This window comes from Scyliorhinus canicula, chromosome 15 (assembly GCF_902713615.1).
Source record: "Scyliorhinus canicula chromosome 15, sScyCan1.1, whole genome shotgun sequence".
NCBI lineage: Eukaryota > Metazoa > Chordata > Chondrichthyes > Carcharhiniformes > Scyliorhinidae > Scyliorhinus > Scyliorhinus canicula.
The window spans coordinates 139,446,242-139,550,973 of record NC_052160.1 but is presented as its reverse complement, the minus strand read 5'-3'; the positions used below and the strand labels follow the sequence as shown (position 1 = coordinate 139,550,973).

At 49.4% G+C, this 104,732-nt stretch overlaps 2 protein-coding genes across 4 annotated transcripts; both read left to right on the top strand.

The window, feature by feature from the left end:
• Nucleotides 1–10,177: 10,177 nt before the first annotated feature.
• LOC119977992 (cathepsin E-A-like) lies at nucleotides 10,178–39,211 on the top strand. Its single transcript, XM_038819276.1, has 9 exons — nucleotides 10,178–10,550; nucleotides 11,706–11,868; nucleotides 14,934–15,051; nucleotides 19,557–19,675; nucleotides 23,031–23,230; nucleotides 27,765–27,887; nucleotides 29,884–30,028; nucleotides 33,029–33,127; nucleotides 36,495–39,211. Exons 1-9 carry the CDS (start codon nucleotides 10,495–10,497, stop codon nucleotides 36,660–36,662), a joined length of 1,191 nt encoding a protein of 396 aa, XP_038675204.1. The 5' UTR covers nucleotides 10,178–10,494; the 3' UTR covers nucleotides 36,663–39,211.
• A 15,205-nt stretch (nucleotides 39,212–54,416) lies between these two features.
• On the top strand, nucleotides 54,417–103,897 carry LOC119978806 (ras-related protein Rab-7b-like). 3 transcript variants are annotated; one of them, XM_038820683.1, is made up of 6 exons: nucleotides 54,417–54,564; nucleotides 80,434–80,495; nucleotides 84,277–84,403; nucleotides 87,253–87,468; nucleotides 98,613–98,738; nucleotides 103,252–103,897. In XM_038820683.1, exons 2-6 carry the CDS (start codon nucleotides 80,443–80,445, stop codon nucleotides 103,333–103,335), a joined length of 606 nt encoding a protein of 201 aa, XP_038676611.1. In that variant the 5' UTR covers nucleotides 54,417–54,564; nucleotides 80,434–80,442; the 3' UTR covers nucleotides 103,336–103,897. The 3 variants fall into 3 exon arrangements, with proteins under 3 accessions (XP_038676611.1, XP_038676610.1, XP_038676612.1); XM_038820682.1 differs by having other exon boundaries at nucleotides 54,443–54,769; XM_038820684.1 differs by lacking the exon at nucleotides 54,417–54,564 and adding an exon at nucleotides 78,619–78,761.
• The last annotated feature ends 835 nt before the right edge of the window (nucleotides 103,898–104,732 follow it).

Here is a 104,732-nt window from a genome sequence, read left to right as displayed (position 1 = left end):
AACATTGTATTCCATCTGCCAGACCCTAGCCCATTCACTTAACCTATCCAAATCCCTCTGCAGACTTCCAGTATCCTCTGCACTTTTCGCTTTACCACTCATCTTAGTGTCATCTGCAAACTTGGACACATTGCCCTTGGTCCCCAACTCCAAATCATCTGTGTAAATTGTGAACAATTGTGGGCCCAACACGGATCCCTGAGGGACACCACTAGCTACTGATTGCCAACCAGAGAAACACCCATTAATCCCCACTCTTTGCTTTCTATTAATTAACCAATCCTCTATCCATGCTACTACTTTACCCGTAATGCCATGCATCTTTATCTTATGCAGCAACCTTTTGTGTGGCACCTTGTCAAAGGCTTCCTGGAAATCCAGATATACCACATCCATCGGCTCCCCATTATCTACTGCACTGGTAATGTCCTCAAAAAATTCCACTAAATTAGTTAGGCATGACCTGCCCTTTATGAACCCATGCTGCGTCTGCCCAATGGGACAATTTCTATCCAGATGCCTCGCTATTTCTTCCTCGATGATAGATTCCAGCATCTTCCCTACTACCGAAGTTAAGCTCACTGGCCTATAATTTCCTGCTTTCTGCCTACCTCCTTTTTTAAACAGTGATGTCACGTTTGCTAATTTCCAATCCACTGGGACCACCCCAGAGTCTAGTGAATTTCGGTAAATTATCACTAGTGCATCTGCAATTTCCCTAGCCATCTCTTTTTGCACTCTGGGATGCATTCCATCAGGGCCAGGAGACGTGTCTACCTTTAGCCCCATTAGCTTGCCCATCACTACCTCCATAGTGATAACAATCCTCTCAAGGTCCTCACCTGTCATAGCCTCATTTCTATCAGTCGCTGGCATGTTATTTGTGTCTTCCACTGTGAAGACCGACCCAAAAAACCTGTTCAGTTCCTCAGCCATTTCCTCATTTCCCATTATTAAAACTCCCATCTCATCCTCTAAAGGACCAATATTTACCTCAGCCACTCGTTTTTGTTTTATATATTTGTAAAAACTTTTACCGTCTGTTTTTATATTCTGAGCAAGTTTACTCTCATGCTCTATCTTACTCTTCTTTATAGCTTTTTTAGTAGCTTTCTGTTGCCCCCTAAAGATTTCCCAGTCCTCTAATCTCCCAGCAATCTTTGCCACTTGATATGCTTTTTCCTTCAATTTGATACTCTCCCTTATTTCCTTAGATATCCACGGTCGATTTTCCCTCTTTCTTCCGTCCTTCCTTTTTGTTGGTATAAACCTTTGCTGAGCACTGTGAAAAATCGCTTGGAAGGTTCTCCACTGTTCCTCAACTGTTCCACCATAAAGTCTTAGCTTCCAGTCTACCTTAGCTAGTTCTTCTCTCATCCCCTTGTAATCTCCTTTGTTTAAACACAAAACACTAGTATTTGATTTTACTTTCTCACCCTCCATCTGTATTTTAAATTCCACCATATTGTGATCGCTCCTTCCGAGAGGATCCCTAACTGTGAGATCATGAATCAATCCTGTCTCATTACACAGGACAAGATCTAGGACCGCTTGTTCCCTCATAGGTTCCATTACATACTGTTCTAGGAAACTATCGCGGATACATTCTATAAACTCCTCCTCAAGGTTGCCTTGACCGACCTGGTTAAACCAATCGACATGTAGATTAAAACCCCCCATGATAACTGCTGTACCATTTCTACATGCATCAGTTATTTCTTTGTTTATTGCCTGCCCCACCATAACGTTACTATTTGGTGGCCGATAGACTACTCCTATCAGTGACTTTTTCGCCTTACTATTCCTGATTTCCACCCAAATGGATTCAACCTTATCCTCCATAGCACCGATGTCATCCCTTACTATTGCCCGGATGTCATCCTTAAATAACAGAGCAACACCACCTTCTTTACCATCCACTCTGTCCTTCCGAATAGTTTGATACCCTCGGATATTTAACTCCCAGTCGTGACCATCCTTTAACCATGTTTCAGTAATGACCACTAAATCATAGTCATTTACGATGATTTGTGCCATCAACTCATTTACTTTATTCCGAATACTACGAGCATTCAGGTAAAGTACACTTATGTTGGTTTTTTTACCTCTGTTTTGAATCTTAACATCTCCAGTTTTATTCCTTTTGTTATTACTGGGCCTATTCACTGAGCTCCCCTACCTTGTACTGTCGCCCTTTTAGGTTTTTGACTATGTCTTCTCTGCCTTGCACTTTTCCCCTTACTTCTTTTTGCTTCTGTCCCTGTTTTACTACCTTCCAACTTCCTGCATCGGTTCCCATCCCCCTGCCACATTAGTTTAAACCCTCCCCAACAGCTCTAGAAAACACCCCCCCTAGGACATCGGTTCCAGTCCTGCCCAGGTGCAGACCGTCCGGTTTGTACTGGTCCCACCTCCCCCAGAACCGGTCCCAATGCCCCACCAATTTGAATCCCTCCCTCTTGCACCATCTCTCGAGCCACGCATTCATCCTATCTATCCTGACATTCCTACTCTGACTGGCTCGTGGCAGTGGTAGCAATCCTGAGATTACTAACTTTGAAGTCCTACTTTTTAGTTTAACTCCTAACTCCCTGAATTCCGCTTGTAGGACCTCATCCCGTTTTTTACCTATATCGTTGGTGCCTATGTGCACCACGACAGCTGGCTGTTCACCCTCCCCCCCCCCAGAATGTCCTGCAGCCGCTCCGAGACATCCTTGACCCTTGCACCAGGGAGGCAACATACCATCCTGGAGTCTCGATTGCGTCCACAGAACCGCCTGTCTATTCCCCTTACGATCGAGTCCCCTATCACTATAGCCCTGCCATTTTTCTTCCTGCCCTGCTGTGCAGCAGAGCCAGCCACGGTGCCATGAACCTGGCCTCTGCTGCCTTCCCCTGGTGAGCCATCTCCCTCAACAGTATCCAAAGCGGTATATCTGTTTTGCAGGGAGATGACCGCATGGGGACACCTGCACTGCCTTCCTACTCTTGCTCTTTCTTTTGGTCACCCATTTTCTATCCCGAACAGGCGCCGGAATGTGGCGACTGGGGACTTTTCACAGGAACTGCATTGCAATGTTAATGTGAGTCTACTTATGGCAATAAAAGGTTATTTATTTATTTTATTGATTTAGCAATATCTCAGGGAGACGGAAGCTCCATCTGGTGGTCAACAGATAGAATCGCACCGACTTGAATCTCTTCTTTAAATCCATTCCCCAGAGGGTCACATTCAGAGACGACCGACGCCTACAGAGGCCACAACTATAGCAGCGAAGATTCATCTCAAACCTTTTCCTGCTATTCCCATTCATATATTTCTTCCCCTACCCTCTGCTTACCATGTGTCTGTTTTGTGTGTGTCTGGGTGGAGAGTGGGACGGGGGCTTTGGGGAATAGGTAGACCAATATCGTAATTATTCACGACCTTCAGCAACAATTGACAACTTCAGCTTGTGCACTTTGTTTATTACTTGCACATCTATTTTGCACATACCCAAAGTGTCAATCTTCTCATCATTGTAGTCTGTAAATAAGACCGGTTCATTTTGAATGCTCAGCTCTAGCTGCATGGTCTTAATATCACTTGTACTGATTAGGTTTGCCTTTACAAAGTATCTAATTGAACAGTAATTTAACAGTAATTAGCCATTGATTGATTATCTCAAAGGTACGGTCCATTTGTCCCTTGTTACTGCTGCAATATCACTTTCAGCACTGCTGGGTGGCATTTTATTCTGTATGGCTTCATTCACTGTGTCTTCATCCCACACCAGGCCAACGAAAAATGTGTCACTTAAATTAGTGTCATCAATCACGTTAATCGACTGCCTGCATTAATTTTCTTATTTGAGGAACAGTGTTTCGCGAAGTGATTCTTCCCTTTGCACTTTGTGCACATTTTGCCAAAAGCCGGACATGTTATGCCATAATTTATATTGTCACAAGTAGGTTTACATTAACACTGCAATGAAGTTGCTGTGAAAAGCCCCTAGTCGCCACATTCCGGCGCCAGTTCGGGTACACAGAGGGAGAATTCAGAATGTTCAATTCACCTAACAAGCACGTCTTTCGGGACTTGTGGGAGGAAACCAGAGCACTGGTGGGAAACCCACGCTGACACGGGGAGAACGCGCCGACTCCACACAGACAGTGATCCAAGCCGGGAATCAAACCTGGGACCCTGGAGCTGTGAGGCAACAGTGGTAACCACTGTGCTACCATACCACCCATCAAGTCTAATCCTCAGATGAAATAGATGAAGTAGAGTCAGAGGGGATGGGATAACTGGACCAGGTTGCACATATGTCATTCAGTCCATGTTGCCCGTTGCCTTGGTAGGTGCTTATCGTTTACATCGTTTACATGCAATGGCTGTTTGTTCAGACCGTTTAGAATGGGTCCTAAGACCACGGGCGTGGTTCTCAGATCCTGAGGCTAAGTGTTGATGCTGTCGTAAAACATGATTCCAAGCAGCTCTACAGGGGCCAGCACAGCACTGGAACGGCCCATGCTACTCCAGCTGCTGATACCGGCCTCAAATGGGCACTGCGTGTCTGCGTATGCGCGCTGCGCCTGGCGGGAATGCGCGCATACGCGGTGGGTTCCTCCTCCGCGCCGGCACCACCGCAACATGGCGTGGGGCTACAGGGGCCGGCACGGAGCAAAAGAAGCCTTCAGCCCCAGAGGCCGGTCCGCTGATCGGCGATTCTCCGGTCCGGTCTGAATCCCGCCCATGCACGTTGCCTTCCTAAGTGCGTCACAATATTCACGGCAAAACCTCTTGCATTAAACGTATTAACATGTTATGCAACTAGTTCGCAGGCATGGCAAATTTTTATGCCATCTTCTGATCATTTTCTCGTAAAAGACGTTTATGCACCTTAGTATCATTCAATCCACAAACAATTTGGTCTCTAAACATGGAGGATTTCAGAGTCAGGAAGTTGTATGTCTGCACTTTCAGCTTAAGGTCAGTAAGAAAACTATTGAATGATTCACCAGTCTTATGAGTACGCATTTGAAAAATGAACCTTTCATCTGTTACATTTTTCTTAGGTGTACTATGCTCGTCAAATTTCTTTGATCACAGCATCAAATTTATTACTGCCTTCCTCTTGCTCATACGCAAATGCATTATATATTTCAATTGGCAGCCGACCTGCTACCGTGAGCAACAACCCAATTTTTCTCGCGTCCGGCCGTGCCTACAACCCAATAGCTGAGACACACAGCGTGAAGTGCTGCTTAAACGTGCACCGATTTCCACCCACACTACCAGCAAGTTGAAGCTGTGCTGGAACTTTCAGACTTTCCATTTGCAGAACGATGGGCTGGATTCTCTGCTGTCAGGATTCTCCGCTTCTCCGGCAGTACGGGGATTTCCCAACAGCGTGGGCAATGGGAAACGCCATTGGCCGGCGAGCGGGACGGAGAATCCCACCCAACATTTTTCTGGCAGCAATGTTTCTTCTTTGTTTGACGACTGTGCCGTTCAAGTCATTCCCGGCACCCTGTTGTGTTCATGTCCCACGGTAATAAATGAATCAGTGTACGGCAGAACATCTCGTTCAAGCCCAGTTATTTAATGTTGAATAAACTATGGGTAGACTAAGCTAGTGCGAACCAAACTGTGGATTTTCTAACCACGCTGCTAACAGCTTCTGTAACTCTGACCAACACTGGTTTTCTGCCCGGTTCCAGTGTCCTGTTCCTCTTGTATGACACCTAGTGGTCGGAGGCTATACACACTGTTCTATACACTGTTACTGCATATCAACACACAGTTGTTGTGTGACCACCAGCTGCACATGATGGACGTCTGTGCCCGTATCCAGGCAGCATGCATGCCACCCTCAACTTCCTGGATACCTTGCTAGTATCCACCAGTACAATATAGGAACAGAAGTAGGCCTTTCATCCACTCGAGCCTGCTTGCCCACTCAATAAGGCCATGGCTGATCTGTGCGAATTCCACATTCCCATCTACCCCCAATAACCGTTCAACCCCCTGCCCAACAAGAATCTATTCACTTCCGCCTTAAAAATATTCGGGTGACCCCCCACCCCCCCCCACCCCCCACCTCCACCACCTACTGGGGCAGAGAATTCCAAAGCCGCAGAACCCTTGGAGAAAGAATACTCTCCTCATCTCTGACCTAAAAGGGTGACCCCTGATTTTAAAACAGTGCTCCCTAGTTCTGGACCCCCCCACAAGAGGAAACATCCTTTCCACATCCACCTGGGCAAAGGTTGGCGGACAGGTGAAGGTGTTTTTCATGCTAACTCGCTGGAGGTCTGGAAATCTCTAAAACATACCTAAACGAGGCAGAAACTGAAATCCGATTCTTGAACTCTTCTGCCTTAAGATGGAAAAATTCGGATTACTTTTCGGGCGATCGTCAATATACTTGTGTGACTGTAGATATTCTGTGAGGTAGAGCTGGTCTTCAATTTTTTAATTCTTTGCCCCCCCCCATCTCCCCAACCCCATTGAGCGTGATGTTATATTGAGAGGCCCAACTATTTTATTTTAGCAGCCAAAATACAGCATATCATAGAGGAAAATGGAAAGAAAGACTTAATTCAGCACCTTAAAGATTTCAGGATGTTCCAAAATGTTTCATGGTCGATTGTGAAATGCCGTCATTATCGTGACGTGAGAGACAGACAGTCAATTTGTGCACAGAAAGCTTCAAAAAAACAGCAACAAAACAAATGACCTTATCATCTGTTTAAGGAGATTGGTTGTGAAATAAATATTGCCCAGGACACCTGGAGAATTTGCCTGTTCCCCTTTGAATAGATAGTGTCATGGGATCTTTTATATCCAGCTCGGGTGGTTTCGAAAGATCGCACCTCTGACTGAGCGTTCCTCCCTCAGTACTGCATTGAGTGTCAGCCTAGGTTATGTGCCCAAGACTCAATGTGAAAGCATGGTCCTGATATTATTATGGAGTGACCGTGGCACAGTCACTGGACTAGACACCCAGAGGCTCAGGTAACAACTTGGGGACAAAGGTTCGAATCCCTCAATGGCTGGTGGGGGAATTTAAATTCAATTAATAAATCTGGGATATAAAACAAGTCTCAGTAACGGTGACCGGGATTGTGATAAAAACCCATCTGGTTCATTAATCCCTTTGTGGAAGGAACTCTGCCGCCTTACCTAGTCTCCCCTCATGTGACTTCAGGGCCACAGCAATGCGGTCGGCTGAGAAACGCCCTTCTGAAATAGCCCCAGCAAACCTCTCAGATCAAGGGAATTCCGGGATACGCAACAAATGCCGACCCTGCCAACGGTGCCCACACCCCATGTGAGAGAATAAAGAAAAAATCAGCAACTGCGGGTTATTTAATTTCTTTGAATAACTTGATTGAATTAAATCTTCATGGAAACCCCTTTCTAGTGGGATGTGACTTTATATATCACCACTTTTGTTTACCATCTGGTGAGGAAAAGGAAACGCACGATTCCACGTCAAAATCTAGAAAGAAAAGATAAAATAGGTCTGTTATATTCCCCTTGGTGGTAAAATGTCGTGTTATTTTGTCCACCAATCATTAGATTGAAACAAAACTAATTTATTGTAAAACTACAAAGAACAAAGAACAAAGAAAAGTACAGCACAGGGACAGGCCCTTCGGCCCTCCAAGCCTGTGCCGACCATGCTGCCCGACTAAACTACAATCTTCTACACTTCCTACGTATCCCTCTATTCCCATCCTATTCATGTATTTGTCAAGATGCCCCTTAAATGTCACTATCGTTGATTATTAATTGAATGAAGTTTGCACACTCTACTGAGCTACAATTAATAATAAAAGAATATTGAATCTGTCTTACAGTACCCGATAATCTAAATAGTCACTAACCATACTATGATCTAACCTCGTGTTCACTCTTGTCTAATCTAATCTTCTCCTAGTGCTGTTCTCATGCTTTCTCCTTCATTAACCACCCAGCATTCCCTCAGCTCTGATTTATATACAGAGAAGTGGTGGTGCCCTCTAGTGTTTGAATTACACAGAGATGTAATAATTAACCCTTCATTAACCTGACTATGTACATTTCATTCCAAGGTCAATTTCCTGCCTTGGAGAAGACATGTCAGGGACACTTTACTAACATGGACAGAATATTGAGTGGTTTAGATAAAGTAAAAACAAGGCAGGACATTATGAAATGAAAATCGCTTATTGTCACGAGTAGGCTTCAAATGAAGTTACTGTGAAAAGCCCCTAGTCTCCACATTCCGGCGCCTGTTCGGGGATGCTGTTACGGGAATCGAACCGTGCTACTGGCCTGCTTTCAAAGCCAGCGATTTAGCCCTGTGCTAAACATTATGTGCATAGAGTGAGATTTCTGATGACGCGCTGCTGACAAGATGTCTTTCCCACTGGTTGTACATATCTGGCAGTGATTATTTTTAATTAATTCCTTGACTATAACTGTTATGAAGAAGATAGCTTTATTATCCTCGGATGGTGATGGCGATCCATCTACTTGAACCGCTGCAGTCCAGGTGGTGAAAGTACTCCCGCCGCTATCGGCAAAGGGCTCCGGGAATTTGACCCGGCAAGATGAAGGGACGGCACTATATTTTTGTGTGGGGAAAGCGTGTGATTCAGAGGGGAACCTGAAGGTGGCGGTGGTGTTCCCATGTGTTCTCTGCTCTTGTCCTCCTCGGTGGCAAAGTTTGGACGCTTGCGCGATGCTGCTTAGAGGGAGACGATTTGTGATCAGAAATTCCAGCAACGTGCAGCCACCAGCTGTGAATTCCCCTGGCAGTGTCGACTTGAATACTTGGATTCTGAAAGGTGCATGTCCATTGCCTGTGTTTTCATTTCGGAGTGTTAACTGTCCTACTGATTTAGATTTGATTTGATTTGATTTATTATTGTCACATATATTAGCATACAGTGAAAAGTATTTCTTGCATGGTATACAACGCATACCGTACATAGGAAAGGAAGCACAGGCTGCAGAATGTAATGTTACAGTCATAGCTAGGGTGTAGAGAAACGATCAACTTAATACGAGGTAGATCCATTCAAAAGTCTGATTGTAGTGGACATAGACATAGAATATACAGTGCAGAAGGAGGCCATTCGACCCATCAAGTCTGCATCGACCCACCAAAGGCCTGGCTTCCTCACTTCCACCCTATCCCCCCAACCCCTCCTAACCTTTTTTGGACACTAAGGGCAATTTATCACGGCCAATCCACCTAACCTGCACATCTTTGGACTGTGGGAGGAAACCAGAGGAAAGCCATGCAGACACGGGAACAACGTACAGACTCCGCACAGACAGTGACCCAAGCTGGGAATCGAACCTGGGACCCTGGCGCTGTGAAGCCACAGTGCTAACCACTGTGCTACCGTGAGCCGGTTGGTACATGACCTCAAACATTTGTATCTTTTTGCTGATGGAAGAAGGTGGAAGAGAGTAAATCCAGGGTGCTTGGAGTCCTTAATTATGCTGGCTGCCTTTCTGAGGCAGCGGGAATCATAGATAGAGTCAATGAATGGGAGGCTGGTTCGTGTGATGGACTGGGCTGCATTCATGACCTTTTGTAGTTTCCTGCAGTCTTGGGCAGAGCAGGATCCATACCAAGCTGTGATACAAGCAGAAAAAATTATTTCTATGGTGCATCTGTAAAAGTAGATGAGAGTCGTAGCTGCCATGTCAGATTTCCTTCATCTTCTGAGAAAGTAGAGTGGTTGGTGGGCTTTCTTAACTATAGTGTCGGCATGGAGGGGACCAGGACAGGTTGTTGGTGATCTGGATGCCTAATAACTTGAAGCTCTCTTTGAACCTACTGCAGACTCAAGATGATGTGTACATGACTTTTCATTATGCCCTCTAGACGGGAATTCTAAAAACTGTGCATGAGCAGACCTTTTAAGGTTCACAGAGAAATAAGATGACTATCAGTCCCATTGGACAGCCTTTATTTCTCTGGCTGAATGGATGATGAATACTTATTTAGCAATCTGTGCCCTCACATTGGCAAATAGGCGTTGAGTCATTCAACATTACGTAACATATAACAATAATTATTTGAGCTGGCAACTCAAGCACTTCAGTTAAATCTTTCACCTGTTTGGTTCCAGGCTCCACTTATCACAAGCCACTTATTATTTTACTGGGTGTGACTATTACACTTTTATATCACGTTTCTCACAGTGAGTGATACTAAAGCTTTAGATTTTCCAATTGGTTTTGGCTCAGAGAAGGACCAACTCTGTCATAAAATTGGCTTGAATGTTCTCAAGTTGCCCATTTAAACAAAGCTGAGCTGATAATTTGTACAAAGTGAAAAGCTTATTTGCTTTCCTTGCGACTTTGCACTTGGGGTTGGTCATCACATGGTTTTCCGGTCTACATTAATCCAGAGCCTAAAACGAAGGCGCGTTTCATCAACAGGGCTACGAGCGCTCAATCACAGGCTATATTCAACTTGCTGGTCTTGATCTGAAACACAGGATGAAGTGGATAATCCTTACTCTTTGCTGTCTCCATCTTACGGAATGCCTGAAGAGGTAACAAAACAGAACGTTTTCTTAAGGAGTTATGCTCTTAATCTAAATCAGTGGAGAAGAACAAGGGCAGACCGGGGTATCTAAGTGTCAATTTTCTTTAAATTTTAGCCCTTGTTTTCAGCATTATGAGCAGCCAGACCCTCCTGGTGTGTTTGGCTAAACCTTTTCCAGGGCGCCTCGTACAACTCCCCTCACCATGGAGTCAAGAAGCAGGGGTTTTGTATTCAAAAGGTTGGGAGCTGTTTGAGGGTGGGTGGGATAAGGGGATTGTTGGCTGAGGTATTGCTATTGTGTTTGTTGTTATTGTTAATTATGTTGTAAATTTTGATGAAAATGTGAAAAAGGAGGAGAGTAAAAATATTTAATAAAAAATAAACCTTGATGGTTTTTCCTTTAGATTAGGAAATCCAACTAGCTAACTGTGTTACAATCAGTTTACATAGCCCCGTGATTTCTTCACCTGATGTCCCATAACACAGTACTGCCCTAATTTCTCAATTACATCATACTTTGAGAAGCTAAGGGGCTGGTTTAGCTCACTCGGCTAAATCGCTGGCTTTTAAAGCAGACCAAGCAGGCCAGCAGCACAGTTCAATTCCCGGACAGGCGCCAGAATGTGGCGACTAGGGGCTTTTCACAGTAACTTCATTGAAGCCTACTCGTGACAATAATCGATTTTCATTTCATTTCATAAGAGGTTGGCCATTGTGGGAATCTCACAGCTGTGCAATGAAGGCACTTTTCCGTAGTTGAAGTTGGGATCTATACTTGGGTATTATGGCACGTCGTTACAGTTGAGAAAGCCAGACAGTGAAAGTTGGAACTGGAGTCTAACCCAATGGTGGTTCCTGTTTCTTTGGCCTTTTCCATGGCTCAGTTGTGTGCGGGAAGGGGTGGAATTTTAGTATAGATGATGCTGCACAGCTGTGCTAAGAGCCAAAGACTTGGTTGAGCCAGCCAAATTTTAGCTGTCTTTCCCTTCTTCGTGCTTGTACATCCTAAAGACACTTCATGAGTAAAATAATTTAAGAGTCATACTTTGCAGACATATGAAAATTCAACCATTGTCAGGCTAATGTTGAGCAAGGCGATCATGAACCGGTGATCCAGCAATAACTGTGGCTTCATCTGATTTTCCGCATGTACTTTTTACAGAATTCCACTGAAGAAGCACAAGTCTATCAAGCAAACAATGAAAGAAAAAGGGATACTTTCTTATTTCTGGGAGCACCATAGGATCGATATGGTACAGCTGGGTCAAGCTCAGGAATGTTCCGCCATTCAAAAATCCACTGAGCCTCTTCTCAACTACATGGATGTAAGTCTGCCCTGACGATTGTATCACTGATCACGAGATTTAATCACCTGTGACATTGTTATTGGGAATGGGAACGCAGCAACGTGAAATCTCCATGCGTACTGGGAGGATGTCATCAACACCTCTGTGCCGCTAAATCAGAGGATGGCGATCACAAGAGGGAAGTCAAGTCATAAATTGTAGCTCCTATTGTTTTTCAGCCTGAGTGAGAAATTAAGAAGTGGCCTCTTGACCGTGTTCAAGGTACTGAAGGCACTGTTGCTACGTTTGCAGATGATACAAAGATCTGAAAAGGGACAGGTAGTATTGAGGAAGCAAGGGGGGCTGCAGAGGGACTTGGACAGGCTAGGAGAGTGGGCAAAGAAGTGGCAGATGAAATACAATGTGGAAAAGTGAGGTTATGCACTTTGGAAGGAGGTATGGAGGCATGGACTTTTTTCAAAATGGGGAAATGCTTAGGAAATCAGAAGCACGGTAGCATTGTGGATAGCATAATTGCTTCACAGCTCCAGGGTCCCAGGTTCGATTCCGGCTTGGGTCACTGTCTGTGCGGAGTCTGCACATCCTCCCCATGTGTGTGTGTGGGTTTCCTCCGGGTGCTCCGGTTTCCTCCCACAGTCCAAAGATGTGCAGGTTAGGTGGATTGGCCATGATAAATTGCCCTTAGTGTTGGGTGGGGTTACTGGGTAATGGGGATAGGGTGGAGGTGTTGACCTTGGTTCGGGTGCTCTTTCCAAGAGCCGGTGCAGACTCGATGGGCCGAATGGCCTCCTTCTGCACTGTAAATTCTATGAAACTATGAAACAAAGGGACTTGGGAGTCCTTGTTCACGATTCTCTTAAGGTTAAGGTGCAGATTCAGTCGGCAGTTAGGAAGGTAAATGCAAAGTTAGCATTCATGTTGAGAGGGCTAGAATTCAAGAACAGGGATGTACATCTGAGGCTGTATAAGGTTCTGGTCAGACCCTATTTGGAGTATTGTGAGCAGTTTTGGGCTCCGTATCTAAGGAAGGATGTTCTGGCCTTGGAAAGGGTCTGGAGGAGGTTCACAGGAATGATCCCTGGAATGTCGTATGAGGAGCGGTTGAGGACTCTGAGTCTGTACTCGTGGGAGTTCAGAAGGATGAGGAGGGATCTTATTGAAATTTACAGGATACTGCGAGGCCTGGATAGAGTGGACGTGGATAGAACGTTTCCACTTGTAGGAAAAACTAGAACCAGAGGACACCATCTCAGACTAAAGGGCCTAAAGTTTCAAACTGAGATAAGGAGGAATTTCTTCAGCCAGAGGGTGGCGAATCTGTGGAACTCTTTGCCGCAGAAGGCTGTGGAGGCTAAATCACTGAGTGTCTTTAAGACCGAGAAAGATAGGTTCTTGATTAATAAAGGGATCAGGGGTCACGGGGAGAAAGCAGGAGAATGGGGATGAGAAAAATATCAGCCATGATTGAAAATCAGAACAGACCGGATGGGCCGAGTGGCCGTATTCTGCTCCAATGTCTTCTGGTCCTGTGGTCAATGACACCTGAGGTGCGTTGGGACTGAAGGGATGTACCTTTGTTTATTCAGGAAGATGGTGCTGTGTGTAGCATTCAGACTTACCACACCATCTCCATCAGTACAACAGAGAAACTTCAGTACAAAGCAAAATAGTTATTAGCCAAATACATGTCAAATAAACGCTATTCTAGATCCTTTGTACAGCTATCAAGATGCCAGTGATGCAGCCTGCGCCATAATTCCCAAAACCCGATCAGGGGCATTGGGCAAGGGCGATGCAGCCCCGAAAAGCTGTAAATTATTCCCAGTTGCTAAATGGGAGCAGAATATAATAACTTGCCTCAAGCTCATTGGCTCTGTCAGAGGTGAGTTCATAAAACAAGAGGCTTGGTATAGTCTGCGGTGAAAAGATTTAAGGTTATTGACAATTTGTCCCGACTCTACTTGGCATGTTAACCAAATTAAATTTTTTTAATTACCTGGTTTTCTTCGCTGGCAGAGTCTCTGAAACCAATATCGCTCTTACTGATTTATTTGTCTTTCAAGAGATGTTACAGATGTTACAGTCGATGCATCTTCACATCACTTTGAGACAACTGGGCGCGATTCAACGGCAATAAACCTTTGTCTGGTTTTGGGTGTGTTTAGCGGACTGTTTCTCTGTGACCGCAGTGCCGAGGGAACATCCCGCTCTTCAAAGGCACTTTGCCGTTTATTTTTGGCCTTGAGGAGTTACTTTCCGCTCAGGCCTCACTCGAGACATTCCCTGCTGGCAAGCCCAGCGGGAAACGTTCCTTGCAGATCAAGGCGCCATTCTGCCCGGCTGCCCCAATCTTTTCCCCATGCCTTTCAGCACCCCTCCCATGCCATTTTTGACCCCCTCCCTGCTACGGCTGTCGCGCGTAGATTTGCGCGATCAGGAGCGCCACGACGGACGGCTCTGCGACCCTCCCTACACCCGCCCGCGACCCACCCATGGGTCGCACCCCCGAGTTTGACAATGCCTGATCTAAATAACGGTTACTTGTGGACTGGATGGAATAGGAGTGCTTCACCATTCCACATGAAAGCATTTGTCATTCATGCCGCACCCTCACCCCCCTCTTCCACACCCCCATCCCCCCCCCCCCCCCATCCCCACCCCGTTCCCCCTTCTGGTTTTGATTCCCATCTGCTGATGATGCGACTCATTAACGCTTTCAGAGATTAAAATGTCCTGTGCCGCGTTTTTCCAAGGTTTGCCCTCGCAAGTCCGAAGTCCGATTCCACACCTTTCCACCACGTTAACATCAACCTGTTACAATGAATGGCCTCGCAGAGCCTCACTTTAATGAGATTTCAGCAGGGTTTTCCTCGGGATTTCAACAGAGTGCCGGGAAAACATTTATTTTGCATGGATGGAGTTTAATGGGAAAAGATTTACACTCAAAGTTATTCAAAGTTTATAAATTGGAGCGTCTTGTGTGTCAGTACAGGTGGGTCAGTAAGAGTTTTGTTGGATCGACATGGACTGCACTGCAATCTGGTGCCACCTACATTCATATCATTCTTAATGTTTCTTAACAGACTCAATACGGAGGGGAGATTTCTATTGGCACCCCTCCACAGAATTTCACAGTTGTATTTGACACCGGATCCTCCAATTTATGGGTGCCTTCAGCGTATTGCTACAGCAGAGCATGCAGTAAGTATAACCAGATTGGCGGGAGACTCCCAGGTTGGGTGTGCAGAGTCCGGGAGAATTCCTTGAAAAATGGGGGGCCCAGTGTCGAAGCTTTGATCTGGGTTGGGGGCGGGGCGGGAGAGGGGTTGCTGGATTAGAGGGCAGGCCCACCATTCCCAGATCACGTGTGGAGCCTCACTGTTGTGAAGACCAGCCGCTCCAGCCTGCCCCTGTGCTGCGACACTGTGTTGAATTAAACTTTTAAAAAAGAATAATGCATGAAACAACCCCCCAGCCCTCAACTCACCGTCCTCCCCATATTCTTCCGATACTCTTTCCATCCAATGCAACCCATGTGTAATATTCCCCTTATCTCTCGCTCATAGATAAGGGGCAGGATCCTCAGAAAATGGGGCTATGTCCCAACGCCGGCGGGAAAACTGCAGCAACGATTCCGGCGTCAATGGCCCCCCAAGGTGAGGAATTCTCACCTTTCTAGGGGGCTAGGTTTACGCCAGAGTCATTGACGCCTCTCCAGCTGGCAGAAAGTGCCATCGGGAGTTTGCGCATGTGCGGAACGGCCAGCGTGATATCGCGCAAACGCGCGGACCGGCCGGCGTTTTTCCACGCATGCACGGGGGTTCTCTTTTCCACGCCGGCCGCCGGGCAATATGGTGGAACCCTACAGGGGCCCGGCGCGGAGGAAAGAAGTCCCCCAACGGAACAAGCCCGCCCGTAGATCGGTGGGCTCCGATCGCTGGTCAGGACTCCATGGAGGCCCCCCCCCCCCGGGTCGGATCACGCCGCACCCCCCACCCCCCCACCCCCGAGGACCGCCCCCGCATACTCACCTGCCAGGTCCCATCGTGCGTGAGGTGAGTAATTCACGCCGGCGGGACTGGCCAGAAATGGATGGCCGCTCGGTCCATCGAGGCCTGGAGAATCGCCGGGGGGGGGGGGGGGCGCTGTCAACGGCCCCGGACGGAGTAGTGGGAATCCCGCCTCCTCCCGAAAAATGGCACCGGAGCATAGGGCAGCCGGCGTCGGGGAGGCGGGGCCAGATTCGCTTCTCCGCCCAGGGATTCTCCGACCCGGTGCAAGGTCGGAGAACCCCGGCCAAGGCCTCAGTTGAATAGGTGTATAAAGCACTCTTTATTTCTTCAAGAATTCATTTGGTACATTTGCACAAAATTACATCACCAAACTTTCTGTTAGTACGTTGAAATGTCCTTGAGACATTGAGGAAACAAAAAAACTTCAAGATAAAAGTGACTCCAGATTTACAAATTAAAAGTCATTTCAACAAAAGGCCTTTTTAAAAATAATTTTCAGGAATGCTTCAAGGATCTCGGACGGCTAAAACTCTTGTTTCTAATCAGTCATACCGATCACATTCTTCAGGGAATCCTTATCTGGTTTTAGCCCCTCACTTAGTTTCATTGGTTCTAATTCTCAGCTGAGGCTTTCTGATTTATTCAATCAATTGTCTGTCACTCATAACATGATTTGTTATCCAAGCATTGGTCATTACTTAAAATTGACTAATGTTCATCAAAATATCTACATGCATCTGCCATGCGTGCCATTTCTACACAGAGAAGGTGTTTGCGTTAACCATGCTATTGATACATTTTTATTCTGAAACGTATTGTGGAACAATGACATATTCATTACAAAGGCCTTCTGAAAGTGTCTTTTGAAACAATATTGGCTTTGACCAGCAGGTATCACATTTCTATCTGAAACCATGACTTTGGCTTTGTAGATATTACATTTTCTGTCTAAATTTAAAAATTATGCTGCATCAATTCTTAAAGGTGCCAAATAAATCAACGAAGCCATTAGTAAACCAATAAACCTGTGATCTATCAACATGCCACCTCTTGCCCCTACCTACCCTCATGGCCCCTTCATCCCTCTGCACAAACCCATGCCCCTCTATCCACCCTCCGTGGCCCCTCATATGCACTACAACCCCAATTCCCCATCGTCTTGTATAACCTCTGTGTCAATTTAGTGCCAACTCATGCCAATCGAGGACCCCACCCACCACCCTTTGTTCTTAACCCCTTCATACCAACTCACCTACTTTTTCAAAAATAAATTTAGTGTACCCAATTCATTTTGTCCAATTAAGGGGCGATTTAGTGTGGCCAATCCACCGACCCTGCACATCTTTTTGGGTTGCAGGGGTCAGAGCCACGCAGACACGGGAAGAATGTGCAAACTCAACACGGGCGGTGACTGGGGCCGGGATTGAACCTGGGTCCTCGGCACCTTGAGGCAGCAGTGCTAACCACTGCTCCACAGTGCTGCACGACTCACCTACTTTTGACAGTTCTTTGACAGATTGACAGTTTTTGACACCTGGTCAGTTGCTTGATAGCTTGACAGTTCTTTGACAGCTTTGATTGCATTCACTTTTTGTGCAAAAATCATGTTTACTTTTAACAATCCTAAAGGGTGCATAACCTCCCCCAAAGGGTGCCTTGCCTCTTGCAAAGTTGGCCTTGGATCAGATCCAAAGGGGTAACGTACTTCTCCAAAGTTGTACCCCGGTTATACAAATGAATCCACCAAGCTCAGAGCTGCTCTTACCTGATGTCTCTCACCTGCGCACGTTTGGTTCACACTCTTGACCTGTCAAAATCCTACTTCAGTGGAGACAGCTGGAACTGCACATGCACAAACCCCAGCCCAACCCCAGTTCTGTCCCCCCAAAAATGGACCTGATTGAGTATGATTTCCAGCCATTTCTAGGACTTTTGCTGGGCACAGATTCATCTCCAAAATTCCTGTTCAGATAGGTACTCCTTTTAAAATCCAGTTTACCATTCACTTATAATATGCACGTTTCTGTCTGTTTCCAGCCATGTACTAGATGGGATATTAGGGTGAACCTAGTTCTTGTTATTTTTGGAGGCTAAGCTATTGTAAGGATTAAACATCGAGGCCTCAAAAACCTTGAACACAATGATGGGATGGAATATGTGTGCATCCAGGAGGTAAGTGCCTGATTCTGTCTGTTTTTCTGTGAGCAGACAATTCACACAGTTGTAGGTGAGGGCTCAAAGCAGTGTTGGCACAACTGGTGAAACATGACGGATGGATGCGGCAGGGTGGGTGGGGAATCTGCAAAATGCAAAGTACCCATCTGATTGGCAGCAGAGTCAGGAGGTCCAGCTGGGTGAAGAGCCAATCAGCCCCTCTCGATGAAGACAACTTCATAATGGATATGTCAGGATTTCAAGCCCCTTGGTACTTGCCTGAAACACTCCTGTGGGTTGTTCTACGACCACTGAAATGTACTGTACCCCTGTATCTTGCAAATTCATCAGAGTATGGATGGGATGAGGGATTAATGGGAATATCAGTGGGTGATGCCAAATTGTTAGTTCCATCTCCAGCTGAGAGTTCAAGATGCCAGTGCTAAATACTGTCCACCCACGCCCTGCCCCTTCATTGACTTCATAGCTCATTGGCTGCGAATTGTTTGAGTTTGTCAGATTTATCATACGTAATTGTACCTAGTTTAGTGTCATTGGCTAACTTAGAGACCCCTGACAATATTACATCCTCCAAATCATTCATAAACATCAGAAGGAGTTTCTGGCCCTGCCATCATGGGACCCACCGCGGGATGTGGTGCCAAGTCAAAGGCCCATTGACTTTCAGCAGGGTTGGATAGGCGGCACGGTGGCACAGTGGTTAGGACTGCTGCCTCACAGCGCCAGGGACCCCGGTTTGATTCTGACCTCGGGTGACTGTGTGGAGTTTCTCCGTTCTCCCCGTGTCTGGGTGTGTTTCCTCCGGGTGTTCCGTTTTCCTCCCACAGTCCAAAGATTCCGGTTTCCTCCCACAGTCCAAAGATGTGGAGGTTAGCCGAATTGGCCAGGGTAATATTGCCCAAAATGTTAGATGGGGGGCAGGGATAAGAGCGGGGGATTGGGCCTAGGTATTGGTGCAGACCCTATGGGCCGAATGGCCTCCTTCTGGTGACTGTAGGGATTCTATGATTTATTATCCTGCCGCTGGAATTGGCCGGCAACTCCAACCCAACAGCACCCACATCACTGACCTCCACTGGCATCTGGATTCTAATCTGCCACCTCTCTAGCCACCATCACTCTTAGCTATCCATCATCCAACCTTGCATCCATCCAAACTTTGCCCATAGCACCATGAGCAAGGCATCCTGTGAAGTTGGATAGTGCGCAAACCAAATAGGTAACATTCACTGCCAGGTCCCTATTCCGGAGATCTGGAATCTCCTCAAAAAAGATCCAGTCTGCAATTTCAGGATCCATTCTTGCCCTCTCTACCTAGCCTTCCAAAAACTGATTTATTTATCAAGGAATACAGATGTTGTAGCAATAAGGGTTAATCGCACCAACAGGGAATGTAATCTTTTTCTTGTATAAGGGATGTTAAACATTTTATTAGCGGAAGTATTAAATGAGGTGGGTTAAAATGATTATATTTTTACCTACACTGTGCCTGAGTGTGAAGGTTGTTGTCGTTTACAGAAGACCATGACAAGTTTGTTCCGGATAAATCTTCAACTTACACAAGGGATGGGCGCCCTTTCTCAATCCATTACGGTACAGGTAGCCTGACAGGAATAATTGGAATCGACACAGTAATGGTAAGTTTTTGTGTTCCTCTACAGAGGAATCTGAAGTATCGCGAGGGGTACAGTGCTTGCATGAAATTGCTCGAGAAACATTGGGCTAGATTCTCCGATTTTGAGACTAAGAGCTGACGCCAGCGTGGGAGCAGTGGTGTTTTATGCCAGAAAAAACGGCGTAACAACTGCACCGATTCCAGGGGGCCAGCAGCCACGCCGGGTAAAGCTCCCGGCTCCCACGCCAAGAACGGCTGGAGAATGGCCTGCTCTGTGGCCGGGCACGCGTACGGCGGTGACCTGCAGCGGCTGCGCCATGCCTCATGGCACCAGCCGTACGCGGAGCCAGCCTGCTAAGTAATGACCCCCAGTAGCCCCCGTGCCATGGGGAACTTGGCCCATTGTGGGCGGAGCATCAGGGGAGGGGCTTCTGATGATGCGCCAACACCTTTCCAACCGCATTTTCAGAGGGGGGCGGAGACTCGAAAACCGGTGTCAAACCGGCGCTGCCCCCGATTTTGGGCAATGGAAGGGATTCTCCGCCCGATCGCCGATTATGATATCGGCGTCGGGCAACTGAGAATCCCGCCCGTTATATTTATTAGGACCAGTGGATCCAAACAAGGTTAACCCAGAAGATTCAAGGGAAAATTGCATTTGGGGCTTTAATTAGTTGATACGGTACGTTATTGAGCTGCGATGTTAACACCATGGCAGGGATTTTACAGGCCCCCGCGCGGGGGGAATCGGCGCGGGCAGAATGGAAAATGTAACGGTAGCAAATGCAACAACCCATTTAACTCCCCATTGACCTCGGTAGGACTGGAAGATCCTGCAGGTGGGAGGGGCATTAAAACCCCACCCTCAGCCTGATTGTCGTTGGGAAATTTGGCGTGATTCCCACTGGGGGGGGGGGGGGGGGGGGGGGGGGGGGGACCACGTGCGGTCTTCTGCTTTTCAGCTAATTAATTGTGCATCAGTGAGGAGGTCAGCAAATGTTTGGCCGGGTCAGGATAGAAGTTGCCGGCATTGCCATTACCTCACGGGGTTGGAAGTCCTGGCACCATATTTAATGGGGAACCGGACAGCATTCACTCGATGCACATCAGGAGCTTCACATCGCTTTACAATGATAGAATTGACAGGGCAGAAGGAGGCCATTTAGTCCATCGAGTCAGCACCGGCCCTTGGAAAGAGCCCACGCCTCCACCCTGTCCCCATAACTCCCCCTAACCTTTTGGCACTAAGGGCTAATTTATCGTGGCCAACCCACCTAACCTGCACATCTTTAGACTGTGGGAGGAAAGCAGAGCACCCGGAGGAAACCCACGCAGAAAGGGGGAGAACATGCAAACTCCACACAGTCTCCCGAGGCCGGAATTGAACCTGGGTCCCTGGAGCTGTGAGGCAACAGTGCTAACCATTGTGCCGCCCTACGACTACAGTTCATACAGGAGGAGCTTGCAAATTTGAGCTACCACCTCCCAAGACAGTTGAGGGCGGTTCCGACTTTGCCTTTCCCTCGTCCCCACCGGCAATAGACCTACGGTTGGGCCAATGGTCACCATTGCAGTGGTCTTTGGTGTGTTCTGCTGCTTCGGATAACACTGGCTGCTACTTGATGCAGTCTTAACTAAAGGATGCTCCAGACTCTGAAATAAGTTCAACGTGTTTAATGAACTATTAACACAGTTCTAAAATGAGTTTGACTCTCTGCTAATCTAACTGTAGTAACTCAGTCTAACTGTACCAGCTTGCTCTACGCTATGTGCTGGGGTGTGATGCTGCTGATCGACCCTGTCTAACTCTCTAGATGTCTGTGTGGAGAGGCAAGGTGTGAGTGCCTCATCCCTTTTATAGTGTTTATGTCATGCCCCCTTGTAGTGATGTCACCTCTGAGTGTCCTGACTGCCCATTGGTTGTGTCCTATTCTGAGTGTTCATTGGTTGCATGTTTGCATATCATGACAGTCCATTGCCTATAGACCTTACAGAGGCCCTCCTGCCTCATGCTGCTCAACCCCTTGCTCCCCCTGGCCGTGCGCCAACCCCTCTTCTCCACATCAGGATGAGAGCCATTCCCAAGGCAGGGTTGACTGCTGCCTGCATCATCGACGCCCCAGTGGGTGTGTGAATGAATTGAAGTGATACTTTAAGTGAGCGTACCCATTAGTTTTCCCTCCATCTCAAAGCGAGCAGGCAAGTACTAAGTCATTCACCTGGCCTCCGGCTAGAGAAGGCAGCCCACCCCACCCCTTCCAGGAAAAGCATATCTTGGAAGACCAGAGATGGGTGTTCTCCCATGAGTACACAAATGAGCATGGAGACATCTCTCCCTGACCAGGGTGAGGAGAGACATCTACAAGGAGCTTCATACAACGACTTTTCCGCTTGACTCCACCACCCCGGAAACTCGATAAACCTTTCTAAGCTGAGCTGTCTAAATCTGTGCTGGCAAGTAACTTAATGTGGAGGGGGAGTTTAATTCTGGTGAGGCCACCTTTTAATGAGCATGCATGAGATGCTAATGAATGCAAATGGGGTTCCCAATATTGTTCGTCGGGAAGCTCAATGCGCCTTTAATCCGCCTTGAAATTCGGGTGAGAAAAATCCCATCAGTTTATCCCGTCGTCGGGAAAGAGAATATTTTCCAGATTAATTGCTTCCGCCCGCGACAATTCCCTCTGCTGGCAGGAGCGGAGAATTCTGCCCATTAGCTCATGTTTCAGTGCAGTACTGAGGGAGTGCGGCATTGCCTGAGCCGCGTTCTTTCAGTAGAGGTGTCAAACAAAACAAAGCCTCCCCGTGGCACTAATTCAGTGAAAAGCAGGGAGTTAACCTCAGTGTTTTGGCAATTCTCCCTCGATCTATATCACTAAAACAGATTATTAGATCATTTTGTAAATCTCTTCATGGGAAGTGTCGCTGTTTAGGGCAGTATTTATCGCCCATCATTAAATGGCCCAGAGAAGGTGCTGGCGAGCTGCCTTCTTGAACCGCTGTAGTCCGTGGTTGGAGGAAGACTCAGGGCGAGACTTTCTGAGCAACCCGTCGCATATTTCGCCATTGGCCGGCAGTGGGATCCTCTGGTCCCGCCTTTGTCAGCAGGGTTCCCCGTCGAACACACCACTCGCCGTTGGCAAACCCACAGCAAAAAATTCCGGGCCCCTAAAAAACCATTAGGAATGGATTTGCAGGATTTTGGCCCGAATCGTTATCTCATTGAGATTTGTGGGAGCTTATCGTCTGAAAATTGGCCAATGTGTTCCCTACGTGACAACAGTCACGGCTCTTCAGTGGAACTTAATTGGTTGCAAAGTTCTTTGGGGTGTCTTGTGTCCAGAGATGACCCTAAATAAATGTTATTCTTTCCTCAGGTTGAAGGTATCTCCGTTGCGAACCAGAAATTCGGTGAGAGTGTGACAGAGCCTGGCACTGCATTTTTGTACTCCCCGTTCGATGGCATTCTGGGACTGGCCTACCCTTCCATTGCCGCCGCCGATGCCACACCTGTGTTTGACAACATGATGGCGCAAGGCTTGGTGGACCTACCCCTCTTCTCGGTGTACCTCAGCAGGTGGGGCGTTATCTTGGAGCCTTTATAAGGAGTTAGATTAAATATTTGGAGTGCATGCCTTTGAGATAAAGGTTCCCTTTCTTTGACACGACATGTAGCACACAACATTCTAGATTAGAATATTTGGAATTTTACTCATAAGTTCCAATTCAATAGAACATGTTCATACATTTGGTGTTTAATGTTTATACATTCTATCAATACCAATTCTGACATTTGCGGACCAAAATTAATCCATTGTTCCATATTCCTGATTTCAGTATCCACACTCCCTTCTGTTTAAACTAAAATATGTCGCAATCCTGTGGCAATGTTTGAAAGGTGACTGAAATTGCATGTCAATGCGACCAAACAAGTATCTGCTCCATTGGCTGGAAAGTACTTTGGGGGTTACTGAGGTCATGAATGACGCTGTATAAATCTTTCTTTCATTTCACCACCACCACCAGCATTGCCAACCCCCTCCCCCCCCTCCCCCCCCCCCACCCCCCCCCCCCCCCCCCCACCCCCAAACAACTGCCCAGTGAAAGTCGAGTTCAGCTGGGCGGCGGGTGTAACCGAGACCTGAAGCAAATCGGGAGTCTCCTGGGTTTGTTTCCTGGGCTGTGTTTTGTGAGGAGAATGTTTGGGAATTGAACTCAATGCAACTGGTCCAGGGAACAAAGGGGAAAACCTAATGTTATGGGAGCGGCATTTTCAGAACCCCAAAATGTATCATGGAGTTCAACCAGCCTCTCCCTTTAATGTATTGTTGCTTTTGAAGCACACGGCTTGTTCTCCAGGTGTGGTATTACAATTATGGGCACGTGGGTTTTTAAACACAAAACAATGTTTATTCCATGAATTCAACTTAACCTTTTAAATAAACATTGGATCACTCAACACCCCCTTACTTCAAAGATAACCCCGAAAATAATACAACACTAAATGATCCCTCAAAATGTTCCTTCAAACCTCCAAAAGACTTCACCTTTAACAACAGAAACATGTCAGGTTAGAGACATTACTATTATGAGTTTAAATCACCCAAATGATTCAGAGATAGTTTTTCATGGCAGGGATCACAGCAGACCCAGCTCACTGCAAACACAGACACACCCAAGCTCTTTTCCTCAAAACCCGGCTTTCTCCTATCAAACAGTTCACAGCAAACCAGCCAGGCACTTTTCAGCTGCTCTCTCTCTCTCAAACTGAAACTAAAAGCAGAAGTGAGCTCAGCTCCCCCACCCTCTGACATCACGTCAGTAATATGAGCTGCTCTATTTCTTAAAGGTACGTTGCTTAAACATTCATTTCTTAAAGGTACTCTCACATGACACTAAGCAAATCCGTTGGTGATCATTCTGGGGTATGGTTGCTGGAAATGGTCAGGAGAACACATTTAAGAGTCAATGATGAGGTATTTGAGAGGGATGTCGCTTTGCAATCAACATAAGCTCTTTGCAAAGAATTACCGTGACAACATCCAGAATGTAATATTGTACTGGAACAATTTGCATGTGTGGATTCAGTTGTGGCTCACTTGGGGGAACCCTTACCTCTAAGACCCAGGTTCTGGGTTCAAGTCCCACTACAGGGTGTGAACACAGAATGTAAGGCTGACACTAACACAGTATTGCAGGCACACAGGATGAGAGGTTAAACTGAGGCCCCATCTGTCTGCTCGGATAGATGGAGAAAAAGCTACGGCACTAAATTGAAGTCTGAGGAAGCTCAGTCATTGAGTACGTTCAAAGCAGAGATTGATAGATTTCAGATTGACAATATATGAAGGGTTATGGGATAGTGAGCGTCAAAGGCATTGAACTGTCCGATCACCCACGATCGTATTGAATGGCAGAGCAGGCTCAATGGGCTGAATGAGCCATAGAAATCTTACAGTGTAGAAGTTGGCCATTCGGCCCATTGAGTCTGCACTGACCCACGGAAAGAGCACCTCACCTAGGCCCACTACCCCACCCTATCCCCGTAACTCCATAGCCCCATCTCATCCAACATCTGTGGACACAAAGGGACAATTTAGCATGGCCAATCCACGTAACCAGCCACATTCTTTGGACTGTGAGAGGAAACTGGAGGAAACCAATACTGACACGGGGAGATATTCCAACTCCACACAGACAGTCGCCCAAGGCCGTAATTGAACCCGGGGCCCCTGGCGCTGTGAGGCAGCAGTGCTAACCACTGTGCCACCCCAAATTCCTATGTGTCTAAAAGCGGAGGAGTTATCCCTAGTGTCTTGGGCAATATTTATCCTTCAATTAACATGATGAAAACAGATTATCTGATCATTTTCACATTACGGTTTATGGGAGCTTGCTGTTTGCAGGTTGACTGCCGTCTTTCCCATATTAAACAGTGATGACACTTTTTATGTACTTTATGGGCTGGAAAGTGCTTGAAGACATCCTGTGATTGTGAAAATCATGATATAATTACAAGCCTTTCTTTCTCACGTGATCAGTCACGACAATGATTGAAAATAGTTAACCATATCCATGATGAAGCTGTTTTATCTGCTTTCATTCTCCAACCACACTTCCTGGTGTTATATTTCTCTCAATCTTTTTAGTTTCAACCTCTCTTCATCATAGGATTCTACATCTCCAATTACAATGGATTTCCCTATACCACCTCTCACTGTGATCAAACAGTATTGTTTGTATTCGTTACTTTCTTGCACATTTTTCAGCTGTTAATTTTGCTCAGTAACAAACGTCCATAATTAAGGTTTAAGCAAATTACCCAAATGAGGGTGGCGCAGTGGTTAGCACTGCTGCCTCACAGCTCCAGGGTCCCGGGTTCAATACCTGCCTCGGGTGACTGTCTGCATGGAGTTCGTACTTTCTCCCCGTGTCTGGGTGGGTTTCCTCCGGGTGCTCCGGTTTCCTCCCACAGTCCAAAGATGTGCCGGTTAGGTGGATTGGCCACGATAAATTGTCCCTTCGTGTTCACAAGGATCGGTGTGGTTACTGGGTTACAGGGATAGGGGTAAGCATGGGCTTAAGTAGGGTGCTCTTTCTAAGGGCTGGTGCAGACTCGATGGGCCGAATGGCCTCCTTCTGCACTAAAGAAAAACAAAGTTGCAAATTTCATATTCAAATCATTAGATTTATCTATCCAGTTGTCTTTTGTGCCTCACAATGTCATGTTAAGGTTTTATTAGCCTCTCCGATTTTCGACTCTCCCGCAATTCAATCAAAAGATTTAAGTGTCATTTTGGGCGAGTTTGGTGGTGTGTTTCTTGTCCACATTTTGGGTGATTTCAACACCGCTATTCAACCTCACTTAGTCATTTTTTGGGGCCTTCGGTAGTTTCTTCCGGGTCAAACTCAACCTAGAGGGCGTGATTTAACGCCCCAAAAGAGTGTCCCGTTTGTGTCAGCTGTTATTTGCCCAGGCGGCAGTGCCAAGTTGCCCAGGTGTCAGCTGGAGTGCCAGAGTACCACCATGCCCAGAGCCCAGAAATTCTTTCAACACTGCACAGCTGACCGTTGTGGACCAGTACTAAACGGTGCCAGTTCCAGGCACCAGCTTCGGTGCCGTTGAGCTGTGGCCAGAAAATGGAAACGGTTGCTCATCTCCTTAGTTCTCCTGAGCAGCCACTGCACCAGCTTCAAGTTTTTAAAAAGGAGTACTAAACAGCGCCCTGGTGATTTCTCGCTGGGGAGCTGGTCAATTCCCAGGAGGCCGTTGCATTTGACTTCAATCTTGCTGATGAGATGGAAATTAATGCAAATGTGGGTTCATGATATGCTCATCGTACTTGGGCGAGATCCGGAACTCGCCGTCGGGAGCGGGCTGCCGTGAATCTCGATTTTGGCCTCTCCCGCTATTTAACCGGCCCGCCCAGATCCGCGCTGGGCACGCCCGAGGTGGTTAAATCGTTACCTTGTAGTTTTTTCCAAAATACTTTGGAAGGACTATCGGTTGACTTCTTCAGTCGACAGGGCTCCTTCCCTACGCTACCAGATCCCAGCAAACCCCAATGCACCCCAAACCCCTTCCCGGGTCTTCCTCAGGGTTTCCCACTCACCTCCCACTGCCCCACACCATTTCCGAGCTGGCAATTCTTTGGTTTCACATCCTAGCACTTGTTGGCCTTGAGCCAAACTCCAATATTCCTGGGCTTTAAGAATCCCACCTCGTTGACGCTCCTTCAGAATCCTGGACCCGTGTCCTGCCTCAGAGTTCCTGGAACCTTCCTCTCCAATAACCCTGGGGAGGACAAGCCTTTTGCCCAGTGCTTTCGCAGTGCAGAGGTGGGAATCACATTGAGATGACCAAACTCATTCACCGGCAGACCAGGTAACAGGAGAGAGGGGGGACAATCCCCAATGGCGAGTCTAACGAACAAGTTTACAATTTCACCACTATCTTGAACAGATGAACCCTCGAGCTATCCATTTTATTTGACTAATTGTTTTGTATTGCATCCTGCTGCCACTTCTGGAGCCTTTTATTCTGCAGAAACCAAAGCGTATTTTACTTTGACCAAAGGCCAACGGTTTCTCTTCTGGCTTTTATGTTGCAGGAATCAAAATGATGAGGTCGGGAGCGAAATCATTTTTGGCGGATTCGATACTTCGCACTTCACTGGCGAACTTCACTGGATCCCTGTGACCGCTCAGAGCTACTGGCAAATCCAGTTAGATAGGTAACCCCGGGCGAGCTGAACCTGTCAAGTGGGGCACGGTCAAGTGTAGTATTTCGCCCAACCATTAGATGGCGGTCAAAGCATGCCTCCTGCAGATCAACCCTGGAATAGCATTTTTTTTTTTTTCTTTTTTTATAAATTTAGAGTACCCAATTCATTTTTTCCAATTAAGGGGCAATTTACTGTGGCCAATCCACCTAGGCTGCACATCTTTGGGTTGTGAGGGTGAAACCCACGCAAACACAGGGAGAATGTGCAAACTCCACATGGACAGTGACCCAGAGCCGGGATCGAACCTGGGACCTCAGCGCCGTGAGGCAGCATTGCTAACCACTGCGCCACCGTGCTGCCCTTGAATAGCATTTTGACGTGAGACAGGAAACTCCCCGTGGTGGGCTTGGGGGAGGTGGGGGATGGGGGTATGGTGGCGAAAACAGTGAGATGCACGGCCAGCCACAGGTTGATCTTTGAATCAAGCAAGAGCTTCCTCGGGAGATAGTAAAGAGAGACTTTCTCAGAAGGGCCTTCATATGACAGGTTAAGAAGTCAGTCCCTACATTTCTAGGGGAATTCACGATTAGAAAATCAAGCTGTTAGAAAACTGACCAAGATTAGTGGAAAGTAGAAATTCCAGGTAGTAACTTGAGGCGAATAGCAGTGGGGTATTTAAGGGAAAATTAGATAATTGCATGAGGAAGAAAGGGATAGAAGGTTATTTCAATAGGCCGGGTGAATTTAAGTAAGGTGGGAGTTTGCTTATGTGGAGCTTAAACGCCACCATAGATCTGTTGGGCTGAATGGCCTGGTTTTGTGCTGTTGATATTATCTCCCGTGCAGGATCTGAGATTTGATATGGGCTGCAGACTGCAGTAGCCAAAAAGTCTTGCACAATTCTCATCATAAAGAGGGTGATAAGATCCAAACTTTTATCTGATAAATACAAGAAATATTTCCGAACAAGAAAACAGCATTCAGCCCATCAAACACACCCTCCCAGGGCCCATGAATGGTCACCAGCGACCAGACACCTCCCTCGCCTTTTATCTAAAGATGTTATAAAAATTGCTTCCTAAAGTAAACACAGACCTCTACAACCCTTGACGTTCTGCGGCCGCGGAGGAAACTTGATCACAAGGATTCAAAGATCTTGAATCTATTAAATAAATAGAGTCTTTGAAAGTGTCACATTAACACTGAAATGAAGCTACCGGGAAAATCCCCTCGTCGCCACACTCCGGCGCCTGTTTGCGTACACAGAGGGAGAATTCAGAATGTCCAATTCACCTGGAAAATGGAGTAAAATGACGGAAAATGTGAACTTGTCCATTTTGGCAGGAGAATAGAAAAGATGCGTATTATCTAAATGGTGAGAGAGTGCAGAGCTCTAAGATGCAGAGGGATCTGGGTGTCCTACTGCAGGAATCACAAAAGGCTGGTGTACAGATACATGAAGTAATTAGGAAAGCTAATAGAATGCTATTGTTTATTGTGAGGGGAATTGATTACAAAAGTATAGAGGTTATGCTTCAGTTGATCTCTCGTGAAACCACATCTGGAGTATTGTGTACAGTCTTGGTCTCCTTATTTAAGGAAAGGTGTGAATGCGTCAGAAGCAGTTCAGAGAAGGTTTACTAGGCTAATACCAGGAATGGGCGGTTATCGGCGGGGGGGGGGGTTGAGGTTGCAACCAGATTATCCATGTTTGTGTGTTCTAATTTGTATGTTCATATGTTCAGATGGGATGAGGATAAATCTCCCCACTGCGAGGGTGATATGAATCTTTGGAATTTCCGAGCCCAGAGGACTAGTTGTTGAGCATATTCAACACTGAGATCGATAGAATTCTAGACTCTAGGTGAATCGAGGGATATGGGGATCGGGCAGGACCGGGAAGGCGAGGGAGAAGATCAGTTACGATCTTACTGACTGGCGGAATGGGCTCGAGCGGGTGCGTGGCCTATTCCTGTTCCTCTTTCTGATCTTCTTACGTTTTCAGTGTGAAGGTTGGTGGAACTGTTGCTTTCTGTGAAAATGGATGCAAAGCCATTGTGGACACTGGCACATCTCTCCTCACTGGGCCGACCAAGGACATTGATGAACTCCAGCAGCTCATCGGTGCAGCTTCCAGCAGAGATGGGATGGTATGTAGACAAAAATCTGATCTAATGAAAGCATTTCTGACTGACTCTTCACCACCCTCACCAAACTGTTGAGGAAATAACGCAATTCCTTCCCCTTTCCCTGACGGATTCAAAATGCGAGAGACAGTAAGTTGCCCGACGATTAATCCGTTATTGTTTGAAAAATCATTTCAAACTGAGATTTCTTTCAGAGAAGGCTTTGGTCAGGATGTTCCGTTCCCGCTGCCGTGAATGGAATTTTGCCTGAGAGCCAAGTTCTCCGTCCTCGCTGGCAGCGGATATGGGATGGATTCGGAGCAGACAATCCCAGCCTATTCTTTTTACACAGTGAGCTGTTATAGTTTCAGTAGTGGTTGATCGTGCATCAGATATATTCTTACAAAAGTCATTACAAAATAATACAAACCCGGATCTCCAGGAGCCACTAGTAACTCAGTAACGTGAGGGCGAATCTTTCAGCTGATAGGAGAAGTGCAAATCTGTGAGTTCTGAAATTGTCGGTTCCAAACTCACTTCACGCACCACGCAAAATCCCAAATTTGCTTTCCCCAGTGACATCGCCTGCTGTTCAAATCAGTTTCATCAGATATTTAAATTTATATTTAAATCAGTTAAAGGGCAGGAAGTATAGGGCGAGATTCTCTGGATCCCCAGCCGCGGTTTCTTGACGCCTTGATGCTCACTAGCGGCGGGATTCTCTACTCCCGCTGCGTATGAATGGGAGCCTCTATTAATGCCACCCCACACTACCGGACATTCCTCGGGGGAGGGTGCCCTGCCAGTGGGAAAGGAGAATCCCGACGACCAGAGAATTCCGGACGGTATTTTTTTGCAAACCATTTTTTTTTCAACTATAAGTTATTCCAAGCTGTGGGAGTCCCATTCATGTGATTTTATTCAAAGTGATGGGATTTGGTAAAAGGCAGCATATCTGAGGGAGCTGAGTGCACCAAAATCAGATGACCTGTACCCACCATTATGCCACCAACTCTAACCACGGGTCCTAACACATCATCGGGCTTTAGCCAAGGTCACTGGCAAAGGAATCAACAGGGCCATTCCAGGAGTCTGCAGGCAGAATACTTATAACCAACCTCCGCACCAGGGATAATGTCGTCCTGGTCACTGTTTAAAATAAGGGGTGGCACATTTAAAACAGAGACAAGGAGACATTCCTCCTCTCAGAGGATTGTGAGCCTTTGGAACTCTCTTCCTCGAATGGCGGTGAGAGTCTTTGAATACTTTTAAGGCAGCGCTAGATTGATTCTTGATTAACAAGGGGGTGAAAGATTATCGAGGGTAGATGGCAATGTGGGGTTGAGGTTACAATCAGCCATGATCTTATTGAATTCTGGAGCAGGCTTGAGGGGCCGAATAGGCTACTCCTGTTCCCACTTTGTATGTTTGTACCTTTGTATGTTCATATGCTACTAGCCACCAACTCATCAGCGCCGGCCCTAGGGTTGCTGGCGCCCCGGGCAAGCTGAACTTCGGCGCCCTTGGGGGGGGGGGGGGGGGGGGGGGGGGCGAGGGGGGGGCCCGAGGGGGGGGGGGGCCGAGGGGGGGGGGGGGGGGCGAGGGGGGGGGCCGAGGGGGGGGGGGGCCGAGGGGGGGGCCGAGAGGGGGGGCCGGGGAGGGCAGACCCGAGGGGGGGGGGCCGGGGAGGGCAGACCCGAGGGGGAGGCCGGGGAGGGCAGACCCGAGGGGGGGGGCTGGGGAGGGCAGACCCGAGGGGGGGGGGCGGGGAGGGCAGACCCGAGGGGGGGGCCGGGGAGGGGGGGGCCGGGGAGGGGGGGTAGGGGGGGGCCGGGGGGGGGGCCGGGGAGGGGGGGGCCGGGGAGGGGGGGGCCGAGGGGGGGGGGGGGCAGACCCGAGGGGGGGGCGGACCTGAGGGGGGGGGCGTACCCGAGGGGGGGGCGGACCCGAGGGGGGGCGGGCGGGGGGGACCCGAGGGGGGGCGGGCGGGGGGGACCCGAGGGGGGGCGGGCGGACCGGGGGTTGCTCTGACACCAGAGAAATACAAATTCTGAAAGTTTAAATAAGTTGCTCTGTGGAAAAACCTGCAGCACAGGGTGGGTGTGGACAGCGCCGGCCCTAGGGTTGCTGGCGCCCCGGACCGCCCTGGGGGAGGGCGGCCACCGCGCATGCGCTGGTTGGTACCGGCCCAACTGCGCATGCGCGGGACCCGAGTCTCTGGCGCCCCCTAGCACTTGGCGCCCCGGACGACTGCCCGAGTTGCCGGTGCCTTGAGCCGGCCCTGCAACTCATTAATCTCTGCCACTTACCAGGTTAGCAAAGGGGCCTGCTGCAGTATTGGTCAATAGTTGCCTCATTAATGTACCAAACAGATGACTGATACATTTGTGGTGATATGATCTGCATACTCGTCTGCCATTGGGCCAGAACGTCGGCTTACCATTGGCCCTGGTCGGTCATGTGCCTCTCGACCGATTGGCCAAGAGGCTGAGTTAACCACGCCTCTATTAACGAGGTATAAATGCTCAGACGCCTGACGATCATCCCTTTCCACTGTAGACGATCGCAGAGCTGTGTTCTAGTCAATTAAAGCCAGACTTTGGTAAATCACTCGCCTCGCGTACAATCGATGGTACATCAACACTGGACCAACATTTTGGTCTCTTTTCTCACCGAGTAACAGCAGCAGAATGATATGACTGCCCGGGTTCACCACACTGCTGACTTTCATAACATTCAAGAGGACATAGGTGCCAACACATAACTGTTCCTGCTCCTTCACTCACTTGCTCGCCTTTACCTGGGCACTTGATGTACCTGGTCCTACATCCTCAAACAAACCACCTGCATCTTCCCACGGGGTGAGCAACTCTGCTAGCGCTTTCATACAGATCAGAGTATTGTTTAAAATGCCTTGCTTACCTGTGATATTAAAGTGAGGCATGGACCCAGAGGTTCATAGGCACTTATTCCTGCCCAAGTTGCTCATTCGGTAACTGGACACTGTTCTGTTTTTATTTACAGTACTCCATCGATTGTGGCTATCTTTCCAGCATGCCTGAAGTGACATTCACTATAGGAGGAGTCGAGTATGTTCTTCCTCCTCAGGCCTACACACTTCAGGTATTCGGCAATTTACTTTATAAAAAGAAAGAACTATTTGATGCAACAGAAAAGTAGAATTTAACTGTTTTATAATAATAACCTTTATTGTCACAAGTAGGCTTATATTTTTATTTATAAATTTAGATTACCAAATTGTTTTTTTCCAATTAAGGGGCAATTTAGTGCAGCCAATCCACCTACTCTGCACATTTTTGGGTTGTGGGGATGAAACCCACGCAGACACGGGGAGAATGTGCAAACTCCACACGGACAGTGACCCAGAGCCGGGATTGAACCTGGGACCTCAGCGCCGTGAGGCAGCTGTGCTAACCACTAGGCCACCGTGCTGCCCTACAAGTAGGCTTATATTAACACTGCAATCAAGTTACTGTGAAAAGCCCCTGGTGACCACACTCCGGTGCCTGTTCGGGTACACCGAGGGGAAATCCAGAATGTCCAATTCACCCAACAGCACGTCTTTCGGGACTTGTGGGGGGAAACCGGAGCACCAGGAGGAAACCCACGCGGACACGGGGAGAACGTGCAGATTCCACACAGCAGTGACACAAGCCGGGAATCGAACCTGGGACTCTGGAGCTGTGAAGCAATAATGCTAACCACTGTGCTACCGTGGTTGGCTGGAATGTTGACAGCACTGGATTCAATTTCGATTGACTATTCCAAACGTACAGTTTCTCAGGGCAAGAGCGCATGTCAGGAACTTCAGTGCTGAGATCAGCAGACCCAACTTTCAGCCCTCGCCTGATAATGGTGAAAACTCCTGTGGGTTGCAAATTGGGTGAAGTGACCTTTGCGTATTCTTGGCATGTGACATGCAAAATTGCAATTATCAGTGTTACATTAGACCACTTACATCACAGATTCAAAAATCGCCAAGAAAAGGATAAATATGTTACTGCCTGCAAGTTGTAAATGACTGACGGTTTCCAATGACAGTCATGTCTTGTTTGTTCTGGTGTCAGCTGTGACTAGGTGGTAGCTGTTGAGTCAGAAGTTTTTGTTCCCTTTGTGGCTAAACTTCCAGAACTTTTCTGACAAATTATATAACTTTTGCCGATGACATGATTGTGTTATAACTTGCCAGAGGAATACAAGTGTTACGTGCAAAGCAATTAACAAAGTTCCTCAATGTTTCAGCATTCAATGCAGTTAGCACATGTTATACATGTAACAATGCTGAGCTAACACTCCTCTGTGCTAATGTTCTGCTCCCCTGTCCTCTCACTTCTTGTTCACTCCCCTCTCTGTCACCCCCCCTCCCCCCCGCCCCCCCTCTTGTCTCCCCTCTTTGGTCTCCCCATCCCTGTCCTCTCTCCTGTGCTTCTTCCTGCCTCTCTCCCTGTTCCCCTCTCCCCGCCCCGCTAACAATCTATATTTCTCTCCATCTCCCTTCTCCCTCTCCCTCCTCCCTCTCCCTTCTGCCTTCCTCTTCTCTCTTCCCCTTCTCCCTGTTACTCTCTTCTCCTGCTCCCCTGCCACTCTCTCCTGTTCCTCTCCCTGTCACTCTCCCATCTCCCTCTCCCTTCTCCCTCTCCCCCCTCCCTCTCTCTTCTCCCCTCTCCCTCTCCCTGTCATCCCTTCTCCTGCTCCCCATCACTCTCCCCTGTTCCTCTCCCTGTCACTCTCCCCTATCCCTCCTCCCTGCCCCATTCCACCTCTGCTGTTCAGTCACGTGGCCAAGGAAAGCTCCTGCCAGGGCTGACCATTGAAGGGCCAGGGAAGTCATAGGGTCAAGTTGGAGGCAGCCATGGGAGGTTTTTGTGTTCAGGCTTCAGTGTGGGCAATGTGTGCTGGTGGAAGCTGGGCAGAAACCCTTTCTTTGCCTCATGGGTTGGAGTTAAGTCCTTGACGTCTGGGTGTTTCCATTGATGCCAACAAAGAGACTGCTCCTCATGTGAAGTCAGTGAGGAAGGAGGCAACGGGAAGCCTGGCTCTTCGGCTGCCCCTAAATGACAAGTAGCTCAACCAATGACTGGAGTGGATCTGAAAGGCCAGTTTCTGAAGTAGCAAATCAGCTGCAGCAATGGGTTGGATCAGGAAGGAAAAGAGCAAAGCGTGTGCTGGATTACATCATGCTTCCTGCCGAGGCATCAATCAGCATCATGCCCTGGTTTAAAAAAATACTTTAAACTGAGAAATGTCGGCAAATCAATTTTGTCCAAGTCACAAATTAAAGAAAAACCTCACGTCAGAATGGGACTAACCCAAGCCAGCAACTCTGGAGGTTTATGGGATTCGGGTCCCCTCCAGGTCTTGAACACATGATCTAGGCTGACAATCCAGTGCAGCGCTAACAGATTGCTGCATTATCGGAAGGGCTTTCTTTCAGATTAAACATGAAACAGAGGCCTTGTCTGTTCACAGGCTGTGGGCGTCGCTGGTTAGTCCAGCATTTATTGCCCATTCCTAGTTGCCCTTCAGGAGGTGGTGGGTGAGCTGCCTTCTGGAACCCCTGCAGACCTTCAGGTGTAGGTACACCCACTGTGCTGTTAGGGATGGATTTCCAGGATTTTGACCCAGCGACAGCGAAGGAACGGTGATATATTCCCAAGTCAGGGTGATGAGTCACTTGGAGGGGAACCTCCAGGTGGTGGGGTTCCCAGGTATCTGCTGCTTTTGTCCTTCTAGATGGTAGCGGTCGTGGGTTTGGAAGGTGCTGTCGAAAGAACCTTGGTGAGTTACTGCAGTGCATCTTGTAGATGGTACACACGGCTCCCATCGTTCGCCATTGATGAAGGGTTCGAATGTTTGTGGAAGGAGGAGCAATCAAGCGGGCTGCTTTGTCCTGGATGTTCAGCTTCTTGAATGTTGTTGGAGCTGCACTCATCCAGGCAAATGGAGAGTATTCCATTACACTCCTGACTTGTGCCTTGTAGATGGTTGACAGGCTTTGGGGGGTCAGGAGGTGAGTTACTCGTCATAGGATTCCTAGTCTTTGATCTGCCCTGGTAGCCACAGTATTAATGTGGCTAATCCAGTTCAGTTTATGATCCCCAGGATGTTGAATGTGGGGCATTCAGCGATGGTAGTGCCATCGATGGTTAGATCCTCTCTTGTAGGAGATGGTCATTGCCTGACACTTGTGTGGCACAAATGTAACTTGCCACTTGTCAGCCTGGAGATTGTCCAGGTCTTGTTGTATTTGGGCATGGACTGCTTCATTATCTCAACAGTCACGAATGGTGCTGAACATTGTGCAGTCATCTTCAAACACCCCACGTCTGACCTTATGATGGAAGGCAGGTCATTGATGAAGCAGCTTATTCCTAAGATCTTGGATGGGCTTTATGAATGCAAAATCCTCTCTGATTGAAATAGTAAGTTGTGTTAAAGTTGTGATTAACCCACTGTATCCCTCTTACAGGAACAGGATGAATGGGGGCAAGTTTATTGCAGCAGTGGATTCCAAGGCATGGACCTCCCTCCCCCTGCTGGGCCGCTCTGGATCCTGGGAGATGTCTTCATCGGCTATTACTATGCTGTTTTTGACAGAGGAAACAATCGAGTTGGGCTGGCTAAATCCATTCCGTGATGTCCCAGTGCAAAGGTTCAGACGGATGGATGGATTGCAGTTAGTTAGAGCATTGCTAAAACATTTAATCTGTGCATCGTCACTTTGAAAGCGATATTAAAAATGCTTGTGTTGGGGTGGGGGGGGAGGTTGTTCAAGCTTTAATATTCAAAACTGAAACCTTCTGTCAATGTTTTGCCATTGCTATTGTTCTGAACTACAGCTTACAAATCTCACGGTGGTTTTTGGTTTTTCTTCAGGGTTTTCTTTTAAAGGAAGTTGTTAAAAAACATTTCAGGGCACAATCGCTCACAACTGTGCTCACATTTGTGACAGAGAATCCAGTGACAATGCACGTTTAAAATAACACCCCTCCCCCCAACTTAGAAAACAGCAATATTCCTTTGCCATCAATCCACAATTGTGGATTCTAAATTCATGGATCAGTCACCTCCTTCCCCCAGGATGATTTTAATTCACTAAGTTGAGAATTTAAAAGTAAAATGTCAAGCAATCAACTTTGAATTTCATTCGGACACTCTCCTATCCACAAATCAGGATCAAGTTGCCCTTTAAAGAACGAACCCTGTCAGTGAAAGAGGAGAATTGCCAGAATAAATGGGGATTCTCTTTGTTGCAACTACTTCCCACATGACAAGATTTTGCTATGGACCTTTCACAGCCTGATGGGCAATGCATCACAACGCTCCAACGACAGCAAATGGTTTTCCTAATAATTTTATGGAAACCCATTCAGATAAATCTTGTTGCTGTTGTGCATTGAGCCATCATGTGCGCGTGACTAAAATCATGAATCAACATTACGTGGACCTATTTCCATAACTACTTTATAATAATAATCTTTATTGTCACAAGTAGGCTTACATTAACACTGCAATGAAGTTACTGTGAAAATCCTCTAGTCGCCATACTCTGGCGCCTGTTCGGGTACACGGGGGAGAATTCAGAATGTCCAATTCACCTGACAGCACGTCTTTCGGGACTTTGTGGGAGGAAGCAGGAGCACCCGGAGGAAACCCACGCAGGCACGGGGAGAACATGCAGACTCCGCACAGACAGTGACCCAAGCCGGGAATCGAACCTGGGACCCTGGCGCTGTGAAGCAACATTGCTAACCACTGTGCTGCCGTGACGCCCTTATTAATTCACTGATTTATCACTTCACGATTGGTCTTTCAGAGGTTTGGTTCATCATCATATTCAAACTCTCATGAATAACAATGTCTGATGGGGGCCAGGGTAGGTGGGACGGGGTAGACAATAGGAAGAAATGACCTTGGTTCAAATAAGGAGGTGCAATTTGAGTCACGTAGTTATGTCCTCAGTTGTTTAACTTGCAGCTTTTTCAAGAGGGGCCGCACCGCTTTGTGCTGGGGTATTGAGGCAGAGCACTGTTAAGCATACAGGAGGCCGATTATGGGAGCAGTACACCACCGAGAAACATCTGAGGGCAGAGACCGTGAGGAGGAAAGACTTGAAGAATTGGCAGCAGCAAAATGTAGCAGGATTTTAATTCAGGATGACTGTGGCGACACAAAAAGGGAATAGGAGGCTGATAGGGAGAGGAATCTAGAAGTGTACAACAAAATCTTTATACGGCACAAACGGGAAGACAAAGGGAACATTTATGCTTGATAATGATGATAATCCTGGGCTTTTCTGAATTATAGGATTTAATTATAGCATTCTGCTAACTCCTAATACCTTTCTACTATTTCAAAAATAATTGTGGGGGTTTCTGGGCACCAATAGTTTAATTGCTATTTTATATTAAAAAAGTATCAACTAATATAATAGATAGTGCTATAATTCTATTATAAGCGGTTGGAACATAAGATGAAAGCGTCTAACCATAGATTAACATTAGGAAATTCACAATGCAGTAATTTGATTTAATCTCTTACCATATTTTTTTGGGCTGAGGGGGAAGAGGATATGGTTGAAATACGTGCCACCTAATTCCTCTGGGGTCATGATGTGGACTGAACTTATCAAAACCTTTAAGTTCCCGCGCAAATGGACTGGAATGAAGGGGGAGCACTGAGAAAATATTTGTTAACATCTCTTTACCTGTTATTTCTTCAAATGCTTCTGTTCGAAAGGGAGACGTAAGGAATACACTAATATTGCACAAAATAATTTGACCCCTTCCACGTCCGCGGTTTTTGTCCTTGGTCCCTTGACTAATGTTTCAATGTTTTAATTAAACTGCACTCTGCAATCGTCATAAGCTCAAAAAACAAGAGCTCTTGGTTTCCTTTGGGTTAAATTAAAAGCTTCATTGTGTGAATGATGCTTCTGAGTGTCTTTATGATTGTTTTATTTGTTTATCATCTCTTCCTTCAATTAAAGTATCTTCTTTTACTGTGTGCATGGAACTCTGCCAGGCACATTAGTGGGTTATCTGTTTTAGGGCCATATGTTAACACCAGTGTTATCTTGTCACAGCTGTGTGTATCATTTGTTAGACAAACTGATGTGTAGTCAGGGCTATCCCTCACTGAGAAAAGATAATGCTGTTGAATAACACATTGTACATTGACCACAAAGATCTATCGTCCTTTTCTGTGCTTATTCATGTTAAATCATACAAAGATATGATTAATAATGAGACAGAAACATTTTTTTCTAACTGGAAGGAGTCATCGCCAGCTTGATGTACCTTGTATTTTTGTGCCTGTCATGTCCAGGAGAGGGTCTGAGGTCAGGCATTGGAGCCAGTGAATGTGGGCCATGCACTTGGGAATCAGGGTTCCAAGACACGGGAGGAGGGGAGTATGTGGGTCTGATGACAGCAGGATCAAGAGGTGGGGGTAGGGGGAGAATGGGGTGGGAATTGGAATGGTGGAGACTTGGGCAGGGGGCTGTCAGGGATTGACGGGATTGGAGAGTCGGGAGTGAGGGTGTTGCCAATTTGCACCAGAGACGCCAATAATGTTGCTCTTTTTAACTGGATACTGATATGACCGTTATTAATGATGATATTGCTTTAGAGTCGCCAGGTATCAAATGATACCAACACAAGGCTTTACCGGATATTGATCAAAGACCAAACAACCAGTTAGTTAGTTCAAGTTCAATGATAGTTTATTTACACACAAGAATTACTTTGACATGCAACATAAAACACGACAAGTTAAATTACACCTAACACTACAACAACCTGTACTTAACTTCAGGCACTCGGCTTTATGCAGAGGAACAAGGCCTTTGTTCAGATCTTGCGTGGCTGGGTCTGGAGAAGTGACTTTGTTTCTGCTGGGTTCATCCGTCTGGTAGCGATCGTTAGTCTTGAACTTGTCTTCTGGCTGTGATGCTGCACTTGGCTTTAGGCGTAGGTCGGGGCCAAGAGAAACCGAGCGCCGGGGCCAAGAGAGACCGAACACATGGCAGTGTCTCTCTTTATCCTTCTGGGCTTTTGCGCTCTTTTGGGCGGTCCTTAGCTTTGAACCCAATAATTTGACGGGCTTCGATTACTGCCTTTGATTGTGGCCAATAAAGGGGCGGGTGCCTTGATGGGGGGGGCGTGTCCTGAGTGATCATTGGCCTTGGCATTTTGGGCTCACTGAGCAAAGGGAGTGGCGCCGATGAGTCTGTTTCTGTATCTGTTACCTGAGTACAGGTTCTGGGGAAATGAGCCATTAGAATGCAAAGTAGCTGGGGGTTTCGATAGCGTCTAGTTATCTGAGTTGCCAATATACATAAGCTCTGAGGGTTGGGTTGACCATGTTTCCCATGGTCCTTTGCAGGTGGCCATATTTCCCGGGATCTTTTGTAAGAGGCCATCCCAGAGTGTGGGGGGGGGGGAGGGGTGGGGGGGAGGGGGGGGGGGACGACGACACATCGGAGGGAATCAGAGAGTGTTGGAGATTGCAGGGGCGGGTGGTGCAGTGCTGGGAATGGAGGAGATCAGAGAGATTGGGAATGGAGAGATTGGGGGTCAGAAATGGGGGAGATAAGGGAGATTGGGAATGGAGAGATTGGGGGTCAGAAATGGGGGAGATCAGGGAGATTGGGAATGGAGAGATTGGGGGTCAGAAATGGGGGAGATCAGGAAGGCTCAGAGTGGGGGAAGTTCTGAAATTTGTACATGATACAAAACTTAAGGCTTTAAGAGGATAGTGATGGGCTGGGGAAATGGGACCCTGCTTTGCACAAAATTGGATATTAAATTTCTTGACATTCACTAAATTCAAAAGCATTTCATTGCCTGTGAAACGCTTTGAGCCGTGCTCTGGTTGTCCAAGGTCTGATGCCTCCAGAAGTCAGAAAACCCAACGGCTGAAGGAAGGTGAGAAAGACTGGATCCAGATGCCTTTCCAGAATTGCTTTCCCTACACCTCAAGCTAACTTCATAGAGTCATAGAGTCACAGATGTTTACAGCCTGGAAACAGGCCCTTCGGCCCAGCTTGTCCATGCCGCCCAGTTTCTATCACTAAGCTAGTCCCACTTGCCTGCATTTGGTCCATATCCCTCTATACCCACCCTGCCCATGTAACTGTCTAACTGCTTTTTAAAAGGAAAAAATTGTACCCACCTCTACCACTGACTCTGGCAGCCCGTTCCAGATGCTTGCCACCCTCTGTGTGAAGAAATTTCCCCTCTAGTCTATTTTGTATCTCTCCCCTCTCACCTTAAACCTATGTCCTCTCGTTCTAGACTCGTCTACCTTTGGGAAAAGATGTTGACTATCGACCTTATCGATGCTCCTCATTATTTTATAGACCTCCCTTCCCTCCCTATGATTCTAGCGCAGGGCTAAAGAGCTGGCTTTTAAAGCAGACCAAGGCAGGCCAGCAGTACGGGTTCAATTCCCGTACCAGCCTCCCCGAACAGGCGGCGGAATGTGGCGATCAGGTGCTTTTCACAGTAACTTCATTTGGAGCCTACTTGTGACAATAAGCGATTTTCATTTCATTTCATTCTCTCCTTTCCTTCAATCCCCCCTGATTCCAAATCCTGATTGCCTTCACTGCCTTCCCCTTACACCTCAATACCCTCCACACACATTCTCTCGTCCCCCAACCTATAACCTCTAAATTCCCCTGCCCCATAATTTCCCTCCCGATTACCAATTTTCACCAATTTTCCAAACCTCCCTGTGATCTATCCTGTGATCTATCTCTATTCAATCCTTCCCGTGATTCCCATCCCTTTACCATCCTGCAAATCCCTGTCAATATCCCCTGATGGCTCTGCTCTTCAGCCCTTCCTTCACTATCCCCCTTGTGACTGCTAACCTTTCCCTTGTGATGTTCTTTATGTTGCTTATTTAGGATGGTTGGCGTAGTGTCCACAAAGGCCACGGTATAGCTTTTACTTAAACAAAGCTATGATTTTATTTACACTACTAAGCTGGGTTTTGGCACTTAGTTCTTTTGGAATACCGAATAGATCAATAACACCTAACTACACTCATCTCCTGTTAATTTCACTACTGGTATAAACTATAATCTAACCTTCTCACACTAACCGCTCTTACGACCTTCACTAGCCGTCTCCTGCATACACTCCTCCCCTAAGGTCTAGCATCACTGCTTTATATAGTTGTAGCTGCAAATCCCTCTAGTGGCTATTCATGGTACTTCATTAACCTTTGTAATGCTGACAGTTATGATGATACCACACCCACCAACACCCAACTTCATCAATGTCCTCCCATGATCTCCTCCCAACCCATGATCTCTTGAACCTGCCCACACATTCTCGCACCAATCCGTGGTCTCTTGAACCCTCCCCAGAGATCGCTGCCTCTCCTTACCTCATTCCAAAATTGCTGTTCTCCCGCTGAGGCCTTCAACCGCAGGCTTTCCAGCCCAACAGCCAGCCTCTTAATCTTAATTTTTAATCACCAAAATCCACGGTTTCCATTCTTCTTCCTGCTTACCTCACCCAGAGGCTGGGATCTTCCAATCTCATCGTGGTGGGACCTGCCGCAGGAGATTCAGCGGCCCAGGCGATCAACGGTCCATTGACTTCCAGCAGGACCAGGCAATCCTGGCAGTGGGCGCGGCTGGAAAACCCCGACCATCGTCCAATCACACTTCTAAATTTTACACAGTATTTTCTTGTTATGGAGCACGGAAATCAATGAATTTTGGGGAGCCCCTTGGGGGATCAGTGGTCTGTGAATTGGGGCAGGAAAGGGGAGATGAGGTGGAAGATCGGCCTTGATCTTCTTGAATGACAGAGCAGGCTTGAGAGGCCAAATGGCCAACTCCAACTCCTATTTCTGATGCCTCTCTGCTCTGGATTCACCTTTTCGTCATTCACGGGAATGAACCGCCTGTGCTCATCAAGTTCAATCATTTTCAAGAACGAAATACTGCATTTTCCCTGAGTGCACACCAACTGCTTCTGCTTCCAATTATAAAGTACAGGAGGAGGGCATTTGGTCCATCAGGTGTCTATGTTAGCTCTTTGAAAGAGTTATCCAATCAACCTGAACCCCTTGCTCTTCCCCACAGGCCTAGCATTTTTGCCTCTTTTTCAAGATACTTATCCAACTGCCTGGTTGAAGGTTCTTGGTGAATCTGCCACCACCGTCCTTTCGGATAGTACATTCCGGAACAGAATAACATTCCATGTCAGAAATATTCTCCTCAGCTCTTCTCTGGCACTTTTGCCAAGTACCTTAAAACAAAGTATTGTCCAGGATGAGCAGCTGGCCAGCATGGGATTGAACCCATGACTTTGTCTTTATTATTAGCACCATTCTTTTAAAAAGTATAAACTGAGCCGGTTTAAGTCCGCCCACTTTTGCTGCCTAATTCATATTTGTCATTATTTAGTGAGTTTGGTGCCTTCTTTGCACGAATGGACTGCACAGCTGTGGTTTTCAATATTTCCACTCATTGCCCCAGCTGTTATAACGCCCACTCTGATTCCTCCCTGAAAGTCAGCTGCTGTATCTATTTCTTCCTTCTGTTACAGCCCAACATGTTTCCAAAGTAGAATTTTTTTCCCTTTTTTTAAGCAGTTCAAAATCAAATCTTCAACAATTTATGGCGACGGTCGTGCATTAGATCTTTAAAGCTTCATAAAGCCAGTGAAGCGCTTTGGGACTTCAGGACGTTGTGAACGGCACTATATTAATGCAAGTTATTTCTCCTCTTTAGTCAGCTCTAGACGTCTAACATTTAACATGACATGGACCTACTTCGACATCAAATATCCACGTGGTTAGCAACCCACTCTATCCAGTTCACTTTCTTTTTTGCTGAAGTAACTGTAGATCGATGAAATGCAAGAAGAAGAGAACAAACATTTCAGGATTTCAAAACTCCAAGATCTAGGAATTTGGGTGTGCTCACTTCTGGGCACTTGGAATCGGGTGGAGGAGGCACAGCATTCGGCCTCGAGCCTGGATGCTGAGCTCTGAGAGGACCTTCCATTAGACCTGAGGCCTCAGTTACATCAAGTTGATTTGCCAGGCAGAGCACAGGGTTGAGGAGATGGGGGTCTCAGTGAAGTGGGAGATCAGGCCTCAGGGTGGGGGGGGGCTTGTGGGATCTCAGGGGGGAGATTGGGTCTCAGGAAGGAGATCAGGGACGGGATTGTCCGGCCCCCCGCCGGGCTGGAGAATCGCCCGGGGGGGGGGGGGCAGCATGAATCCCGCTCCGCCGCCAACTGCTGAATTCTCCGGCGCGGGGGTTTTGGCGGGGGCTGGAATCGCACCGCGCCGGTCGGCAGCCGCCCCCCCCCCCCCCCCCCCCCCCCCCAGCGATTCTCCGGCCCGCAACCTGTTTTCAGCCGGACCCACCGCCGTAATTCAAACCAGGTCCGTACCGGCGGGACCTGGCTCTGCGGGTAGCCTGCGGAGTCCTCGGGGGGGGGGGGGGGGGGGGGGGGGGGGGAATGCGGGGGGATCTGGCCCCAGGGGTTGCTCCCACGGTGGCCTGGCCCACGATCGGGGCCCACCGATCCGTGGGCAGGCCTGTGCCATGGGGCACTCTTAACTGCTGTCAAACTCCGCCATGGCCGATGCGGAGAAGAACCCCCCCGCGCTTGCACTGGGATGACGCCAGCACACGCTGGAGCTCCCGCGCATGCGCCAACCCGCGCCGGCCGGCGGAGGCCCTTCGGCACCTGCTGACGGGGCTCCAACCCCACCGGCGCCAGCATAGCCCCTGAAAGTGGAGAGGGTTCCGCACCTTCCGGGCAGCCCGACGCTGGAGTGGTTCACGCCATTCCTCGGTGCCGGTACAGCCCGCCCCATCGGGTAGAGGAGAATCCCGTCTCAGGTCTTGGGGGAGGGGGGGAGGGCTTGTGTCCTGGAGGGAGATCTAGACTCGGGGGAGGGGTGATCATGTTTCTGGGTTGAGGGTAGTTTGACTCGAGGACAACGGGGCGATTGTGTTTCAGAGATGAGAGATTGGGATATTGGCGAAGATCCAGTTTTGCAGGGAGATCGTCCATGGGGTGAGGAGTTTGAGTCTCTGGGGAAAGATTGGGCTCAAGGGATGGAATCAGGTATTTGGATGAAGATTGTGGACGCGATCGTCCGGCCACGGACAGCTGGAAAAGCAGCTCGCCGTGGCACAGTGCGGCCAGGGAAAGCCGTGAGCCGTTACAAGGAGAATCCTGCCCACAATGGGCGGGGTCAGTTATTGGCAAATCTGCATATTAGAGCGAGTCAGTAAGCTTCACTCTAACGTGCAGATTCCCGAGGAAGCTGAGGCTTTGGGATTCAATCCCTTTGCCACGGGGACCTTTGGCGAGCACCGTTGGTAATGGTCTCCATAAACGGGACCAGACGGAACAACACTTGTGGGGATCTCCCAGGGGATTGGAGGGCCCCAGCTGCGTGCCCTTTGGGCAGGGTGGTGCCCTGGCACTGCTGGTGCCACCTTGGTACCCTGGCAATGGGGATATTTTCCGGGGCCACGGAGATTGGGACGCCATTTAAAAACGGCGTCCCAATCTCTCGCTACAACAGGGAGTTCTGGCGAGCGTTTGGATTGAGAGTCTGAACCTTGGGTGGGATTCTCTCATCCCGGGACCGGGCCAGAGAATTGCCGGGATGGGCGCGAATCGCGCCACGCCGCCCTGACGCCGGTCCACCAATTCTTCGGAGAGTAGAATCGGCGCCATTGGCACTGGTGCGGTTGGCGCAGCACCGGTCAGGGGCCGCTCTATGCCCCCCCCCCTCCAGAGATTCCCGGCCCTGGATGGGCCGAGCAGCCACGCAGGAAAAGCCAAGTCCCGCCAGCGCCGTTCACACCTGCTCTCACCTGGCGGGACCTCACCGTGGATGCATCCGGGGGTGGCCTGGTGGGGTGGCGGAGGGGGGTCCGACCCCGGAGGGGGCCTCTGCTGTGGCCTGGCCCGTGATCAGGGCCAACCAATCGGCGGGCCGGCCTCTGGGGCTGGGAGCCTCTTTTGTTCCGTGCCGGCCCCTGTAGCCCTATGCCATGTTACATCAGGGCCGGTGCGGAGAAGGGAGCCACTGCGCATGCGCAGACCCACGGCCGCCCATCTGACGCCGGGATCGGCACCTGGAGCGGCGTGGATCGCTCCAGAGCCGTGTTGGCCGCCTATAGGGGTCAGAATTGCTGCTCCTGTGGCCATGTTCACACCTTCGAGAAACGCGATGGCGTTTGCGACAGTGTCAACACTTAGCCTCAGGATCAGCCCTTGGTGCTGCAGTGTCTAACCAATCAGAAAAACACATCTGACCATATTTTAAATGGTCCCATTATTAAACATAAGAAAGACCCTCACCCACGCGGTACATAATCATTTTTGATGCACACAGTCGACATGCCAATAAGGGACATGAGAATAAGCAGTACTGTAAAAAGACACACTGAAAAAATTATGTATTAAGTCTCCAGAGTCCGGTAACACTGTTAAAATATTATTGTCTTTGTAAGAATGTTTTGTTAAAATGTTTTCTAAGTAATGATGAAGAGAAGAGTGAATAGCTAGATGGGCAGTCTATAACACAACTGAGCCACGTGAAAATCATACAAGCGGGTTTCTGCCACTTAGAATTTTAGTCACGCAAATCAAAAAGTAATGCTAAAGAAATGAACTTTAAAACTGGTGCCAGAAAGGGGAAGTCTCTCCGAATTCATAAGATTGTGCAATCCATGACTCAAGGTGGAAGTATGTTCATGTGCTGAATGTTTCATAGCTCAAACAACAATGGAAATTGGATAACACCGAATAAAGTTGCTCAAGTGTTAAGTCCAGTCGATGAGAAACTGTCAAATAGCAATTAAATATATACAACAGATTCTACTTTACTGAGAGAAAGTGGGAACAGTGAGCTACCTGAGATTTCTGAAGGTACAGACTTCGAGAGGTCATGGTTTTAAATTCTTGCTCACTGAAAATGATTCAGCTCGAAGCTGTTCCTCATCACAAAAACAGCTGAAGAGATACGGAGTCAGTAACTGGTGTGTCTTTGCTTCCATTTATCGGCTGCATAACAGGTCCAAATTGTAAATACACCAGTGCGTGTCTGGGGCTGGATTCTCTGCACCCCAACACCGAAATTACGTTCAGCGACGGGGCGGAGAATCCGCTTACCCGCATAAAATTGAATCCGGCGCCGGTTCCGCTATTCTCTGCCGCCCCGAATATCGGTGTACACCGCGCCGAGCATCCACCGCATCGGAGGCAGGGGGCCTCATTTGGGACTGTGGGCAATGTGGGCGGGCGGTGCAGGGGGCACTATTTCGGTGGCCCAAGACTGAGTCTGCCATGGAGAACGGCGCGGCCGCTGGAGGCCGCCATTGTGTGCATGCACAGACCTCTGACCGGGAAGTGCGGAGGGGGGGGGGCCATATCGGCAGCTGGAGCTATGAGCTCCACGACAGCTGCCTGCTAACCCCCTGCAAGACGGCGACTCTGTGACCTTTTGACGCCAGTTTTCCTGGCATAAAAGACCACGGGCTGGATTCTCCACACCCCGACGCTGAAATGCCGGCCTGCGCGGAGGCGGGCGGAAAATCCATTTTCCCGCAAGGAATCGGGACCGGCGCTGGTTCCCCGATTCTGCAGGCCCCGAAAAACGGCGTTCCCAGAGAGTTCGCCATGCAGCACCTACCTGGGGCCTTTGGCAGAGGCCCCGCTCCGCCATTCTCCGCCCCCGACCGGCGAAGTCCCAACGGCGTGGAACTAACCTTCTCCAGCTGCTCGGGATACTGACGTGGCGGCTGCGGACTCAGTCCGCGGCTGCCCTGGTCGGGGGCATGCTGATCAGAGGGCGGGCGGGGCCTAATTTGCGGCCGGTAAATGCTTGTGCGGACTTTGAGGGTCGGGCGTGCGGGCGATCGGGGGGTTTCTGTTTTGCTTCCAGATCCACAGTCCAAGTCCACCATGGCGTACGACACGGTTGCTGGTGGCCGCTGCCGTGCGCATGCGCGGGCTCCAACCGGGAGGTTCAGGGGCTCTTATCTGCAGCAAAAGCTGCTAGATTTACGCCGAGTCCCTGCTGGACCCCTATAGGGCGGGGAAATCGTGTCTCTTTGATGCCACTTTTTCTGGTGCCAAACTCTACCGTTTTGACACCGGCGTCAATAATGGAGAATCACTCACTGCCCACCTTGCACAGGTTTTGATACAATTACTAAATTTGTGTGGCACTTTTTCATACGGATGTTCAAAACAGGCAGTACGAATTTTTAAAGATGTAAATTAAAGATCAGGGACGGGATTCTCCGATCCCCAGCCGGGGGGGGGGGGGGGGGCATGAATCCAGCCCCCGGCGATTCCCTGGCACGCTATGGGCCGAGTGGCTGCCAGTTTTTGGCCGTGCCTGCCGGAGTAAATTAGAGTAGGTACTTACCGGCGGGACCAGGCTCTGCAGGTGGCCTCTGGGTTCCTCGGGGGAGAGGGGGGGGGGGGGGGGGGGGGGGGGGGGGGGGGGCTTGGGGGGATCTGGCCCCAGTGGGTGCCCTGCAGTGACAGGCCCCACTGATCCACGGACGGGCCTGTGCCGTGGAGGCACTCTATTCCTCCGCGTAGGTCGCTGTAACAGTCTGCGATGGCCGACGTGGAGATGAACCCCCCCCCCCTGTGCATGCGCTGGGATGACGCCAGCACACCCTGGCGCTCCCGCGCATGCGCCAATTGGCGTCAGCCGGACGAGGGCCTTCGGCTCCGGTTGGCGTGGCGCCAAGCCCCATCCACGCCGGCAGGAGCGGCGCAAACCACTCCGGTGCCGGCCCTAGCCCCTGAAGGTGCAGAGGATTCCGTACCTTCAGGGTTGATAGGGGTAGTGGAGGGTGGCCAGAAGGTGGATATTTGGGGTCGAGGTGGATGGGTATACATTCCAGCACAACCGGCGCCATCTTTTCCAGTGCGATTGGTGCGTGTGTGGGGATGTATGCGTACGCGCGGCTGCGGCTTGTCAGCCCTGCGCGTGTCCAGCACGGACCCGCCGTTTCTCCCATCACTTTTCACGTGTTCCACAGGTGTTTCGCGTGGCGCTGGTGCTAGCACCTCACCGGTAGGGCAATCCGTGCGGGTATGGCGCCGATTTTTTCATTGTGAAACACCGTCCGTTGTCATCACCGCAGGATCGTAGAATCCAACCCAAGGAATCCAAGCAGTCATAGGGTAGCTGGCATCTTGTGCCTGATACGCTATTTAATAAGATAAAGGCTGATTCCCGGCCTCAACCACTTTCTTGCCTAATCTGCATACCCCTCGGTTCCTTTAGCCTCCAGAAGTCAATCAGTCTCCACCTTGAATATACTCAATGGCTGAATATCCACTTGCCTCTGGAATGTATAGACATTAATGACGGGATTAACCGGGCAACCCACTGCGTGCTTCGCGGCGGTGGGAGGCGGCACACCATTGGCCGAAGGTGGGATCTTCCGGTCCCTCCACTGTCATCGGGATTTCCTGGTGAACGTCCCTCTCGCCGCTGGGAAACCCTTGGCAGTGGGGTGGCGTTGGCAGATCCGGAAGATTCCGCAGCCGTGAATGGCTCGAAGGTGATTCCTAAATTACCCCAGGCCATCCTTATTGGCTTGTAGCTACATGCCGTAAATCATTTTTAATTAACAAAACTGAGACTTTTAAAACATTTCAAAGCTTAATCAAAAGCCGAAGACTAAGGGCGCGATTCTCCGCACCCCACGCAGGGGGGGGGGGGGGGAGAATCGCGGGAGGGCCGGACGAATTACGCCACGCCGCCCTGGCACACCCCGCGATTCTCCCACCCCCCCCCCCCCCCACAAATGGCTTGTCGCGTTTTGCGACAGGCCGCTCGGAGAATCGCCGCTTGCCGTTTCTCACGGCGACCGGCGATTCTCCGGCCCGTATGGGCCGAGCGGCCTGCTGAACCCGACCGGTTCACACCGGCGCCAACCACACCTGGTCGCTGCCGGCGTGAACAGCGCACGACTGGTGAGTGTGGGGCCTGTGGGGGGGCGGAGGGAGGATCGAGCACCATGGGCGTGCTCAGCAGATGTCTGGCCCGCGATCGGTGCCCACCGATCGTCGGGCCGGCGTCTCTAAAAGACGCACTCTTTTCCCTCCGCCGCCCCGCAAGATCAAGCCGCCATGTCTGCGGGGCAGCGGAGGGGAAGACGGCAACCGCGCATGCGCGTCATGGCGCCGGCCAACCTGCGCATGCGCGGCTGACGTCACTTCTGCACGCCGGCCACGTCATTCCCGGCGCGCCGCTTTGACGCAAGCGTCAAGGTCCGCCGCGCGGAATTCACGCGCCGCCGCACCTAGCCCCCCCCCCCCCCCCCCCAGGTGGGAGAATAGGGGGCGTGGAGTGGCCTCCGACGCCGGAATGAAACACTCCGGGTTTCACTCCGGCGTCGGCTGTTTGTCTCCCGATGGGAGAATTCCGCCCCTAGGCACCTGGACATTTTTTTTGCCCCCAATTTGTAGCACATTCTAGCTTTTTTAAACTTCTTCCCAAATTCCTTCAGACTTGGGCTAATGATCATTTTTTTCGTGACCTTTGCTGCCTTTGAAGCTATTTTCAGTCATTGAAGTTGGATTGGTTTCCGTCTTCAATCACCATCTCCGACCGAGGCAACCTGCACTGCCATCGAGTGAACTGGCGGCAAACATTAACACAAATCAATTTGTTCAAACCTTTCACTATCAGCGAGGGACAAGCTCGGGTGTGTGCAAATTGGGATCAAAATGTCTGGCATATAAAGTATGGCATTTAATTTCACTGTGAAATCTTACACAGCTGTCCTGTTCAGTGTTAGAAATCACCCAGGATTGTTTGGAAAGGTTAATCTCCCAGACACTACTTCAAGGGGAAAAATCATGGGGGGGGCAATAAAAAAAATGATGTTTTAAATTTTCTTTAAAGCCTTTTCACTCTTTGGTGTAAAATGTTACAAACATGGGAAACATTGAGCGCCATTCAATGGAAAAAAAAAATCTGTGTCCGGTTTTGGGAGCATTTAGCAAGGTGTTTAATGGCAGCAACGCTGAGCATCAGCACCACATTCAACAGCGTTTTGTGGCTCCAGGGAGTTTATCCACGACTGGGCCGCACTTGAGTCATCTCCTGCCGGCGAGCCCATTTTGTTTCGCAAGCCCAAACTTCCGTGCCCCCCCCCCCCCCCCCCACCACCGTTTCTGACCTCCCCTCCCCCCCAAACCTTGGGGAGGCCCCCAAGAACACCCCATCACCCCCCCCCCCCCCCCCTCCATCTAGTAATCCTCGCCAGGCTCGATCCCTAGGCAGTGTCAACCGGCCACCTGGGCACCCTGGCACAGCTAGCCTGGCACCCTGGCTGTGCCAGAGTAACAGGCAGGCAGTGCCAAGGTGCCCAGGTGCCAGGGGGAGCGCCAGGGTGCTACCCTGCACTATCCGCAGCCACCCGAGGTTCTTCAATGGCCTGGGTTACCCGCCCAGGTGCCATGCTCTGCCTCCGATGGGCTGAGTTCCCGACGGGGCCCGGGCCAAGTGGGGTCTCAATAATCGTGAGCCTGGCGTGGTGGGCAATAGAGAGAGGGCATATGGACAGTGTCCAGCACCGCCATGCGTCAGCGACAGTCATGCCACTGGCCACGGGGCTTCTGCCAGGGCTGTGGGGAGTAGTGGAGGGTGGCCAGGAGGTGGGCTGTTGGGCCAGGGTGGATGGGTATGCGATCCAGCACAACCGGTGCCATCTTTTTGGGGGCGATCGGTGCGTGTGTGGGAAGTGTAAGTGGACACACGGCTGCAGCTTGCCAGCTCTGCGCGTGTCCAGCACGCACCCCGTGATTCTCCCACCGTTTTTTACATGTTCGGTGGGTGCTTCACGCGGTGCCAGCCCTAGCCCCTCACCGGTAGTGGAATCGATGTGGGTGCGGCGCCGATTTTTCCGTCGTGGAACTCCACAGATCCTCCGTTGGCGTCAGCACTTCGACGCAGGAACGGAGAATCCGGCCCCTTGTCTTTGACTCGTATTCTTTGATGAACTTTACAAAGCAGTGTTCGCAGAGCGGAACTTTCTGCACAAGGCGTGTGGGCATCAACATGCCAGGTTGATGTTTGACACAATTTTCCGCCCTTGAGAACTCTTATGAAGCATTCTGGGAAATGGCAGAGCAAGGACAATGCATTCTGGGAGATATTTGCTGCTCTGTTAAGTATTTTCATTCAGCTCCCGTGTGGATAATTATCGATATCTTTGGGTGGTTATGAACACAAAGGTCAAGGAGCCGAATGACAGGCCATGGTGAAGGCGGATATTTGAAGTTATAGAATCGTTTTCAATCACAGAGAAGGCACGTGTTAATGATTTTATGACCTCCTGTTTGCAGTCCTCAGTTAATGAGAAAACAAGCTGGGGGGCTACATAATGCCTTTCATGATGTCCCAATGCACTTTAATACCAATGAAGCCCTTTTGAAGAGTAGTCATTGTTGTAATGTAGGGATTGGGACCGCCAATTTGTGCAGAGTAAGCTCCCATAAACAGCAAGGCGGTAATGATCGAATAATCTGCTTTTCTTTCACTGGTGTTGGTTAAGAAATAAATATTGGGAGAACACAGACCCCCCCCCCACCCCTTCAAAATAATGCTATGGGGTCTTTTACCTCCAGCTGCGAGATTAGTTTCGCAGCTCTTCCGGAATTACGGTGTTCAAAATCTATTTTCCATCATTTCATTGGCCGGGCGAGTGATTTGGACAACTCTTTCAAAGAATCATACAGCCATTACAGATCAGAAGGCTCCCTTGTGTGTCACAGGTTTCAATAATTCTATTCTAACCCTCGTTCATCGTGCCAATTGCTTCATCATTGGCTATTTGCTGGCTGTTGACTCAACAATCAAGTGTGAGTCAGGAGTGATTATGCCTGGCAAGGCGTGATGAGCATGCCTGGAGGTAATATTGGAAACATCTTCTTATCCTGATGATGTCCCAACTACGGTTGCCAACGGTGATTAAACGTATGCCTGGAGGTCTCATCACATGACGTAGCCCCCACAGCAGGGTAGCACAAGTGGATAGCACCGTGGCTTCACAGCGCCAGGGTCCCAGGTTCAATTCCCCGCTGGGTCAATGTCTGTGCGGAGTCTGCATGTTCTCCCTGTGTCTGTGTAGGTTTCCTCCTGGTGCTCCAGTTTCCTCTCACAGTCCAAAGATGTGCAGGTTAGGTGGGTTGGCCATGATAAATTGCCCTTAGTGTCCAAAAAGGTTTGGAGGGGTTATTGGGTTATGGGGATAGGGTGGAAGTGAGGGCTTAAGTGGGTCGGAGCAGACTCGAAGGCACAATGGCCTCCTTCTGCACTGTATGTTCTATGTTCTATGTTCACACTCCAGCCATTAATCGGCCAACACAACCATCCTCGTGACGCACGTCCTTCCTGCACTAACTGGGAATCAAAAACACTCATTTCCCAATTGGTAATTGTCAGCCAGATAGCCTTTTGCTTTTGATTTTCAATCTTTTCATACCTGGCAAAGGTAAAAACTCAAAGGAAATGACAGAAAACAACCTTTTTCAATGTCCTGATGATTTTTCTCCAGAGTCGCACACAGAAGCGTTCTGGCGATTGATCTTCAAGTCCCGAAAGATGTGCCGTTCGGTAATTTGGGCATTCTGAATTCTCCCTCTGTGTACCCGAACAGGCGCCGGAGTGTGGCCACTAGGGGCTTTTCACAGTAACTTCATTGCAGTGTTAATGTAAGCCTACTTGTGACAATAAAGATTATTATTATTATTATTCCTGGACACTCCAGGCCAACCCTGGAGAGTTGGCAACTCTGGTTCCTGCTCGGGCCTCTTTGTATCAGCGCTCTAAAGTTGGCCATGACATTTAGGGCGGCACAGTGGCACAGTGGTTAGCACTGTTGCTTCACAGCGCCAGGGTCCCAGGTTTGATGCCCGGCTTGGGTGACTGTCTGTGCGGAATCTGCTCGTTTTCCCCGTGCCTGCGTGGGTTTCCTCCGGGTGCTCCGGTTTCCTCCCACAAGCCTCGAAAGACGTGCTTGTTAGGTGAATTGGACATTCTGAATTCTCCCTCTGTGTACCCGAACAGGCGCTGGGGTGTGGCGACTAGGGGCTTTTCTCAGTAACTTCATTGCAGTGTTGATGTAAGCCTAATTGTGGCAATAATAAAGATTATTATAAAGAACGTACGTTCAGCAGTTCTCAGTAACCCAACCTGCACAGACCCCTGCTCCATCAAGTGATGTATAAATAAAGTGCTTGATTTTATTGTGACCTACTTGCAAAGAAGGCATAACATTGCCCTTATTTCCACAATGTATGTTCTGTCAGAGGTTTCGCAATCAGGATTTTAATCTAACCTCAGAAGCTTTTCTCTTTAATGCAGAGAGTCTGAGCCGGTGACTGTGTTGTTCCACCCTGCTGCACTCTCCCAGCAGCTGGCTCGCGGGAAACACGCCTGACGCAAAGTTGGGCAGAGTCATCTGAGTCTGGTCAAACCGGCTCGGTAGTCAGACCGAGGTAATCGCTTTGACTAGAGAGCTTGCCTGATCTCTGGGCGCTTAGCTGTCGAGTGTTTATTTCCCCCCCCCCCCCCCCACCCCGCGAGACGGACTGAAGGAGGAATGGGCCTGGAAGTATCGGATTACAAAGTGCTGGGGTAGCTATCTGTGCTGAGCCTGGCTTCCTCGGCCTGTCACTCGCTGCATTGTGAATGTGCCAAACTGTGAGTAGCTGGTGATTAACTTTTAAAGGAGTTGCAGCTTTCACCATTGCAGGCTGCGTTTGTAAATAGGTGCAGCCTTTTATACGCGATTCATTTGTTCCCCTTCGTATTACTTGTTTAGACGCCCGTGTCAGTGATGAAAGAGATCTATCTGTCACTTTCTGGCCAACAAACCCACGCCAAGTTGCCATTGGTTACTGAAATTCTTCTTGTCAGTTTCTGTGTCACCGGGCTGCTTCTGTCAATAATTCCACTGGCATGACAATGATCTGACAATTTCTAAATTGCCGTCCTCAATATTAACCGGTCATTTAAAACTTTGGGATCAATAATAATCTTTATTACTGTCGCAAGTAGGCTTACATTAACACTGCAGTGAAGTTACTGTGAAGATCCCCTAGTCGCCACACCCCCGCGCCTGTTCGGGTACACGGAGGGAGAATTCAGAATGTCCCATTCACATAACAAGCACTTCTTTCGGGACTTGTGGGAGGAAACCGGAGCACCCGGAGGAAACCCACGCAGGCACGGGGAGAACGTGCAGACTCCGCACAGACAGTGACCCAAGTCGGGAATCGGTCCTGGGACCCTGGCGCTGTGAAGCCACAGTGCTAACCACTGTGCTACCGCGCCGCCCAAAGCTTCCTTCAGTGATATCAAAGCAATTTGGGCGCAAGTGACCAATCAGCACTAAAGAACGGGGATGCTGTTAAGTGAGTTACACATAAAACTACTGACATATCTGCTTTCCGGAATTTCTTAAGCCGGCCCAAGATTCAATTCTCCCTGTTCAGGCACCTCCGACAGGGTTGGTAATGCCTTCAGACTGAAATTGCGAGGGCTCGTTGATAGGTGCTGATTTGGGAAGGCCTTTCAAACCATCTTTGTTTTCTCAGGCACCCGGGCTCAGTGGATCTCAGGTGTCGGGTGGCTGAAGGTTCAAGGCCCAGTTTAGAGCTTTGGGCACCAAAATCTAGGCTGACCCTGCAGGGAAGCACCGAGTGCTAACCACTGTGCTGCCGTGCTGCCCTAAACTGCCCTGTCTACTCTCATTGGCGGATGTAAAAGCTCCCATGGTGTTGTATGAAGAAGAGTACGGGAGTTATCCCCGGTGTCCTGGTCAACAATGATTCTTCAATCAACATCCCTTAAACAGTTTCTGCGGTCGGTATCATATTGCGCAGTAAGGTGACACAAACAGCAGAAAACAGCGACTGCATTTCCCACATTACAACAGCGACAGCGTTTCAAAAATCCTTCAGAATATCCTGAGGTTGCGAAAGGCACTTTATAACCAAAGTCTTTCGTCAACGGTTCCTCATGTTAAAACAAAATTCACTCAGAAACCAATGAACGAATAAACAATTCAGTTTAATTTCTCAAAGCAAAATCCAGCGATTTAAATCAGGTTACTGCCAGGTGGAAGGGTTATAATTAATGAGGAGCTGGCACCGATGGGGTCGTGTTGGGCTGAATACTTTGATCAGAATTATGAAGTTCCGTATTATTGGCTTTGGAATTCAGGCACACTTCTGTTTGAGCGTGCATGAGGAGGGTGGGTGGCGGGGTGGGGTGGAGTGCGTGGGGGAGGGGGACCGTGGAGGCCACTGCTTTCAGGGTTAGATCTCTATTGCCTCTAATAATGGACCTCGTGCCCCATTCATATTGAGAACGTTAGCGACCCAGAGCGACGGGCATCTGGCTTGGCAGAAAGCGAAGGCAGATCTGGCCCTTGTTGGTGCCACAGTCAAGGTAAATGAGGAAGGGAGGTGACTGGGATGTTGGGGCAGGGTGACAATTGTTTCAGGAGGTAGTGTTGACTGGGGTGGGGTATTGAGAGGAGCAATCCTGTTGTCCCCAGCTTCCCATTCAGAGAGATATATAAAAGATTGTGGCGCTAACAATTGCAAACAAAGACTCGACTCGGTACAAGAGAGGCTTTATTACCGTGCGATGCTATTCCTTCGGCTGCAGCTGTAGAATGGCATCTCAGGGAAACTTATGAATATTTATACTGCTCCCTGTGGGTGGAGCTAGCCGGCAGGTGCTTACTGGAAAACCTGTAATACAGGTACTGTTGTACATCCCCCAATGCAAGCACACACATATATATACAGTGGTAGATCACCACAAAGACTATACAAGTTGCCGGGATGTGTAGGCGGATGACAAGGGATTAACAAGCAGAAGCGTTATTCAGCAACACTAGCACCTCTTACATGCTGGTGATGGGGCAGAACTCCCAGCTAGTGACACATCACTTCCTGTACCAACGACGACCCGATACACATGTGACATCCTCCCCATTTAAGTTTGGATGACTGGTACAATGTAGGACAGCAGTGACAAGTTTGAAACTATTTACAATGTGCAGAGCACAAAGTGGGCAACAGAACATAACTATTTACAATATGCAGAAGACGGACTCAAGCTGCTAGACCAGGCGCAGAGCCCATCTCCCACCCTGTCCTTTTTTCAGATAAAACACAGTCCCCATTTAGACTAAGCCAGCCCACAGTCCTTGAACTTCGAATTTGGCCTGCTCAGACACCCTGGAGATTCTGCTGTTTGGCTGTTCTTGGGATGGCCTCGGGGTGTGGCATCAGGCATCCTTACGGTACGTCCTGTGGCTACAGGGCTTGTTGTATTGGCATCAGGGGGGACACCCTCTTCCCCCCCTTTCTACTGGTGCAGGGGGCACAGGTCGCTGACTGTGTGATGGTTGGTGGTGCTGGTTGGCTACCTGCAATAGTGGTGCCGGTTCCTGACATAGACGGCATTGTCCGACGTAACCGCATCACTGTTTAGTTCTGGGGCATGGGTATGTACCACTGCCAGTTTCCCATGGCTGGGTGTGGTTTGGAGTCTGACCATTTGGTCTGGTTTTTAAGCAATTGCAATCAAAATGCCCTTTACCTCTTTGCCATCAGTGAATGAGGTTGGCCCCCACATTTTCCTCCGCCTTTGGTTGCAGAAAGGCCTTGGCAACAAGGTTCATGGTCTTGGTACGCCTGGAGAACACTCTCTGTGCTGACGAGGGTAGGCCCTGTCTCAGCACATCTTGCAGGATGAGTAGTGCAGCATGAAAGACCGTGTTATCTCGCACCATTTTCTCAAGGAGATTGTAGCGGTGCAGCTTGAGTATTGTGTGCTAAAGTTGTGCTGATGCAGTGAAGTAGCTTTTTGAGAACATCTTATGAGCCCCTGCTGATCAGTTTCAACATTGGCCAAAGATTAAATCATGAAATTTCTGACAACTGAAGACTAGGCCAAGGAGTTCCTTCTCCAAATGGACTTAACGATTTTCAGTGACTATGGCAACTTTACTTTTTACCTTTACACAATTCCTACCAGCAAGAACACAGAAGTAGAAAGACATTCAAAAGGCAGAAAAGGTAGATGAAGAATGTGCTACAGTTGGAGAATGCTGCAAGGCCCGATGGCCAGAATATGTTCCAAATAATCTCACCCTTCAATGCTTCAACCATCATAGCCATCCTCGTGTCATGGATGACTCTCTGATTCTCGATGGGAAGTTGGTCATTCCAAGAGTTCTCAGATTAGAAATTCTTCTGAGAATACACCAAGGACATATTAGACATTCCAGATCTTGGGCGGTATTCTCCCCTACCCGGCGTGACGGGGGGTCCCGGCGTAAGGGAGTGGCGCCAACCACTCTGGGGTCGGGCCTCCCCAAAGGTGGGGAATTCTTCCCGCCTTTGGGAGCTAGCCCCGCGCCGGAGCGGTTGGCACCAGAAGACTGGCGCAAAAAACCGGCGCCAGCGGCAGTGGGGCTGGCCGAAAGGCTTTCGCCGGTCGGCGCATGCGCGATCTGGGTTTCTCTTCCGCTCCGCCGTGGCGGCCGCTGGGGAGAAAGCGTGCACCCAGGGCACTGGCCCGGAGTCTGAGCGGGGGGCCCCGATCGCGGGCCAGGCCACCATGGGGGCACCCCCCCGGGGTCCGATCGCCCCCCCACCCTCCCCAGGAACTCAGGGCCCGCTTGCGCCGCCGATCCCGCTGCCACCAGAGGTGGTTCAAACCTCGACGGCGGGAGAGGCCTCCCAGCGGCGGGACTTCGGCCCATCCAGGCCGGAGAATCACCGCAGGGGCCTCGCCGATCGGAGTGGCGAGATTCCCGCCACCGCCACTTCCCGGGTGGCGGAGAATCTCTGCCAGGGCGGGGGCGGGATTTTCGGCTGCGTCAGGCGATTCTCCGACCCTGCTGGGGGTCAGAGAATTTCGCCCCTTATCATCACAATCGCCCCCAGTTTAAATTGCATGGTTTGAGAAATTTACAGAAGATTAGTTCACCCGAGTCCCGACAAGCAAAAGGAGAGGCCAAAGGATGAGGAAGAATGGTGCTGTTGAAAACTCACCACTATTCTTAGAATTCCCCTATACCAAAAAGGGCCGACATTCTAAATGGTGGACAGGGATTCTCACTCCCTGACTCCGATGCAGGCTTCGGTGGGTGCTATTCAGGTCAAACTATATTTTCAAGTTATCCCCCGGTATAACCCATATCTTCACCAAAGATTTTATCTACTTACCCCTTAGTAGCATTGATCCTGGGTCCCACATTGCTAAGTAAGTAAAGTAGACTTTAGGAATAAACCACAGTTTCAGGTTAAATTAAGTTATTTTATTATTATATTTTTTCTTTTAAAAGCTGCCATCACTTTCTTTACAGAAAGGTAAAAAGATTTTGCTTCTGGATCCTTCTGGTTGGTTGAAGGGACCTTCAGGCCCACCTTGACAATCAATCTTCTTTAAAGTCTGGTCTTCTTTAGACGTATTCGCTGGTTAGCTCGGCTGCTATGTCTTGTCGATCCCATGTACTGAGCTATGAGAGCCGGTTCTGCTGACTCTGCCTTGTCTTTAAATTCTAGTCTTCCTTAGATGTATTAGCTGTTTTAGCTCGGCTGCTTGTCTTATCTTTTCCATCACCGAGTTGGCTGTAAGCTGACTCTGCTTCTCTTGTTCCTTCTCTCTGAGTTCTGGTTCTGGTTCCGCTTCTGCTAGTTCCTGCTCTGGTCTCTGGGTTTATATTCTCTTTCTAACAGTTATTCAGTTTTTATGACCTTATTGTAAATTAACTTATTTCACTTTGATTGTAAAAAGTATCTTTGATCTAAACATTCTAATACAACTAAGTATTCATTTTGGGCATGGCCTCACCTCTCAGCTCTCTGCTTACATTGTCTCCTTTGTGATATTCAAAAATGCTTTGGTTTCAATAGAGGTGTGAATTTTGGTTTGGTTCCTGTCATTTCTGTAGTTTTATTTTCCAATAAAATAGGACTCCCAGCTCATAATTTTGACTTTCATTTTGGCTTTAAATTATGTTTCTCGTAGACAGGTTGTCTCCAATTTTCTCTAATTTACTTGGTGTTAGTAGAATTTCACACCTAGAATTTTCACCAAATTCAACTGAACCTCATCCTTTCCTTTCCAGCTGTTTACTAAGATAGTTCATTTCAATGAAGGTGTGAAACATTGCTTTTAGCGTAATGCTAAAAATTCACTTGGTTTTAACTTGAAAGACCCGCCTGTTTTAAACATTCGTCGCTTAATTCAACTGAAACCTTCATCCATGCTTTTCCAGATGCTTCCTAAGATAGTTACTTTCAATGAAGGTGTGAGCCATTGTTTTTAGCTTTATACAAAAATCCTGTGTGTTTGCTAAGCCTGCTGGTGAGAAAGAATCTGCATTTTATAATCCTGCTCTTTGCAGCTTCTATTAACCTTTTGTGGGATCTTTCCCTGTATCCTCTCATGTTTCTCTCAGACCAGATATTGCCAGACTTCCATCTTTCAAATGACACATCTTTCTATATTTTCAATTACAATGGTAAAAACTTTGTTGAAGAAAAATGATAACATGAACTAACCACTGTTGAGATATCGTTCCACACCACCTCCGGATGGCTTGGCTCCATCACAGCCTCTGGTGCTATGGACTCAACTTCCAGTTCTTCCCCCACAAACGCACATGCCATGTCTAAAAGCAGCAGATATAGAGAAAGAGAAAAGGAGGGTAAGTATTGTGCAAATCAAACCAGGAACTAATCAACACCATGCAGTGCATGATTTACTAGGGAGGCACAGTGGTTAGCACTGTTGCCTCACAGCGCCAGGGATCCGGGTTCAATTCCGACCCTGGGCTGACTGTGTGGAGTTTGCACTTCCCGTGGGTTTCCTCCGGGTGCTACGGTTTCCTCCCACACTCCAAAGATGTTACGGTTAGGTGGATTGGCCAGGCTGAATTGCCCTTTGTGCCCAAAGGTTAGGTATGGTCACGGGGTTCGAAGGGAGCGGACCTGGGAAGGGTGATCTTTCAGATACTCTGTGCAGACTCGATGGGCCAAATGGCCTCCTTCTGTACTGAAGGGTTTCTATGATTCTATGAACTCCATCAGGAGGGGAGAGAAAGCAGTGAAATGTCGGAGGCTTAAACATTGCTAGGTGGGGAGAGAGGGGCGAGACTTTGTAAACTTAAACAACGAGTCAGCTTGTGACTCACACACCCTGAGGAAAACAGAATCATAGTGTTACATCACAGAGTAATGGCCAATGACTGGCTGGTGACTATTTTACTAATTTATCTTTCAGAACCAGTGTAATTTGGTAATTGTAAAGTTCTATTAGCATTAGTAAGGTTTATTCATGGTAGTAAACCTCATTGAGACTAGTAGGGTTTATTACTTATTAATTAATTAAGAAAATAATAAATTAGAACTTCCGGTGACGGCGATGAGTGAGTGAGCCGCACATTCGGTGGCTCTCACTCCGGTGGGATTTGAGGACCTGGTTCCCCGGTTTTGTGGGACTGTCGAGCGCTGAAAGGACGGCCACGGAGGTGCTGAGGAGCGAGCAGAGCTGTATGGAACCGCGGGAGGGCAGAAAGCAGCGAAAACGGGAGAGGAAGGGACAAAGTCAAGGTGCAGGAGAAGCAGACCCGGGAGCAAAGATGGCGGACTTGCAGACCTCGGACCCGACGATCCAGCAAGCGCTGGAAAACATGCTGCAGGTGATTAAAAACAGTTTTGAGTCGTTGAAGCGGGATAACTTGGACCCACTTCAGAAGGCAGTGGATCAGCTGAACCAGAGGCTGGATGCCCAGGACGAGAAAGTTAAGGAGCTGGGAGGGGCGGTGGAGGAGCAGACGGGCGCGCAGACGATTGCTGCGCTAGGAGTCGATGGGTTGAAGGAGAGACAGAGAAGACTGCTGGACAGAGTAGAGGAGCTGGAAAATAGAGCCCCCAGACGAAATCTGAGGATCATCGGCCTCCCGGAGGGGTCTGAGGGAGCTGATGCCACAGCGTTTGTGGCTGACCTGTTGATGCAGCTGATGGGGACTGAAGCCTTTCCGCGACCGCCGGAGCTGGAGGGGGCACATAGAGTACAGGTGAGACAGGTGCATCCAGGGGGGTCCCCCCTGTCCGATTGTGATCAGATTCCACAGGTTTAGAACATAGAACAGTACAGCACGGAACAGGCCCTTCGGCCCTCGATGTTGTGCCGAGCCATGATCACCCTACTCAAACTCACGTATCCCTATACCCGAAACCCAATAACCCCCCCCCCCCCCCCCCCCACCCCCCTTAACCTTACTTTTTAAGACACTACGGGCAATTTAGCATGGCCAATCCACCTAACCCGCACATCTTTGGACTGTGGGAGGAAACCGGAGCACCCGGAGGAAACCCACGCACACACGGGGAGGACGTGCAGACTCCGCACAGTGACCCAGCCGGGAATCGAACCTGGGACCCTGGAGCTGTGAAGCATTTATGCTAACCACCATGCTACCGTGCTGCCCCCAAATGACACATGCTATTTGTGGTTTGTGGAGAAGGAGCGGGTGCTGCAGTGGGCAAAGAGCGCTAAGAGCAGCACATGGAATAACAGTGTTCTCCACATCTATCAGGACCTAAGCCAGGAGGTGGCCAGGCGGCGAGCAGCCTTTAAACAAGTTAAGGAGGTGTTGTTGAAGAAGCACGTGAAGTTTGGTCAGCTCATCCTGGCCCGTCTTTGGGTTACGCATCAGGGCCAACACCACTACTTCTCCGAGCCCGAAGAAGCGATGGACTTCGCGAGGGATCAGGGGCTGGTCTCGAAAAAAGGACCCACGGACGCAGGCTCGGGTCCGAGAGTTACCGTTTGAGGAGATGCCTACTGTGCCTGGACTGCTGGTCAACTGTTTACTGCTTTAAAGGTGCCATGCGGTGTATTTTTGGGCAGCTTTTGCCTGTTGGGGGTGTGGGGGGAGGGGATATCCCCCCCCCCCCCCCCCCCCCTCGTATGTTGCTTTTTTTTCTCTTTTCTTTTTCTGCTGTGGTGGGTACCTATTGTCGGGATCTCGTGGTGCGCTGGAGCCTTTATTGTAACATAAGGGTGGCCGGTCAGCAACGGGGATTAAAGATGTTGGTTGGGGGGTTTTTGTTTCATTTATGTCTTTGGTTTTTATGTTTGTTTCTGGTGGGTGATGTACGGGTTCTGTGTTATTGCGCTGTTATTTTATTAATGCTCGGGAAGGGACATGGGTTATCACTTTTTTGTGTACACAGCTGGAACTGTATTGTACCTGGAGCAGCCTCACGGTGCTGTTTGATGTTTACATCTTGTTTGATCTTTCTCATCTTAGTGAGATTGCTCCAGTGGGTCGGAGTGGGGGATGGTGTGCTGGGGAGTGGGGAGATGAGATCGGGGAAACAATGGGAGTGAGACAAGTGGGCGCTGGAGGGATGAGTCACCGGGCTAGCTAGTGGGGTTTCCCCCAACCAGGCTGATCACCTGGAATGTCCGGGGACTAAATGGGCCGGTTAAAAGGGCATGTGTGTTCGCGCATTTGCGGGCTCTGAAGGCGGACGGAATTATGCTGCAGGAGACACATCTGAAAGTGTCTGACCAAACTAGGCTAAGGAAGGGCTGGATTAACCAGGCCTTCCACTCGGACTTGGATTCTAAGTCCAGGGGGGTCAGTTTTATGATCAATAAGCGAGTTCAATTTGAGTGGAGGGCATAGTCGCAGATGGCGGGGGCAGATGTCTTATGGTACGGGGCAGACTGGAGGGGAGGAGAGTGGTGCTGGTGAACATATATGCTCTGAACTGGGACGACGTTGACTTTATCAAAAGAGTGCTGGGGAAGAGCCCGGACCTAGACTCACGTAAGTTGATAATGGGGGGGGGGGGATTTTAATATGGTCCTTGACCCGGGGCTGGATCGGTCGTGTCCCAGAACGGGTAGACACCCAGCAATGGCAAGGGAGCTGAAAGGGTTCATGGAGCAAATGGGGGCAGTGGACCCATGGAGAGCCAGACAGCCGACGGGAAGGGGCTACTCGTTCTACTCACATGTTCATAAAGTATATTCTAGAATTGATTTCTTTATCTTGAGCAGGGACTGTGTAGGGGAGGTAAAGAATACGGAATATTCGGCAATCACTATCTCGGACAATGCCCCGCACTGGGTGGACCTGCAGGTTGGGGGAGGGGGGGGGGCGAATTACCAACGCCCGCAATGGAGGATAGACGTAGGATTGTTGTCGGAGGAGGGGATATGTGAGAGACTGCGGAAGTGTATCCAAAATTACTGACAGGTGAACAGTACGGGGGAGGTTTCAGCAGCAACCCTGTGCGGGGCGGTTAAGGCAGTAGTGAGAGGGGAGCTGATCTCAATTCAGGCTCACAGGGTCAGGGCGGACAGAGCAGAAATGGACAGATTGGTTAGGGAGATTTACCGGATAGACGAGGAGCATGCGGGGTCCCCGGGGAGGACCTACTCAGGGAGAGATGGAGATTACAGGCGGAACTGGGGGCGTTATCCACGAGCAGGGCCGTGGAGCAGCTTAGAAAGGCGAGGGGAGTGGTGTATGAGCCTGGGGAGAAGGCCAGCAGATTGCTAGCGCAGCAACTCAGGAAGAGGGAGGCGGCCAGGGAAATAAGTAGAGTGGTTGATGGGGAGGGGAGCAGAGTGGAGGATCCGCCAGGACTGAATAAGGTATTTTGGGATTTCTATAGTAAGCTGTACACTTCAGAACCCCCGGAAGAGCCGGAGGAGATGAAAAGGTTCCTGGTCGGGCTAACATTCCCAAAAGTAGGCCGGGGACTAATGGACGGGCTGCGATTAGAGCGGAGGAGGTATTGGGGGGCCTAAAGGCCATGCAGTCGGGGAAAGCCCCGGGGTCGGATGGATACCCAGTAGAGTTTTACAAGATGTTCTCGGAGATAGTGGGACCGGTCCTGACTAGGGTTTTTAATGAGGCAAGAGACAGAGGGACCCTGCCGCCGAAGATGTCACAAGCCACCATCTCGCTGATACTGAAGCGGGACAAGGACCCGGAATCCTGCGGGTCATACAGGCCAATCTCCCCGATCAATGTGGATGCCAAGCTCCTGGCAAAGGTCCTGGCGATTAGAATTGAGGACTGCTTACCGGAGGTGATTGGGGACAATCAGACAGGGTTTGTTAAAGGCAGCAGCTGACAGCTAACTTGAGAAAATTGCTTAATGTGATCATGATGCCCCCGACAGGCAAGGAGGTGGAGGTAGTGGTGGCAATGGACGCTGAGAAGGCCTTCGACCGGGTGGAGTGGGGCTATTTGTGGGAGGTTCTTGGACGGTTTGGGTTCGGGGAGGGACTGGTGAATTGGGACAGACTATTGTACCAGGCCCCAAAAGCTGGCGTTAGGATGAACAGGATAATGTCAGATCATTTCAGACTACATCGCGGGACCAGAGAGGGATGCCCACTCTCCCCTTTGCTGTTTGAGCTGGCCATAGAGCCGTTGGCGATTGCGTTGAGAGCTGCAAAGGGAATGACTAGGGGGAGGGGGTGGAACACAGGGTCTCCCTCTATGTGGACGACCTGCTCCTGTACGTGTCAGACCCACTGGCTGGGATGGAAAATATACTGGAAACATTGAGGAAGTTCGGCCGGTTCTCAGGGTACAAATTAAATATGGCCAAGAGTGAGATGTTTGTGGTGCAGGCAAGGGGCCAGGAGAATAGACTGAAGGAGCCGCCATTTAGGCTGGTTGGGGAAAGTTTCCGGTACTTGGGGGTACAGGTGGCACGAGACTGGGGCAGGTGGCATAAATTAAATTTGACCAGGGTGGTGGAACAAATGAAGAGGGCGTTTCGAAGATGAGATGCACTCCCGCTGTCACTGGCGGAGAGGGTGCAGTCTGTAAAGATGACAATCCTCCCTAGATTCCTGTTCATCTTCCAGTGCCTCCCGATCTTTATCCCACTGTCCTTCTTTAAAAGGACTGGCAAAATCATCATGAGCTTTGTCTGGGTGGGAAAATCCCCGCGGGTGAAGAATGCGATGCTTGAGAGGAGCCGCAGCGAGGGAGGGCTGGCATTGCCGAGTCTTATCAACTACTACTGGGCGGCTAACATATCCATGATAAGGAAGTGGATGGTGGGTATGGGGTCTATCTGGGAGCGAGTGGAGGCGGCTTCGTGCAGGAGCACCAGTTTGGCAGCCCGGGTCACGGCTCCCCTACCGCTATCGCCGGCCAGGTGCTCCACCAGCCCGGTAGTGGGGGCGGCCCTGCGGATATGGGGCCAGTGGAGGGGGGAGGTGGGTGCGTCAGTCTGGGCTCCAATATGTGATAACCATCGATTTGCCCCCGGGAACATGGATGGAGGGTTCCGAACATGGCAGCGGGCGGGGGTGAGGAGGGTGGGCGATATGTTCCTGGAGGGGAGCTTTGCGAGTCTGAGGGGTTTGGAGGAGAAATTTGGGCTGGTAAGGGGAAATTACTTTAGGTACTTACAAATGCGGGACTTTGTACGCAGACAGGTCCCATCCTTCCCACGCCTCCCGCCAATAGGGATCCAGGATAGAATAGTCTCTAGAGGAGAAGGAGGAGAGGGTAGAGTCTCGGATATTTACAAGGTGCTCATGAAGGGGGAAGAGTCCCAGACGGAGGAACTGAAACTCAAATGGGAGGAGGAGCTCGGTGGGGAGATGGAGGACGGGCGGTGGGCGGAAGCCCTGAGTAGGGTAAACTCAACCGCAACATGTGCCAGGCTCGGCCTGATTCAGTTTAAGGTCATTCACCGGGCTCACATGACGGTAGCACGGATGAGCAAATTCTTTGGGCTGGAGGATATGTGCGCTAGATGCGCAGGAAGGCCAGCGAACCACGTTCACATGTTTTGGGCATGCCCTAAGCTTAGGGGGTACTGGGAGGGATTTGCGGGGGTCATGTCCTGGGAGCTGAAAACAAGGGTGGTGATGAGTCCAGGGGTGGCAATTTTCGGGGTTTCGGAGGACCTGGGAGTCCAGGGGGAGAAAGAGGCCGATGTTCTGTCCTTTGCTTCCCTGATAGCCCGGCGGCGAATACTGCTGGCACGGAGGGACTCAAAGCCCCCGAAGATTGAACTATGTCTTTCGGACATGTCTAGTTTTCTGGGTATGGAAAAAATTAAGTTCGCCTTGAGGGGATCTGTACTGGGGTTCGCCCGAAGGTGGCAATCATTCATCGACTTCTTCGCGGGAGAGTGAACGTCAGCGGGGGGGGGGGAATGGGGGGAGATTAGAGTAGAGTAGGAGGGATGAATAGGTGGGTAGTGTCTATGGGAGAGGAGCGGGTCTGTGCATTATGGTTTGATTGAAGTATTGGTTTTATGCTGATGTTTGCATGTTTATGTTAGCTGTAACTGTTTACAATGCCAAAAAATACCTCAATAAAATTGTTTGTTAAAAAAAAAGGAATTCAAACCTACTGTTTGGTAAAAAAAAGGTGTTTGGCTTATTGATGTAGTTAGGAAAGTTAATCAGGGTTACCAATAGAGTATTGTATCTTTTGTGGAGGGGTATTTGTGTTGGTAGTTGATAAGATGTTTACTGTGTGTTTATAAAATGTTAACTGGAGTCATAGAATAAACGTTGTTTTGTTTTAAAAAAAATGAAAATAATAAATTAGTCAACCCATAATAAAGCTATGATGTGGAGATGCCGGCGTTGGACTGGGGTGAGCACAGTAAGAAGTCTTACAACACCAGGTTAAAGTCCAACAGGTTTGTTTCAAACACTAGCTTTCAGAGCACTGCTCCTTCCTCAGGTGAATGAAGAGGTATGTTCCAGAAACATCTATATAGACAAATTCAAAGATGCCAGACAATGCTTAGAATGCGAGCATTAGCAGGTGATTAAGTCGTTACAGATCCAGAGATAGGGGTAACCCCAGGTTAAAGAGGTGTGAATTGTCTCAAGCCAGGACAGTTGGTCGGATTTCGCGAGCCCAGGCCAGATGGTGGGGGGGTGAATGTAACGCGACATGAATCCCAGGGCCGGGATTCTCCCCTACCCGGCGGGGCGGGGGGTCCCGGCGTGTTGGACTGACGCGAACCTTCGTCAAGTCTTCGCACCTTTAGGGGTCAAGCCCTCATATTGAGGGGCTAGGCCCGCGCCGGAGTGGTTCCCGCTCCACCGGCTGGCGTGAACGGCCTTTGGCGCCATGCCAGCCGGGGCCGAAAGGACTTCGCCGGCCGGCGTAAATCTGCGCATGCGCCGGAGCGTCAGCGGCTTCTGACGTCATCCCAGCGCATGGGCAGGGGAGGGGGTCTTGTGTATAGTTAAATTTGTTAAATAAATATAAGTATTGTTTTTATGACTACTTGGTGTGGATTCTTCCATTGCCCCTTTCAAAAATTACCTCATTGTTTCCTTTGATTCACTACATCTCATCGTGTGCACTCCCCTCCCTGCACTACTTAGTCTAAAGTCCCCTCTACCAGTCTAGTTATACGACTTGCCGAATCGCTTTCCAGCCCGTTTTGGGTGAAGACTGCCCCAGTAGTACAGACCCCAATTTCCCCAAATGCCCCATTAATCAAAAACCCATTTCTCTTACATCAGCTTCTGAGCTATACATTCACGTTATTTACCCTACACCAATTTTATTGTGGCTCAGGACGTCATGCCACTTTCTGATTTGGCCCCCAGCTGCTTTAATACATAATCAGGACCATTTTCCTATCTGTATTGTTGGTACCCACATGGACCACGGCCACTGGATCCTCTCTCCGCCCCCTCCCCATCCCCCACTGCAAGTTTCCCTCCATCCCCAAGCAGCACCTGCAGAGAACTGCACCTACTCCCCTGACTATACTGTCTCCAACTACCGCTACATGCTGTTAACTCCCTCCTCTTGAATGGCTTCCTGTGCTATGGTGCCACGGAGAGTTTGCTCACCCAGTCCCCCACCACAGCTGTCAGGCTGCAGGAACCCTCAACCTGTTGGACAATTGCAGAGGCTGAGGCCCTTCCATATCTACCTTCTGGATTCCCCGTATCTGCCTCTCTCACAGTCACACCCTCCTGTCCCTGACCACTGACCAAATCAGAAGACTCTATCCCAAGGGGTGTTCCGACCTCCCGCTGCAAAGTGTCCAGATAACGTTCCCCACACCCCCCTCCCCCGGATGCAGTTTTGTCTCCAGCTCAATTATTCTGAGCCAAAGATTTTCAAGCCACAGGCACTCACTGCAGATGTGTTTGCCCTGGATCACACCACCATCCAGGTGTGCCCACATTCCATGGTCACATCGCACCACCTGTCCTGCTAGCTTTATTATGGTAAGAAGTCTTCCAACACCAGGTTAAAGTCCAACAGGTTTGTTTCAAACACTAGCTTTCGGAGCACTGCTCCTTCCTCAGGTGAATGAAGAGGTATGTTCCAGATACATCTATATAGACAAATTCAAAGATGCCAGACAATGCTTTGAATGCGAGCATTTGCAGGTAATTAACTCGTTACAGATCCAGAGATAGGGGTAACCCCAGGTTAAAGAGGTGTGAATTGTTTCAAGCCAGGACAGTTGGTAGGATTTTGCAAGCCCAGGCCAGATGGTGGGGGGTGAATGTAATGCGACATGAATCTCAGATCCCGGTTGAGGCCGCACGCATGTGTGCGGAACTTGGCTATAAGTGTCTGCTCGACGATTCTGTGTTGTCGCGCATCCTGAAGGCCGCCTTGGAGAATGCTTACCCGGAGATCAGAGGCTGAATGCCCTTGACTGCTGAAGTGTTCCCCGACTGGAAGGGAACATTCCTGCCTGGTGATTGTCGCGCGATGTCCGTTCATTCATTGCCGTAGCGTCTGCATGGTCTCGCCAATGTACCACGCTTCGGGACATCCTTTCCTGCAGCGTATAAGGTAGACAGCATTGGCCGAGTCGCATGAATATGTACCGCGTACCTGGTGGGTGGTGTCCTTGCGTGTAATGGTGGGATCCATGTCGATGATCTGGCACGTCTTGCAGAGATTGCCATGGCAGGGTTGTATGGTGTCGTGGTCACTGTTCTGAAGGCTGGGTAGTTTGCTGCAAACAATGGTTTGTTTGAGGTTGTGTGGTTGTTTGAAGGCAAGTAGTGGGGGTGTGGGGATGACCTTGGCAAGATGTTCATCTTCATCGATGACGCGTTGAAGGCTGCGAAGAAGATGTCGTAGTTTCTCCGCTCCGGGAAAGGGTTTCTCCGCTGGACGACAAAGGGTACTCTGTCGGTTGTCCCGTGTTTGTCGTCTGAGGAGGTCAGTGCGGTTTTTTGCTGTGGCGCGTTGGAACTGTCGATCGATGAGTCGAGGGCCATATCCCGTTTGTACGAGGGCATCTTTCAGCATCTGTAGATGTCTGTTACGCTCCTCCTCGTCTGAGCAGATCCTGTGTATACGGAGGGCTTGTGTTTCGAAGCCATTAAAGAAACCATCCCCTATGGAGAAGCCATCTGTGACAACGAATGAACGGACATCGCGCGACAATCACCAGTCCAGAATGTTCCCTTCCAGTCGGGGAACACTTCAGCAGTCAAGGGCATTCAGCCTCTGATCTCCGGGTAAGCGTTCTCCAAGATGGCCTTCAGGATGCCCGACAACGCAGAATCGCCAAGCAGAAACTTATAGCCAAGTACCGCACACATGAGTACGGCCTCAACTGGGACCAGGGCGGGATTCGCAGACCCCCCGCCGGGTCGGAGAATCGTCCGGAGCCGGCGTCAATCCCGCCCCCGCCGTGTCCCGAATTCTCCGCCACCAGAGAGTCGGCGGGGGCGGGAATCGCGCCACTCCGGTCGGGGGGGGCCCCCGCAGCGATTCTCTGGCCCGCGATGGGCCGAAGTCCCGCCGCTGTCAACCCTTTCCCGCCAGCATGGATTAAACCACCTACCTTACCGGCGGGAGCAGGCGGTGCGGGCAGGCGCCGGGGTCCTGGGGGGGGGGGGTGGCGCGGGGCAATCTGACCCTGGGGGGTGCCCCCACGGTGGCCTGGCCCGCGATCGGGGCCAACCAGAGTGTATCATCCCTACCCCGTGAGTCCCTTGTGGGTTGGAACAGGAATGGAGCAGTGTAACGATTTGGGTAATGATAACCAAACTGTGTTTGAGAGGGACAGAGAGCGCGATCTTCAGAGTGCACTTGCAGATCATTCCAGAGAGTGCAGAAAGGGTAAAATGATCGAGCAGGGTGCAGAATCTTACCTTTTTTTCCAAAGCGTCAGGCTCTGACTGAATACCGACGTGTAGCCCGGCAGCTGCACGGATCAGATTTCAATCCAGATCTTCAGCCTCTCTGAAAAATAAAAATGAGCAAGAGGGGATTTCCCTGCCGGTCCGATGGGGCGGGACCTGATATCAGCGGCAAGCCCGGCTCCACAGAGATCAGGGAGCCATCTTTAATTGACACCCCGATAAAAACGTAACATCAAACCCCCCCCCCCCCCCCCCCACCGCCCCCCCCCCCCCCCACCGCCCCCCCACCGCCCCCCCTCACCCACCCCACAATTATCGAACACTCTCCCCACAGTGGAAGTATCGCCGGATTCCACCCGCTCATTGCCCCCCCATGCCTGCAAATTTGCTCCTCCTCAATGGCCTTGGCACTGTTCGCCCCCTCTCCCATCGCATATAATGGGACCCCCCCCCCTCAATATGTTTCCCCAGAGGGCCTGCCCTGGCATGAGTTGGAACTGCCAGGTTGACACAGGGGCCAGGGGGCAATTCCAGGGGGTATGTCCCTCTACTCAAGGCGCCATACTTACCTTTGTGCCTTCGAAATTATCCTTTCAAATGAACCTGTTGTTGAAAACTCACCACTATTCTTAGAATTCCCCCTACACCAAAAAAGGCCGACATTCTAAATGGTGAACAGGGATTCTCACTCCCTGACTCCGATGCAGGCTTCGGTGGGTGCTATTCAGGTCAAACTACGTTTTCAAGTTATCACCCGGTATAACCCATACCTTCACAGAAGATTACATCTACTTACCACTTAGTAGTATCAATCCTGGGTCCCGCATTGCTAAGTAAGTAAAGTAGACTTAGGAATAACCACTGTTTCAGGTTAAAACTTTTAAGTTATTTTATTATTATATTTTTTCTTTTTCTTTTGAAAGATGCAATCACTATCTTTACAGAAAGGTAAAACGATCTTGCTTCTGGATCCTCCTGGTTGGTTGAAGGGACCTTCAGGCCCACCTTGACAATCAATCTTCTTTTTAAAATCTGGTCTTCTTTAGATGTATTCGCTGGTGAGCTCGGTTGCTATGTCCTATCTTTCCCATGTACCGAGCTGTAAGAGCTGGCTCTGCTGACTGTCTCTGAGCTGACTCTGAGCTGACTCTGCCTCCTCTTTAAATTCTGGTCTTCCTTCGATGTATAGCTGTTTTAGCTCGGCTGTTTTACCCTGTCCCTTTCCCATGGCCGAGCTGGCTGTAAGCTGACTCTGAGCTGCTTGTTCCTTCTCTGCTTCTCCGCCTCTCTACTTCTCTCTGAGTTCTGGTAGTTCCTGCTCTGGTCTCTGGGTTTATATTCTCTTTCTAACAGTTATTACGTTTTTATGACTTTATTGTAAAGTAACTTTTATTTCACTTGGATTGTAAAAGGTACCTTTAATCTAAATTTTTCTAACACGACTAATTATTCATTTTGACATGTCCTCCACTCTCAGGTCTCTGGTTACATTGTTTCCTTTGTGATGTTCAAAGTTCCTTTGTGATATTCAAAAAATGCTTTCGTTTCAATAGGGGTGTGAATTTTGGTTTGGTTCCTCTCATTTCTATAGTTTTATTTTCCAATTGTGTCCCCGGCTCATAATTTTGACTTTGATTTTGGCTTTAAATTATGTTTCTCGTAGACTGATAGTCCCCAATTTTCTTTAATTTACTTGGTGTTAGCAGAATTTCACACCTCGAATTGTCACCAAATTCAACTGAACCTCATCCTTTCCTTTCCAGCTGCTTAGTAAGATAGTTAATTTCAATGAAGGTGTGAAACATTGCTTTTAGCTGTATGCTAAAATCCACTTGGTTATAACTTGAAAGGTTTACATTTATCACTAACTCAGCTGAAACCCTCATCCATGCTTTTCCAGATGCTTACTAAGATAGTTACTTTCAATGAAGGTGTGAACCATTGTTTTTAGCTTCATACAAAAATCCTGTTTGGGAGAAGGAATCTGCATTTTATAACCCTTCTCTTTGTAGCTGCTGTTAACCATTCGTGGGATTTTTCCCTGTATTCTCTCATGTTTCACTCAGACCAGATATTGCCAGACTTCCATGTTTCAAATGGCACATCTTTCCATATTTTCAATTACAAACCTCATTTTTAAAAAGCTGCAGTAAACCTGATTGATGTAATGCCACGTCGGTGGTGAGGTTTGAATATTCAGCGGGTGGGGGGGGGGGGGGGGGGGGGGGGGGAGGTGATCATGTGGCGGGGGGGGGCAAGGTAATGATATTAAACTTTATTCAAAACCAATAAAATGAGTTTGCCGCCTTTGTGGGAGTGAGCCTCGTGACGTCGCCAGGCAGGGAAACACGAGAAACGCAATCCTTCCAGGGCAAATCACGTTTCCCGATTCTCTCCGGGTTTTCCGCTTGTGTCACGCCCCCTCTGATGGTGAGCGTGGGCTGAAAATCGCCCCCATTGGCTCTATATCTGCATGCGGTGAACATTTGTAACAAGATTGATGAATAGTTAGCAGAAAAATAAATAAATATATATAATCCGATATGACAGAAACATAGTGCAGGATGACAAGGCTGGCACCTGATTATTGAAGGGTATCTGACATTTAAAAAGACAGGAATCTATGAATAGGTGGTGGGGTAGCTCTGTTAACTAAGGCTGTCAATAGTACAGTAGTGAGAGATGACCTTTGTCTCGAAAGAGCAAGATACAGAATCAGTTTTGATAGTGATAATAAATAACAAGGGTAAGTAAACACTCTTTGGCCGCCTAACAGTAGTTACAGTGCAAGACAGGGTATACAGGAATCAATAAATGGGACATGTTAGAAATGTACCACGATAATCATGGGTAACTTTAACTTGGGCGAATCAAATTAGCAAAGGCAATTTGGAACATGAGCTCATGGAGTGTATTCAAGATAATCGATAAGAGCAGCATGTTCTAGAACAGGGGTGGGCAAACTTTTCCGTGCAAGGGCCACATTCAAAAATTCACAATTCACAAAGGGCCGCATAGTATATTAAGTAAAATAATTACTTCACCCGGTTATGATTCTGGGCGCCTCATATAGAACATAGAACAGTACAGCACAGAACAGGCCCTTCGGCCCTCGACGTTGTGCCGAGCAATGATCACCCTACTCAAGTCAATGTATCCACCCTATACCAGTAAGTAACCCAACAGCCCGCCTCCATTAACCTTAAAAAAAATTAAAAAAAAAAAAAAAATTTAAAAAAAAAATTTTTTTTTTTTTTTTAATGACTTGGCGGGCCGCAGAAATACCTTTGGCGGGCCGCATGCGGCCCGCGGGCCGTAGTTTGCCCACCCCTGTTCTAGAACCAATCAGGCTATTCTGGGCTTTGTAACGAGAAATGGGACATCATTAATCAATAACCTCATCATAAAGGAAGCTCTAGGTTGGGTGGCACGGCAGCACAGTGGTTAGCACTGTTGCTTTGCAGCGCCAGGGTGCCAAGTTCGATTTCCTCTTGGGCCACTGTCTGTGCGGAGCCTGCACATTCTCCCCGTGTCTGCGTGGCTTTCTTCCGGGTGCTCCGGTTTCCTCCCACAAGTCCTGAAAGACATGCTTGTTAGGTGAATTGGACATTCTGTTTTCTGCCTCTGTGTACCCGCACAGGCGCCGGAATGTGTCGACTAGGGGATTTTCACAGTAACTTCATTGCAGTGTTAATGTAAGCCTACTTGTGACACTAATAAAGATTACTATTACGTTATATCGACGACAGCGATTATAACATGGTCACATTTCATGCTCAGTTTGATGGGAAGACGCGTGAGTCTAAGACTTGTGCTTCACACTTGAATAAAGTTAATTTTAAGGGTATGAAGCCGGATCTAGCTGAAGTGAATTGGGAAGTTAGGTTAAAAGGTAGGACAGTAGGGATGAAGTGGCAGACATTTCAGGATATATTCAATAACTCTCAGCAAAGATTCCTCCCAGTGCGAAAGAAAGACTGTTTGAGATGAATGCATCATCCATGGTTGAATAAGGAAGTTAAGGGTAGTATCAGATTGAAATAAACACTCTACAAAAATTAGCGACAGGTCAGAGGATTCGCTAAACTTTAAGAAGCAGCAAAGAATGACTTTTAAAAAACGGAGAAATACGAGAATAATAGAAAGCTAGCTCGTCACATAAGAATAGACAGCAAGCGTTTCTGCAAGTATTGAAATAGGTTAGGGATAACGAAAGCTAGTGTTGGTCCTCCCGAGAGTGAGTTTGGGGAATTGATAATAAAAAACAAGGTAAAGAAAGGGCATCAAAAAAGGATTTTGTGTCTGTGTTCACTGTAGGAGACATAGAAAACTTTCCAGAGATACTTGAAAGTCAAGACGTGAACAGGAGGGAGGAAATTAAAACAATCACCATCGGGAGGAAAAAGGTGTTTGGAAAATTATTACTGAAAGGCTGACACATTCCCAAGATCAGGGCCGGGATTCTCCCCTACCCAGCGGGGCGGGGGGGGTCCCGGCGTGTTGGAGTGGTGTGAACCACTCTGGCGTCAGGCCTCCCCAAATTCTGTGCACATTTAGGGGCCAAGCCCTCACATTGAGAGGCTAGGCCCGTGCCGGAGTGGTTCCCGCTCCGCCGGCTGGCGTGAGCAGCCTTTGGCGCCACGCTAGCCGTGGCCAAAAGGACTTCGCCGGCGGCGGCTGACGTCATCCTGGTGCATGTGCAGGGGAGGGGGTCTTCACCATGGCGAAGGCAGAAGAAAAAGAGTGCCCCCATAGCACAGGCCCGCCTGCCGATCGGTTGGCCCCGATCGCGGGCCCAGGCCACCGAGGGGGGCACCCCTCGCGCCCCACGCACCCCCACCCCCAGGACCCTGGCGCCCGCCCGCGCCGCCAATCCCACCGGTAAGGTAGGTGGTTTAATCCACGCCGGCGGGAGAAGCTTGTCAGCGGTGGGACATTGGCCCATCGCGGGACTTCAGCCCATCGCGGGCCGGAGAATCGCTGTGGGGGGGCCCGCCGACCGGCACGGTGCGATTCCCACCCCCCGCCGGAACTCGGGTGGCGGAGAATTCGGGACATGGAGGGGACGGGAGTGACGCCGGCCCCAGGCGATTCTCTGACCCGGCGGGGGGTCGGAGAATCCCGCCCCTGGTGTCCCACATCTTAGCTTGAAAGAAAGTGGCTGCGGAGATAGTAGATTCTGGAAGGGTCCCAGTGGATTGGAAATTAGCTCATGTAAAACGTTGATTCAAGAAAGGAAGAAGAGAGAAGGCAGCTGAACGACAGGCCAGCTAGCCTAACAACTGTCAAAGGGAAATTGCTAGAATCCATCATTAAGGGGCTACAGCAGAAAATCACAATTTAATAAGGGCAGAGTCAACATGGGTTTGTGAAAGGAAATCAGGGTTAACTAGGATAAAGGGAAATCTGTATGTGTGGAGTACTTGGAGTTCCAGATATCACATCAAAGGCCACAACACAAGATGACGTGGTGTAGGGGATGACATATTAGCATGGATAAAAGATTGGTTAGCTAACAGGAAGCAGAGAATAGGGATAAATGGGTCTTACAGCATCTGTGTGAGAGAAAACAGAGCTAATTTCGGGTCTGGATGAAAGAGCCATCCAGACTCAAAACGTCAGCTCCCACCTTCCTCCACAGACGCTGTCAGATGTGCTGAGGTTTTCCAGCATTTGCAGCTTTTGTTGCAGATTTCCCACATCCGCAGTAATTTACTTTTATATAAATGGGTCTTTTTCAGATTTGGCAAGCTGTATCAAGTGGAGTGCTACCCGGATCAGTGCTGGGACCTCAGATACTTCCAATCTATATCAATGATTTGGATGAAAGAACTGCGTATAGGGGGGATAAGTTTGCTGAAGACACCAAGATTGGTATCACGATTGGTAGAAAAGTAAGTTGTCAAGAGGAGGTTGAGAGTCTGAAAAGGGATTTAGACAGGCTAGGTGATTGGGCAAGGATTTGGCAGATGGAGTATAATATGGGAAAAGTGAGTTTATCCACTTGGAGAGGAAGAATAGAAAAGCAGCATTCTATTTAAATAGAGAGAGATTTCAGATCTCAGTGCAACAGGGAGAAACGTGCCCAACATTGTCCTAATCCTGATGGCCACCTTTATGTGTGGCAGCATCAAGTTGTGCAGAGACTCTCAGTATGCAAACATCAATTGTCACTGTGTGCTGAGCTTCTACCTGACCCCCGTGTTGAGAAGGATGGGTCTGGCCACGCTGCCGCAGGACACCCCACTAGGGAGTGGTCTGCACGTTATATCCTGTAGACCCTACAGGAAAAGGAGACGGTGTATCTTGCCGGAGGTTCCCTGAGCACACTGTCAGTAATTTGGCAGAACGCATCATCTCGAGAACTTTCAAACAAGCACCAAGACGTAGCTTGGCTGGTGCTGGGGAAGCCCCTCCCTGTCAAATCCCTCCTACAGGCCCAGAGTCACACCTTATCCGCACGTTGCCCTCAAGGTGGTTGTGGTAGGGAAGAGACCATTATCCAACTCCTTGAATTATGTGCCTTTGCAAAGAAGATCGAGAGAAAGATGAGGTGGTTTTTCTCGAGCTTTGTCCCGAGCAATTCTGTGACACAGGATTCTGTGCTCTACGAAATGAAATGAAAAATGAAATGAAAATCACTTATTGTCACGAGTATCCTTCAATGAAGTTACTGTGAAAAGCCCCTAGTCGCCACATTCCGGCGCCTGTCCGGGGAGGCTGGTACGGGAATCGAACCGTGCTGCTGGCCTGCTTGGTCTGCTTTATAAGCCAGCGATTTAGCTGAGTGAGCTAAACCAGCCCCAGTGAGCTAAACCAGCCCCAGGCTGGATACGGCTATATCCAGGGATGCACACCAAGATAGACATCAATTGTTGCTGAAGACGCTCTTCAGTCTGCCCAAAACCTGTTGGTCTTCCAGTGCAAAGAATTGCCTAATTGGATATTGTAGACTGGCACATTCCAAAACTCAGGACTGCGTGCTGAGGATTGCACTGAAGCTTGGGGCAGCTGACACAGGCACAATGGGGGAAGGTCTCTGTCGAAGACCTTACAGCCAGAGTGAACCGAGAGGAGGAGAATGGTGTAGAACCCACTCGGGCTGTATGACTCACATTGAATGTATACAGTGAATATTACATGTATCATAGTTGTATTGAAGCACCACAGATTGCAACTTGACCTACGTAGAAAACCTGAATGTTATTGCACTTTCTGTGAAGGATATTTGAAATGTTTTTTATGTTCTTTCAGGGACCTCAAAGGCTGGTGGGCTGGAAAAGATGAGAGTGAGGATATTCTGGGGCCTGAGTGGGATTTGAAAAGAAGGATGAGAATTTTCAAATTGGAGGGAATTGATGAAGAAATTTTGCTGAGCTAAAGGCAGATTGAGGAAATATGACTGTCAATGAAGCAACGCTCGAGCAAATGTGACCTAAATTGTAACAAGTATTGCACATTTAGAACGGTTAATTTGGAGGTTAATGTGCCAGCTGGCGCAATGAATGTGAGCAAGTTCGGTTTTGTTCCTTATGGTTTGGGGGAATAGTCACTGATGGAAATGCAAGAAGAAGCTCAAAATAGCCTGAGAAGATTCTGCAAAAGCAAGATAATAATAATAAACTTTATTGTCACAAGTTGGCTTACATTAACACTGACGTTACTATGAAAAGCCCCTAGTCACCACATTTCAGCGCCTGTTCGGGTACACTGAGGGAGAATTCAGAATGCCCAATTCATCTCACAAGCACGTCTTTCGGGACCTGTGGGAGGAAACCGGAGCATCCGGAGGAAATCCACGCAGACACGGGGAGAGCGTGCAGACTCCGCACAGACAGTGGCCCAAGCCGGGAATCGAACCTGGGACCCTGGCGCTGTGAAGCAACAGTGCTAACCACTGTGCTACCGTGCTGCCCATCAAGTCTAATCCTCAGGTGAAAGAGATGAAGTAGAGTCAGAGGGGGCGGGATAACTGGACCAGGTTGCACAGATGTCATTCAGTCCTGTTTTAAAGTCTCTGTGCAGAATTTTCCACGCATCCCTCCACGTGTTTCACAGCCGTGGCGACCGCCCGCCCGCCCACCCAGATCTTCCAGTCCCAAAGTTGGCAACAGAGTTTCCGGTTTAACGCACCCCTTGCAACCCGCTGTGAGAGTTCACCTTCACACTGTCCCACCAGGAGAGTTGGAGGGGATCTCATCCGTCCATAATTAATCAGCCTCCAGGTGCAGAATCTAATGTGGGATCCCAGCATTTCAACCAGCGGGACAGGCACTCATCACACTGATACTCAAAATGGGAGAATTCAACCCTACATCTTTAGATTAATGTGGCGACTGTGGAGAATTCAGCTGGTGTAATTTCCAAATGACAATAATACTTACCTTGGCACAAAGGGTGGCAAGATGGCACAGTTGTCAGCACTGCCACCGCACAGCGCCAGGGACCCGGGTCCGATTCCCGGCTTGGGTCACTGTCTGTGCGGAGTCTGCACGTTCTCCCCGTGTCCGTGTGGGTTTCCTCCGGGTGCTCCGGTTTCCACCCACAGTCCAAAGATGTGCAGGTTGGGTGGATTGGACATGCTAAATTGCCCCTTTGTCTCCAAAAGGTTAGGAGGGGTTACCTGGAGAAGGTGGGGTTGTGGGCCTAGGCAGGGTGCTGTTTTGGAAGATCGATGACGGCTCGATGGGCTGAGTGGCCTCTTTCTGCACCTTCGGGATTCTGTGATGAAAGTTGAAGCGACTTGCCTGCCATGCAGCAAACAACATTTCTATTCAAGCTAAAACAAATTACTGTGGAGTTTTCGTGAACGATTGTTCGTGGAATGTTGGGGTGTTGCTGGCTGGGCCAACATTTATTACCCATCCCTAATTCCTCTTGAGAAGGTGGTGGTGAGCTGCCTTCTTGAATCACTGTACTCCTTGTGGTGTAGGTACTCCCACAGTGCTGTTGGGAAGGCCTTCCAGAATTTTGATCCTGGTGAAAAGTGAGTTTTTTGACAGGCCACAATAGAGTCGTAAATCAAGATTTTCCCTTCCCATCCACCGCAGGGCCCTGCCCAAAGTCAATAGCCTTTCGGGAGTTATATCATTCAAGAGTGTCGGTCCACAAGCATTGCAGACAAGTTAATATTCTACCAGTTTAGTAATGACACGTACCTCCCTATTTTTATTCACCAGGTACCGTAGATGAACACCAACAAGAGAGTGGATTTGAAAATAATTATCCTTGGTTCCCTTGGGTAAGCAGCAATATATCTTTGAAAATATGTATTACAAATGTTTAATATCATTCATAGATGTAATTACGCTGACGAGGCCCATGGGGTTGATCTCCCCGTGGGACCCATAGAGTACGGCCTTCCCTGTCATTGGGTAGAGGCACTCCCAGCTGGGGGCCTGTTACCATGCTCCGTGCCATCACCCCATCGATGGGATAGCACTGCACCAAAGCCATACTGAGAGGCATCATATGTGAGAACCCGTGGCTGGGAAGGGCCGTAGTGGCCGGCAGCTTGGATGATAACAGCTGTATCTTCACTCCTGCCAATGCCGCCTCTTGTGGAGCTCCCCATGCCAACTTCTGGTTCTTCTCTAACAAGACGGGGAGAGGTGCCAGCAGGGTGGCCAAATTCGAAATAAACGTCCCGTAATAATGTGCGAGTCCCAGAAACTATTTCAATTCCGTGGGATTTTGTAGAATCAGGCCTCCTTTTATGGCCTGGAACTTTTCCGCCAATGGGTGGAAGCCATCTTTATCTACCAGGTAACCCAACTATGGCTTGAAAGACGCATTTACCGACTTGGGAAAATCGTCTGAGGACTTCTCCCAGATTGTCCAGGTGCTCCTTTTCAGTGGCCACGTCGATATAGTCCCACGTCGGACATGCCTCACCCTCTGAAAAACTGCACTAGCTGAAGAGACGCTGAAGGGCAGACAAGGCAGACAGCGGCCTGCGGGTATTTATGGTTACATACGTCCGTGATGATATGTCCAATTCCTACTGAAGATATGTGTGGCTCATATCCAGTCTATGAAGGAGCAGCCCCCAGCTAGTTTCATGTACCAATCCTCTGCATGATACCAGGTGAGATGCCAGGTGAGATGCCAGGTGAGTTGCCAGGTGAGATGCCAGGTGAGATGCCAGGTGAGATGCCAGGTGAGTTGCCCTGCTTCCAGTCAGTTTATAATCCCCACAGAGGTGGACTGATTTATCTTGCTTTATCACCGGGATGACTGGTGATACCCATTCCACAAATCTCACTGGGCATATGGGGCGGGATTCTCCGAACCCACGCCGGGTCGGAGAATCCCCAGGGGGCGGCGCGAATTCCGCCCCGCCATCCCGACGCTGGCTGCCGTATTCTCCGGCGGCGGGGCCAGGATTCACGCCACGACGGTCGGGGGCTGTTGGCAGCGCCCCCCACCCCCCGGCAATTCTCCGGGGCCCGATGGGCCGAGCGGCCGTCCGTTTTTGGCCAGTCCCGCCGGCGTGAATCACTCAACCCACGCACCGACGGGACCTGGCAGGTAAGTCAGCGGGGCAGTCCTCGGGGGGGGGGGGGGGATCCGACCGGGGGGGGGGGGGGGGCCTCACAGTGGCCCACCCGCGATCGGGGCCCACTGATCTGCGGGCGGGCCTGTTCCGTGGGGGCACTTATTGCTTCCGTGCCAGCCGCTGAAGGGCTCTGCCATGCCGGTGCGGAGAAGAGAACTCCCCGCGCATGCGCCAAAAGACGCCGGCAGTTCCGCGCATGCGTAAGATCACGCTGACCCTTCGGCGCATGTGCAAACTCGCGCAGTCCCTTCGCCGCCGGCTGGAACAGCGCCAACCCCTCTGCCGTCCACATAGCCCCTGAAAGGCAGAGAATTGCACACTTTCGGCGGCTGTTGACGCCGGAGTGGTTGGCGCCGGTTCTCGCGCCAGCGTGGGGCTTAGTCCCCAGAAGGGAGAATATCGGCCATAGTACCCAAACTCTCCAAGTGTCACAACTCAGTGTTTACCTTTGTGGGTAAAGTTTAGGGGACCGGTCATACTCTGAAGTATTTGGGGTGAGACTCCGGATGCCTAGACCCTCCTGGAATATTTCCGGATACTTCCCGAGGACCTCGTATATGTTTCCAGTGCCTATCATGACCACCTGTTCCGGCGGCAAATCGTGGAGGGTGGGACTGTCGCCGGGCAGGGAGCACAGCAGGAAAACCTGGGTGAAACGTGTCTGGCTAAATCTTGTGCTCAAGGTACTTGAGCGAGGCTGTCCTTGAGCCATGTCTGACACCATGGACACGGTGCTGCAGAGTAAATGGAGATTCCACCTGCACCATTGCACTGCATTTCTGGGGCTGCTTTAAAGCAAAGGCAGCATTTTTGAACCCTCTTACCAATCCACTGACCCCAGCGTACTGACTGACAAGTGGACCTCATCAGGCAAATACACCTCCTGCTGGCCACACTTAGGAAATAGAATTTGAAAGCAGAATTTATGTTATACTTGGGCAATTGAAGTAGTGAGTATCACTGTGGTCTGCAATATTACATTAAGGATACAGAGGCACTGGGGAAGGTGCAAAACGATTTGCAAGAATGATAATGCAACTGAGAAGTTATAACTACCAGACTAAACTGGGGCTCTTTGCTCCATAAAAAATTAAAAAGGGGCTTGTTAGAGCAAATTCTTCCACTAATTAATCTTGATCTTTATTAGTGTCACAAGTAGGCTTACATTAACACTGCAATGAAGTTACTTTGAAAAGCCCCTTGTTAACACACTCCGGCGCCTGTTTGGGAGAATTCAGAATGTCCAATTCACCTAACAGCACGTCTTTCAGGACTTGCAGGAGGAAACCGGAGCACCCGGAGGAAACCCACGCAGACACGGGGAAACGTGCAGACTCCGCACAGTGACCCAAACCGGGACTCGTACCCGGGTCCCTGGCACTGTGAAGCAACAGTGCTGCGTTGCCACCTGTGTAGCTGGGGGACTCTAAAACTAAGGGTCAGACAGGACGACACAGTGGCACAATGGTTAGCACAAGTCCTCCACAAGCTATTAGGTGAATTGGACATTCTGAATTCTCCCTCTGTGTGCCCGAACAGGTGCCGGAATGTGGCGACGAGGGGATTTTCACAGCAACTTCATTGCAGTGTTAATGTAAGCCTACTTGTGACGCTAATAAAGATGATAATTATGACAATCATTAATATATCCAGTAAAGAATTCATGAGAGATCTCATTGTGCAGCGAGTGCAGGGAATGTGTAATTACCACAGGGGGCAGTCAAGGTTAATAATTGCACTGATGCAGTTCAGGGAAGCTTGATAAATCCATGCGGGAGGAAGGAATAGAAAGACATGCTGATCGGGTGAGATGAAATAGAGAGAGAGGAGTTCTGTGTGATTTATGAACACCAGCTCGGAGCAATTGGGATGTGAGTTTTTGTGGGGTGGTTTAGCACAGTGGGCTAAACAGCCGGTTTTTAATGCAGAATAAGGCAGCAGCGCGGGTTCAATTCCCTTACCGGCCTCCCCGAACAGGTGCCGGACTGTGGCAACTAGGGGATTTACACAGTAACTTCATTGAAGCCTACTTGTGACAATAAGCGATTATTATTATTATTATTATTGCTGGCTGAGCCATCATTTATTACCCATCCCATCCCTAATTGCCCTAGAACTAAGTGGCTTGCTGGGCCATTTAAGAGTGAACCACATTGCTGTGGGTCTGGAGTCACGTGTAGGCCAGACCAGATAAGAATGGCAGATTCCCTTCCCTCAAGCACATCAGCGAACCAGTTGGGTTTTTGCCACAATCTCCGTGGTCTGCATTAGACTTTTAATTCCAGATTTCTATCTGCTGTGGTGAGGCTCGAACTGGATCCGCAGACCATTACACTGGTTCTCTGGATTACTAGCCCAGTGACAGTACAGCCAGGTCCCTGCCCTCTCCCCCGGAACAGGCTTAAGTTGCATCTTAAAAATCAGGTTAAAGCGTGACTGTATTTTTCTGAATCCTTTGATGTAGGGTTGGGAAAACCTCCCTCCTGAACCGATATGTCAACAACAGATTCACTCAGGACTATCGCACCACACTGGGAGCAAGCATCCTTACAAAAGCGATTGGAGTGGACAGTACCTCAGTTGAGCTACAGGTGGGGAATCCTTATCTTGCTTCATCACGTGCACTGTACACCAGTCCAGTCGTATGGATATACAATTCATGTAATGGTCTTCAGTTGAGCAATGTCATCGCTTTAAATCCCCCCCCCCCCCCCCCACCCCCCCCCCCCCCCCCACCACCCTTTGAGCGAGATATTCTGCCCCCTCACTACCTTTGTGCTGAGTTACCGTTCAGAGATAGCGTTCTAACGTCTGACCCGGCGGGTACTGGGTTTGAGCTCCAATCCAGAGACTTGAATACAAAACCCAGGATGTATTGCCAGCGAGTAATTGTTATACAGCTGGAGGTGCTGCCTTTCAAAGAACAAAGAACAATACAGCACAGGAACAGGCCCTTCGGCCCTCCGAGCCTATGCCAGTCATGATACCAACCTTGGCCAAAACCCTCAGCGCTTCCTAGTGCTGTACCCCTCTATACCCACCCTATTCCCCCGTCCAATGAAGGCAAGCATTCCGTATGCTTTCAAATAAGGAGTTAACCTGAAGCTCTAACCGCTCTTTCAGGAAGGTGTAAGAAATCCAATGGCACAATTTGTGGAGGAACAGGGAGTTCTCCTTGTGTTGTAGCAAATATTTATCCCTCGATCAACATCACTAAATCAGATTAGCAGGTCGTGATCTCATTGCTGTTCAGCCGCTGTGTTTCGTGCATTATAATAGTGAGTATGCTTCAAAAGTACATCAGGAAGGACCTGCCTTTGGATGGACCAGTAGATCCCGCTTGGGGGTGGGGGGGGGGGGCTGGCTGATAAAAACCAACCATTGAGGAAAAATGGGAAAAACAAGTGAAAATACAATGTCTGCCATTCTTAAAACAGTTAAGTAGAATTGACAATATGCTGGAATGGCATTGAACAGTTTGAATTGTTCATTTTCAAGGCTGATTCACATTGAAATCACAATTATTACTTGGTTCGAATGGTGCTTATGCTATCAATTACTAGCCCCTGTGGGTTCGGTGGACAATTAATGTGCAGAGGCAACAAGTTCTTAAAAATAATGTGAAAGCTATGAGGCTATTTATTTGTACAAAGTAATTGGAGGAAGTGGCAAAGATTGACCAGCAACATCTGTAGCTCAGTCAATGTTACATAGTGATTGAAAAATGTCAAATTTCTACATTTTTCTTCTTACTTTTGCATTCTTTCATTTAATCTTTCTTTCTCTTTCATTCCCTTCTTTTACCCATTTTGATTTTAACTCATCCTACTTCCTCCTCTGTTGTTCCTCTGTTTCATTCTCAAACCTTAAATCTCATTGTTTAAGGTGACACGGGCATTGGTTCTTCCACACACTGAGATCCAAGTTGCCCCATCTCCTGATCCCCTCAATTTAGTGGCTGCTTTCTGCATTAATAGCCAGGGGCTGTTTAGCTCACAGGGCTAAATCGCTGGCTTTTAAAGCAGACCAAGCAGGCCAGCAGCACGGTTCAATTCCCGTACCGGCCTCCCCGAACAGGCGCCGGAATGTGGCGACTAGGGGCTTTTCACAGTAACTTCATTTGAAGCCTACTTGTGACAATAAGTCATTTTCATAATAACAGCGTGCATTATGAGTAAATAAAAAAAATGTTGGTGAATCCTAAATAAAGCCAGCAAAGTCTTGAACCAGGGTTGAGGAAGGAGCTGCGCTCCGAAAGCTCGTGTTTGAAACAAACCTGTTGGACTTTAACCTGGTGTTGTAAGGCTTCTTACTGTGATCACCCCAGTCCAACGCCGGCATCTCCACATCATGGGTACCTCTGATGGGAGGTGATTGTTTTGTGCCAATGTCGCAGGTGACTACAGCTATTCCAGAGGTCCAGGCCACTGCTCTGGAGACATAGATTCAAATGGCACCCGGTGAAATGTTAAATTCAAGTGATTTCTAAGAGTCTGGAATTAAAAGTTAACCTCACTAACGGTGACCACAAAATGGTATGTTGGCCTTCATGGCGAGAGGATTTGAGTATAATAATAGAGATGTTTTACTGCAATTGTATAGGGCATTGGTGAGGCCACACCTGGAGTATTGTGAGCAGTTTTGGTGTTCTTATCTGAGGAAGGATGTTCTTGCGAGGGAGGGAGTGCAGCGAAGGTTTACCAGGCTGATTCCTGGGATGGCGGGACTGTCATATGAGGAGAGACTAAGTCGGTTAGGATTATATTCATTGGAGTTTAGAACAGTGAGAGGGGATCCCATAGAATCTTTAAAAATTCCAACAGGATTAGACAGGGTAGATTCAGAATTAATGTTCCCGATGGTGGGGGAGTCCAGAACTAGGGGGGTCAGAGTTTGAGGATAGGGGGTAAAACTTTTAGGACTGAGGCGAGGGGAAATTTATTCACCCAGAGAGTGGGGAATCTATGGAATTCACTGCCACAGAAAGTAGTTGAGGCCAAAACATCGTGTAATTTCAAGAAGGAATTAGATATAGCTGTTGGGGCTAAATGGATCAAGGGTTATGGGGGTGGGGGGGAGGCGGGATCAGGGTATTGAACTTGATAATCAGCCATGATCATAATGAATGGTGGAACAGGCTCGAAGGCCAAATGGCCTCCTCCTGCTTCTATTTTCTACGTATCTATGTAAAAGTTGTCATCGATCATCTCGTTCACTGGTGTACTTCAGGGAAGGAAATCTGCCTGCTTACCTGGTCTGATCAACATGTGACCCAGACCCACAGCAATGTGGTTGACTTTTAACTGCCCTCAAGAGCAAATATATATGACTAACAAATGCTGGATAAATGAAAATAAAGTTTATTGACTGACTACGGAGTTCCAGAAGGGGCAGCCATCTGATCCGATATTGACTGATTGTCTTTTGTTCATCAATACAGATCTGGGACACAGGAGGCCAGGAACGTTTTAAATCACTGGTGCGCTCCTTCTCGAAAGGATCAGACGGCTGTGTGCTAGTATTTGATGTGACTGACCAAGATTCTTTCTATGCCCTCGAAGGCTGGAGAGAAGAGATATTGCTGCAAATTCCTTTGGAACACAAGGATTACACTTTTGTTGTTTTAGGCAACAAGGTTGATATAACTGAAAGACAGGTGAGTCATTATTAAAACCCATACAATCTTACAGTACAAAAGGAGGCCATTCGGCCCATCACCTTTGTCATAGTTTATATTTATTATTTTCAAGTACAGAGTCAATGGGCTGGATTCTCCGTTTCAGCGGGTAAGTGCTGGCTCAAACGGAGAATTTGCGGGCGTTTGACGACGCCAAAATTGGCGCCCCCATCGATTCCGGGACCAGTGAGGGGCTAGCAGTGGTGCTGGGTGAAACCCCCGGCTCCCGCTCCGAAAACGGCTGCAGAATGACCGTGTCCCTGGCCGCTCATGCGCACGGCGGCGACCTGCAGCAGTCACACTGCACAACATGGCGTCGGCCATACGCGGACCTGACCCACCATCCACGACCCCCAGGTCACCCCCCGGCCATCCTCCACCAGTCCCCACAGCCCTCGCGGAAGCCCCCCCCCCCACGGGCCAGCTTCACGGATCCCGGCTGAGTGTGGCGGTGCCGGACACAGATTGCAGCCGCCACCCCGGGTTCCAGGCCACTGAGGCCGCACGGGTCCCGCTCGGCTGGGAACTCGGCCCATCGGGGGCGGAGCATCACGGGAGGGCCTTACGATGACGCAACATCGCTGTTGCGAAGGCACGCGTCGTGCGTCGCGATTACGCCACTTCCATGTGGGTGGAGCATGGCTGATGGGCGCCAAATTAACACCGACCCCAGTTTGGGCGTCGGAGTCCATTCTCCGCCCGATCGCTGATTACGATATTGGTGTCGGGCAATGGAGAATCCCACCATGGTTCCTTTGAAAGTTACTTCCACTGATCTTTCAGGCAGTGGACTCCAGATCATAACAACGGGCATGATTCAGCCACCAGGTTGTGCCCAGCATGGAGCCGGGTGCACCAGGTGAATCCCACAAGTGGCAGGCGTGAGGCCTCGCGCTACTTACCCGACTCACTCCACCCCACGCAACCTGGGTCACACCCTCGCTGGGCATGGCATGATCAGATTGTTTAAATGAGCCGATTTAAATACCCGGACACTCTTTTCACCCGGCACCCAGGATTCAACGGCCGTGTCTGCGAGACCTCGTCAGGGCGCCGATCGCTGCTGGTTTCTACAAACATGGGCCAGACATGACGGCACCTCGGGGGGGGGGGGGTCTCGCCGGCCAATAGAGACCCCCGGGTGGTCAGGGACAGGGCAGGTTAGTATCCCAGCACTCCCCCGGCACCTGTGCGCTGTCAGCCTGGATCCCTGGTAGTACCATTGCCAGGGTGCCCAGTTGGCACTGCTAAGATGTCAGGGGCAGTGCCAGGGTGCCAGGTTGACAGTGCAGGATCGGGACCGGGGGGGGGGGGGGGGCTGGCCTTGCCCATTAGAGGTGGCGAGGGGGATTCCAGGGACCTCGGGAATGTTGGGGAGTGTGAAAGGGGGGGGGGGTATGGACGGGCCTGAAATTGGGGGAGGTGGGGTGCATAGATCTGGGCTGCCGGTCAAAATGGCGGCCCGGTCTGCAAGGAGCCGACTAAAGCCTGGCCTCGGTGGGGAGAAACTCCCCGAGGCCCAAATACCCGGCAAAGTGCCGGTGAATGGTGGGGTGAAGCTCGGCACTGCAGCCACCGAGAAACACCCACCAGAAAAGGCCTTCAGCAGAGTCGAGTGGAATGGTCTGGGTTTGGGTCAGGATTCACCCCCTGGGTGAATCTACTGTACAGCGCCCCCCCATGGCGAGCGTACAGACAAACACCACCTGCTCTGAATACTTCCAGCTGCACAGAGGCACGAGGCAGGGATACCCGCTGCTGTTTGCTCCGGCAATCGAGCCACTGGCGATCACCCTCAGAATGGCAAATGGGTGGAGAGGTATTCAGAGGCGGGACAGAGACTATTGAGTTTCATTCTACGTGGATGATCTGCTTCTCTACATCTCAAACCCCCGGGCCAGCATGGAAGGGATAATGAAATCCTAAAGGAGTTCAGAGCCTTCTCGGGTTACAAACTCAACCTGAGCAAAAGTGAGATCTTCCCAGTGAACCCAAAGGGGGAGGGACAGGGCTGGGGGGACTCCCGTTCAAACACGCTGCAGACCTAATTCCGCTACTTGGCAATCCAAATACCTCGCGACTGGACACGGGCCCACAAATGGAACATGTGACTCTGGCGGAGGAAGTCGAAAGGGACCTGCAGAGGTGGGGTCCACTCCCACTCTCACTGGCACGGAGAGTGCAGACGATCAAGATGAACGTACTGCCCAGATTCCTCTTCCTGTTCAGATCCCTCCCGATCTACATCCCCACGGTCTTCTTCAACATGGTGGACAAACTAATCATGACATTTGTGCCTGGCCCTCCCAAACCTACAGTTCTACCACTGGGCGGCCACAGCAGAAAGAGTGAGGGGACGGGCAACCTCGGGAAGAGAAACTGTGGTGACCTGCACGGGCGACTGTTGGAGGAGATACCCTCTCCTTTGGATGGGACAAGGGAAAAATGGGAGTAGGAGCTAGGCATAGAAATAGAGGGAGGGCTCTGGATCGAAGCAATGCACAGGGCGAACTTCACCTCCTCATACGCAGGGTTGAGCCTAACGCAGCTAAAGGTGGTGCCCAGAGCACACCTAACCAGAACCCGAATAAGCAGGTTCTTCCCGGAGGGGAGGACAAATCCAAACGGTGCCAGGGGCCCGGCCAACCACACCCACAGCCTGCCCCAGACTTATTGGGTACTGGACGGCCTTCTTTGAGTCTATGTCCAGGGCTGTGGGAGTGAGGATGGAGCCATGCAAAAAGTGGCGGCCTTCAGGGTGTCAGATCATCCAGAACTCTTTATCGGGAGAGGAGTCGACGTCCGAGCCTTTGCCTTCCTGATCACCCGGCTTCGACTGGCGATCGGCAGCGGCTGGCAAAGAAAACGAGAGAGACAAGGGACCAAGCCGCAGGGGGCAGGCCTGAGGGCAAGCTTAATATGAATCTGCAAATAGACACTGTAACTACGTGCTCTGGCCACAAGGGGGATTATAACAGACGTTTGCCGACTAAAAGGGGACCAGGGCCATAGAGGGAAGGAAGACAATTGCCAGTAAATATATCTGCTGATTTCTGGTGGTCTCTTATTATTCTTCCCTTTATGTGCGGTTATGCAATATGTAACTTGTGAATTGTGAAATGTAAGATGTGAAAACCCAATGAAAACATTTTTTAAAATTGTGTCGATCAGAGCTCCTGGAAGGCTCCCTCGGAACCCCGGCTTCTGCGGAACCCAGCGTGTTCTGGAACCTTCTGGTTTATTTGGAAGTTGCCAGGACAATGACGTGTGTGTTCCTCTCTCTGAAAGTGCAGCGTTGCCTCCGACTGCTGGAACTCTGCGCTGTGAGTGTTATCAGCCCAGGGAGAGCTGAGCGACTCCTGTAATTGTAGAGCAGCCACGTTCACCATCTGGGACCTTACATTCTTTGCAAAGCACTGCCTATTTTCTAGTCACCTATTTCATAATTGTGGTGGATTGGATTGGATTTGTTTATTGTCACATGTGCCGAGGTACAGTGAAAAGTATTTTTCTGCGAACAGCTCAACAGATCATTAAGTACATGAAAAGAAAAAGGAATAAAACAAACTACATAAAAGGGCAACACAAAGTACACAATGTAACTACATAAACACCGGCATTGGGTGAAGCATACAGGGTGTAGTGTTAATGAGGTCAGTCCACAAGAGGGTCATTTAGGAGTCTGGTGACGGTGGGGAAGAAGCTGTTTTTGAATCGTGCATGTTCTCAGGCTGCTGTATCTCCTGCCCGATGGAAGAAGTTGGAAGAGTGAGTAAGCCGGGTGGGAGGGGTCTTAATCACCTCTTGGGAAATAAAAGTAATTGTTTTTAACCACATTGCGTGACTGAATGGAAAAGAGAGAGAGAGAGAGAGACGGTAGAGGAAGGAAAGGAAGAAATAGAATTCAGTCTTCCATTGGAACTGACCGGGGGCGGCATTCTCCCCTGCCCGGCGGGGCTGGGGGTCCCGGCGTAGCGGAGTGGCGCCAACCACACCGGCGTCGGGCCTCCCCAAAGGTGCGGAATTCTCCGCACCTTTGGGGGCTAGGCCCAATCCGTAACGGTTGGCACCACGCCGACTGGCGCCAAAACCGGCACCAGCGGCCTTTCAGGCCCGCCGCCCAGCGCTGGGGCTGGCTGAAAGGCCTTCGCCGGTTCGCACATGCGCGCTGGGGATTCCACGGCGGAGGCCGTGGCGGCGGCGGGGGAGAAAGAGTGCCCCCACGGCACTGGCCCGCCCGCGGATCGGGGCCCCCCGATCGTGGGCCTGGCCACCGTGAGAGCACCCCCCGGGGTCCGATCGCCCCGCGCCCCCCCCCCCCCCCCAGGACCCCGGGGGCCCGCTCGCACCGCTGATCCCACCGCCACCAGAGGTGGGTCAAACTTTGGCGGCGGGAGAGGCCTCCCAGCGGTGGGGCTTCGGCCCATCGCGGGCCGGAGAATCGCCGCAGGGTCTCGCCGATCGGCGCGGACGTCACGCCAAACGGCGGGGCGTGATTCCCGCCCCCGCCAATTCCCGGGTGGCGGAGAATCTCTGCCACGGCGGGGGCGGGATTCTCGGCGGCCCCAGGCGATTCTCCGACCCTGCTGGGGGTCGGAGAATTTCGCCCCAGATTTCCAGCGTTAAAAAGAATTAAAGCTCTGCTGTTCTTAAACTAGCCAGTAGATGGCAGAGGAGGACCACACCATCTGACCCATCTTCCGATTTGTACACTGGGCGGACACACTCCATCAGACAGCTTCAAAGTCAGCAGGGGTTTTCTGTGCAGAGAACCGAAGAGGAGATTTAGCCTCCAGCATCTCACGCATTCCCTTACAGGGGGTTCTTCAAGAACAAGTGGGCCACCAGAGTGAGAAACGACAGAACGCGTTCGCCTTTCACCTGTCTTTGACTGACATAAAGTCACAGCAAATCTCCAGGACGGAAAGTGGGCATTCAGCCCAGCTGGCAACGTTGGCATTCGAGCGCCACACGAGACTCCTCCCACTCTTTGTCATCGAACCCCATCAGTGTTACATCCTTCTGGGTCCTTCCTGCCTCGATTCCATTGAATTACATCGATGCTGTTTACCTTTTAGCGAGTTCCACTTGAATTGGACATTCTTGCCACTTATAACAAAAAAATCCCGCTGAATCTTAGACTGGATTTTTTTAGTGACTAACCTCTGGTTCCGCCCCCAAATTTAACTTTTACTTTTATTTGCAACGCTCCTATTTCCGATGAAAATTATTGCAAAGGTTGAATTTATTGCTGTCGAAGTTTTGTGGAACTGATTTGTTTTTCACTCCAGAGCTGGTCTTATCCATTTGTTACTCGAAGGTGTTGGGGGGCAGATTCCGTGGTCTGCAGTAACTCAGCCCTTTAGGGCAGCCAGTGCTGTAATGGTCACTGGACCAGGAATCCAGAGGACCTGCCTAATGCTCTGAGTACCTGATCAAAACCTAATCTCCCTCCTTAATTGGCTGTGCAATGGCTATTATTCAACCAATTAGGAAAGGGCGTACATCAACAACTCCAGAATGGAGGGTAAACCAGGGAAGGCAAAGAACGTACGTCAACTATGGGTTTTCAAATGAACAGGAAAAGTTGTAAATGTTTTTCAGAGACTGGCGGTTAAATAATAATAAAGAAATGAATAATCTTTATTAGTGTCACAAGTAGGCTTACATTAACACTGAAATGAAGTTACTGTGAAAAGCCCCTAGTCGCCACACCCGGTGCCTGTTTGGGTACACGGAGGGAGAATTCAGAATGTCCAATTCACCTAACAAGCACGTCTTTCAGGATTGCGGGAGGAAACCGGAGCACCCGGAGGAAACCCACGCACACACGGGGAGAACGTGCAGACTCCACACAGACAGTGACCCAAGCCGGGAATCGAACCCGGGACCCTGGCGCTGTGAAGCAACAGTGCTAACCTTGCAGGTTATGGATTGCACGCTCTCCGGCTCTGCTCATCTTTTAATTCATTGCTTCAGCCTGGTGCACATTTCATATTCATCTTTTCTTGGGCTATGTGGCTTGTGCTATGTCCCAGGAAGTTCCTGCTTGGTGTTTTTGCGAGGAAGAGCGAAGATGAAATGTTAATATCCTTGTTTTTTTCCGTGGTGGTCGGAGTGGGCTGGGGTGGGTCAGCTTGCAATGACGCAGTTGCTGCTGAGCGAGCTCTCGCCTTGGCGGTGTTGCGTGCATCTGGATGATGGCTGCCATTGAAAATGGCGTCAGAAATGCTGCCTTGGCTGAAGAGCGCGGGCCGTCAGGGTTGGCTTTCAGGATTTGTGGAGAACTTTTAAAAGAGCAATAATGGAGGTGCACAAGGAGGTTCTTGAACTCGGGAGAGCACTTTCCTTGGAGTGGGCCCTCCTTCGTGTCATTGCGATCCTGCTGCATGGTGTGCCATCTATCCTGGCAGGCTCGGGGGGTGGATCGTAAATTCCTGACTGAGTTTGAAAACTGTCTGCCATGCTTTGGTAATGTTGATTTGAAGGCTGGATGCATCAGACTCGAAGCAGCACAGTGCTTCCTGTCTTTGAGGCCAGGGGCCGGTTGCACCCACCTGTCACTGCTCCTGTATCGTCCTGTTCTCGAAGCTTGGCACGAGAGGCTGGAGGTATCGAGTCATCCCCCCAGCTGGGGCCTAGTCCGTGGACCTTCCGGGCATCGGTGAGGTGCCAAGGTGGAAGTGATGGTGTCTCCTGCTTTAATCGTGTAGTTAATTATGCTGATTTAGCAAAATTATATTAACACAATTATGGGGAGTGTGAATTATGCACAGCTTCGCTCCTATTGAGGAAGATGAGTGGAGCCAGGACGGGGTGAGGGGATAAGGGTGGGGTTGGTAGGGTTAGTCTGTCCTCACTGAGATTGAGGACAACCCCCAGTTCGAGCTAATCCATTTCGGGATTTTTTTTTTGGAGTTATTTATTTAGTTTTTGTTTCATGTCACTGAACCTAAATATCTGTGATTTAACCCTTCAAAGGCCTGGGCAAACTTTTTTTACCCGGGGAGGACAGGGTTCCTTCGGACTCTTCCATAAGAACATAGAACAGTACAGCACAGAACAGGCCCTTCGGCCCTCGATGTTGTGCCGAGCAATGATCACCCTACTCAAACCCACGTATCCACCCTATACCCGTAACCCAACAGCCCCCCCCCCCCCCCCCCCCCCCCCCCCCTTAACCTTACTTTTTACACTACGGGCAATTTAGCATGGCCAATCCACCTAACCCGCACATCTTTGGACTGTGGGAGGAAACCGGAGCACCCGGAGGAAACCCACGCACACACGGGGAGGACGTGCAGACTCCGCACAGACAGTGACCCAGCCGGGAATCGAACCTGGGACCCTGGAGCATTTATGCTAACCACCATGCTACCGTGCTGCCCTCAAAGAGTTGAGGTTTTTTTCCTCTCCGACCGAGTCTCGCTCTTTACTTCTGTCGAGCGCAGGTGGGACCTGTAATTATGGTTGGCTGTTGAGGAGGAGGGTTGCTCTGGGTGCCCTTTCCATGACGGCGGCCATTTTGAGTTAATCTGGGCGTTCTCACCTTGACGGTTCTTTCTCTCTTCCTTTCTCCACCTGGGTCACCATTGTGTTTTGGCTCTTGCCCTGTTCTTGCCGGTGGTTCGGCGGAGTGGCCGGGAGGGGGGGGGGTGGTGGTATTCTGATGGTTTTGGAGAAGGGGTCCTACCTCCCAGGATGCCCAACTGTTGGGTGTCTTAATGGTTCTTCATCTCCCTGGATTGGGGCTCCCTTCGCCGAGGGCTGCAGCAATTATCCTTCTCTTCTTGGGCCCCTGGATGGGGTTGGAAGGGTTGTAGATTTTTGGTTGTAGGTTACATGGCCGGGGTGCAGGTGTTTAGGTGTGAGGAGGTCCTGGGGTATGGTTTCTTGCATTTTGGGTGGTGCTGGGCTCGGCCAGGCCTGGTGCCGAGGTTGGTATCCTGCTGCCCCTGGAAGCCAAGGGTGTCCCTTTTCGGGTGTGCATGTGGGGCTATCTTAGGAGGCTGGGTTTTGCTTCCCGGGTGCACGGGGGCCTAGGGACGGGCCAAATTGTGTCTCTGGCGGATATCCTGTTCTCCCCTTTGGGGGGGTGGAACTTCTTGTTGAATGGCTTCTGCTCATTGGTGGATGCTTGGCGTACTCCAGTATTACAAACAAGGAAGATGTGTTAAGGGCACATGTAGACACATGGCAGCAGGTTGTTATTGCTATCGCAGAAAACTGGCTAAAGGAGGGGCAAAATTGTAAGCTCAATATCACTGGTTATAGAGTCTTCAGACACAATAGAGGGGGAATTAAGAAAGGGGGGAGTGCAGGACAAATGGTTAAAGATAAATTCCAGTTGTGAGAAGGGATGATATACTAAAGGCTCAACAAACGAGGCTTTATGGGTTGAGCATAGAAATAAAAAAGGGGCATTCACACTGCTACAGACCCTCAAATAGAGAAAAGAAGATATAAGAACAAATATGTGGGCAAATTTCTGCCTGTAAGAAAAAGGGGGCAATAATAGTCGGAGACTTTAACTATCCCAATATCAATTGGGATTCAAACAATCTAAGGGGTACTGAGAGAGAAAGATTCATGCAGTGTGTCCAGGAAAAGCTTTTCAACCAATTAGTGCCAAACCCAATGAGAAGAGATGCAATTCGAGACGTAGTCATGGGGAACGAAGAAGGGAAATAATAATAATAGATAGGTCAAAAAAGTGAAAGCAATGTGGCAAAATGGATAAAAATTTGGCTTAATAACAGGAAACAAAGGGTAATGGTCGATGGCTGCCCTGGCGAATGGAAAGTTGTTTCAAGTGGTGTTCCATAGGGCTCGGTGTTGGGACCCACACTGTTTGTGTTATATATTTTTTAAAATAACTTTAGAGTACCCAATTACTTTTTGTTTTCCAATTAAAGGGCAATTAAGCGTGACCAATCCACCTAACCTGCACAACTTTGGGTTGTGGGGGTGAAACCCACGCAGACATGGGGAGAATGTGTAAACTCCACACGGACAGTGACCCAGGGCCGGGATTCGAACCCGGGTCCTCAGTGCCGCAGTCCCAGTGCTAACAACTGCGTCACATGCCACCCCTGTTGTGTTATATATTAACCATCTGGACATGAACATGAGAGGCACGATTGGGAAATTTGCAGACGGCACAAAGATTGGCTGAGTGGTGGATAGTGTAGAGGATAGCAAAAATCTCCAAAACGATATAGATGGGTTGGTGAAATGGGCGATAAAATGGCAGATGGATTTTAACAAGTATGAAGTCATACATTTAGGGAGGTCAACCAGTTGTAGGGAGTAAAGAATAAATGGGAATATACTAAGAGGAACGGATGAAGTGAGGGATCTTGGTGTACAAGTACACAGGCCCTTAAAGGCAGCAGCTCAAGTAGACAAGTTTGTAAAGAAGGCATGTGGAATGCTCTCCTTCATTGGCAGAGGTATAGAATATAACAGTAAGGGTATAATGTTGTAATTGTATAAAACACTGGTGAGGCCACAATTGGAGTATTGTGTGCAGGCTAGTCACCATATTAGAGGAAGGACTTAATTCCTCAGGAGAGAGTACAGAGGAGGTTTGCAAAAATATTGTCGGGGATGGAATAGTGTAGCTGGGAGGAGAGATTGGATAGGTTTAGGTTATTTTCCTTGGAAGAAAGAAGGCTAAGAGGACACTTGGTTGAGGTGAACAAACTTATGAGGGGAATAGATAGAGCGGACAAGGTAAAATTGTTTCACAAGCAGAAAATACTGGACAATCTCAGCAGGTCTGACAGCATCTGTGGGGAGAGAATGGAGCAACGTTTTGAGTTTGGATGGCTCTTTGGCATCCAAACGCCCTCTTGTTGATTGAGCAGCTTGTTCCCCTCTTGGTCAGGGCTTTACGGGGGCCAGGTATGCTCGAGACCTGGGCTGGGTCCTGCGCTGTTGTTATCCACTGAGCTCAGTTCTGGTAGTTCTAGACTTTCTTTTCTGCCTTTTCTCCTATGGGAGGCCCTGAAGGTTTGACCACAATCTGATTGTATTGTTGCCGGTCCTCTGTCCACAAATGTATGGAATGACTTTGGTTCTGGGCCCGGTTTGGGGTTAAGCTCCGTTGCGTGTCACGTATGTAACTCCCTTTCGGACTGGGGTTTCCGTGCATTTTCTTGGTTTTTCCTAAGGATGGGTATGGTGAATCCGCTCTTGGCTCCCACGGGGCTGCAGTTGGGTTGATACCCGAGGAGAGGGGTCTGTGATGGTGCTGGGGTCGAGGGAGTTGGACTTTGCCGCGCGCCTGATCACGTCACGGGAAATCTATCCTGTTTCTTGGGATGATTGTAGACCTGTGCGGCGTGGGAGGATGTGTATCGTTTTACCGTGTCTTCATCCTGCTTCCCTCTCGGTCTGTGGAAGGGGCAGATAGAATTTACTGTGCAGAAGGAGGCCATTCGGCCTATCGAGTCTGCACCGGCTCTTGGAAAGAGCACCCTACCCAAGGTCAACACCTCCACCCTATCCCCATAACCCAGTAACCCCACCCAACACTAAGGGCAATTTTGGACACTAAGGGCAATTTATCATGGCCAATCCACCTAACCTGCACATCTTTGGACTGTGGGAGGAAACCGGAGCACCCAGAGGAAACCCACGCACACACGGGGAGGATGTGCAGACTCCGCACAGACAGTGACCCAAGCCGGAATCGAACCTGGGACCCTGGAGCTGTGAAGCAATTGTGCTATCCACAATGCTACCGTGCTGCCTCCCTGAGTGTCTAGTTTCGCCCGTTCTGCATTCATGTATGTTAAACCGTTTTTCTCTTCTTCTGTGTGGCAACTTATTATTTTGTCACTTGATTGCGTTATTCTCTAAAATGCCAAAGCTCAATAAATATATTTTATTTAGAAACCTTGCAGATTATGGGTAGAATTTTGCTCCACTCTCCGCGGCGCTGCAGGCAACCCACCATTGGCTGGGTCCCGCCTGGCGGTGTCAATGGGGTTTCAGTGGCAGAGAGCCGCTGTCTGCGGGAACGGAAGATCCCGTCAGGGGGAATGGCCGGTCAATCCCACCCTCTCTGCAATTGTGCTCAATTTACGATCGTTCCTCCTCTCCTTCCGCTCCTGCAGGTTACAAGCGATGAGGCAGAAGTCTGGTGCAGAGCTCGCAGTATTCCTTACTTTGAAGTGAGTGCAAAAGAGGATATCAATGTGGACCATGCCTTTGAGAACATCGCCAGGAACGCACTATTGCAGGTAAAGGTTGCATCAGTTACTGAAAATTAAATATAGACAAAGGTCTCCGAATGTGCAGGGGAAATAATGGTGAGTTTAATATGCATGCCATTATTACCCTGAAAATCACCCAACTATGTGCAGCGAGCAAGAGCATGAAGTGCCAATTGTCACATTTAGCCCGTGATTTGTGTCTCTTTCCCATTACCCTTGGGAAAATAGGATTCCATTACCCTTGGGAAAATGGGTGGCACGGTGGCACAGTGGTTAGCACCGCTGCCTCATAGCTCCAGGGTCCCAGGTTCTATTTTGGCCTCAGGTGACTATCTGTGTGGAATTTGCACTTTCTCCCCATGTCTGCGTGGGTTTCCTCCGGGTGCTCCGGTTTCCTCCCACAGTCCAAAGATGTGCAGGTTAGGTGGATTGGCCACGCTAAATTTCCCCTTAGTGTCCAGGAATGTGTAGGTTAGGTGGGGCTATAGGATAGGGCAGGTGGGTGGGCCTAGATAGGGTGCTCTTTCAGAGGGTCAGTGCAGACTCGCTGGGCCGAATGGCCTCTATCTGCACTGTATGGATTTCTTCCTATGCTCCTAGGTTGGATTGTTCTACTGGAGGAGGATAAGGCAAAGAATTTGATCGAGATGTTCAAAATCATGAGGGGCTGGACAGAGTAGACAGGGAGAAAGTGTTTTCACTCATAATAAAAGGGTCAAGACCGGGAGGGCACAGATTTTAAAGTGATTTGTAAAAGAAACAAATGTGAGGGAAGAATAAACCTTTTCACACAGCGAGTGGTTTGGGTCTGGAATGCACAGCCTGGGAGTGTGGTGGAGGCAGGTTCAAATGAGGCATTCACGATGGGATTAGATGATTATTTGAATAGAAACAACGTGCAGGGAGTACAGGGATAAGGCAGGGTAATGGCAATAAGTCGTGAGCTCGTCTGGAGAGATGGTGCAGACACGATGGGTCGCACGATGGCCTCTTTCTCCACCGTAACAATTCTGTGATTCTGGGTGAATTGAAGGTAGATTGGGGTCAGGATTTTTAACCTCCCATGTGACCCAAACCCACTCAGTTTTGGGGGTTAAAACTCCCCCCCCCCCCCCCCCCCCCCCCATGTTTATGTGTGCTTTTTCTCCCTCCTTATTCCACATAGAGAAACAGCCCACCTGTTCCTTCACAGCCGTGTGAGCCGAGATCGTGTGGGTTAATGGCTTGCCCGATCTTTCCCTCACCAGGAATCCCCACACGGCAGGAACATTGGATTGTGACCATGCAGGCCAATCACCCACCTGCCACTCTGTGTAAAGCTGAGGGCCATTAGTCTAAATCAGTCATTTAAGGACAATGAGCGCTCAAGTACCATTAACACCGTTACGAAGATACTTTGAGATTTCCACAGAGGAGTCGATGTCCGATGTAATTGAATGGATTATGGTCACACCTTGTTGAGGAAGGAAAGGATAATTCAGCCTGACATCAGACACAGCTGCACACTGCAGTGTAATTCAGCTTGATAAATCTTCTATCATAAATGGCAGTCTTAGTACAAAGGACTGCACTTGGCCTTATGGGCAGCACGGTGGCACAGTGGTTAGCACTGTTGCTTCACAGCGCCAGGATCCCAGGTTCGATTCCTGGCTTGGGTCACTGTCTGTGCGGAGTCTGCACGTTCTCCCCGTGTCTGCGTGGGTTTCCTCCGGGTGCTCCGGTTTCCTTCTTCAAGTCCCGAAAGACGTGCTTGTTAGGTGAATTGGACATTCTGAATTCTCCCTCAGTGTATCCAAACAGGCGCCGGAATGTGGCGACTAGGGTTTTTTTACAGTAACTTCATTGCAGTGTTAATGTCAGCCTACTTGCGACACTAATAAAGATTATTATTCTTTAAGTTAAATATGAATGACTGAACAGTAATGCAAAGCTATCTACACCTAATGTACGTTTGAAATGATGCCTTGTGAAACAAGACGGTGCAGGGAATATTGACAATTGCTGAAAAGTTCCATTTGTTTTGTTTCATTTAAAGTGTAAACCGAGATTCTAACAGCCTCCACTGCATTATCTGGAGCAGAGCTAAACCTCCCGCTCAGTCATTTGTTTCTTTTTAACGAATCCCAGCCCTTTGTTAATTTAGACTTCACTTAGTTCAAATGGTCTAAGTCAAGCTGGCGAGGAACATTTCCTCTAATGCTGGGCACGGAGCCCCAATGCCCGAGAAGGCAACTTGCCAGTGAAGGGTGACACCAGCAGGAAGCAGAATTTCTGCTGTTCTTGGAAACGGTCGCTGCCCGTGAGCCGGTAAACTTTGATTCGCTTGTCGGCTGTGATATCAGTGAGCGAATATTTGACTGGAATTCTTTCTGAGCTACAGGATTAATCAGTGGCTGGGTTGTGTTACCAAGCGTGGGAGCAGTTATGTTTAGAAACTGTAACTAAAGCAGATCTATCTGTTTAACCGTCTTTTCCTGGATTGTGTCATTTTCTTTCCACAGTGTTCCATTGTTACACAATTTTTGAAATTCTGCTTAAAGGAGAAGGGAAGTCGAAGGATAGAGCAGCCCATTCAAAGCACAGCCCACACATAAAAACACACATCATGGGTTGGACTTTTCATGTTCCTGCTGGGTGTGTTTTAATGGGAGAGGGTGGGGGTCATGTAAAATAGGGTGGGTGCGTAGCCCACCACCTTCACAACCTACCACCTTCACGCTCACCCCCAAAGCAAGGGTCAATTGAACTTATTTACAAAATAATTGACCCTGATATTATGGTGCCCACGCCATGGTGTGGGCCGGCCACTTTTTAAGAAGGTTTTCAGAAAAGGGGGTACCATCTTTGGTGGGTGCCCTTTTGTACATTAGGGGCATTCCCCCCCCCCTCCACCACCCCCTCCCCCACGCCAACACAATGCCCCCTCCTTCCTTCCTACCCGCCAGCTCTCTCAACGGCCCACTGGCCCCACAATCTCCCTTCCCCCCACCCTCCTTATACTGGCTAACTCCTCCCTGCCCAATCCCCTGGGCGTGCCTTCTTCTCGGGACCAGTTGCAGTCCCGGCAGTGCCCACTAGTGAGATCTTGGTGCTGTCGGGTCCGCTGGAGCTGCTGGCCAATCAGATTGGCTGGCGGTTCCTGAGGGTGGGGCCTCTGCCCCAGTGAGGTGCAGACATCCCGCTGCCTGGCAATTTAGCCCACCCGCTGGGCATGTTGTGGCTGCGGGGTAGGCTGGCTCACTCTGAGTCAGCTTCTTAGTGAGGGTAGCGAGCCATCCACACACACACGGAAAAGTCAGAAGGGAAACTGGCCTTTATCAACGAGGCACATATTACAGAAGCAGGGAGGTCATGTTGGAGTTGTATATAGAACTTTGATGAAGCCACAGCTGGAGAACTGTGTGCAATTCTGGTCGCCACATTATAGGAAGGATGTGATTGCACTGGAGGGGGTGCAGAGGAGATTCACCAGGATGTTGCCTGGGATGGAACATTTAAGTTATGAAGAGAGGTTGGATAGGCTTGGGTTGTTTTCACTGAAGCAGAGAAGGCTGAGGGGCGACCTGATCGAGGTGGACAAGATTACAAGGGGTTTAGGCTAGGTTTGAGGAAGGGTCAAAGATGAGGGAATGCAAGTTCAAGGTCAGGGGCAGGAGGTTTAGGCTCGGTTTGAGGAAAAGTCTTTTTACCCAGAGGGTGGTGACGGTCTGGAACGCACAGCCTGGGAGGGGGGTAGAGGCGGGTTGCCTCACATCCTATAAAAAGTACCTGGACGAGCATTTGGCATGTCATAACATTCAACACTATGGGCCAAATGCTGGCAAATGGGATTGGGAGGGCAGGTCAGGTGTTTTTCATGTGTCAGTGCAGACTCAAAGGGCCTCTTCTGTGCTGCATTATTCTGTGATTCTGTAACACTTCCCACAATGTGCGGCTCAATAACTAGCCATATACTCAGCTATTGCCCCAGTACTGGAATCCCTCATTGTAGACCTTCTCATTGCTGCACCTTCCCACAATGTGCGGCTCAATAACTAGCCATATACTCAGCTATTGCCCCAGTACTGGAATCCCTCATTGTAGACCTTCTCATTGCTGCACCTTCCCACAATGTGCGGCTCAATAACTAGCCATATACTCAGCTATTGCCCCAGTATTGGAATCCCTCATTGTAGACCTTCTCATTGCTGCACCTTCCCACAATGTGCGGCTCAATAACTAGCCATATACTCAGCTATTGCCCCAGTACTGGAATCCCTCATTGTAGACCTTCTCATTGCTGCACCTTCCTTCATTTTGTACGAACCTACAGAAAATGGAACAGACCTTTGCTGAGTAGAATCAATGATGGAATAGATCAGTCATGATCTCCAGTGAAAGAACCAGGTTTTATTTCGGCTGAATGGCCTTTGATTTGATTGCTTCTTTTTTTTCCCGTTGTAACATATTCAGCTTGAGGTGTGACCATTAATGCGGACCTTCTTGGCTAACCTTTAACGTTTGAGTCTATAAACATTCTTCTTCCTTTCTTCCCCCGAAGGATTCGGAATGGAAAGATTGTTACCTGACAAACTCCATCTCCTTGGGAGACAACAAAACATCAACAAGACAAAATTGCTGCTGACTCTCGTGACTGGATCAAAAGTGGAAACTCATTGTGCGGCGGCCATTGATGTACTGGGGCGTTGGCCAGGCCTTTAGCTGTGGTTTTCGACAAAGATTTATTTTTCTATGCACCGGCGAAATTTACAGTTCAATTTCCTAACCAATGTAATGAGGCGATAGTTTCTTTTGTTCAGAAATTGCCGTGGATTTGGACTTGTCTCCTACTTTTTAATACAAGAGACCTTGGCAGATGTTGTCAGATGGAAAATCCATTCCGAACCTTAACTCTTGAGCTATGAAAATTCACCCAATGACAGGGATACTTTGACTTGGGCAACATTTGTTTCTAAACTGACTCGAGCCTTGACGGGAGCTTGCAGTTCAACTGATATCAATGTGGAATCTCTGTGTGGGCAGCAGTGAAGTAAAATCCCTTGTAGGTTCCTCGTGATACTTTACACTACTTAACACTTGTCTTATCACAATTCAACAGGTTATGCTGGAGAGAAATTACCTCGAAAGCAGATTGCAGAGAAAGGAACTGTCAGAATCCAAAGTAAAATATGTATATTTTTAACATAGATAAGGGTTTGTTTTTAGTTGTGGACTTCACCATGGTTACAACAGTCTACATTAAGAAACCAGTTCTGATATATCAAAAGTATCCTCACAGCTACACCACAAAACTTGCACTGTCTGACGAGAAGATCCAACCGTTGGCCAATAACAGGCCACCTCCTACCATTGAGAAACATGTCTTTGGGAGGACAGAGAATCTCGCTCTGTAGAAGTTCTTCAAATGTATTGGCCTTGGACTCACTGGTAATTTTGATCTTTGATCAGTGGACAGGCTACATTTATAATGTTATATTTAATGATAAATCTCTCCGCCTCTCTACCTCATTTTCCTCCTTTAAGGCACGCTTTAAAATCCACTTCTTTGACCAAGCTTTTGATCACCTGATCTCCTGTGCCGAATTTCCCCATGATATTTCCAGTGTCAGGCTCTGACCGAAATCCCGCGTGTAGACCTCCGCAAAAACATTCAGTGGGCGTGGTTTACGGTGGCGGGTCAGGCCCAATAGAGGTGGCAAGGCCGCTCCACAGAGATCGAGGTAACTTTACACTGATCATCACAGAAATTAACCCCCCCCCAACCCTCCACTCCCCTCCCCTCCCCTCCCCCAACACCACCCCCAACCACCACCCACCACCCACCACCCTCAACAGCGCGGTCCTCTACCCCGTCCCCACCAACCTCTGCATCGGAGGCTCCTCCCCCAACACGCACAACATGAACCCAGCCCCCAACAGCGCTCCGCAGAGGGTCCGTCCCAGCACTGCCAACCTGTGTCAGGCGGCAGTGCCAGCTTACCTTCGTGCCCCGGGGGGGGGGGGGGGGTCCACTCAACTGAT

Coding starts and splice junctions, on each gene's coding strand:
- LOC119978806 (XM_038820683.1), top strand. CDS start 80,443: ATGAACACCAACAAGAGAGTGGATTTGAAAATAATTATCCTTGGTTCC. Junction 84,404..87,252: donor GTACCTCAGTTGAGCTACAG/GTGGGGAATCCT, acceptor TCATCAATACAG/ATCTGGGACACAGGAGGCCA. Junction 87,469..98,612: donor TTGATATAACTGAAAGACAG/GTGAGTCATTAT, acceptor CCGCTCCTGCAG/GTTACAAGCGATGAGGCAGA.
- LOC119977992 (XM_038819276.1), top strand. CDS start 10,495: ATGAAGTGGATAATCCTTACTCTTTGCTGTCTCCATCTTACGGAATGC. Junction 11,869..14,933: donor CTCTTCTCAACTACATGGAT/GTAAGTCTGCCC, acceptor GTTTCTTAACAG/ACTCAATACGGAGGGGAGAT. Junction 19,676..23,030: donor TTGGAATCGACACAGTAATG/GTAAGTTTTTGT, acceptor TTCTTTCCTCAG/GTTGAAGGTATCTCCGTTGC.